The sequence below is a fragment of the Rhipicephalus microplus genome, chromosome 1 (genome assembly GCF_043290135.1).
Source record: "Rhipicephalus microplus isolate Deutch F79 chromosome 1, USDA_Rmic, whole genome shotgun sequence".
NCBI classification, from domain to species: Eukaryota; Metazoa; Arthropoda; class Arachnida; order Ixodida; family Ixodidae; genus Rhipicephalus; species Rhipicephalus microplus.
In genome coordinates this window covers 227,149,619-227,293,797 of record NC_134700.1, presented here as the reverse complement: position 1 = coordinate 227,293,797, position 144,179 = coordinate 227,149,619, and the positions used below count along the sequence as shown (strand labels likewise).

General features: G+C 50.4%; 3 protein-coding genes and 1 long non-coding RNA gene across 4 annotated transcripts; 1 reads left to right on the top strand and 3 right to left on the bottom strand.

The window, feature by feature from the left end:
- Positions 1–17,542: 17,542 nt before the first annotated feature.
- On the bottom strand, positions 17,543–19,852 carry LOC142767039 (uncharacterized). Its single transcript, XM_075868256.1, has one exon. It carries the CDS (start codon positions 19,850–19,852, stop codon positions 17,543–17,545), a length of 2,310 nt encoding a protein of 769 aa, XP_075724371.1.
- Positions 19,853–32,075: 12,223 nt separating this feature from the next.
- On the bottom strand, positions 32,076–41,422 carry LOC119166711 (polypeptide N-acetylgalactosaminyltransferase 5). Its single transcript, XM_037418038.2, has 3 exons — positions 40,327–41,422; positions 35,655–35,930; positions 32,076–33,131 (listed from the first exon to the last, which is right to left on the bottom strand). The coding sequence occupies exons 1-3, from the start codon at positions 41,272–41,274 to the stop codon at positions 32,811–32,813; spliced, it is 1,545 nt and encodes a 514-aa protein (XP_037273935.2). The 5' UTR covers positions 41,275–41,422; the 3' UTR covers positions 32,076–32,810.
- Positions 41,423–55,454: 14,032 nt separating this feature from the next.
- LOC142769312 (uncharacterized) lies at positions 55,455–57,391 on the top strand. Its single transcript, XR_012885766.1, has 2 exons — positions 55,455–55,727; positions 56,138–57,391. It is a non-coding gene; the product is annotated as an uncharacterized LOC142769312 (long non-coding RNA).
- Positions 57,392–62,328: 4,937 nt separating this feature from the next.
- LOC119159576 (bcl-2-like protein 2) lies at positions 62,329–131,495 on the bottom strand. The gene is made up of 2 exons (XM_037412379.2): positions 130,899–131,495; positions 62,329–62,914 (listed from the first exon to the last, which is right to left on the bottom strand). Exons 1-2 carry the CDS (start codon positions 131,328–131,330, stop codon positions 62,768–62,770), a joined length of 579 nt encoding a protein of 192 aa, XP_037268276.1. The 5' UTR covers positions 131,331–131,495; the 3' UTR covers positions 62,329–62,767.
- Positions 131,496–144,179: the final 12,684 nt, after the last annotated feature.

Below are 144,179 nucleotides of genomic sequence, written 5' to 3'. Positions count from 1 at the left end.
TTCTACGTAAAACGTAGAACCACCGTGAGAATTCTGGTGTTCATGCCTTCCTTCACTTGATTAAGGAGAACCAAGAAAATAACCGACTGAGAGAAACAGTGGTTACGGACCGCAAGTTTAGAGAGGCACTTATGCATCTTCACGCAATTCTCTCATTTTGCTTTCGTTTATTCATCATGTGTCTTTCCGCATCAGCTTCGGGGTGGGACAACAATATACAGCGGCAAACTGTGGCGTACTACAAGCTTGCGTAGTCATTACAGCACTTCCGTATACAATGCATATATTACGAGTCTTATCTAACATTCGTTCATTTATTTATTTTTTTCATTTGAATTTGGTTAACGAAAGCTGCCGCTTAGCTGTTGTTCAGTTTTCGTTACCGATTTGTGATAGCAATTTCGCGGATACTTTGTGGATGCTGTAGACCATACGTCAGCGCTATGGCACGCTCGAACGCTTCGCCTAACTGTAAATGGCGTCCTATATAGCCCATTATATAGGTCGCTGGTTTTTATATGGTACACAGCACGGTGCCTATTAATGTCTATACGCTGTGGCGTATAGATGCGATGGTTCACGTTCATAACGTGTGGTCCACGTTCAGATTGTCGTAATTCGGCATTGCGTCAATGTTTCTGACAGTGGCGATAGGAGGATCGCGTGACGTGATTTACTGATAAAACACTTAATGCTATACAAATTGCAAAGGTGCGTTTTTTTTTTCACCGCTTGACCAAAAGATAAGGAAATAGCAGTCTGTCGACTGATAATGATCACAGACTAGAATTTACTCAAGCCCGGTGATTTCACACATCATTTACCCATATGTATGCATGTCAAATAAGTGCAAGAACTGTAGTTCAGTATACTATAGAGCCACTCCATAGAGCACGTCGTTTGGGGATGTCGAGGAATAATGAGCAACACCGACGACGCATGCAGCCTCTAGCGATCGCCTCCGCACGTGCTGGTGCAGTGTGTCTCAGTTCCGCCCTTGGCGATTTATTTTCGGCTGTCCAGTGGGCTGAAGACGCCGCCAAAACTCAATAACTCCTGGCCGGAGTCCACCTGGCTGGCGTCCATGCTTTTGCCCGTCCCACAAAATTGCAGGCATTTTTATTAACTTTATTTTTTGTATGTCTGAGTGAGAGTCCATACCTAGTCAACAGAGTGATGTAAAAAAAATGCTGGTCCCCTTAAAAGCTTGCTTCGAAAGAACACCGAGAAATACCATGAACTCAAGATAAAACTTAAATTTCCCCGTAAAAGGTGGATAATTTTTTCGACGCACCCGCCCAACTGACTCCATGGCTTTATCGTCTGAAATGACTTGCATTAAAAAAAAATACGTGGTTCATGGTGCCTGCCTTCTTTTAGGGGTCCCTAAGAATTTGAGAACGCACGTGCTACATGCATGCTATGCACGACGATGCATCTGCGGAGCGCCTGGGGTTCGCCAAAACGTACCACCACCTGCTGGCTCGATTTTACTAGCCTACCATGTGACGCAATTAAGAAAAGTATGTGGCCAGCTGTGATGAATGCCAGCAATTTAAGCGACCAAGTACCACCCCGGTTGGTCTCCTCCACCCCGTGACGTCAGCCTCATCACCTTTCGAAATGGGTGGAGTGGATCTTCTCGGCCCGTTTACGCGCCCATCAAATAAAAATCCTTGTCTGCGTCTACCACATGACACACTATGTGGAAAACAAAGCGCTGCCAACGGCCACGACCATCGGTGTATCGAGCTTTCTCCACCCATTCGCAATACTTCGTCATGGACCGCCTCATATCATTCTTAGTAGTCGTAGTCGATCGCCAATTCGTAGCCGATGTAGTGGAAGCTGGAGCTCTTGTATCTCTGTGCTTGTCAATTTCGCCACGTGACTCCGTATCACTCGCAGACAAACGGTGCCGTCGAGCGCACCAGCAGAACATTCACCAAAATGCCTTCGATGTACGTCGACTCCAGACACAAGAACTGGGATGATATATTGCCCTTTATCACCACGCCTATAACACGGCAAAGCATGAAATTTCCGGCTACAGTACATTCTATCTTCCTTATATCAGACCACCCCGCTGCTTCCTTGACACCCTCTGCCTTTTCATGCTCATGCGGACTCTTCTATTGCCCAGACTCTCTGCCGCGCAGAGGAACCACGTCGCCTAACTCAGCTCCGTATACAATGGCATCCCAGGACCTCCCCAAGTTCGCGTATGATTCACGACACAAGGATGTGTCGTACGAAAAAAGGGAGACAAAGTATGGCTGTGGACACCCTTTCGCAAGCGCGTCCAGTACCAGAAGTTCCTGGCGCGTTGCACCGGCCCTTTCGTCATCGTCGATCGCCTAAGTGATGTGACGTATTCCATGGCTTGTCTCGTTTCTCGCAGCTGCTGTTCTAGGCAGACGCAGCTTGTTCACGTCGCCCGCCTAAAGCGCTCTCATCCTCGTGACTCTTAGTGCACGTGATGCTCGCCTAGAGGGCTTTTTCTGGCACAGGGCGAGTGTTACGCCGAAGCGGCAATGTGAGAACGAGGGAACAGGAGAACGGAGTGGTCCGTCTTGGAAGCAGCTCGGAGTCGGCGTGGCTACCCTTCGCCATTAATCCTTTCATAAACATGACCCATCGTAGCAATATTTAGGTTTCCTCTTGCCTGTGTTCTTTTTTTCTCTCGACTTCTTTTAGCGTTAGGTTTGGTTTCTTTCTCTGTACTCATGCGTCTCAGTCACTTACACGTCCCATATATCACGCGTATTGCAATGGGGTCGCTTCATTTGTCCAAGAATATGTGTAGTGGGGAAGAAGAACAGTCACAAGTTAAAGGCTAAATCTGTTTATTTCACATTGGTCGTGCCCTAAAATCATTGCTTTTCAATACAGCGCAGACTGAATTTAACTACGTGATGACCGTGGCCGAATCACTTCGCTGAATTGGGAATTTCGGGAAATCAAGAAAGAATTTTTTCGGTCCTTCGAAACCTAAAATTGTAGCGTATAGCAACACCTTAAAGTTACCGGCACATTTATATTGCCACATACACACGAGGGTTAATTGTATGCAGGCATTTTTTTTTCGGAGGCGGGGAAGGGGGGGGGGGGGCTTCCTTAATCTAAGGTTAGAGCCGGACAGGCAATAGTCATTTTGAGCTATGTATGCACAGCGAAAAAATTCAGGGAGAACGGGGGGGGGGGGGGCACGGGCCCGTAATGCCATTCACTGCCTACGCCAGTGTAAGTGCGCGAGGGTTATAGCCCTGACACGGACATTCCCATGTCCGGACCGTACAGGTGAGTATATGGCGGTCGCGCGAAGCTATGAGAAGCTAATCTACATGCAAAAATGGCAAGAACGTGTGCAGTGGTGTGAGAAGTGCGGCACGCAGGGCAAGAGAGATGCAAAGTAGAGTTGCTGTATATATATAAGTAAGTGCTACCTATAGGTTGCATGGTTGTGCGTATGTACGGTTAGCAATCACGGCTATGCGGTGAAGTCGCATTCTGTTTTCACAGGCGACATGCCTATCGTGTCACCAATCGACATGTTTGGCGTGCCGAATACCGGTGAGTAACATGGTGGTCGATGACTAATGCCGATCCAATTCGCAGCAACGGTGTGGTCGAGAAATACAAAAATTGGCCGAAGCCGTAAGCTTCACGCAAGGCATGCATGGTTGCTGGACGACAGACGTGTAAGTCTGCTGCCTAAAGGTAGCGTATACAGTAACGGTAATGCATAGGGATGATCAGTGCCATCTGTCGCACAAGCCACTAAATAAAAAAAGCACCTACTGGAAGGATGAGCCAACTCCTAGTGGCATTTTGTATGTTATGTCGGATGCCGAGTCTGTTGTTCCGTACACGTCGGGGTGGCTGTATGGTTTAACACATAGCATTGCGCATGCACGAAGGACAACCAGTGTCAAAATTAAAAAGAACTCACTGCACTACTTTTACTCATATATCGCCGGGAAAGTTTAGTTAAATCGGGTTTAGTGCCATGCTAGCTTCGTTAATTCGAGTTGATGTCAACATTGAGCCCATTGAAACTGTCTAGGGAACAGACATTTCTAGCGGGAGTTTCTTGAGATCGGGTTTCGTCAGATCTATAATTCTAGCTGTATTTATTAATAAGAGCAACAGAAAATTTGACTGGCTAGAGCTGTGTAACGTAGTTTTTAAATTACTGGTAACCACAATGTCATCGCAGACGAGCAAAAATGCTTCCACGTGATATAAAGTTCTGGGGTGAGGAAAAAGTAATGCTCGAAAAGCACGGGCATATCAGTGCTGTTTATTATATATATATATATATATATATATATATATATATATATATATATATATATATATATATATATATATATATATATATATATATATATATATATATATATATATATTCTTTCCTGCAAGGAATTTGAGCATGTCACATAGTTCACGTGTGGAGTCCACGACAGGTTTCTGTCTATTATGACTCCCAAGAACCTGTGGCTTCTGCTATGTATTCTTCATTAATCGATATGCTGTAAGCAGACATTGGTTTCCGCGTGAACGCTACCACTGCACATTTTCCGCAGGACACATCGAGGCCTTGTTTACGAAGAACCTGTGGCTTCTGCTATGTATTCTTCATTAATCGATATGCTGTAAGCAGGCATTGGTTTCCGCGTGAACGCTACCACTGCACATTTTCCGCAGGACACATCGAGGCCTTGTTTACGAAGATAGCATGACGTCGTTGTAGCAGCCTCCTGAAGGCGGGCGCGTAGCTGAGGCCTTGTCACACCTGATGTCCAAATGCAGATGTCATCAGCGTAGACAGAAAGTTCTACAGTACTAGGTAGCTGCTCGACTAGACCAATGAGAGTTAGGTTGAAAAGTGTAGGGCTTAGCACTCCTCCCTGAGGAACTCCTCGGTGGCTGTAATAATTTGGTGTTGGGCCAATCGCTGTCATCACGTAAAATGATCTCAGCTGTAAGTAGCTGTACATCCACATATATATCTTGCCACCAAGACCTACTGTTTCCAAAGCACTAAGGCGTTCATCTTTTATTGAGGCGACGGCCATGGTGGCACTTCCCTTCGCGAAACTTGCGCGAGCTCCGCGTAAAATTTCGCGTGCCCTTCTCCGATCGAGCCAGAATTCAAATCATGACAATTAACGTCGGCGATCGGTAATATGTGGGTGGATCCCGTAAGCCGTGCAATACCACATGAGGTGTAGCTAGCTTGAGAAGCGGGCACAAGGGGGGAGAGGTATTCCAGTCGACTGAGACGATACATAAATTTAATGCGTGTCTGTAACTCAGTCCATTACCGATTACGCAGCAAGCTTTTGTCTTCAAATGTTGTACAGATAGCGTAACACACAGCCGTTTTTTTTCTACCAGCCGTATATTCAATGAAAACAACTGATGAAGGGTTTTCGATTACATCGCACCATCTGCGCATGGACCTGATCAAGCGCATCTACGGCAACGGAAGAGATAAGATATGGTGAAGGTGTGGTGTGGCAGTTACACATCCTCGACAGATGTTACAGTGCTGTACTTGAAGAACTGCAAGCGTTCTCATTGATTGATTGATTTGATAGATATGTGGGGTTTAACGTCCCAAAACCACCATATGATTATGAGAGACGCCGTAGTGGAGGGCTCCGAAAATTTAGACCACCTGGGGTTCTTTAACGTGCACCCAAATCTGAGCACACGGGCCTACAACATTTCCGCCTCCATCAGAAATGCAGCCGCCGCAGACGGGATTCGAACCCGCGCCCTGCGGGTCAGCAGCCGAGTACCTTAGCCACTAGACCACCGCGGCGGGGCCTGCAAGCGTTCTCGACTGGACCGCATGTTACCCGCCTGGCATGCAACAAACTGTTTGTCGATCGTCCGCTTCGCGGACATGTCACTCCCGCGTGACATGCCTGTTCAAACATGAAAACACGCGAGGACGTTGGCATGACACGCTGTGAGCTGAGCTGTTTCCGACAAACAGTCCAGGGGGTAAAAAGATAACGCGTCGGGAATATAGTGATGACGCTGATACGGGCTCGGAGAATTCCAGCCATACTTGCGACTGCTGTTATAAACAAGCTCTATATACACGTGCGAACGAGGTCGCACGGGACGGCAAGCACAGGCACGTCTTGAGAAGTCATCATTTTTCTTCGCCTATAAATAAACCCTTATCCGAGGTTCTGAAAACGTTGTCATTAATTTGTAACGCGCGGTTGCGTATCAATTGTTGTTGATCCATTGCAGGCGGCGATGGCAGCGGCTTGAGTTATACGCTTGGATTCACGCGTTAATTTAGGTTGCGTCTGCTCGAAAGACACTTCACTTATAAAGAACAAACGCGGTTGATTGGAGCGTAGCATACTGGCAAGTGCGCAATAATCATTAGCCGCGTGCGCAGAAGAGTGAAACGACGGCAGTGGCTAGAACCGTTCGCTTGCATAATTGATTTATTATTCGTGATTCAATTCTTTAGCGGGCTGCTGCGATCGCGGTTCGCTCATCGTCACGCTTTCTGAGTTAGTTCACGTGATATCGCTTGCCGTAATTTGCGCCACCGACTATTAAGAGCTAAGAGAAGGGATGTATCCCCTCCTCCCCCCTAGAAATCATGTCGCTCTTTGTAATCGTTATTGCGAGGATGTTTATAACTAGGAGGTTCCGTGAACAGTAATGCTTCGTAGAGTTAAACCCTATATCGCAGGTATGTGCCACGTACAGCAGTCGGGTAACCCATTCCCCCAACCCAGCACTGTTTTCTGAAAATGAAGCTATCCGCCTAACGGGTCCACGAAGCGGCTGAATTTGAAAGGCTATATCCATATGTCTGTCGGTCTCAACGTGGGAGCGGCCCGCTCCGCAAGCTTATTCGAGCTAGGACACTATCGCGAGCTATTAGACGTTAATGATGTTCCTTCACCTATCCATCACCGCTGACAATAACGTATGTGTCAAATAAATTGGGTAAACCCCACTACTTTAACCACTACTCCACTGAAACTGTCAAGAAACGGAGTGCTGGACAAAAAGACACACGCTGCTTCAACATGGCTCCTCAAGATCCTGCTCGAAACGTTAAGCACGTCCGCAAGCCAGACGAGACGATCCATGTTGCGACAAAAGTACGCAGTGCATGCTGCTCAAGTTTGAAGTGTTTAAGGATCGTCTACCTTTAATTCAAGAGGGACTGTATCCCTTCCTGTAGCACTTTTCATGAAAATTCTGTGCATTTTGTAGCTCTCATAAAATAACCTCTCGGCTCTGTCCAGAGTGCTACTCAGCTTCACCGGTCATCCATATATATATATATATATATATATATATATATATATATATATATATATATATATATATATATATATATATATATATATATATATATATATATATATATATATATATATATATATATATATATATATATATATATATATATATATATATATATATATAGAGGAATGACTCTTGAATATTTCGAAATACTTCTTTTATTTATAGTATTCGCAGCGGAAGAACTATAGAAAAATATAACTTTTCATAACTTGAGTATACATAATTAGCCTTTTCATAACTTGAGTATGCTTAATTAGCACTCTTTCTATTGTGCGTTCCTATTATCTGTTCTTTCCCACTGCGATCCTTTTACAATTTCGCGTCAAACCCGTTCCTATAGCTTCCTCCATGGGTCCGAGGCTGCATCGCCGACAACAATCGACCACTGAGACATTCGTTGTACTTTCAACGATCAATCCCAAACAAACCACAGCGTGCCATTGTGCGCGTCCCGAAACAAACGTTTATACGCAGCTGAAATCATGCATTCTACGCGATCAATCCGCCGTGTATACGTTCGTTACACGGACGCGCAGAGACAGCTTGCGTATTATAGCACGCGCTGTGAAATGAGCGAGCGCTCTGTTCTTGAGCAGCGGGACCATAGTAATTTCCGTGTCGGCGGCATCAAAGGCGGACCGTCATGTCTACCGAGCACTGAGCCCTCATTCAAATGGGCGACCCTCGCCGTATACCGCCCATTGCGCCGCGCCACGTGTATATGCACGTATAATCTAGCGGACACGTGAAATAAAGGCCCCGTAATGGTCGACGTCTGATCCGTCTCTACCTCTTTGCGTATCCGCTACAACCGCGCGCGCTTTTCGGTGCTCTCGCAGTGCGGAAGGCTTGCTCTCTTGCATGGGCATCGAATGCACCGGGTAACCTTACATGAACGGATATTTTTCTGCGGGCCCCTTTAGTTGTAATTTCGGTCAGAAGGTGCATAACTTGTTCGCCACATTTGAGTTATTTGTAACGCGTACATCTGCGTTGAACTTTCAGCACGTTTTGGCGAGATGGCTGAGCTTGATGAGCCCATATATGTGCGTAATGAATTCGCAGACCAAACGCACGCGGCGAACACGCGCGATATATGCGTTGCGTGTCGTTCTACTGCGAAGTTGACGTCTTCCCAGCGTATATATATATACGATTATAGCGAGGACGAATTTCGCTCTGTCGAATATACATTTTGCTGTAGTCCTGAAGTTCTTGTGCGAGTAATTCAAGGGAGTAGAAGTCCTAATAGAGTGTTCCGATATAGCGAAATCATTTGTATTTTGCGCTGTAATTGAAATCGATATATAAAACACGGAAGAACGAGCCCTTAGGTATACACTTCTTTCCCTTATATATATATATATATATATATATATATATATATATATATATATATATATATATATATATATATATATATATATCGTCATGAACAGCCTCCTTGCGTCCCTTTCTTTTTTTATCTTTTAATTTCGTCCTCCCTTGCCTAGGATGGCAAAGCAGATAGGATAACAAAGCACGCCTGGCTGATCGTCTTTTCTTTCAGCTGCTCTCTATTTCCTTTTCCCTCTCCTCTTCTCTCTTTCGGAGAAGTAATCATGCACATCGTGACTCAAGGCAAATTCAAGTTAGGCCTTATGGGCTCGTGCCTTCAAGTCTCACTTTGACTTGCACTGCATGCTATGCATGGCTTGAAATAATTAGCCCTCTGGAGTACAAACAAACACGATCGCAGCTACATCTTAATAGCTGCCATATATCGCTTATCGCGGTAGCCTTGCTCAGCTGATAGAAATATTCGTCAGGGTGTCTAATCCCCGATAACGGGCTGATAAACTGCCACAACTGCCGTAGCCACGCAGGCGCACCGTGTACCGCCGAGGGAAATTAAGCCTCGCGATATCAGCTGTGGCTAGAATTCGTATACTGCTCTCCGCTTCAACGTCGCGTAGATTACGCGGGCCGAAAGGGTCATAAAACAAGAGCAGGTTCTTCAATCGCGCGCGCACCCGCTAGGCGGCGGTGGCGCTTGCGCAGAGCTTGGTGGCGCTAGCCACCACCCGATCTAAAGGGTACAGCCATATCCATCCATCCATCCAGCGTGGGAAACGCAACGAGAGGGCCATATATCTGGGTATACCATTCACGGGGTACGCCGCAGCAACAGCGCTAGCTGGAACGGAGATACGCAGACCGCGGGTCCTGTCGTGCAAGGCTCTTGTCGGCCAGAGACACCGCGACCCGCACGGAAGAGGAAACGAACGAGCTCTTCTCGCGACAAAACAAAGATCGAGAGGGCGCTGATAAAGACGCCAAACACGCGCGATACTGCACGCACGTCGACTGCGCTCTCCCTCTCTCTCTCGAACGCGTATCTGGCTGGCCCCGAAAAGCAACGCACGAGTGTTACCGCGGCAAGATGCAACAACGTGTGCGGTTGCCGCTTCGTGCCCACGCAGAGCCGATCAATTATTACGCGCCGACTCGGCGCCGCGATGTCGACGCACGGACGCCCACGAAGACGCTGCATGCCGCTTGCTTCTTCGCCTACAACGAACGGCGTAGGGATGTATAGTGCGCCACAGAGGCGCGAACCCGCGCTGTGCATCATTACATTTTTGCAGTGTAGCAAAGAGCCCAAGCTTCGATCAGTCGAAAGTTGGTTTTCGGTAGAAGAGATATATGCACATAAGAAAGTTCGCCGGTCGATAGTTGTCATACATCTCTAACATAAATTTGGGATCATTCATTACATGTTCATTATTCATTTTTTACTCGAGAATTCTGCATTATACGATGGATAGGATGCATGCATTAATAAGATGCATGAGCACCAGTACCAGAAGGCTTTCGAGTGAACGGCCCTGCGAATTCGACTCCCCCTTACGACAGCCAGAATTAATAGTGTTTTCTATCCCCGCTTATGACTGGACGTGCTTTTCGAAGAAAAAGGAATATATCTATTTAAATGTATAGAGTGTTGTAGAACAGTCTGAATTAAAGGGACACTGACTGGAAATATTAAGCTGGTGTCTATTGGAAAACCATTCCATAAAACTCGCAATGTTTGTTTCGCCTGAAGGTGACGCTTATAGTTTCAAAGAAAATCAAGTTTTACTGGTCCGCGTACCGTTAGCGCAATTCAAATAGCCCGCCTCCTAGACCGGTCTTTCTGACGTAGTGCGTGCCATGTCTGCCCGTTCCTGTCCGACAGCTGGCGCAACGGTGCCACGGAAACGGAACGTAGTCCAGCAAAAACTTAACCTATGAACCGACCGCTTGTTCTCAAGGGTAACGTCAACAGTCAAGTACTTTTCTTCCCGAATCAAACTGAAAAGTACGAGCTTCATTTCATTCCGCCTTGTAATGCACTCAGATGTTTTGCTAGTTTTTTTATATCATTTAAAGTTCGGGTACTGGTGATTAAACGCACTTGAGGCGTTCTGCGCCATCGGGTTCGCGTTCCACAACGCCCCACTGATGGCACGAAGCGTGGTCTGCATCTATATGTATACGTTAATTTCTTGATTACTACAAGGCTGCTGCGCAATACATTGACGGTCAAGACGTTCCCTACCATTGACCTTTTACTCTGACATAAAATGTTACTTGCCTTAAAGGAAAACATGCAATCAACCAGTCAAAACTTATCGCTTATCTTGAAGTGCCTCTTTAGCGCGCCATTACGCTATATAGCTTGCATACTTCGACGTTGAAAAAAAAAACATAAATGGTCGGCTCGGTGAAGCGCTGCACTTCTTGACGTGTTCGCTGCTGGATGCCGTGACAAACACGGAAATGTAAGCGAGGGAGACGTCGCTGCATTGCCGAAACGTACTTGTATTCGTGTTCGCGACGCAGGAAGGGACATGGGGCCCCGACCGAGCAAGACGTCGCCGCATGCAAATACGATTGGTGACGGCTGTTTCATCGGCGTCGCCAGCCGTCGAGCGTCAAACCAAAACCGACAGCGACTCTGAACTTAACGTGCTACGTAAAAAAAATGGGGGTGGGGGGGGGTGAGAATATCGAGCGACGACTGGAAGCGTGGGCAGCGTGTCTACAGGAAGGCGTCCTTAAAGATGGCGCATCTTAATCATTAGGAAACAAAACGAAAGAGTGAAAGAGAAAGAAAAACGTGATGTGAGAGGCCGATAATGAGGTTGCCAAGTTGTTTAATATTTAAGTGCGATGCATTACGTTGTTCTGTTTGGCGTAAAAGGGAATTTTAGGGAACACCCATTAGAAGTACACACTTAGTTTACTCGCGACTGATAAGCCACCGAGTTTTTAAAAACAGTTCCCGCATTCCTCAAAAGGAGACGTTTGCTTATTGGAGGGGAAAAAAGAGGAAAACGTCAAACTTTCTACTGGTAACACGGCAGCATGTGCGCGCCAGGGGATTCTCTGTTTCAGCTCTGAAAAAAAGTCTACGAAAGCAGATTTGTTCGCATTAACTTTTTAAAAAGTAGGACGCTACTAGTGTATGATACTCTGCCTCCGTGGATCAGTGGCTCCCGTGTTCAATCAGGGCCGCGGCTGTCGCATTTTGGTAGAGGCCAAATGGTAGAGGCCCATGTACTGTGTGATGTCAGTGCACGCTAAAGAACACCACATGGCCAAATTTTCCGGAGACCTTCACTACGGCGTCTCTCATAGTCATTAGTTGTTTTGGGACGTAAAACCCCACATATTGGTATTGCGGCATCACCAATCCTCGTTGCCATTCATAGCTGACGTGTTGCTACACGCTCTCATATCTAACATAGCGTCCATCCTATAGATAGGAGTAAATTAAATGCCGTTTAATTCATTTCGTGTACTCTGAGGAGTTATATGTATGATATCATGAAGCGTTCTCAAATTGTGAATGTTAGATTGCCAGTATCCCTCAGAATGATGTTATATAACGCTGCATCTTACTGGTACTTACCCACGGAGCAGAAACCTAGAGGCTTACAAAGAGAGTTTACCTTAAGTTGAAGATGACGGAGCGAGCTATGGAAAGAAAAATGATCGGTGTAACCCTAAGTAACAAAAGAGAATATAGCAGAGTGTATCAGGGAATAAATGGGTGTTAAGGACGTCATAGTCGAAATCAACAAAAAGAAATGGTCATTGGCAGAGCACGTAGCGCGAAGGCAAAACAACTGCTGGTCATTAAGGATCACAAGCTGGATTTCAAGAGGAGGCAAGCGGGTGAAGGGGAGACATGCAGAAAGTTAGGTGGGCAGATGAGATCAGGAAATTGGCGGGTATAAATAGGCAAGCAAGCATAGGACCGAGTTGATTGGCTGACGTGGGAGAGGCCTTTGTCCTGCAGTGGCCGTAGTCACAGGCCGATGATGATGGTAATGATGATGATGATGGTCAATTGACAAGTTGCGTTGAGGGATGCCGAGTGTATAGCACAACTCCCCGTTCGCTCGTGTGCTTGTATTAACGCTCCATTTTACGGGGCGTACTAGATGCATAATTTAGAGGGTTTCAATGGACGCAACAGACATAAACAGAAATTAATTCCACCCTCAGTGGATGCCAGTGCGCACGCCTGTATTTGTTGACCGACAAAAGAACATTGCAGCGTCATTTCACTTCAGCAATGTTTTCTTCAGTTTTTTTTTGTTTCTCAAGTACAATGCCCGAGTTGTTGGAGGCTTCAAGATCTGCGTAATGTAACAATATAATCTAGAATATTGTACTGTTGAGCGAGTTGGTATTCCAATATTGAGAAACTGCGCGAACAACATGGACGAATAGAGACAAGAACAAGCACAAGTGCATACTAAGTGAAACTTTGATTGAAAACATAAGAATATGAAGGAAGAAAAAAACAGAAAACTCACATGCTAATATAATCTTTACAGCATGACTAAGAGCTTCTAAGTTGGGTCTCTTTGTTAGTTCTTGTAAAATATTTTTCTGACAGTTCTTTTTTAATATTTATCGCAAGCGTTTCTTCACAAGAAATCAGTGCTTAATTTAAAATTCTGCTGATGTGGCTATTGAGAGAAAAAAAATGTTTCTCATCTTTTTTTTACCGTTGTATGCTCCCTCAAATCTCTGACTTTATTTTCCAGACATTTAAGCATGCGAAAAAAAAATAATTATACATCAACATGCGATATAATTTCAATCTCCTGGACACGTATACAGTTTGTTAACTACGTACTGCGTAGAAGCATCGAATTTATATGACGAATGCTGCGAGCATGATCAAGCTTAAATTCTCGCGTGTGATTAAGTATGTACCCACAAAGCGCATCTAAACCTCGGCGAGAAATTCACATCGATACCAATCAGAGGAAATGGCTCCTTCCGCTCAGCGCTAAATTCGATAAGAGTACTCAAACCAACCCGGCAGCTTCTGCATACAGCAGGGCGCGCTCTCCCCGCCTATTTCATAATGCTCTGCAGCGCTACATTCAATATCGGACTGCGCGTTTGATCACTTCATCTCGTTTACACTTGATCCGTGTTCATCAGTGAATCCTACGACACATCGCCCTAAAGAGCAATTGGCTGAAATTTCACGCCACGCATCTCTTTTCGAAATGGCCTGTCTCTCTCTCTTGCCCCCCCCCCCTTCCCCTCGCAACACGAGCATCCCCACACAAGCAGTATTCACTCAAAATCGACTCTCCGACATCAAAGTTGATTTTCGCACGTCAGCATCGCGTGACTTCTCAGTGAGCAAAAGAAAAAAAAAGGAAGAGTTGTCGAAAATTAAGAGAGAAAAAGAATAAGTCAGGCGACTTTCCTGTCCCCTCTCCAATTTATGTGTGTGTGCATGCATGCATGCATTCGAGCCAGCATGCAAGCCGAAAAGAGCACGACGTTAGGCGGCGCCAGCTCCGAATCGGAGGCGGCAATGCGATTCTGACGTGCCGCGGCTGTCGCCTGAATGAACAGGGAAGGGGCTCCTCCCCCGCCTCCCCATCGGCCGTTCTCTGCAAGCAGCGTAGGCAGAGTCGACGTCCTCGGTATTACAGCCAGAGCCGCCGAGCCACGCGACCGAGTGTTCAGCCGCGTGCAATAGCCGCATGCGCGCACACCTCGACGAACCGGGCGGTGGAAGCCGTCAACTTCGCGAATCGATCAAAAAGGCGCGGACACCCCCGCGCATGCACGAAAGCGCGGGAAAAAGAGAAGTGTCAATCTGCGCTAAAAAGGGAAGCGCGGCCGCGGGATTTCAGGAAACGGGCGCAGCTGACACAGCGCGCGCTTTTGCCGAGGAAAAGAAAGTTGTCAGCTTTGTTCACCGTCCGTTTCACTATTACGCTTTCTTTGCTCTCGTATTTACTTTTTTTTTCTGTCTGTCTAGAACGCGAGACTTCAGCTGCCTGACAGGGCACGCGTGCATAAAGGCGGCAAAAGCGGGAAAGGCGGCCGACCGGGAGGGCCAAATTTGGAAAATAGGAGGCGGAGATTCTCAATCGTTTCATTCCTTTCTTTCTTTCTCTTTACTGCATGTCTTCCTCGGAGCAGCAGTTCGTGCCGTCCGCCTGGGTACGGCCTGTAGAAAAGCGCTGACACATCAACTCGCTGCCGCTGACTCCACACAACCATGCTCGACACGAGGCGCTCCTTGCTGCTGAGCAAACGAATTTTTTTTTATTCCCCTTCTTTTCCGACGAGATCTAGCTTTCATTTCCAGTTATCGTATACTGTCAAAAATGTGTGACGTCGTAGCCACAAGAAGGCGCTCGCATTGGCTATGCACGTATTGAAATGTTTCAGAGAGAAGGCAAGGTGAAGTACTTGGTCGCCAGTCTTCCCCCTCGCTAACTTTCTGTTCTCGCTGTTCTCGTGTTTAACACTTCATCGTATCAAAAGCTTAAACTGTATTAGGGAGTAACATACCTTCAATGCTGATGCACGCAGCAGCTGGACTAATGGTAAAGATAGCATATATGCACGGTGAACAATGACAGCGAATGTACGCATAACACTCTTTGAAGCCCGTTCCTCACGTTACCGCACCACGCCAGCGGATGTCAGATGCTATAATGCCGAAAAACAATGGCACGCTTCTGTTCCAATTAACTGTAGAATTTTTCGATTCCGAAAATGCACTATTGTGAAAGTCGCGTAATATTTACGTGTAGGAAGATAGTTGAAAAGCCATATACCGTATGATAATTTTCTCCTGCACTTATCGGTAACCTACACCGTCAATCTGCGAGTTTGAAACGCCTAAATAAATAAATAAATAAATAAGAAAAAGAAAGGAAAATAAATAAATAAAGAGAAAAAGAAAGAAAGATGTGTTAAAAACTACAAGATTGTTCTTTCGTCTTAATGCTTCAAGTACTTGACGCTGTGGACGTATTTGGCACATTTCACATCTCTGTGCTTTATGTGTTGCGAGCGAATAAAAATTACGAAGTGGAATGATTAGCATACCTCGTGCGTAGAGCTGATAATCGCTGTTTTATTATTAGGTATATGAAATCAATGCCAAATGAAGTAAAACGCTCTCAGTTAACGCTGGCAGCACGATTAGTCTGAACTTTCAAATTCGCAGTTCGTGAGTCGCCGTTAGGGGACGCAAAGCAGATCAACAGGTCGCTTCACCCTGCTGTGGACATGCAATAAGTTAGTGGCGAGATTAAGTGTGTCGTTATATGGGGAACGGTAGTAAACGGAGTTATTCCACCACGAAAGAACGCAACGCAAACGCTGTCGTTTGTACTGTCTACTGGTCCTGTTGTGTTTGCACGCCCTGCCTTGCTTCGTAATAACCTTCCCCAACTACGGCTGACCTCTCTGTCAATCGGAGTTCCTTCGTCTACACAGATAATCTCCGGTTTCGGGCGGAAACCATAGTTGCGAAAGCGACTCGCGCGTTTCATTATTCCGAAAGTGGCACGAAAAGGCTGACCTCCGAGCAGTATGTTCAAGTACTCAAGACCGATACTCGTTATAAAGGAGAGCCGGATTGGCTAATGAGGACATGCAACCAGCAGCCCAGGAGCACCTGGCCAGACAGCTGACGACGCTGCAGCTGCCCATGGCAACAGTGGCCACGCGACCGACGGTGCTGCGCTGTGCGGCGAGAACATCAATTCCGGGAAATCGACTGCTCAACGAACGGTGAAAGGAAGATGTGTTACGCGTGAAGGGAGAGGGTGACGTGAACTGCGCATGTATGTCCGGATATTCGGAGTCAGCGATGTTATATCCTTGAAATGATGTTACATTAGCTAATCCTGTCTGCTTGTATGTCATTTGCTTTTCATAAAAATTTGACCTACCCCGATGTCTAATAGTTATGGGGCTCTAATGCTGAACGGATCGATCAGGGGATCGATTCCCCGTATAGGCCGCATATCGATGGCGGCGACATGCTCCGTGTACTTATACGTTTAAGTGCTAACTTGCGAAGCCCGCTACTCCGGAGTCCTCATAATCATATCGGGAATTTGGGACGTAAAACCTGAACGATGTTTATTAAAAAATATGTTATGTTGAATTCCAATGGTGGAGTCGGTGCAGCCGACCGACTTCGCGAGCGGGCACTCGACTCTGGCGCAGAGCAAATCCTCCAAATCCGCCATCGGAACACAACCCGCCCTGCTGGAGCAACGCGGAAGCTGCCGCGTTACCCAGGATACCTTGCGCGTGGTCTTTTTCGCTGTCTGTTTCCCACGTGGTTTACCAGCATCGCCGCATTGTTTGTTTGCTTGTTCAGCGCTATTCACCTGTGTGGAATGGATATCACGCCAAGCGTGCAACAGCTATTGTCCACGATGTCTGCTGTCGCTATCGAGTAGCAGAAGCATTGCCGCACGCTTTGCCGAGGTAGCCGAGCCGTCCATGCCGTCCGCCATTATCAACACAACTCGCGCCGCGCCAGCCGCGCCCCCAAGCAGGCAAACGTGTTAAAGGAAATGCGTCACACTGAGTTCCGGTCCACTCCACCAATTTCGGTGGAGCAGTTTTTCCTGCTCCACGGAGGGACTCCCGCTCTGGTGGTAGTGGTTCATGTGGAAAAGGAAGAAGGCACCTAATTTCTGTCTGCCTACAGGCGACACGGCGCAGTGCCTTTGGGTGGGGTGGAGGGGGATGAAAGAGGATAGGAGAAATAGTGGTGGAGTGTAGAGAGGGATGTCCGGGCCGCTTCAGCGCGAGCAGCAGGCCGTCAGCAAGGGCAAGGGCAGCATGGCTCCTGGGATCAGTGGTAGGCGGCAATTCCTGACTCTTCCACGAACTCCGCCAGGCTGCGGAGTGCTGCGGGATGTGGATGAGTCGGGAACAGCAGGTTTTCCAGGGTGGAGACGGGCAGACCCTGTCTCCTGTAGGCCGCGTAGGTCCTCAAGCGTTCCTGTGCTAAGCCAGGGCAGGCACAGAGGAGGTGTTCGATGGTCTCTGGGTCTCCGCAACGACTGCAGGCCGGGGAGGGGCAGAGTCCCTTGGCGTGGCGGCGGGCCGCCGTCCACACGCAGCCAGTCCGCAGTCGCAACAGGGAGGCCCGTTCTCTCCTGGTGAGGCCCGTCTGTGGGAGAGGCTTTGGTCCTCGCCCGCTGGCCACCCTCGGGTCAGGGTGAACTGTGATGAGGAGCCTCTTGAGACGGGCCTGTGAATAGTCCCTGGCCGCCACGGCACAGGAGTAGGGAGTACTAGGCTGGTGGGCAGCCTTGGCGAGGGTGTCCGCCTTCTCGTTTCCGGCGATGCCCACGTGGGAGGGTAGCCAGTGGAAGGAGACGGACACCCCGGCGTCGGTGAGGGCGCGAACCTTGGCTCTCAGGAGGCAGGCCGTCAGTCCGGCACGGCGGGAGTTGGCCAGGGTCTGCAGGGCCGCCTTGCTGTCGCATAGAACCACGGCCGGCTCAAGGGGGATGTCCTCAGCCAGCAGGTCTACCGCGAGATGCAGTCCAGCCAGTTCCGCAGCCGTGGAGCTCGCCGGGAAGGGAAGCCTGCACTGCCGGCTGTTGGTTCTGGACGGGATTACGCATGCGGCCGCTGCGGTCCCGTCTGGCATCACAGATCCGTCCGTGAACACCTGCAGCCGTCCCTCCAGTTGTTCCTGGAGCTTGCAGAAGGCCGCCTGTTGCAGTGCGGCCGCAGGCGTTCGTCGCTTGGTTGCCCCTTCCAAGCAGAGGTGGACCTCTGGTGGCTGGTGGTGAGGCGGTGGAGAGGCAACCGGAACTGGCGGATCCGGGACCATTTGGTGGTACAGCAGGCAGAGGCCTCCCATCCGTGATCCGGGCTGGCTGCGGAGACGCTCCAGGAGGGCCCTGCCGTCGGTGGCGCGGTGAAGGCGGTCAATGTGGCCCAGCGCTCGTTGCAGCATACGTAACGACAGGGGCCACTCTCCTGCCTCTGCGAGAGTTGCTGCCACCGGCGAGCTTTTGGGAAGCCCCAGGATGGCCCTCAGTGCACCTCTGTGGAGTCCCTCCAGCAGGCGTCTCCTGGCCGGTGTCAGGCTCACCAGCGGGAAGGCGTACAGGAGGACCGAGGACGCCGCAGCCTGGTTGAGCCGGAGGGCCCACTTGGTGGAGCAGCCGCGGCCACGCAGCTGCAGCCTGCTGATGGCGCCCTGGACGCGCCGCACCTTGGTGGCAGCAGCCTTGGCAGCCGGGATCCAGGTGAGTCGGTGGTCGATGGTGAGCCCCAGGTACTTCACCACCAACCTCCAAGGCAGGCTGCGATTGCCAATCCTCAGCCGTCTTACGTGGGTGCGTGCTGCCGCCAGCGGGTGAATCAGCAGGGCCTCGGTCTTTGTGGCAGAGACCTTAAGCCCGATGCCTCCGAGGTAGGTTATCACTGCATCGAGGACCGCCTGCAGTGATCTCCTGATGGCCGGGATGGACCGCCTTGGTCCCCGGACCCAGAGTGCCACGTCATCTGCGTAGACAGAGCAGCGGGCCGGGAACCTGGTGTCGGTTGGGAGGGATGCCGGAAGTCCTGCTAATGCCATGTTGAAGAGGAAGGGGCTCAGTACTGAACCCTGTGGGACACCAGCAGTGATGACCCTGGGTTGGCTGGTAGCCCCTCCAACATGGACGCGGAAGGTCCTCCCGGACAGGAAGGCGGTCACGAAGCCTCGGAGGCTACCGCTGATGCCGAGGCGGTCCAGGGCCACCTCGACCGCCACGTGTGGGAGTCCATCGAAGGCGCTCTCCACGTCTAGCAGCAGCAGCATGGCCACGTCCCCGCTGCTCCTGGCGTCCTCGAGGGTAGCGACGACGTCCGAGATGGAATCTGCCGTGCACCGGTGTCGCCTGAAGCCCGTCTGCTGCTCCGGGAAGAAGCCCAGGTGGTCGGCAATCCACTCCAGTCTCTCCAGAGCCACCCTCTCCATCACCTTGCAGGGCGCGGAGGTGAGAGAGACTGGCCGGTATGAGGAGAGAGCCGTGGCCCTCCTCCGGGGCTTGAGGATTGGCGCCACCACCGCAGTTCGCCAGGACTCTGGTAGGACTCCGGTGCACCAGACGTCGTTGTAGTACGCCAGGAGTCGTTGAATCCCCTCCGGCTCTCTCATTGGAACTTTTGACTCTCGCTCTCACTCTGTCATTGGAACACACTTGCTCTGAAAGGAGCAGAAAAACTTGCTCTGACTCCGCCATTGGAATTCAACATTAGAATACCTCCTGCATGTGTTCTGTCTCCAGAGTGAGCACTGTCAAGCTTGCCAAACAACCAAAAACATTTTGTTCCGTGAACAAACAGTGATATAACTGAAATGAGTAAACGAGCTTACTTGTACGATTTTTTTTTTCGACAACCTGCTCCGTTACGCGACTATGCGCTATTTATTGTTCGCATCGGCTCCCAGTAGCACCGGAGGAAGATGGTACGCTCTTCGAAATTTTTTTTTTCGACAACCTGCTCCGTTACGCGACTATGCGCTATTTATTGTTCGCATCGGCTCCCAGTAGCACCGGAGGAAGATGGTACGCTCTTCGAAAAAGCTGTTGCGTATAGTGAACTACGTATACTCATATAAGTGTTGTATTTCGGACGTGTGCTTGCATTAATCTGGAGCATTGCTAAACAATCATTGACAACTCATGCATAAAAGTGTATATAAGATCAAAACAGATTTACGACTGTGCGATACATCCCACGGCATTGCGAACATTCAACTCATTCTCTGCCTGCATATGGCATAACCCGAACACATTGTACGTGGCGTGCAGCCAAGTGAAGTTTTTTTTTCTTTCATACTGTGTGGAGTTCCCTCATCAAAAGGTATAAAAATAAACTAAAACGACTTCAGAGAATGTTAGCTCGCTTTATCTGCTCCAAATATCGATGAAAGGATTCGGCAGCTCAAATGCTAAAAAGTATGCAAACTAGAATCAGCCGAATTGAATATGCAGAAACAGCGATTGAAACTGCTTTTCCCAATACTACATACATACGTGAAAATAAACTGGGACGATTGTCGGACACGCCTTCGTCAATGTTTTCTAACACGCAATACAATCGTACAACCAGTACTACAAGCTCGAACATACTTATTCCACTTTTCCTACTTTTCCGTATAAGTGCTTTTAAAATGTGAAATGAATTACCGAATGATGTAAATGCAAACAAAGATACTTTGAGTGATTTTGAGGTTCGTCTTCCTCCGCATTTCGATCGAACGGCGTAGCTGATCAGCGTTCCTTACGAATACTCCATAAGTAATAATTATTATGTTAAAAAAGCTATGAGTTGAAAAGGTATGTAACTGTGTTTCTTCTACAAGTGTGTTATATGTTACAAATGTTATTCAACAAATGCTCTTCAGTTGTTTTATTCCTGGGCTATTAGTGATCTTCCCTGAATTACCGTCATGAAAGTGTTAACGTTAAGATTAATTTAGCAAATAACTATATAAAATATTAAGTGCATGAATAACTGTGAATAAATAAATACTTTAGTTATGTTATTCAATGATCTAAGTCGCTGATGCAGAAACGTAGTATTGTTGGCAAATGTGAACGGACAATCGAACACAACAGCTCTAATGATTGTATGCGAGTTTTTGCGCGTGTTCTCTTCAAGCTTGACTCTTAAATGTAAAGGTACAGTCCCTAAAGACCAAGTCCGTAAAATGTCGACTCGACAGACAACACTCTGAATTGGGCCAGTGTATGCGTACAAAGCGACACATACCGTTGTTTCTCACATATATGCCTCGCCTCTTTGCGAACTGTTCGCAACTTGTGACGTCTTTTTTTTTTTTTTGCAGGTGCTTTATAGATGCATTTCTCGCATGACTCCGGTTTTTTACTGACTGACATAAATTTTTGGACGGTTGCCGTGATATATATCCTTCCGCTTTCATTGTTCAGCGTGGCAGTCTTTCAAGGCTTCTATGATAAGGCCGCATATATGATTTGCTTGTTTCCATACACCGCAGCGCTTAGAGCAACCGGGATGAGGCCTAGCTCCTTTTTTGTTAGCTTTTTTTCTTTTTTTCGAGCCAAGCGGTTTCAGCTGCAGCTGAGACCGCTTGGCTTGAAAACGTTGTTGTGCAGCTGCGTACACCGTGCGACTGGCGCCGGTGCGCCCCGCCGGGCTATAGGGTGCCTCACGCAATACTGGTGGCCGTGCAAGCTACTCGCCCGTGTTCTTCTTTTTTTTTTTTTACATACACGAAGTAGATAGACATATCTCCTCGTAGTCCTTGCGAGCGTCACGTTGTGATCTTATCATTTGTAACCATGGCATCGGTAATGACTTCAGCATTTGTTACTAAATGCATTTATTAGAGGTGCCCTGCCTTCTTCTATACCTTGTCGCCGTATTTCTGAGGAATTAAGGCAGAAGCTACCACTATGGGGCCTCATTCATCCAGGTTCGTGGCGTTGCTGTCTGATGTCGGATAAGTGTAATATGGCCTAGAAATTGGCATCACGCGATTCGTGTAAGCAATAACTTTTACACGGGGCTGTATAAGACTGTATCTTGCCAAATTACAGTAATTTAGCTCACATTGCCAGTATAATCGCTTGTTGTGTCGCGACGCCTCTGCTTAACAGCTGCCCAGTGTATCAGCGCTCCTCTACCTGAAATAAAGATGCTGCAGCTGATATTACAGACGCTATCTGAATAAGTGAATTATACTAGTAAGGAGCTCCTTAGCCCAAGGCGTGATTGTAATTCGCGCACTGACTATAAAGCTAAGCTGCTTTCGGTTACGGTGTCCCGTAGCAGTGCCGCGAAGGGCTTTGCGGAGTTCAACTGTGGGCGAAAATGTTTCAAATACGCAGATAAGTATAACGTAAAAATATAACACGTTATGCCAAATCGGAACCTCTCTGCACTGAAAAATCACTTGACCCAACTATCTAAATCTGACCCAATCGTTTCCGGCGTGTTTTGGGATGGCGCTGCGTTTATGTAGCCGACAGTTTCGATAGTACTGCCCGGTTTTAGGTCAACAAGATTACTCCCGAGCGGGAATCAGCTGTTCGTGTTTTCTGCACGCGAGCCCTCGAGCCTCGCGTCTTTCCGCACTCGTGTGGCGTTTGGCGGCGGCACCTTTGGCGTCGATTATCGAGCGGAAGAGGGAGGAGATGGAGGAAGAAGAGAGGGGGGAGGGGCGTATGTCTCTGCTGCGATGATAACGGGACCACGATGGATGCCTTTTGTGCGTGCCGCTTGACGCCCCAGGCGCGGGCAGTCCCGAATCTTCTTCCTCCTCGTTCTCGACAGATAAACAGGCAACACGCGCGGCCCCAGAGCACGCGCCGCCGTGTCAAGCATCCCCGCTCTTTCTCGGTTCGCATCAGCGGACGGGCGCCGTCGAGTCGCGGTCGGCCTCTACACTGCTACCACGTCAGAGCGTCCAATTAGCAACACGCGCAGCATGCGGCAACTGTTTCTGCTGCTTCGTGTATGTCGTATAGCATGCACGCTTGCGCGTCGCTTGGCGATGTGCTGCGCGACAGGGGAGGCTGACATTGGCAGGGTGGTGATGGAAGGGGCAGGAGTGGGGTGCCATCAAAACCTCACGCATTACTCCATCGTCGGCGACTGTGGCATATGCTTGGGTCTGGAGGTTATTGTCCGACGATGTTTCGGTGGTAGAATAGTCCCCGGAGAGCACCGCCGCGTTCACATAGGTTGACGTGAACACGTGTGTGCGAGTGTTCGAGTTCTGTTACACTGGTCGCAGTAAGGCTAATGCGTGCTTAGCGGAAATGCGGCTATTCGAGAATATTTCGGCCTCGTATGAAATATGAGAAACAATAAAAAATATCCGCAAATCCCACGTACCTTGGGAATCGACGTTATGCGGATTCATGCGAAAGGGAAGGTGATCGTGTTGTATTTTTTTAATGAGCAACACCTTATATGAGATTACGCTAAATACATGTGCAAACGTTTATATAACCAGTTTGCAGTTGCGCAACGATGCCAACAGGAACTTAAGTATTAGTAATACCTGAAGCGATAAGCTGATGTGAAGTGCTGGTGCTTGCGAGGATGGTATAGCTCTGGACACTGCTACATAAAGCAACTTCAGCGCATGACACTTAACTACAGTTGACGTCAACCCGACCGTCGTGACAGCTGTATCACAAGGTACATATGTAATGTTTATAAAATAGGATAATCAGCACTGCAATCACAACTGACGTTTCACGAACATTAGGGTCTATTTGACAAAGTAGTTCCGAGACCTGGCGTGGCTCTGTGGTAGAATGCTTAATTGCCACGCTGAATGCTTGGGTTCGATTCCTTACCCATGTGTGTTCTCGTCGTTTCTGGGTCAATCCCAAGTACCAAGTGTCAATAACCTGTGGCACATACCCGCATACTAGGAGCACATAACCATCCCTGGGTATGTGCCACTGTTTCATTATTCATGTCTTGACCAGCGCGCCATATTCGTTAACCCATCTTACCTTCCCATAGTAATTTTGGCAGATGCCGCCCGGGTGCAAGGACTTCGAGCGGTCACCTGAGGCACCACCATCATCATCGACGGAGAGTGGGAAGGGACATGGGTTAATTTCCTCTTCCCCCACCTCGCCCGGGAAAACTGCCGGACTTTAAATAAAGTCTATTCATTCATTCACGCCAAGGAGGCGATCACGAGAGCACCCAAATGTAAGCGAATAGATAGATAGATAAATAGATAGATAGATAGATAGATAGATAGATAGATAGATAGATAGATAGATAGATAGATAGATAGATAGATAGATAGATAGATAGACGCCAGAAGTACTTGCAGTATGCAAAGAAAGCCTTCGCATTTAAAAGATATTCGAGTTCGGTATTGAAATGAAGGAATATGAACGTATTGTGAAAATTGTATGGGCATTGGCATAAACGTTACTTTTCGCTATGTTATTGTGAGGTCACCAACAGTATTTCACGTCTTTTCATATCAGTCGACATGGCGGAGCAAAGGCATTCTACTGTACGGAGTCCGAAGTCACAAGTTAGAAACCCGGCACACTCGGTCACCTTTTGACCTTGGTGGCAATGCAAGAATATGTGTTCGCGTTCACTGCTTCCAATAGTTCCTGCGTTGCTCAAGGGTGCCAGAACGTATTTATACAATCAATCAATCGGTCAACCGAACAATCAAAAGCTTAATTAACAACCCGTCTTCATCCTAATCGGAAGCGACAGGTATAAGCTGGAGCATAAGCGTGTGTACGAGTGTGGCAGCCCCCACTTCCCTTATCATTTGAGGGTTGAGCGAAGTCGACCACACATCTTTACTATGTAGGACCTGTTACGTCATCACTTTAAGTACAAGGGTACGGCCTTGTGCGTTTTCGTTTTTAACGGTTATGGCATCTGAGGAGCGTTGAATTACAAGAGGTGTTTACTTTCCATTTTCTCCATCGGAAAGCCAAGGACCTGAGGCAGGCCGTCTCGGGAACCACGTAATCGCTTCATTTCCATTTTTGCATCTACTGCGAAGCTTTATTTCCTTCGAAGTTGGTCGACAGGTGTGGGGGGAGGGGAACTGCGGTGACCCCCCCCTCCCTATGGTGAACGCGTGCCATGGCAGCCTGTCAGCGTATAGCTTTCTCCAGAGGAAGAACTGAGGTTTCGGTGCACGCTGCGCACTATACAAACGTCATGCAAAATATTTAGACATAACAGTATCAGTGAGACGGTCTTTTTTGTATAGAATTTACTTCCCTCGTTATGAAATAGAATCAGCGCGATATTCTGCACGGGGACACCCATAAGAAACAACACTGACAAGCACCGATTTTCAAATGGGTATCGCGCTGTTCCTGTTTCATACTGCGAAACCAACAGACCCAAAGTTTTACTAAGTTACTTCCCTTCTCTGACCTTGCAAGAAGGCACAGCGACCGACCACGCGCCACGTCATGCCGATCACTCGTTCTCGCTCGGGCGAAGACTTCCTTGACGACAACGCGCTGACGCATCGGTACGTAATCTATGAGTCTACTTGCAGTTCCTTCAGACGACAGATAGAGGCATGCGCCTCCTTAGCGCGCTGTTATTCGAGTTGACCCTAAGGCTTGCTGTGTCCGTCTAAATTTTTTGCTTCTTCGGCACTCTCATGCACGACGCAGTAAGACAGAAACGCACGCAAGGACACATGAGTACATACAAACAGTGACACCCCTAAACTCGGCGCAGTTATATCGCCCATCGTAGTGCACTGCACATATCATTTAACCCTCCGCGCACATTGCTAACCGAACAATTTCTAAACACACTCGGAAGTTGCATGCGCACTGTTCACATGTGGAAGGAATGCGAATTATTTGATGTGTCTCTTCCACAAACAGCTGTAAATGTCATTAGAACCCATAAAGACGAATTGCCGCCGAAATTATGTGTAGCCCACGCAGTACAAACAAGGGTACGCATAAAAAAATTGTGGGACCGTTAAGCTTCGCCTTTAAGAGTTGAACGCGACATCGATATTCTGTTCCTTATGCGTACTTCGAACACTTATATAGTGTATAAAATCTATTCCAACTTGCTATGCACCCAGTATACGTGGCCTTAAGGGTGCATTAGTGTGTGCCTTTTGCAATGGGTGACTGGTTTTAAACTACCAAGTCATAGTGATAATCCCATGTTCTGACACCCGATGACAATGTAAACTTTTACCACGCATTATTGCGGAATCATTTAATGTTGTGTCGTGAAGCAAGCGTGCAGGACGCGTGCGTTTGCAAAGCATGTGAGTTACTTTCGCTGAATTCCCAAGCAGAGCCAGTCAGTTAAGAACTTTATTTAAAAGTCCTGAGAAGTTTACGCCACTAGGGTGTCCACGAGGGACATCCTAGTAGCTGTGCGATGCCCGAATCGGGGAGGAAACGGGGTGGCGTTCCACCAGTTCTTGTTTCCTCTGAACTGCCTTTAGTTGGTGTTGGAGCTCCTGAGTGCCTCTTCCCAGTTGGACTCACTGGTGAGAGTTCCCTGAGGTAACGCGGGACATTGCCAGAGCACGTGTTTGAGTTAACAGTACACATCTGTGCAGTCTGGGCATTGTCCGAGTTGTAACGGCTGAGTCTGCCCGTGATCGGTGTACAACCTCGTTTGTAGCATTCGAAAAAGTTATTTTCAATGCATTCACAAGCAGAAGCGTGGCCGTGTTGTAGAACACTCGCTTGCCACGCAAACGTGTCGAGTTCGATCCCCGCTCGGACCCAGAATTTTCGATTATTTATTTTATTAGAATATTTCCAGGTTTTTCGGTCACGCAAAGATGATTTTTCGCTAACAGGCAACGACTCCGACGCCGTAATTCCTGCGAAATGAGCTCTCTAAAGTTATCACGTTAATAAGCACTCTTAGAAAGGAACTGGCCTATATGCTCACACCGAAGGCGGAGCGACCCCAGCGGAAAGCGGAGAAGCCCTCCTCGCATGGCGGCTGAAGCGGGCGGAAAGTAAGGTGTTGTTATGCCTGCGAGTCCACAGCGAACGTCCGTGCCTCTGAAAAAGGCAATCTGTGTCAAGGCCAGCCCGCCTGACGCGAACAACTCAACGGCGTAAACACGCGCGGCGCCTTTCTGGCGCGTACGTGCAGTGAGTCAGCGCAGCCAGTGAGCCCGCCGAGTAAACAACCGGCGTCTTCCTGTCTGGGGGGGGGGGGGGTGATGCAATGCGCGGCGACGTCACTCGTCCTTGGGTGCAGCCACCTGCAGCGCAGCCTCTCCAGATTCGATGAGAAAGAATGACGCGGCCCAGCGGCGACCCCCATTGGAGGAGTCTGACCTTACGACCAGCGGCGCTTCTGGTTGGACATTTGGGTTGGACCCGGGGCATATAAAAGAAGCCCTGCGGCGCGTCGAGAGAGACCCCTTTGACAGCAGACCCGTTTGAGAGCAGACCTATGTGTTAGAGAGGAGAGCTCGGCTCTTCGAGTCTCTGTCGGCCCCAGTGCCGTATTTGTAACGCCTCTGTATATATGATGTACATAAACTTTGTTTAACTCACCGTCGTCTCGTCCGCTCGTCTATCAGCTCTGCGCAGAAGCAGTCGCGAGCTGAGAAACCTACGCTGCCAAACCGCTGGTGACCTTCCCTGCGGAGTTCGAAGCAGTGGCGCCTTCGGGACCGTGTTGGCGTTGCCGTCTTTCGCAACACTGGTTGCAGCGGTGAGATTTCGAAGCGCCCTTCGTAACGTCGTCGGAGGTGCGCTTCGCAACAGTGGTGGCAGCGGTGGGATTTCGAAGCGCCCTTCGTAACGTCGTCGGAGGCGCGCGTCGCAACAGTGGTGGCAGCGGTGGGATTCGAGCCCACGCCTCCCGCACCGAAGCGGCTGTGTCTGCCGCGCTAAACGATCGTTCTCCTTATCTTTTCTCCAACAACTCAGAGCAGCTTCTCAAAGAGCAGGGTAAATCGTTCTTCCCCAACTTAGCGTACATGGCCCTCACGCGATCGCAAGCGCGGAAGCTTTCGCAGAAGCTTGATCTTGTTCAATGCGGTGAACTCTCAAGTGACCTTGTCGGCGGGTCGACGGAACCTCAGAGAGGAAATTTTCCGCGTGAGTCATGTGAACAGTCCCGCGAGCGGTCCGTCGCCGAAGCGACCGGCGCGGTATGCGTAGGGGGAGACGACATGGCGCCATTGAGTCAGAGCGAGAGGGTTGCAACGCTCTCTCCCGTAGCGGAAAGTTGGAGCGAGCATTGGAGGGATGATCGAGAGACGCCCATTCAAGAGCAGCGCGAGGACCTCTCGATTAAAGCGCCAGTGGAAAGCCACATGAAAGCTTCACAAATGTTGTCGAAGGAGTACTACGACAAATAGGCGAAGAAGCGTGCTTTTGAAGTAGGAAGTCAGGTAATGCTGCTGCAGCCGTCCAAAAAGAACAAGCTTGAGGTTGATTGGGAAGGGCCTGCCAATATAATATCCAAGCTTCCCGATACGAATTATGAAGTGAAATTAGGAAGGCGGCAGAACAAAATTTACAACTTGATGACACCCCACGTTCAACATCAAGCGGTCGTAAATCAGCTGTTGAATGCTTCAGAGGAAGAGGAAGCAGAAATTTTTAGTTCTTGTGAGGTAATCGAAGGGGGATCGAAAGTAAACTGGGAGCAGATAAACCTAGAGCCTAGGTTAAGTGAAGTCCGGAAGGAGGACCTGAGAAAGATTGTTTCCGAGTTTGGAGACGTGTTTTCGGACCGTCCCGGAAGCACGACGGTGATCGAACGCGATATCGAGCTAACTTGTGAGAAGTCAGTCCGTAGCAAGCCGTATCGCTGTTCCCCTGTGCAACGTCGCAAGTGTGAACCGCTCTTGGTACCGCATAGGTATCGTCGCCTAAAAGTGGCCGGTTACTGAGATGGAGCATGATACTCCAATTGCACAACTTTGACGTTCGCTAAAAAAAAGGAAAGCATTACGCTAATGCAGGTGCACTGAGCAGTGCGTTCTAGCTAGTACCCTCTCAACCTTTCGGTTTCTCGCTGGCGATTCGGGGCGAAATTTTGACCTCATCACGACTTTTGCTGAGCGCTCTCGTTGAGAGTGATTTCAACGAGCCAACTTTATGTTGTATTCTAATTCGTTACGTTGTTGTACGTGGGGAAAAATTGAGTTGTCATTTTAAGAGTCTTGTGTCCCACATGTGCCTCTTGATGTAGAGGGAACGAAATTCCGATAGACACGTAGATAGGTATATGTTGTACTATACTTTGTCTGGTGTTCTGTCGGGTGACCGAGGGCACTTGCTTGTGTCGTATGTTGTCTGTTGTCGATCCGTTCTTGACAAGTTGCAGAACCATCGACAAGTGCTGAAACCAAGGATCGTCAGAGACGAGCGAAGCTGGCCGGCAAGTTGTGGTGACAAGCCAGTGGAGCTGGGATCCGTCGTCAAGAATGGGATGTGTTCCCGGAAGAGAGTCTGGAGCTGTATTCTTCCCATGGCCCTGGAGGCGAACCTGGAGGGACCTGGCGAACGAGCGCGCCTGACATACGAGCACCGTGGAAGCAGCTCGTCTTTTCGGCGCATTGTCTGGCGGCGGGGGTGCTGTTATGCCTGCGAGTCCACAGCGAACGTCCGTGCCTCTGAAAAAGGCAATCAGTGTCAAGGCCAGCCCGCCTGACGCGAACAACTCAACGGCGTAAACACGCGCGGCGCCTTTCTGGCGCGCACGTGCAGTGATTCAGCGCAGCCAGCGAGCCCGTCGAGTAAACAACCGGCGTCTTCCTGTCTGGGGGGGGGGAGGTGACGCAATGCGCGGCGACGTCACTCGTCCTTGGGTGCAGCCACCTGCAGCGCAGCCTCTCCAGATTCGATGAGAAAGAATGACGCGGCCCAGCGGCGACCCCCATTGGAGGAGTCTGACCTGACGACCAGCGGCGCTTCTGGTTGGACATTTGGGTTGGACCCGGGGCATATAAAAGAAGCCCTGCGGCGCGTCGAGAGAGACCCCTTTGACAGCAGACCCGTTTGAGAGCAGACCTATGTGTTAGAGAGGAGAGCTCGGCTCTTCGAGTCTCTGTCGGCCCCAGTGCCGTATTTGTAACGCCTCTGTATATATGATGTACATAAACTTTGTTTAACTCACCGTCGTCTCGTCCGCTCGTCTATCAGCTCTGCGCAGAAGCAGTCGCGAGCTGAGAAACCTACGCTACCAAACGGCTGGTGACCTTCCCTGCGGAGTTCGAAGCAGTGGCGCCTTCGGGACCGTGTTGGCGTTGCCGTCTTTCGCAACAGTGGTGGCAGCGGTGGGATTTCGAGGCGCCCTTCGTAACGTCGTCGGAGGTGCGCTTCGCAACAGTGTCGAGCTGGATCACTCGAGGACCGATTTTTTTTTCGCCTGCCGGGGGTCTACATTTTGCTGTAGTCAATCAGAATGTCATGTTATGGTGGCGCTGGCGTAATGTTAAGCCGGAAACGACCCGAAACCTTCTCGAGTGGATCGGGTATACTATCGGCGTAAATGGAACCTGAACAGCGACGAGCTTTATAGCACACCGTACATATTCCGGGCGGCGACTGGCGAGAGAGGACAAGGAGTGTCACGTGATGGTCTTACGTCGGCAAAAGCGCGACATTTTCCCACCCTTTCGATCGCGCGGGCAGCCGGGTGAGCCACGCGGTCTGACCAGCTACGCGCTGTTATGCCTGCGAGTCCACATCGAACGTCCATGCCTCTGAAAAAGGCGATCTGTGTCAATGCCAGCACGCGAGCCCGCCTGACGCGAACAACTCAACGGCATCATCACGGGGCGGTGCCTTTCTGTCGCGCGACGCACAGCGAGCCACCTCAGCCCACGAGCCCGTTGCAGCAATAGGCGCCTTCCTGTCTGGTGAGTCTTATGCAATGCCTGGCGATGTCACTCGTCCTTGGGTGCAGCCGCGTGCAGCGGCTCCGTATTTGATGAGAATGACGCGGCCCAGCGGCGACCCCATTGGGGGATTCTGACCTCACGACCAGCGGCGCTTCTGGTTGGACATTTGGTTACTCAAAGAATCCTCCCGGTGCATATAAAAAAAAAAGCCCTGCGGCGCGTCGCGAGCACCAGATGTATGTGTCAGAGGAGAGAGCTCGGCTCTTCGAGTCTCTAAACTGTCGGCCCCAGTGCCGAATTCGTAACGCCTCCGTATCTATGCTGTACATAAACCTTGTTTGACTCACCGTCGTCTCGTGCGCTCGTCTATCAGCTCTGCGCAGAAGCAGTAGCGAGCTGAGAAACCTACGCTACCAAACGGCTGGTGACCGTGTCGGCGGAGATCGGAGCAGTGGCGCCTTCGGGACCGTGTTGGCGTCGCCGTCATTCGTGACTGTGGTGGCAGCGGCGAGGTTCGTGGCGCCCTTCGTAATGTCGTCGGAGGCGCGCTTCGTAACAGCGCACACGCCGCCTCACCGCTTTAAAATTCCTCTTCGCCACCTTGGACACCTGCGGTGTGAACGAGCCCTTTAAAGGGGCCCTTGAACACTTTTTTGAGTAACCATGGAAATAATTCACGGAAAAAGCGTATTACCTCACAAATTCAGCGCCGCAAACTTGTACGAGTGGTGTTACAAAGATTTGTCACACGATGAAATCGCATTTTCTCTTCTCTTGTCCCGACGAAAGCGCTGAAGCTGAGCAGGGTGGGATAGGAGGGGCAAACAAAAAAAAACGCCACTGGTGCCTCGTGACCTTGAGCCCTTTTTTCATTTTCTTTTTTCTTCGATTACGCGGCTTTCTCAGTGCAATCGCGCGCGCATGTGTGGAAAAGTGACGGCCTCTCGCGGCGACCTTTGTATTACCGAGTGCACCATGTTCAAATCAGCCAATGGCTGATAGATGGGCTTACTACGAGCGATTTTTGGGCTTATTCCGTGATTTGTCGAGAGAAGAGAAAGCTATTTTTAGCTGACTCTGATGGTTTATTGTGAATTCCAGTTCGCGAGCTGCGCTATAATATTGGGATCGCGTGTTGTCAGGAGCCTCTACTACCAGTCGGCAGCGTCTTCTGACCGTGCTCAGCAAGTGTTGCAGGGCCCCTTTAACTGATACTTTCCCGCGTAGAGCTTGTTATCACGCGCTTCAGCCCTCTCAGATTCATAATAATGGACAATTATTTATAGTAAAGCATAATAAATCGATTTAACCACAAATGTAACTCTCCCAAGTTTGTAATTCTAAAACAACGTAAGCCTGCAGACGCGGTCACAAAAGAAGAGCCGGCGTTCGTGCTTATTTGCTTTTGTGTACGTGCTTTTTCGCCAACTTTCATTATTAATTTGTACATGCCAACTAGCTCGAAATTCTGCCGTTCATCGAGCCTCAAAACACTGTCATACGAAGTGGTTCTGTCGTTCGTTACACCTCTGAACATTATATTGCCAGTCTCTCTCTCTTTTTTAATTTAGCCATATATAAACAATCGGCCACATTCATGGCGTCACTGAAATTGCATGCCACACACGAAGCACGGAGGCCTGGTGTCTTCTAGGTGGCATTTTCGGAGGCGATGTATACAGTCTGAGCGCACCACCCGGTGCTATATAGAGTCCTCTAGAAGCGCCGCCGTTTGCGGACGTGCTCAGGTTTCGTGCTCGACGGTCTGTTCCTCCACGCCGTCATCAGCCAGCGGCGAGTGGACGATCTCGGGCACCGGCGGCACTTCACCGGGATAGATGTGCTCGAGGTACCAGCGGAAGTTGTGGCAGTTGAGGTCCTCGCGCAGCTGCTTGCGCTCCGTCAGGTCTCCCGCGTCCAGCTCGTTGAAGATGGGCTTTCTTTCGTAGAATATGAAGCGGTACTCGTCCATCCATACCTCGGCCGCACGCTTGGTGTTGCGCGCGTGGCTGTCCCGCTCGTTGGGGATGGTGTAGGGACGCAGGGACCGGAACACGTGACCCACCTTTAGGGAAAGATAGAAGGAAGAATGTCGATAAGGTTTCTACCGTTCACGCGTAAAAGCACAGCATTTAGACAGTTGCAGCTTTGTATATAGTGATTCGTGTTAATACTCTTCGTCACTTCAAGATTCTACCGTCCCGTGAACTTCTACACCGTCTGGATTTCCTGAAATTTTCGAAAGGTTCTTTTTTCGAACGGAGTAGGTTCATTATCCCACTAAGAACTCTTTATAGAGCAGACTAGAGAGTAGACCACCGCGACTGCTTCCATACGTCGCCGTGCTATGCTCGTATGCGTTCGCTTCAGCTACGGGAGGTACCGAGTTCGACCCCAGTGCCGGCCGGCCACCCACCGGTTTATAAACTTCGGGGCGTTGCCGCGACGCCCCGTGGTAAGGCTTACTCTGCCTGGAGGACTCCCAACCTGTTGCGCAGGACCCGGTGCTTCCAAGCGTCGGTTATGACATGCACAAGATGTGACAAAAGCGCTTTGGTCCAGTTTACGGACTATTCTGTGCCTTCCCTGAAGAGCAGGACTTTGTTTATTTGATATACAAGACATTCCTCAGCCCTACAGTGGTTGTCTTGGGTCCTCGCTGAAGGATTCGCGCGGTTTGGCAATGCATAGCAAGATTGACTTCGCTCCCCTGGTTTTATATGCTAGTGCAGCTAAATTAATAAGTCCGAGAGCTCCTTGACGCATCCCTCTCGCCACAACCTTTTCTCTTCTTGTCCAAAATAATTGTTTCATGTATCATATTTCATTGACAATATTTCATATTTGATACTTATATTCACTATTTAGGTTGATATTTAACTGGATATATCCTTTCAGAACAACGCTTATTTATCCCTGGATTCCTTACAGTTTTAAGATCAGTTTACCAGCAACTTGTTCGGAACTACGCGCTAAGTGAACGGAATGAATATGTCTCAAGCGTTGGTCTAATGCTTAGAAACGTGGGCTTGAAGCGATTCACAATGACATTTCATAATGGCTGGAAACGATTCCACAAAGACAAAAAAAAGGACTCGTATTCAAGAGCGCTGCAGCAACCCTGGTAAAGACTTGCACGTGGCCTCGTTATCCCGTTGATTTTTCGTTTTACACCACTGTTAGTCACTAGTTCACGAGGTGCAATTATTAGACGTTAACCTCGTTGAACAAGGCAGAACTTTCGCGTGTTTATCTCTTTGAGACGCTCGATCCCGTTCAAGCAATCTTTTTTATATTAAGGGTGCATGACGCCTCTTGGGCTCTTCGTCAGACACAGCTAGGCATCAGCGTGCACTGCTACTGCACCAGAGAGTGTTCGGATGCTGTATGCAAAAAAAAAAGAGATCTCTCACAGGTGTTGTCGAGACTCCACGGCGTCAGTCAGCGTGAAATTGCAGACGTCGTTCTGCCTTGAAAACTAACTCGGGCAACAGCTGTTGCCTATGGCGTGCAAACACTGTCTTTCACCATGGATGAGCGATATTCTGAGCGCGGTTGTGACTGATGATGAATTTGCATGCGCCATATCTTTTGAAACGGTACACAGACAACTTCTACGAGCTAATCTATAGTGTCGCGACCTTCGGTCACCGCGTTTTCATCCGGGATTTCGACAAAGCGAAGAGCGAGTCCAACTATTGTGAAACAGATAAAAAAGCTTTGAACCAAGTCATATGCGTAAACAAGTTTCCTGAGCACCTATGCGGATGAAAGCTTACTTTACGAGACGCGAATTTGTGGTGCCAAATTTAATCCGTGTATGTAGCCAAAAATTTATTTCGGAAGTGCAGCCCGACCCTCTTTGTATATGTTCGTACGTGTTTGTGTGCTACACAACCGTACGAACACACAACCATACAGTTTGGGCTACGCAATAACATCATGAGCACACCATGAACAGCTCTCGTGAAGACTGAGCCAACACGAGATATATAACATGGAAGCTCACGGAAGATCCACATATCTGTGGGCTGACAGCACTCGAACCGACAGTGTTCATCGACTTCTATAGAGACAACTATCCGCGTGTTTGACAGATAGACTTTATACAAGCGACACGTACGCGACTTCAATACGAGGCGTACCAGCGCTCTAACATGGTATGGCTAGATAATATCGATGGCTCACATTTAATGTCACGAGAAACTTGCTTCAATGTCGCCGCAGGGTAACTGGAACCTGCTGCTGGGTGTGAACTTAGAGCTGTAGTGTAACCGCGGCTGACCGAAACAAACGCAACGTTCCGACATTTCTGGCCTGCCTAACATGGCGGCTGAGATGACGTCAATACCATAGTCATCTGTAAGCCTCGCAGACATATATGTCCCGGAAGCTATATTCGAGCCTGTGAGCCTGTGCAGGTTACAGATAGTGCGGATCGATGAATACGTGCACCTGTGACCGGTCACTGCAGACACCCATCACTGCAGACACACATTTTAGCCATTACTATTAGGCTATATGCCAAGCTCGTTGCTATATGCTGTCAGGCTTTAGGTTAGGCTATATATATATGCTATGCACTCGCCTGCGAGCAAGGCACGACCACGAGCTGTCCGCCGCACATCCAGATACGAAAGGAGAGCTCGAGGTTCTCGCCTCCCCAGCCGTTCATGCCGGGGTCGTAGCCACCCATCTGGAAGAAGTAGCGCCTGTCCACGGCGAACAGGCCACCCGCGATGGTTGGGCTGCGCAGCGGCCGTACAGGGTCCGCCGGATTGCGCCATCCGGGCGGTGGCATGATCCACGTGAAGTCGCCGTCCCACTGGAAGCTGCCCAGCTGTATGAAGAAGTCGCCGCCACCCTGCGTCGCACCGTTGCATGCAGTACAAAGCAAAACATATATCACATGCACCTCCAGTCGTTTACGTATAGTCCTTGTGGTCGCATGCCTTTCGAATCGATGTTAGTTTCCAATTTGCCAGTGGAGGAAGGTGAAGAAAAATAACGAAAAAATTCTGGACACCCTTCGATAGCGAGATGGGGGGAAAAAAGGGAAAAGGGAGTTCCCGCGTGCAACCGCACGGTTTCTTGCATTGGACAAGTGCTGCTTACTCGTGTACTCATTTAATTAAGCCTATAAGGTTTACTGCAGATCTCGTGAATTTTTATTTACTTAAAATATTGCTATTACTTATCCATAGCATGTGAACGAAAATTAACCAGCTAAAGTTACAGTATACTGACGACCGTTAAAATTTACAAATAGACATTTTAGGAGGTTTTATCGTAATTTACGTTCATAATGCACTTTCGATGTACTCACAACGCGGTACAATCGCTCAGCGACTGATACTACCTGATCGCATAGTTAGAAAATAGTAACCGTCTGTTCTCAATGCATGAAATTCATTAAAAAAGCACTGAAAATCATTCTTAAAACATCGTTCAAGTTGACATTTTCTGGTTTTGTAAGAAAGGTGCTTGGCAGGGGCGTCACCAGTAACTTTTTCCCCACAGAGAGATAGATAGAGAGAGAGAGAGAGAGAGGGGTTATATGCTTGCGTGTCTATATAACGTGTGAAATTGAAACGAAATTCGGGGCAAAGGTATCAACGCCCCCCTCCCCCCCCAACCCCACCTTCGGTCTTAGGGCCTTTTTGTCATCGTTCCAAACAATTAGTATCCCCGCTGACAACGTCTTTGCCGCGGTTGATTTATCGTGTTGAAGTCATACGTTGCCAAAGCTACGAGTGGCAGGCCAGTCGACGATTTGATACCGGGAATTTGCGTGCCTCGATCGAGCAAAAACGACTTTTAGAGAAAGTTCACTATTCGTGGCGTCACCAGCGCCGCCTCAGCCCAGCGGCGAGACGCCCGAGTCGTGCCGTGGGAAAGGCTACGCGAAACGCGCAGGAGGCCAAGGCAGCGACGTGCGTTCCCGTCCTCTGAGGAAGGGGGCGACCTCCCACGTACAACGCGCCTTTAATGCATTCGGATTCAAGGGTGCTGGCACGCAAAGGGAAGAAGGAAGAGATGAGAATAAAGAAAAGAATGCTAGCGGCTCTTGACGACAGCCGATTGTTACGACTCTCGCTAAGGTCTCAGCGGTCGCCGTCGTCGGTGCGGGGAGGAAAAACAGCAAACATGGAAATCCTTTTCGGGACGCTGAATCATGCCGTGTCGTGCGCGGATTTCCTCCCTCCCATTTTTTTACGACACCTGGGCCGTGTTCTCGGTAACTTTGGAAGGCCGAGACAGCGGCAGGACGAACGAAACAAAGGGACTCGAAGACGAAGAAAAGGAGAAGCGATAAGCCAGCAACAAACGCGAAGTGGCACAGGGGACAGTGCCAAGGCCACGGATTGTGTAACTCTTGCTCTTCGGCGAAAGGTGTGGAAGGATGCAGGCGCAGAAACTCCGGAAATCGGCTTCAGCGGTTACTTTGTATACCCTACGTACTATATAAACACGTGCTACGGACTCGCGCAGGGACACCTGCGCGAGCGAGAAAGCTCCTTGCGGACAGCGCGAAGGTCGCCCGGTGCCCCGTCGAGACCACCACGTGCGTTCGAATGATTTCTTTTTCTTTTCTTTTTCTTTCTTTGCACTGGCCGTACACGTAATCAGGGAGGAGTAGCTTTTGCGACTGGCTCCCAGCACTCGAGGAAAGACGAAGCGATCGCGGAGAGAGGGCCAAGTTTGTCGATCAAGGCTCTTTCATTGATGAAGTGACGGCGCCTTGGCGGCTGCCCAGTTTACACAAGCCCTCCGACGCCGAGGACCGGCCGGTCCGGCGGCATATCGCGATTGCGCCCATTGCCGCGCGCTATTGCTTTTAACACGTCACGTCGCGAGGTATTCATTGTGGCGTTTCTCGATTTCTGCGCGCAAAATGGGCGCGCGTTCATATACGAACGCTTGCGACGGCCAGGCGGTTGCTAAGGCCGTCCCGGAGAGAGGTCTTTGGTGGGCCGTCCAGCAGGCGCCATCCCGTTTTCCTTGCCGCCTCTCGTAGAGGACCTTCCGTGTGAGCGCTGACGCATTCCTACGCGCGTGACTCAGCGCGTAAGTGGACTTTAACGAAACACGCGTACGGTAGCGTGCCAGCCCGACAGAGTGCAGTGCTTTCGCGCACGCGTTTCTTACGCAGGGATGACGTAACGTGTCAAAAGCGCCGGCGTATGCGGGCCTGCGTTAACCCGACGGATATGCGTGCTGGTGGTTTGGACGCTTTCGTGGATTGCTATATGAATTGCCGCGCTTCGCTCGAAAATTCTTGGCACGTGGCGCTTCTTGGGAAATACGGCTTAAACGTTTCCGAAGCGAATATCTTGATGCAGATGAAGATACAAAAAAAAAAACACTAGAATCCATTGGCTGTGAGGATAAATGAGGAAAAGTGCACGCATGCGGGTCGGTTTTTTGTGCGAGTTATTGCGTGGAGTACAAAGCGGGAGAACGCAATAATGTATGGCAAGACATTGGTACTTTGTCATTCGAAAGTATTAAGCAATGGCACGAACATGCAGGTGCAAGTTGAAACAAAGAACAGGACATTGCTATATGGTCGAACCCGATAACATTCAGAACACTTTAGTAGCATAAAAAGGACGCATGAGGTATAAAAGCTGTCAGCACAGTTATTAGTTATCATTCACTCTTCGCTCGCAGTGCAGTAACTAGACTTGTCAAACGTAGCTGTCGCACAAAATGCTAAGTGTTTAACTGTTAGAGATAATATGACTTACACTGACGCGGAGGCCTCAATCACGGAGAGAGGTGCGCTTTCCCACCATATTTGGTTCACAATATCTTCATTAACAAGATTTTCATAACGCTGGTGCACGTTCTGATATGCTGGTGCATTCTTAAACTTGATAATTCAAGTTTAATAAGACAGATGAGCATGTCATCAGGCTAGGCTAATAATGTATTCTTTGAAACGGCGAAATGTGTTTTAGCCAGAGTTGCGGGAATAGGCCGAGTGTTATAAGGGACAATGAAAGTCAATGTTATTATTTTGAAAGCTTTTCACAATAGCACCAGTGCCGGTATATAAGTGCCACGTCACAGGTTGGAATGTATTTGCCCTACTTGGATTATTGTGGCTCAAATACCGCGCTCTTCCCAAGTTCCCTCCCAAACGGTGCAATCTCACGAATTCGAAAATCGACTATAAGCCCGAACAGCTCCTATCAAATTCAGTGACGTCACGGTGCGATGAAGTAACATTAAAGCGGCGTCGCCCTCCGTCTTTCACTTTTAATTTCTTAAACCCTTATTTTCGAACATGCAACAGTGGCTTCTTTGTTTAATTGTAGGATGGCGGAACTTGTTTAACCATTTTACAAGTATACTTGTTCCCGGGCGAGCTGCAGAGCAACTCTGCTAAACATGGTATTTCTGCGCAATGCTTGAAGCGCTCGAAAAAAGGGGGGGTGGGGGGGGATGTGAGACAGGATATTATTCAGGACCACCGTGTGTTCAGAACTTACAGTCAATAAGTTGCTGTGAGCCAGTCGCAAAGACTACTCCTACACTCATTGTCTGTTTCTTCTCTATAAAAGTAGGTCTAACAAAGAAAACGACCTTTTTTCTTCAAAGGAAGGACAGAAATTTTAGAGGACAGCTTACGTGGTGACATCGTTGACGTCACTGTTTCACGCCACTCCGCATGCCTGTCTGTAACTTTACTTCTTTTTCAGCATTTGCCGTCAATAAACAGTTGGTAACAGCTCCTATGTGATTATGTCTCTTTTCTCTGGACTCTCAAGCATTGCGTGAGAAATAACATTTCAAGAACAGTAATTTGCCCACACAGCTTGAAATATTTTAAGTTAATTTCATTTTAAATAATGGCGTAGAACTTGATAAATATCAGAAAGACTGACTGGTAGTGCTTGCTTCTAGAACCGGTTAATTTTCAACAGCGCGTGCATGGGCCAGAGCACAGAGGCGGGCATAGAACCGGTCATTTAGCTTCCTTAAATGCGTCTTTCCGCAACAAAAATTATGAGTCACCGAACAAGTAATGTCGCATAGATACAATCGTTGTTGCAGCAATGAAGGCAGGTCCCCTTCTATAAACCTTGGATCCAGCAATTTTTCTTTTCAACGGCATCTCATCATGTTCTGATTCAGCCCCCATGTTTGTTTTGTTTCTCTCGCTTTATTATATATATTTTGTTTGTGTCCCTAAACATTCGTCTTGTTGCAATTTCAGGAACTAGTTATATTTACACAGCCAGCTCACGTACCTGGTGCATGAACGTCTGCTCGTTGATGATGGTGATGACCGGGCTCGCTATGGTGGTCGGGTCATCGCTGACAACCGTGACCAGGGGTTCGAGCCAACCGTCGTGCACTTCGCAGTGGGAATCGAGGAAGACGACCACTTCACCGAGGGCCGCCTTGGCGCCAGCGAGTCGAGCCCTGATCAGGCCCTCGCGCTGCGACAGCCTCAGCAGGCGGATGAAGCCCGGCCGGAAGTGGCGCTTGAGGAATCGATACAGGGGCGACTTGACCTCCGGCAGGTCACTGAAGTCGTCCACGAGCACTATCTCGCGAAGGAGGCGTCGCGGGCTCCGGTTCACGATGCTATACACGGTGCGCAGCAGCGCCGACAGGATCTCGTTGTAGAAGGTGATGACGACGCTTACCGAAGGCAAGTCCTTCGGGTACGTCGTCACCAGGCATGGGCGCGGCCGGTTGTCGAACAACGTCCTGTTCAGCGGTATCCTGTCGCTCACGTACGCGTTGAAGCCAGCCTTGCTGAACTCCTTGTCAGCCTTCACTTTCTCGGCTCCTGAGAGGTACACGCCGCTGCCGTCCCGTCCCCAGTCTTGGCGAATACGAGCCATGAACTCGCGCTCTTCCTCGTCGTCACCCGACGGGTCTTCCGGGCCGTCCATGACCGCGTCGGGCGTCGAGAGAGCGTCGTAGAAGGAGACCGCGGTTCCCTCGGTGCTCGGCATCCACTTCCAGGCGTTGTTGGCCGACTTCTGGGTGGAACGGCGTGGGCGCTTAGGGCCGCCCTTTCTGGCAGCACCAGAAGCAGAGGCCGCCGACTTGGAGTAATGGTACCACGCGTCCTTCCAAATGATGAACAGTGTGAAGGCGATCATGAAGGCGATGCAGAACTTCAGTACGAAGCGGGACCGACGCCGACGCCACGTGATCCACGGTAACAGCGGTAACTGCGGCATGTTTGGCTCGTTGCAGCAGCGGTCGCAGTACAGGCCAGCTTCCAGTGGTATGTGCTGTTCTTCTTTTGCAAGGCTTGGAGGAATGTGCGGAACTAAGCGGGCACGTGCATTTTCGAGCACGAAAGGACGAAGACGAAGAAGGGATGCCAAAGCAATGCCCCAGAGTGGGTACGAGCCATGGATTAGAGGATACAAACAAACAAACAAACAAACAATTAAACAAACAAACAAACAAACAAGCATTTAGAATACGCAACAATAAAAAGCTTTTGTTACGTAACTCCACTAGAAAGAATAGTCAACACTGTAACTGTGGGTGATCAAACGAAAAGGGAGCCACATGCAAGCAAATGCAGGAGGTTCGTTGCTGATACCCCGTGGTGGGTTGAGCCATCGCTATAGGGTCCAACCAATCAACCAGCTTGCCGACATGGCTTGCACAGGCAATATTTGTGTGCATTACATTAAGCACCACACTTTCCTAGGCTATCGCTAATCTTTCTGTTAAACCTCCATCATTCCAAATCTGAACAGTAAATTTTGAAACCACTCGATTCTTGGCCAATCCGCCACAGTGGATATGCGCCCCTAACAATAGGAGAACAACACCACCAAAAACAACTCGCATGCATGGTTTGCACATGGTGCTCATGGTGCTCGACATCCAGGTGGCGTTATCGAATTCCGGCTGCATTTCGATGGAGGCGCAATGCTGGAGGTCTGTATATTTGGATTTAGGTACACGTGTGTTAAAGAATTCCAGCAGCCTGGTAGAAATTTTCGAAGCCCTTCATTACGGCGTCCTTCATAATCATATCATGGGTTTCGGACGTAAACCCTCAGCAGCAATATTATTATTGACACGGTTAGCTGGATAGTTGAATCATTAAACATACCGCCCCGCCGCTGTGATCTATAGTGGCTAAGAGTTGCTGACCCGCAGGTGGCGGGATCGAATCGCAGCTGAGGCGGCTGCATTTTCGATGAGGCGAAAAGGCTGTAAGCCCGTGCGCTCACATTTGGGTGCACGTTAAAGAACCCCAGGTGGTCGAAATTTCCGATATGCAGGGACTTTCGACCCAGAAAGTTTCCTAACAATAAGCAAGAAGGAACTCTGGCGCTTCAATGGGGTCTGCATGCTGGGCGTTGCAGCTCCCATAGACACTAGCGCCAGATCACTCATAAGGAGATTGGAGGGGCGGGGGGGGGTAAGGAAGTAACTCGTTGAAGCAGAATAGCAAGTTGGACAAGTGGGTGGATGTTCATGGTGAAATCTTTGACGGCGCCACGGGTTAGATGCGGACATAAAGCTCTGTGTCCTTCCTTCTGTCGGAGTCTATAACCCGTATTGCTGTCAAATATGTACAAGAAAGTACTTGACGGGTCTCCTTCGGCGCGTAAGTCAGCTATTAGCTGTCTTTGTAAGTAATGTGCGATTTCACATATACAATTGTAGCTCATTTACAACGTTTATTGCTGTTTAGTTTTTTTCTTAATCAATCTCAATTTCATTGCAAAACGTAAGCAATTATCACAAGCTAGCCTACATTGACTAGCGGTCGGTCCAGCTCCGGAAAGTCTATTTAACGCAGTCAAGGTTTATTAATTCAGAACATTGCAACTGATCACGTGTTTTCTTTTTTATGGAGTACCTCGCTTAACGTTCAATGTGCCAGTGCGAAATTCCATGTGTTTTCTCACAGAATATGTGCTTGTTTTCTGAATAGCAGTATAAAAAAACTTCATTTCAGTTTTTCGCGTGTAGTCCCGAGGGGTGGAGCCCTCAGTCCGGGGCCCCGTATGTTTCTGCTCTAGGCCTAACCTAGTCAATCAGTCTTCGCTGATCGTCCAGGGTGGTGCTGGAAAGACCGGCATATCACTATGAAAGAAAGGGATTGGGTGTACTGTATTCTAGGTAGACCGGGTGGTTCGGGGCGTTCCCATGGGGATGGTGCATTCGGGGCATTTCCTTGTACAATGGTACAAGCTGGGATGCCCTCCACAGAAGCGTATCGGTCAGGATACTGTGCAGGGTAAAAAGTGTGGTGAAATGCAAGGTTGGGGAACGCATTAGTTTGGAGCTTGTGCCGAGCATTATATTTTCCCTATTCCTACTGTATTTCCCGTAAAATCTTATACCGAAACGTAGAGGATTATTGTATATAATGGTATACAACGTTACAGTATAGGATATATGAAATTGACGAGTTATAGAATACGTGTGTCGCTCGGTCTATTCCCACCTTAGACAGACATTTCTTTATAATTCGAAGAAATGTTGTTGTAAGCATCAGTTGAGTGATCGAAGCTAGCGAACAAACAATAATGTTGCAATAATTATTGAAAATTCGAACAAAGTGATGGAATATGGGCTTCAAGGGTGCCGTCAGAAGTCAGAAGCCCGGAGCCACGGCACATACGGCAGTCACTGCAGAGTTGCGCTAGCTTAAGATTTCCTTTTTTTGTAATGCAGTACTGAAGTCTGTGATGAAACGCTTGTTTCAATTGCTTTTTATATCGCCATTAAGACACTGCTCAGTGCTACTCTATGATGGGACAAGCGCTTTATATCACCATTACGGCACTGCTCAGTGCTACTTTGTGATGAGACAAGCGCTCTCAGCACAGCAACAACGCTTGGGCTTATATGGGAGCACAACGGGAAGAGAGAGTTATGAGGAGGAGGAGGGTAGCGAGCCATTCATGAATCGCCGAGACGTTTGGGCCAGCTGCAGCCGTGGAGGAGAAAAGTCAAAGAAAGGAAACTGGCGAGGCAACGCCCGAAAAATAAAAAAAGCAGCGAGGCGGACGGCAACGGTCCCAAAAATAGAGCGCCCGCACTCCGCGACCCCTAACAGAGCGAGAACCATGCCAGCCAGTTGACGCTTCTTTCCTAGGCTACGCGAGAGATAAAGCGTCAACTCGGCGTCGCCATTCACAGATACGACGCGATGGACTTGGAGTATAGTATATGCGCTCGTGTTCTGGAACCGAAATAAAGCCCTGCTTTAATAAAGTTCGTCTTCGCGCTCCGTAAGTGGTCAGCGCATCAATGCGCCCACGTACCGTGTGGCTCTGAAGAACCATCATAAACGAGGCATAATAAGGGTGAGAAAGGAATCGTTGCGTTATGCCGGCCCAGTATTAAATATACGTGGCGTTCAAGTGATTTGCTCAAGTGAAGTTGCATGCCACCGTACAAGTCGTACTCTCGTGTAGAAAAAGAGAAAGAGAAACGGAAAGAGTGGTAATGAGTTAAGGACAGCGAGTTTGGGACTTGTCCACTTTGCTGCCGTCAGTATATGGATGGGGGAAAAGATGAGGTGATAGAGAAAGAAGACGATAATAGCTTAATTAAGTTTAGCACATAGGCTGAACGTGGCACTCAAATTTTGCTTAGGGGAAGTTCCGGGCCCGTATTCACAAAAACACCTTACGCTAGAAATGTTCATGGGATAAAATTTCAGCAAATCCTTCCATTGAACATATCATTAGTGAAGGAGGCCGGCCAATCGATAACAGCACTTAGGAAACAAAAGCTTTGTGAAGTCGGTCCCTAAAGAACGCGTGTGTCTTTCTGGGCTGCTCAGGGTCGAAGCTATATGCGTTGTGCTCTTTACGCTGCAAAAGGCCGATCGTTTTGTTAGCTTTTGGCACATCGACAGTATGAGGTCGTCAGTCCAAGCGGGAACAGTTGCATGCGACTCTTTTAAACCTCGACGATCTACAGTGTGTCCGTCTCCTGCCACTTGGACGCACGTTCCGTGCCCTGCGGCAGGACCGCAGGGTGCGAGACGTGCATACAAGTGACAGGCATGCAACTGTTCCCGCTTCGAAGGACGATCTCATACTTCCCAGTGTGCCACGGGCTAACTAAACGATCGCTTGTAGTTTACAATAACAGGCCAACACTCTAAGTACGACTATTCGGTCAGTAAAGCAGCCTCATACATTTTCGACATCTTACATGATTCTCGTGAGAAAAAAAACAGTAAAACGAAACATGAAAGGGCTTGTAACGTCCGTGCAGTTGGCAGTGGCTGTGTATTCTTACAAGGACTGCTACATATAGTCAAAAGTGACGTCCCATCTCTTCCATACAAGGAAAAATTGAAGTCTATCCGCATGCTTATTGGGGAATAGTCTTCGTCCGCACGAAGCTCACTTCCCCAGCTTCCCGAGCACACAGCTTATGTAAGTTGTCAAGCGTGGCGGAATTACAAGGGAAGCGCGACGTGATCAATCAAGTCGAGGGTATACGCCGCACGAGAAAGGCTGACTGTGTGACGATCACGCTTGGATGATGAACCGTCTGTGGTCCGGCTTTCGGCAAGTCCTTTTTGGCGGAAGATTAATAGACGTCATTAAGACGAGAGCAAACACAAGCAAAAAAGGGGAGACGGAACTCTACCCTTGCTCCACCCTTGCTTCCCAGAAAACCGCACTTCGCACGCCGTTGGTATACACAGAAACCCTTTCCCCGGGGAGGGTTCACACAATGGACCGACTGCTATAGGACCTTGGAACACCGAGTGGCCGCCGGACCGGCAGACGGTGATGGCGGAAACGTCGGTGGCGGTACTGGCTCTCTGGGTTCGCATCCGGTACTCTCTGGGTCTTTTCGGGAGGGAAGGGGGTTTGTCCAGCAGTGCTTCGGCAAAAGCAGTCGCGCGTGGCTTCGCTGATCAAACCGTTCGTTACTCGACTCTTGGGTAGGCATCTCTCCATTCATATTCAACCTCTTGTCGCAATGCTGGCAGTTTGGACGCCGCTGCTTCGTAGAGCTTGCTCCCAGAGTGTCCAGTTCCTCTCGGCGCGTACGCGGGGAGAGAAGAAGCACTTTCCCCTTTTTCCCACATCGTCCCCACAGCGCAAACGTTTTTTCCCCACATGCCACTTGCCCTCACTCTCTGCACTGCGGTTTCCGAGGATCGGCGTGGTGAAAAACAAGGAGCACTCGGCTCGGCAGCACCATTCATGCAACGTTCGCAGCGTCTGTACGCGCGACAGCTGCCAAGTGGAGGGCCGCTGAAGAATGAGAAATCACTTTGTCCGTGGCGCACGCAAATGACAGAAGAATGGGCTGCAGTCCGAACTCTCTCCCTCTGCCCCCTTTTTCATTCTTCCGACCCCTCGTTGACAAATGAATTCCCGCCCGGTCCAAATGGCCAGCGCGAAAGCCAGAAAGGCGCCCGAGGGCCCCTAGAGCTCGGTCCAATCCACGGAGTGGTCAAGCAGACCCAGCCAGCGTACTCTGTCGGTCCGCCGCTGTCGTGCCACCAATCGGCCAGTGGGGGACGCAGCGGCCGCTCATCAAGACTAAAGAGCGGGCGGATCGCGCATCCCCTCCCCCCCTTGTCTTATTCTTGCAGGTCCTTGCGTCAGGCAGGTGAGCTTGGCGACCCATTGTGTCAGGCGTTTGCGCGACCTGTTCGCTGTAGGAAGGGGTTGGCTGCAGGCCGAAAGAGAGGAGGGTTGTAGGCAGGCCGCGTTGCGTGAACACAATGGCCGTCCCGACGGAAAGAGAAAGGCCGCCGTGGCACGATCACGGTACCGGCATGCACGTCCGGACTTGCCTGGCCTACCACTACGACCTGACTTCTGAAATGACGGGGCTACGCGCGCGGTCATATCTCACGGCTTTCATATTTCAATGGTAGATCGTCAGGGTTGAGTGAACTGTCGTGTGCGTCATCGGAATGTTCCTTTGCGCTCGGAAACAAGAGGCTCTCCTTCTACGCTCGACCGGCGCCAGAGAATACGCGAGTGAAACAAAGACGCGGTGACAAAGGAACAGTTCCATATACTGCGTGGTCTCTGCAACTGTCCGCCAACCGTATGGAAACAACTATTCCTATGACTGAACTGTCACGTTTCAGTGATGCATGGTTGAACATGAAATTAATTATGGAGTTTGAAGCCATCAACGGGTAAAGTGCGCGCAGCACTCTTACTATACTTGTATGGTCCAAATGGTGACCTGCTGTGTAGAAATGCAAAATTTCCGGTAATTTTGAGCAATCGAAAAAAGCTGTTTTTAACGTTTTTTTGTGAAATTTACTAAAAATGGAATATAACTAAGTACTTTAGCATAGGGTAATAGTTTATTGCTATATGGTAGTAGGTTATTGTCAACAGCTAAAAGCAATAACTTTCATTGTGTAAATAATACAATGAAATGCATTCTTTCGTTTCACAAACAAATACGGCGTTTATTAACAAATCAAATGCAGGCCAGAAGCATCACCGTTGATTGATATGTGGGCTTTAACGTCCCAAAACCACCATATGATCATGAGAGACGCCGTAGTGGAGGGTTCTGGAAATTTCTACCAGCTGGGGTTCTTTAACGTGCATCCAAATCTGAGCACACGGGCCTGTAACGTTTCCGCCTCCATCGGAAATGCAGCCGCCGCAGCCGGGATTCGAACCCGCGACCTGCGGGTCAGCAGCCGAGTACCTTAGCCCACCGAGGCGGGGCTGAAGCACCACCGTGAACTTATTTAGCTGTTTGTGAATGGGTGCAGCATCCTAGAATTGTTACGGCAGTTAGAATAACGAACCCAGAAATGTCTATTTCGTCGTGGCTTCGACTATGGAAACATTGATCAAGATAATAAAAAGATGAAGTTCAATCTCTTATTCAGAGTTAGTACTATTGGCTTCCTCTGTAGCACCCGGCTGCGGCGGCTGCATTTCTGATGGAGGCGGAAATGTTTTAGGCCAGTGTGCTCACATTTGGGTGCACGTTAAGGAACCCCAGGTGGTCAAAATTTCCGGAGCCCTCCACTATATGGCGTCTTTCATAATCATATGGTGGTTTTGAGGCGTTAAACCCCACATATCAATTAATAAATCATTCCTCTGTAGCATTCTTCGTAATGTTAAGATGTCGCATTCGGAAAAGCGTCAGTGCTTACAGACAGCGAGTCCCTGCTTTTCTGCCAACGGTCTCCCCGACCGTGAAGTGCATCCACACGTCGGAAATTGGCCCAACCATTGCAGAATCTGCTTGCACGCGGCTTCATAAGCAGACTTCCACCACAGGTCGCGGAAGTGTACGAGGGAAAGCCAAAACTGAACAATAACGGGTGTCAAAACATCCACCGCCAACATGACCACACTATAGACGACACCCGAACGACGAAGCCACATTATGGACTCAAGCTAAGCTGACGCTCGAGCCGACTTTATGTGATGTCATTGACGAGTGGTCAGCCGTCGTTTTGTGGTTTGGCATGACGTGCGACGTTTATGTTTCACCTTCAACGCTGGGTGTTGTCTAAGCTTTCTTTTTTTTTAAGTTTTACGCCACGAAAAATTTGGCCACTTTTTGAAAGAAAAACAGAAAAAAAATCACAGCATATCGACGGAGTGAATAATTATCAGTGGAGCGAAGCGTCCATCCGTCAGATGGCATCCGTGATTTTGTCCGTCCGTGCAGCCGCCTGTTTGTCGGTCTGTCTGTCTGTGTGTTCGCACGTGCGCGCCACCTTGGGGCTGCTTTCGCGGATTTTTGACATGCGTAGGCATGGTATGGGGAAAAATGTTACAATTTAGATATACAACGACCACTAAATGACCTTATCAATTTCATTACCTTCAAGATTTTGCGGAACCACTTCGCTAAATAGAGTTCTAACTTTATACTTTAACAATGAGCATGGGGCACGTTAATTAAAGAACCCCAGGTGGTCGAAATTTCCGGAGCCCTCCACTATGGAGTCTCTCATAATCACATGGTGGTTTTGGGACGTTAAAACCCACATGTCAATCAAATCAAAACAATGAGCATAAGTTCTGAACAACTCGAGAAAATATGGGAAAGCAGGTCCAGCCAACGAGAGTGACGTGGACACGCAAACGTGACGCATCGCAGTGTCACTGCACTGTATAGATGTTGCTCCTGTGACGGACGTCAGACCTGACTGACTCATCCTTATTCGAGATTTATGCGGTCAAGAGCACAAGGGGGGAGTGTCCCCCAGCACCTTGTTCGTATAATCAGCCGAGCCGGATGTGTTTGGCCAGGCTGTTCTGCGCGGAACCCAAATGGAAATTTAACGAGAACGACGATCGAGGCTCTGTGTAATCAGCTTCCGAGTCACGCATGGGTCACTACGAAGTTTTTGTTGTCTTTATTGTTATTGCCGGGTGCGGTCCAACACGCGCAGTCGTTCTTCCCTACCGACAATGCCCGAGTATACATGGACTCGCAGAAAAGTTCACTAGCCTCTTTCCTTTTGGGTGTCGTTTGTCATATCCACGGACAAAGAGATACAAATAAAATATCATACAACAACTTTTCGTACGGGGCAGTATACTCACCTGGACATAAATATCGTCCGCCTGTCCAGTTCTTCTTTGCTGCTGACACAAACATCAAGTGTGTATATGAACGTTAGCAAGGTATCGTTCGTTTCAGACGGAAGCTCTTACCCATATCTTAGTTGCATGCAGCGAATTCTGGCTTACTAATTTCCGCTCTTGTTTTCTTTTTGCATGTGTTTTCTTTCTCTTTTCTCACGTGACGATGCCAGCTGCCAGTCATGGGGCAAAATGCCCGATACTCAGAATGCCACCTTCGAAATTAAAGTTTCGAAATCGCTAAAGCTCGATTAAATGGCCGTTCGATTATTTCTCTTTCTTGTAAGTACAGTCGAACTATCTACACGAACTAGCCGAATGATTGTTCCAGTCGTGGCCTTTCGGCTTCACATCGACTTGCGGTGAAACGACAGCTGTTCTTTAATGAAAAAAAAAAAATATATGTATTGCAGACGGCGACTGCTGTGAGCTCCTCTCTGTATATTTCGAAACCGTTTCAGAGGTTGGCGTAATCGAAATTAGCTGCAACTAGAACTTTTCATACATGGCTGATGTCCAATCCCATTAGGTTGCTCTTGTTGTCACCGCATGCACAGTGATTCTAATAATGACAGCCGAAACTGTCTTCTAAAGATAATCTTTCAGCGGGAGCTTGCAACGGGCGAACGGTTGTGCGCATGTGCAGCAGCGCTTCACGGCCTTAAGTCTGCGTGCTTTACAAAAGCCCCAAAACTGTGAACAGCTTTACCGTTCACAGAATATGCATATATAGTATGCACGCATGTTGATTGATCGATATGTGGGGTTTAACGTCCCAAAACCACTCTATGATTATGAGAGACGCCGTAGTGGAGGGCTCCGGAAATTTCGACCACCTGGCGTTCTTTAACGTGCACCCAAATCTGAGTACACGGACCTACAACATTTCCGCATCCATCGGAAATGCAGCCGCCGTGGCCAGGATTCAATCCCGCGACCTGCGGGTCAGCAGCCGAGTACCTTAGCCACTAGACCACCGCGGCGGGGCCACACGCATATACGGTTCACAGTATATTCATATAGTATAAACGCTTAGTCAGCATATATGCCACACATTCATACAGCTGGTATAGATGGGGAAGACAGCAACCGTTAGAATATACCGAGTCCACTTGATAGTGACAAATTACTTGGGCTTGTTAAACACTGGTAACTCTCGGAAGTCGCACGACCAAGTTGGTCGCGAATGTAATCGCAGAAGCCTAATTCCAAGAGGTGCGCGATTTCTCCTGATTAATTACGGCCCCAAGTACGGCGATTTTTGATAAACTGCAAAGCCCAGCAAAGGCGTGAAATTCGACTGACCACGGTACCAAATAATAATAATAGTAATAATAATAATAATAATAATAATAATAATAATAATAATAATAATAATAATAATAATAATCCCTGGTATTGTTTTGCACGCTGCCTGGCATTGAAATTTGTAGCTATCGTTCTGTAATGGATATACAAAAAACAAAATGTTCATACGCAGTTTTATACTGTCTATGTTGAGAAGCTGCTTTGAAATTCCATGTTTTCTCAAATTTCGTGTTTTGCGAAACTGTTGATCCCAATTATATTTCGCAACTTATGTCGTCCTGCTTTCTACCTGAAGGCCTGCATCATCATCATCAGCAGAAGCATCCTGATTACGTCCTCTGCAGGACAAAGGCCTCTCCCATGTCCCGCCAGTCAACCCGGTATTGCGCTTTCTGCTGCCACGTTACGCCTGCGAACTTTTTAATCTCATCGGCCCACCTAGCTTTCTGTCTCTCCCTTCGTGCCAGCGGTTATCTTGCGTATACGTGCTTCTTGCCCGGTCCATGTCCAATTCCTCTTCTTGATTTCGACTATAATGTCCTTAACACGCGCTTGTTCCCTGACCTACTCTGCTGTCTCCTTGTCTCTTACGGTTGCACCTATCATTTTCCTCTGCATCACTCGCTGCGTCGTCCTCAATTTAAGCTGAACCCTTTTTTTGCAAGCCTCCAGGTTTCTGCTCCGCAGGTAAAGATGCAGCAGTCATGTATACCTTTCTCCCGCATGCAATGCCTGCATATTAGTCACTAAAACCAGCAAATCGCTTTGTACGCGGCGTTTGAACTTGTCAAAGGTTCGTACTTTAAAGTGCGTTCACTCGTTTTCTTGTTTTCCAAAGTCTGAAAGCGACGCGCAGAAAAGAGCAAGGGGATGATTTATAGTGCACGGTGAACAAACAGTAAAAGGAGCGATGACTAAGAAGCGAGAGAAAAACAAGAGCATGCCAGTATACTCGCAGGGCTTCTCGGCGCACGCAGACAACAAAAGAACGATGGTGAACATCTATTACGGATTTGTCATATTGATAAACTTCTTCCCACAGTTTTTTCTAGCTAACCTACAAAGAAGACTATCAATGTGAACACTCACAACACTAGTATAACTTGAATTTGGACGAGTCTGCAACTAAGCCAGGCTAACTTGCCTTTGTGTCTGTTCTCAGTCACCCGTTTTACACGCAGAATGCACCCTATGTTTGACTTGTAGTAAAGTTTGACTTGTAGTAAGTTTGACTTGTTGTAAGTTTGACGCTCAGGAAGGGTTGGCCAAACATGTTGGTGTGCGACGTAGCAACCTGAAACCAGCAGGCATGTCATGTATGGTCGCAGTGCCAAGCTCACATGATAATCGATAGCGAAATATAAATAAATGTCCTTGTATCCAACTTTTTAAACGAGGAGACACGTACGCCAGTGCAGTCCCCTTGTCGAAAAGTCGAGACGCTTCTCAATGCCTCGTTACCAATCAGCTCCAAAGTCATCTTTCTTATTTGCACTACACGCTCCATGTTCTGTCTTCCTTGCAGCCAATGACTCGTGTAAGCTTACCAATAAGAGCGTGGGTAGCAAACAGCTCACTGCTTCAATCTACCGCATTTTGCGCATCTAACTCAAGCATTGCGTTGTTATAAGACTGTATATGTAAAACAGCTACCCATTTTCCCGCTGAAGAAATCTCCTGCATAGCACTCTATGCTCAATGCAACAGCCAATGACGACCGCGTATTTGTGCTTTTGGAGTCGTCTTTTATAAGCGTGCTATTTTTAACGCGTGCATTTTGTCATGACAAAAACGCTTATAAGCCAGTGCACACTGATGATATATACTTCCGAAAGTTTATTGTAGTTATGTTCGCGGTAATAATTTTTACAAATTCGTTGTTTGCGGATGAAATGAATGTTTCAGTAGCACATTTTTTACCTGCTGCTGAAGTTACGTCGCGGACTTCGCTTGTCCGCGATGCCATATTGACGGCACTTGTTATAATGTCCAAACTTTCGCTGTTTGTGAAGTCAGTGTGCAGTCTATTTTTGCCAGTAAAAAATGTATGAAGGCTCAAACAGACGCACTGTCGAAAATCAGACATTACGACGAACTTGCAAGGAAACTTCGACACGGCGTCATGAACCACCAGTCTTTCGTTATCATTGTGCCTTCTTTTGCCTAAACCGATAGTCGCATGCACAGACAAGATAACCTATGAGAGCGCTCCTTAAAACGCGCGGTAATAATTGAAAATTATCGGGCACGTATTTCATCGGATGAAAGTAAGGCGTGATAGAAGCGAAGCCGGACGCCAATGCTTTTGCAAGGCTTGGAAGCAGCTACGATTGAATAAATGGACACAATGCGACAACGCGAAAAGGGAAAATTTGCCCCCTAGACTCGCTCGTTTTGTCGAGTTGCATTCCTGCGACATGACAGATTACATAATGCGGAACCGGAAACAGTCGTGGTTGATTCTTCCGCATTAGCAACCCGAAAGTAAAACGTCTTCTTCACGATGGCTGTAACTATCCCGTGAGAGCTGACCCAAGGAAAGCGGTGTGACAGTAAGAAGAGCGTGTGTTATTGTACGCCAGACTTGCGCTAAGGTCGCCTACTTGCAGCATGTTATTAAAACGCCACTGCCATACTAGATAAAAAAAAGTGCCGCCATATCCACGAAGTGAATGATGATGAGTGGGCGAAGCTCCGGAGGTAAACCTGGTAAACCATGAATCTTCCGTACCTTTTGCCCACTCGATTTTATTACAATGCTCCCCCTAGCGTACGTCGCCGCACTAAATCGAACGATTGCCTTTCACCAATGATGACACGTGCCGTATGTGACATTATTCCTATTTTATAACATCTCGCATCTTTCATCATCAACTACAAGTACCGCCGTCTAGTTTATAACATCTTGCATCTCTTCATCATCAGCTACAAGTCCCGCCATCTAGTGAACACTGAAAGAACTAAACGAGAGGTGGCTACATGCAGGAGACGGTGCCGCCATCTAGTGAACACTGCAAGAACTGAACGAGAGGAGGCGACATACAGGAGACGGTACCGCCATCTAGTGGACACTGCAAGAACTAAACGAGAGGTGGCTACATACAGGGGACGCACAGCCCACGCCTTAAGGAGCTTCGCCCCTAAAACGCAACACGCGCTGCCCTCTTGGCCGGCCACGATTTCGCGCGTGGCGAGCGTAAGCGGGGAACGCGCACTTACATCCAGGTGAAGCAATCGCGTTGCTCTATGCATTGCAGAACTAGCTTTGGAATGGGTAGATGCTATTACCCACGCCGACGCTTTGGGTAAGGTCTCGCCACCTGGCAGTGTGCTATAGGCACCGGGCAATGCAGTTTACGTGATCTGATGGTAGCGCCAGAACACACAGCCTAGCGGGTATACGCGCAGCAAAACCGAGTCTTCCTATGCGTAGTTCAGCGAGTAGACGCAGCAAAACCGAACTTGCAGGTGCATATCATTTTCTTTTTTAGTTGCGAGTAAGCGGTCACGGCTGATAATGTAAGCGCCCAGGAAGCGTTCTTTGCAAACATGCCATCTAGGGACCTTAGTCCAAAGTAAGGTCCCTAGATGAAACAAGTTTCCAAGGTAGCGACACCCTCCCTTTTCCTCCTCGCTTATTTGCCTGAAGCGCCCCCTAGAAGGTTTAAAACTCATCCAAAAGCGAATGTTTGGGTTCTGTTGCTACGGTGAATAGATGTAAATGAAACAAAATGGAACGAAATAAGACGTAGAATAAACAGTTACCTTTATGAACATAAACGGCACAACACAAGAGCAAGCGGGATGTGCGTTACTCAACCGGCAACGTTGGGCAGTTCTATACTTTACACCACTAGCCATGGCGTCTCGCGTAGTACATTTTAGTTCCACGGCCTCGGTATTTCGTCCAGTTCTAACTAGTCCACTTCTCCGATTGTGTTTTGTTCGTGCTGTGACACAGTGAACGTGCTTCTTGCTGGATCCTGTAAGTGGCCACAGGGCGTGACGTTGTGACGATTGATTACAACCGGCTTGTGCACACGCAAGGAAAAAAACTACGACCACACTGGTACGAACACTCGTCCAGCAGCACTGTGATGACGTTTTTTTTTTTTTAAATGTGTCCATTTGGACAATCGTGATGCCAAGTGATTCTGATGCGGTGCTGGGAACTTCCTGAAAAGTGGGAGTTCTACTGGTGAGGTGTCTCGAAGCAGCGCGTTTCGGCTCAAGCGGGAACTGGTCAAGAGTGTGAAATGTTTCTGAAGGTGCGTTGATTACAACCTACAGCTGTTCTGTATACGTGCATACCCACATGTATTTGTACCAACTGGCATGCACTAGACACGCATTAGACGCGCGTCTGGCGTTTCAATAAAAACCGACAAGTGAACTCGCTTCGCAGATCCGCGCGTCACCCCCGGAAAATCTTTTCAGGCCTGCGCCCAGCAATCTGACGCCATTTCCGGCCGGCCGACTCTCGGGGAGCAGCGGCAGCGAGCGCAGCGCGGGCGGCGGTGGTGACGGTTCGGCGGCGTGGTGTTGACGGTGTTTCACGTTTGTTGCTTTCCGTTGTTGTTTTGTGGCAATTTCGTTTCCGTGCGTGATGCTGGAGTGATGCGACAATGCCGAATAAGTGTTGTGTACCCGGATGCACCGGCAACTACAAAACAGGAAAGAAGATACAAGTGTTTTCCTTCCCTAAAGACGCCGACGCTCTCAAACAATGGCTACGCGCCATTCCTAGGAAGGACTTCGTGCCGACTTCGTGCACTAAGGTAAGAATTTGAGATGCTCCTGTTCTTAGCTTGTCGTTGCTTGTTCGGGTAGAAATCACCTATGATGGGAAATACTTGAGCGTGTGGCCGCCGGGCCTCGCGAAGCGCTGACGCCAGCAGCGTTCGCAGCAAGGATGGTCAGCTGCGCTTTGTTCACTAACAGTGCCGTGGTGTCGTCCATTCTTGCAAGCTCTCGGTGGAAGCGCTTCGTGGAGTGCGGTGACATCACGCTCCCGTGTTTCCTTTCATGTTGCTTGTACCGCTTAGCGCAGCCCTTTTATTTAGATGCTTGCGAAACGTAGGTAGACTTTGTTTTAGCTACACGGACTGTAAACACGGTCATGCAAACGGGAGCGCATTTTTTTCTTTTGAGAAGTGGCGTCTCAGACGTTCTTGAAACGTTTGTGCAGGTGTGCGCGGATCATTTCGACGCTTCATGCATTGAGAAGACGACATCGTAGACGGATCCAAGGACAGGGAGAGTTATTGAAGTTGCACTCCCAGTACCACGGTTGCGTCCTGGATCTGTCTCAACGGTATTTCCCGGCTGTCCGTCCTACCTATCAGTACGAGACCAGAGCACGAGAGAAACCCCTGACGCGAAGAGGAGCCGACAAGAAGCCTCCCAACTCGCCCGTGCTGTAGAAGAGTCGCTGGCGTCATATGAAGCGGAGCAAGAACGAGACCGGTTTTCGTCCCTCGAAGAACTAAGGGCTCGCCTGCAAGGGGTGTCAGTGTCTCCGAAGTGGACTGTGATTCATAAAGAAGAGTGCTCCATGTTTTTGAACATTATCGACTATCGTGAATCTTGTTTGAATGCGTCATTGACCGTGTTTGCAAACCTTGAAGTCTTTGCCTGCTATCAAGGTTCACCAATCAAGAACCTTGGTAGCGCTGTTGTACCAGACTCAGTTCAAAAAGTAAGTTCCTTGTTGGAAATTTTGAACAACCTGTCGATGCTGTCTGAGGAGCGCTGCACTTATTGCCACCTGGCTCAAGCAATACATTCCCTTGTTTGAGCCTTGTTTCCAGTTTTGTATCTCTTTACAAGTTGTTAGCTTTTAAAGGTGCTGTACTTTTTTCTTTTTTTTAACTCGAACTGCCTCGGTGCCCACTGTAGCAGTTGTACAGTCCGTTTTGGTACCTAAGCTGTGTACACTTTCCTTGTGCACTCTGTGTACAGACATGTTGTGCACTGTGATTTGTTTTTTCTTAGATTTTTGTTTGATTTTTTCCCTAGAACATGCACCTACCTGTGGCAGTACAATTACTTTTCTTTCTGTCATTTATCATGCTGTGGACCACAATTTAGTCACCAGTGTTCTTATGTATTGTATTTTTTGGCAAGTGTTTGAACCTGATACCTTGTGTTGCTACTGCTACTATGATAAACGAATGGTATGTTTTCCTCTAACCTACAATTTAAATGAAAGTGTGCTTTTTCTGTTCCAAAGCTCGGGGATGTTTTTGCTGTTACAATCTGTTTTGTTTTCTGAGTTTTATGTGGCAAGATATTGTGTTTTGTACTTTTGGCATATTTTCAGCATTAAGGGCAACATCTTGTGTTGCCTGTCGTCTGCCTGGACCGAGAACAATGTGCACTGTGATATTTGTACAGACGGCGTCTGGCTGTGATAAATAAATACGCATTATTCCATTCACGATATTCATTATTTCTTGATACCTTGATAAGTTCCCCCGCAACGGTGGCTCAGTGGCTAAGGCGTAGCGCTGCTTAGCACTAGGGCGCAGTTTCGACACCCGGCTGCGGCGGCCGCATTTCTGATGGAGGCGAAAAGCAAAAACGCCCGTGTGTACGAGATTTCGGCACACAATAAAGATTCCCAGGTAGTAAAACTTGATCCTGAGCCCTCCCCTACGGCGCGCTTCATCGCCTGCGTTGCGTCGGCGCGTTAAACCATACAATCAATGGATACCTTGATAAATCGTGCGGACATGGTGTCAAGGAACCTCGCCCGAGTCGGTAGGCGTGAAGGGCGCTCGCGGCAAGCGCTCGCGGCTGGCGCAGCCACCCAGCGAAGGGCGGCCGGCCGGCCGGCGCAATGTGACGTCGTCGACGTCACGTCACGTGACGCGCAGGCCTGAAAAGCTTCCGGGGGTGACGATCCGCGTCGACATACGTTGACGGAGTTGCACGAAAGCATTCGCGTGAAATGGTTCATAGTTGCACTTAATGGTGCGCTTCATCTCGGAAAGCACGAGGTAAGTTGAAGAGAGCGAAACCATTTTCTGTTTACGGCAACGCAGCATTGCTGAAAAACGCAGATGTTGCATTGAACGAGCATGGCGAAACAATCTTGGTCGACTTAGCGCACACCGAAACGCTCCTCCTCTTCAGTTTATGTTCTGGCTACGATTTTGTCTTTGGTCACGGCGAGAATCCGGCTGGAGCCATATGCGCATGCGTACTCGTTTTGAACCTTTTGCATAATAATAAATAACACCACCAGCCATTTGCAAGATCACGTGCAAGTAATGCACCAATTACAGACGCGGATGGCAGAGAAAAAGAGGAGTAATCGAGAGAGTGAGGAGGACGGCTCAAGAACAATGGGTGACGCTACCTTGTTTCATCTAGGGACCTTAGTCCAAAGAGCTTCGTTGCGCCCTCTGGTTCACTGTCGGGTGCCTATAGGCACTGACAAAAGTGCACTTCTGCAAGGACCAGGGCGCAAGCCAGTGGGGTCTCTGACTATAGACTTAGACGTAATAATGTAATAAGGATTTTGATGTAATACATGTAACAAAGTTTTTGATCATCATCATCCGATTGGAAACGCACCGATTAAGACAGACGCGTACAAACGAAGCGGTAAAGGAACTAAAAACACGTTCGTGTAAAACACATTGATGAAGCGGGCTTTGACGCATCAGATTACGTGTGGTTGCCGGTGCTCACATGAGTATGAAAAAGGCTCTTTATATCGTCCGAGAACAGAGAACATGCACTTACCTCATCCATCGTGCTGCCCGATAACGTGCTTCAGCGTTCCTCCTCTTTGGCGTAAGCTGGACTGAGCCCGGTCGAGCGCAGAGCTTCAGAGACAGTCCACTATTCGTCCCGGCAGAAGAGAATGTATACATTATGCGCTCCCACGTGTCGAAAACCTCGATGTGTTGAGGCACGACAATGGATTAATTTTCGCCAGAAAATTTCGGTAAGGCTCACACTCCCTATAAAGCCGGATAATACTTTCGTAAGAGTCCCTGTGACCATAGATTAAAGGGTCTTTACGTGAGCACGAGGTAGTTCCGCTCATTTCGTGTAACTGCGGATGAGTCACAGCAAAACCAAGGTCGCCTCAAGTCATGACGCAATAGTGAAATTAAACGTGACATCACGGTTTTGTGTGTCACGTCTTACGCTTGGCTACAGCTTTCCATTTCGGATAGGTGGCAGGTGAAGGGTGTGTGTGTTCGTGCGACTATTCCCATGCATACGAGCGATAAGTTTTTAGGCATTAGGCTGCTCGAAGCAGACTTTACGAGAGAACAACGAAAGCAAGCAACGCATTTGCATGCACCGTTTAGTCGCAAGATTGATGCAGCTTGCTTCGCCAAATCGAATGCAACACTAATGTGCTGTAGCAGCCGATGCAACTTCACCACCTAATCAAGGCAGTGAAGTAGCTGCGGAAAAAAAAGTAGTCTCACGCAATGATGTACAGCATAACGTGCTTTTTATTTAGTACTTCAATAATTTTATCCTCTTCAGGTCCAAAAAAAAAAAGTTAAAGCACAAGATATGTACAGTACGACACGGAATAAACGAACATTCAGAACTGTTGCTGTTTGAACACAGGAACATAGATGCATCACCACGGTGAACACAAAAGAATTAAAGAACTCAGGTAACATCAATTAAACACGAAAATAAAAACAGAACGAGCGGATACTCGTTAAACTCTGCATTAAAAAAAAAGTTGGCCGCCGAATACGAAAAAAAAAGCGTGTTCGAAAACGAAAAGCGATGCTTGCCCGCGCAACACAGGTAATCGTTCAGTTGCGGGTTTATAAGGCAAAACGCCTTTACCATCGGATAAGAGGGAGGACTTCTGCGGCTATCTCCGCGATTAGAACAGAAAAAAAGCGCGGTTCCCCAGAATCGCCCCACGGCTGACAACGGCAGACTTGACCACTGGACACAGAAATGTGTGAACAGAAAAAAAAAATGCGAGCGATGCTATTACACCCATCGTTTTGTCCAATACAGCATCACCTCTCGCCATAAAGAAAGAAAAAAAACACTCGTGATAAGGTACTCTTAAGTTGACAATAGGGGATGACACACGCAAGACCGGCGCGAATTAAATAAATACGGCGGCGTACAAACGCGGCACAGCGTGCAACCACCACGACAAATGTGATAAACCTAAGGAAAAAAAGAAAAAGAGGGGAGGGTGGGAGCACCCGACCCGAGGGATGCCCACCCGACGGCAATGGACGTGTCCACGAAAACGAAACTGTCCATAAGAACGAAAGAAAAGCTGCCCGAGGAAAAACTACACCCGAACCAGGCTTGCGCGCGCGCGTCTTTCATTAAATACTGCTACATCGCGCAAGTTGTGTCGAGAAAACTTTCACACAGCGTATACGTTGTATAGAGTGAAAAAAAAAAAGCTAGACGGGTTCACTTATCACACGGTCACACGGCAATAGTGCTGCGTATCGGGTGCGAGCACGAGGGAAGACTTAAAAAACGAACACTTGACGAATACACTGCCGGGGGGAACCTGTACCTCGGATCGGGGGTCCTACAAAGAATACAGTGCGATATAACGCTCTCCATTTGCACTGCTCGCAAAGGGGTACCTACGATCAAAATCGTAGACAGTGTTCAAAACAAACGAACAAAAGGATCACGACATGTTCTTGCATCACCACTCAAGAAGGGGTCGAGAGTACGCGAAAGAAAAGAAACCATCTGAAGGACATGCGTCACCAAACGTAAACCAGCTACAAGAGAACTCGCGGCGCTACAGACGGAGCGTGAAAATGACCACTGTTAAGGCTCGTTTACTAAAAAACGCCAGACCAGACACTCGTATGAGTGGTGCATGAATACAGGGCTGTTCCAACGATATTAGACAGCAAACGTAATAGTTACAGCCACCGCAGCAGCATCGCACTGAAGAAAACGCTGCGGTAAAATGACCTCGCGATCAGACGAAAATGTCGCTCACATTACGAAGTAAAGCTCGCAGCATTAAAAAAAAAAACGGGGCTCATTAGGTTTTTCCCCTAAGCATCTTTTAGTAAAGCAGTGTTTTACAACCCCCTTGTCATACAGAAAGTTACGCTGCACACTCGCTTCGTGTCAGAAGTTGCAAAAGTCGCAAAACTAGTTGCAAGAAAAGGTTCGTGGAAGCTGCTTCAGAAACGCGAATGATTAGTGTTAATTGCAGGCTCATCGTCTCGTACGGAAAAGACAGTGAAAAACTGTTTTCCCGCGCGGATATTCAACGCACTTACAAGCAATGCCAAGTGGTAGCGAATGGCAACAATAAACCGCGTCCCTAACATTGTCCTGCTTTTTGCACGATTTCGAGCTCAGACTCCAAATGTCACACTTTTTCAGCTGATCGAGTACGTGAACTGCGGGACGCATTTTGCACACGGACCGTCCAGTACGTACATGGAGAAACCATGCATCATTGGGCAGCAACGCCTTGACTGGACAAAAACACTTTTCGACTGTCCTGAAGCACACGCTCCCTGGGGCTGTATATCTGTGGCAGTGCTAAAATCGAAACGTTCGGGTCCGTAATGTGGCATTGGGAATGTGCTTTGAAAGTGGACACTGCGAAGATGTGAGCGTTACATGCTAGCCTCCTCGCTGCATCGTTGTGTTCCGCTTTCAAAGAGTGCAATATAAAGAATTTGCTGGTACCAAAAGAAAAGCGCCCAAAAAAGATGCCGTAACTGTGTGTCTTCGACAAAGGCTGTGTTCACCGTTTTTTCTTTTTCTTTTGTAAGGGCAGCTTAGGACTAGCTGGCGTTGCTGGCAGTCTGGTCTCCAGAGGTGAAGAAAAAAAGAGCATTGAAACAAAAGCAAAAAGAAAAAGCAAGTACAGCACAAGAAAACCATAAACAGTCAATTACGGGTCAGACAGGAGGGATAATTCACTCGCGCCACTGGAAAATACACATTCGCACAAGAAGTTCGCAGAATCTAGGTAAAACTAACGAGAAGAAAGGAAAGTCTACAGCACTGCTATTTTTCGAAAAGTGGCGCACGGCGCGACCAGGACGCTCATTTCGGGAGGCGATTGCGCCCGGCCATGTGGGAAGTCCGCAGTGTAAAAGTAGCAAAAGGTACACACACACGTTTTCTTCCGGCTGAACGACAGACACACGCACACACATCAGCGATGCAGTGTATTAGATAGGCGCACGCTTCGCACACTGGCGCCGCACCAATCTCGCACACGTTTCGTTCTGGAAGTCCTTTTTTTGTTTGTTTGTTTGCGGGGGTTCGTATATAAGAGACGAAGCAGCAGCAGCGTCGTTTGAACTGTCATACCCGCAAGGAGGTAAAGACTCGCTTTGTCCATGCCACCGTTTCCACGAGAGCACCACACGGAAACGCACTGCCTGCCGGGCCCGCCTCGAAGAAGGTCGCAGGACAAACGCGGGCGAAGGGGACCGCGAAAGTGTGCACCGCCGAAGAAGACTCGTCACTCGACCGCACCGACGCCGTCGCACCTACTGTCCCACCGGCACAGTCTCCAGATGCACCCCCAGAGTTGGGGCACCGAAGGTGAGCAGTAGATGCACGGGACCAGTCGAAGAGAGTGTCCGCGAGTCGGCTATAAAAGAGGCGTGCCGAAAGGTTTCCTTTCCTGCTCGACGACCACGGCCGGAGACGCAGCAGAAGAGTCGACAGGACGGGTTGGCGGTGTTTCTCGTGCAGGTACACGTGAAGCAGATGTGTATTTTGTGGAGCTCTCCGTGCAGGCCGGCCACGACGGGATAAGACGATGGCCGGCTTGCCGAGCGCTGGCAAATGGTCCCGCCCTTTACGACTTGGACGTGAGGAAGGCGCCGAGCGTGAGGGCACCGAGCGCCGTGACGGCCACCCCGCACACCACGTTCTTGAAGATTGGCCAGGGAGACTCGGCAGCGCCGGTGTCGTCGCGCTCCTCGCTGAACACGACCAGACCGTCCTGCGGGAAAAGAACGCCACGTGTCAGGCACCGCGAGCACAGTCGCAACAGAAGACGTACGGACACTTCACTGGAATGCAAATGCTACGACACCGCCACTACTATACTACAGCTACTCAAAACCATTCATTGGCTGTGGCGAGAAGCAATCAGTATTAACAATCCGCGGCCTCAGCTTTTGATGATTGTGGAGTTCGGATCTCACCGACAAAAATGATACTTTTTTAAACAACTAATCCTCCCCCCCCCCCCCCCCACCCCCTATGCTTTGCTTTGCTGATGTAACTCGTTGCCAGGAACTTAAAGGTTGTCAGAGCGAATAGGTCACAAGAGATTTGAAGTCAAGCCCGCCTAAACAACAATCAACAGCGCAAGTATTCATAAATGGCTGCTACTTTTCGTGAATCCAGGAAGTTCTCTCGAAACACGTTTATGACGTGACCGATGAAGACTGGCTGAGGATCGCGAAACACGACCCGGCACTGCCTTACTTACACGCGACTCGCGCAAAGACGAGCTACGAAACAAAAAAAAAGAGACGAGACTGCAGAGGCGTTGGCGCTTAGGCAGCTAACGCGTCCGCAAAAAGCCCCGATGTGTTGGTGTCATCGATTTTGCGATACGCCGCGGCCCGTTTTATCGATTCGTCGGCGCCCTTGCAGCAGCAGCGAGAGACCGCTGTAGAGCCGCGCGAGGGGCCACTCACCCGATGGCCTCGGGTCACGCACAGAGAAAACAGGGGCCACTGACGCTGCGCGGTACAACGTCGTGATGATGATGGTAGGTACACGAGAGAGAGACTGCGGCCAACAGGCTGCGCCATGATATCGAAACTGGAGGCCCGAGCATCGAGAGAGGAACCCGAAGAAGCGGACATTGCAGCGGGCCGAGATCGTGGCCCCGCGTCACTTTATTGCACACGAGGCTGCTCATGACAAATGTACATATATGAAGGGCAAACTACCCGCAAATACGCTTCAGGTAGAGTATGCACATGCAAGCTGAAGAAAGATTGAAAACAGGCTAAACCAAGGACACACGCAGTTACTGGTCTTTGTGCGCGGCGTTCTCTCCCCTGTCCTTTTTTTTCCTTTGCTAGCTTAATTTCAATCAGTATGTGCCACCTCCACTGGAATGCAAGCTTGCGTGGCATACGTTGCGAGCAAAGCAAGAGAAAAAAAATGGTGAGGTGTGTGAATGATGTCATGTATCGATCGTACCTTAGAAGGATGCCGCGTTGGATAAAAACATTGATGAGTCGCGATATAGCTTCACTCAAACGCAAGGAGGTTCCATCTCTAGGCTACATCTCGCACGCCGAACCGTTCATCTGCCGAGGCTTCTGCCACTCCGAAAAGATGCACAGTCCTTCATATGCCAACGCCCTTCAGTGGATCGGACCCTTCAAAGCCGTTGATATACCAGACTTATCGAAGATCACGAGCCATACACTCTCCGTCAGAGCGTCCTTCCTAAATGAGCTGCGGGAGAATGCGCAGAGAGAGAAAGAGACAGAGGGAGATCGAAAAAAAAAAGCCCAGCTCAAACAAGGCTCACCAGGAACGCCATCAAACGTCAGGAAGAATAGGGGGTGTGAAGCAGGAAGAAACGAGTTCCCTTCCTTCCCCACGGAAGTTTATGCAAATGCTTCCAACTCGCACGCGCTTCCCTAAACGGGCGTGACGTCTCCCCCGCCCCGACAGCATATTAGCGGGCGCGCGCTTCGAGGACATCACACGAGGCGCGGCGGCGCCTGCCAAGACCGGTGACAGGGCGAAAGGCGTCAACGCGCGCTTTTTCTTTATTTCGCGCGGGGAGTGCCCGTTCGCACGCACTTGACGTACGTCACGGCTATGATCAGTCGAGGGTAAAAGCCTATACACGACAGGGAGGGGCCCCATCCAATGATGAGAGGCAAATAGGGCCCGAGGAGCGTCGTAGTTTGCTTATCCCTGCGGTCAGGCGGACGCAACGGATTGTCCACGCATAGTGCTCATATTGCGCAACACGAACGGGCTGAGGTGCAGCTGTGGAAAAAAAGCCGGGAGCGCGCCGCCGCGCTCCTGAAGAACCCTTTCTTTAGTGGGAGAGGCGCGCGTGACGTGACGTGAATGCTTCGCTGAGCCGTGTTCAAAGGCCTGTATGTGTACGTAGGCGACCAGCGCGGCGACAGCCTCGCAAGGTGCGATCCTCGAAGGTCCCACGAACCTCGTACACACGTGCGCGCGTAACCGTGACGATCTGCGCTGTTTTGGACGGCGACGCTTTGGACGTTCGTGACAACGGTCGTGCTTTGTGTACAGCTTCTTCTAGAGGCGCGAGTGAGATTTGGTGGAAGTAAGTTGCTATGCTCCTTCAATGTGAAATATATATATATATATATATATATATATATATATATATATATATATATATATATATATATATATATATATATATATATATATATATATATATATATATATATAAAGCAAATCCTCCTAGTTGCATGGAGCACGGTCCGTTCTTTAACGACAATCCCAAAGATCCGCGAGGCAGAGACAGCGCTACTTTGCAACATCCAAACACAAGGCTGTGCGCGCAACGAAAATTCCGATAGCAGGGCTCGTAGACCGTGCAGAGGAAACGGAAAGAGAGCTGGGTGAAAGCGAATGTCTGTATATGCTGAGGTGCCGAGAGGTGGGCGTACGTGGCGTTGCCAGCTTATTAATTTTTATCTCCTTGCACGTTTTTTTTTATTTCTTACTTGTTGGGTAGCGATTGTTTTCATACGCTTCGCCTCGTTTCACACGGGGTAGTGTGTCAACGTCACGAGCCACGCAGGCCTGTCAGAGCCGACAGCAAACGACACGCAAAAGTAGGAGAGATGTGGCCAGGACTATCATGGCCACATCTCTCCTACTTTTCCACATTTTCACATCTCTCCTACCTATAGGACGCTTCCTCCACGACGCAGCGTCTCGATGCGTCGTGGAGGAAGCGTCCTATAGGTGGCGGGCGCTGCATGTATGTTTTGCAAATGGCGTACGTTGAAGAAACAGCTTATCGAGCACAGTTTTCCAAGATCCCCGCGCTATCAATTAGCGCAAAAGCGCGCATTCACGCCGTCGCTCAGTCGTAGCAGGTGAAAGAACACGAAAACAGTAAATCTGAGAATTCAGCGCAATGTTTTACAGAACCAGCACTCCGAAGGGTGCGATCGCTGTCTGGCACCGCGACCACCGATCTTGCCATCCAAATCAACAAACTCGCAGCTCATCGCGGCAGTCAACAGTGTGGACTGAAAGGCCATATTGTTTGTTGCTGCTTATGCTTCGAAGAGTGGTGACAGGGCCTTCGCAACGGAGAGGCAGACCGGAGAGAAAGGGTAAAAGTAACGGGGGCGGAGACGCATCGGGACCAAGCGAGCCAATGGGAAAAAAGAAAAGCGACGCGACGGCCAAAACCGACACACACGCACGCCGGGCGCGCGTAAAAGGTTGCAGGCGCATCAAGAGCGGGCGAGCCGCCACGGCGCCTGACAGCGACAACGTGTCCGCCACACGCTCCGCACCGCCGTGAGAACGACCTTGGCGAAATTAACCGCGCAACACAATCGGACTGCAGCCGCCACGAAGGAGGGGGCGGAATGACGCCGGGCGTGGGATCGCCAGACAGCCGGGGAAAAGAAAGAGCTCCTCCCTCGGCACGCAGGTCTTCGCAGTGGAAGGACCGGCGGCACTCCTGGTCTCGGAAACTCGGGGAGTACGCCCCCTTGCCTCTTACTCTCTCTCTCTCTACTCCGCGTCTTCCGACGGTATTCGAATGTCGAGACAGGCTGAGCACCTTGCTGTGTAGGATCTCTTGCTGGCCAAAATGGAAACCCCTAAGCGGCGCCGCCAACCGGCAGAACATTACTGCACTCCGCGACGTTCACCGGAGTACGCGATCACGAAAACAAACGAAACACGTTCTTTTGTTTGCAATTTCGAATGGCACTGACGCGCGAACACATCATACAGATGGAGCCTGACGGAGAGATCCGCCACACCCAGTTGAATCGCTGCACAACCAGGACAAGAAAGCTGCACGGAGCGGATGGACCCGATGGGAGCGGTGCGAAGAAGAGAAAAAAGGGTCGAAAAAAAAGAAAGTGCCGTACGCCTCCTCCCGCGCCCAGAACAAAGTGTCCCTGTCCCTTTCACTCCCGGATGTTGCGTATAGCAAGCAGTGCGGGGCACCGCGAGCATCCGCGAAATGCGGGCGTCGCCCAGAAACAAAAGGCTTTTGTTCGCCACCACGCGTCATCAGAGCCGCTCCGGCTTCGAGCGAGAGACAAAAGTATTTTTCCTCGTGCGTGCGCAACGCGCCAAGGTGTACCGGTCCGGGGATGCGGCGGCGCCGTCTCTCCTCCAGTCCTGCCTCGGCGTCACGTGAAGCTCGGTGAAAGGCTAGCAAGCGAGGTCTCGGGTGAACTTAAAAGGACACCTCGCGTTTCTCTCTTGCCAGTAAAACGTGTCGGTCCGTTGCCTCGTCGACCAACGTCGTGAGGCGAGAAAACTGCTAGCAACTGCAGCAGTGCACGCCGTTGGAAGCGGCAGAGCGCGAGCCAGCCGGAGCAGAAATAAGGACCCCCGGCGCAGCGGGTCTCCCCGTGCGAACGTAAATCACAGCCTCGATCAGTGAGCGCCAGACACGCCGAGGAGATAGCCGGAAGGAAGCCTCGCGGCTGAAACCAAAAGACGTTTTGTCTTTCGGGAACCGGCGAGCCGTCGCCACACACGCACGCACACAGTTTCCCATTAAGGGAAAAAGACCGACCAGCAGCCAACCCTCCGGTCCTCGCACAGCGAACCGAGCAACGTTCGTGCCCGCCGAAGCGATCCATCTCTCGAGTATTGGCGAACGCCGTCGAAAAGGCGCCGCCTTTTGGCCGTGGGAAGCCCGGCTTGACGGACTGCCGAGATTGGACACTCATTTTTCACTGCCTCGCGCTTGCCCAGGAATGCGGCGGTGGATGCCGACCGTACGCCCTCTCCTCTCTACACGCCGAGAGCACGTTCTTTTCGCCTTCCCACTATTGGCCAGCCGGCCAGCTTTTTCTTATACAGGCCGCTGGCGATTTCCCGTTTGACGTCCCGAGTCCTTCCACCACAGGGCGTCATAAAAGGGCGACGCGAGAGATCCGCTAAAGGCAGTCATCGTTGCCGACGCCAAATTGCGCCTCTGGAAAAAAATTGCCCGCAGCTTCCCTCGGGGGAACACTGAGGAGGATGCGGAGCATATAATTGGTTAACGGGGTGTTAAAGTGCGACTTACTTGGGTCGATGGCTAAATTGGTTAACGTGGTTGTGAAATGGGGTGTTAAATTGCGACTTACTTGGGTCGATGGCTAAATTGGTTAACGTGGTTGTAGGAGGGGGTGTTAAATGCGTGAACACGTACACACGTATGCGAAAGGACGGCGCTGGTCGAAGGGACGTCGATCATTGTGTTTGTGGATTCGTTGGAATTCATTTCACCGCGACCTTGGACGTCGACGCGCCGTACAAACCAACCGACGAGCGGCAACTGAGCGAGCGAGCGCCGACCATACAGCGCGACGGCGCATGCACTGTCAGCTGTTGAATGTTCTCGAAGCGCGACGGCGCATGCGCGTCCACTGGAGAATCAGGAGAATTGTAGAATGTTCTCGAAGGGGAGAAGCGCGAGCGGCACAGATGGTGGGCGACGGTGCATGCGCGCGTCAGCTGTCGAATGTTCGAGAAGGGGGAGAAGCGCAACGGCGCATGCGCGCGCGTCAGCTGCCGATGTTCTCGAAGCGTGACGGCGCATGCGCGCTACATTATACACAGCTAGCGATTATTCGTGAAGAGGAGAAGCGCACGCGGTGTGTAGAGGAGGAAGAGTGCACAGATGGTGGAGGAGTGAAGCGCGCGCGGTGTGTAGAGGAGGAAGGGATGCACAGATGGTGGAAGAAGGAGGAGGAAGCTTGCGGACGGCGCCGCACTACAAGCCTCGAGTATTAAATGCTCCGCATCTAAAATAACTTCCACAACAGCCACCCTGTGACCACCGGAAAGTCTTCAGGCGCACGGCAGCTGACGCGGCTTTACAGCAACGTCGAAGTGTCCGTTTCCCACGAACAACTCGGGCGGGTCGGGGAGCGGTCATGTTCGAAGACAAGGCACAAGATGCCTGTTCAGGTTCCACATCTGTGTTTTTCCACGCCGAACTTCCAAGTCGTCAAGTAAAAAAGTGATATGTAGGTTGGGAGAACCAGAATTCTGTTTACACTTGAGCTGCTAATTATGCGCTTTCAAACACCTGATAAATGTGCGAGGCATCCACACCATAAAACCTGGCGACTACATTCTTATGCCTGCATTGTAATCTTTCATTGGTTCTTTTTTTTTAAATGCACATAGAGAAATAATTTTATTTGGTTGTCCTTAGCCGCACGTCTTCTGTGCTACCCTGTGTACTATAGGGGGTCAGGGCTACTCAAGCTCTTTTCTCAGCTTTTACCTGCCCTCCTCGTAACACGTTTTCGTTGCGGAATAAAATTTCAATTTCGAATAACGAGGCCGAACCTATGGAAGAAAGCAGCTCTTCTTGGTGCAGCACCAGACTCGTTCTCGTGGCATTCGTGACCGCACTAGAGAAAGCTGCGCACGAGAACATCGTAGGCGGGGGGACAGCGAAGTCGCAAAAACAAACCGCCCGTTCGCGTGCCCCAAAACAAAACAGTCACAAAGTGAAGGACAGAGGAGTATGCGCCGGCGCAGCGCAGAAGAAACAAAAACGCTGCTTGGTGGAAAGAAAGAACGAGATAAATGAAGTTTCGCAGATGGGATCGCCCAAGGCCGCCCAGATTTCACGCTCCGTAGGTCACGCCGTCAGCAGGCGCGCGTGATGCACAAGATGTGGGAAGCGAGGGGGGCGCACTGCTTGCTTTCGTGAATTTGCAACACCCACCGCCCGCAACCACAAAAGAAGAATAGTGAGCAAGGCTGCTCTGGGAATGCAGACGAGCACGCCACGACAACCCTTCGGCTCCACGGTTCACGGAGGAGCTTTGTCGACATTCACTGACAGCGGCGGGCGGCGGCATGGTCGCAGATTGGTGGCCCGCGTTCGTTATTAATTATTGATTGCTCGAGGCGGTGAACCGGCATTGAACAGGGTCAACGCACGCTCGCGGAGAAACGCGATACGCTGAAACGCGGATATCGGCGCACGCCTTCAGTCACCGACCAACTGTCGGGAAGTTCTTCATAGTAGTCGTTAAGGTATTATTTACCTCCCAAAACCACGACATGTTTAGTTTTTTTACGGGAGAGGACTAAATGTCCACGAGTGACGTCAAAGCCGTCACGTGTCGCCGCAACGGCACACCAACACGAAAACACGACTGCCATGCTGCCCCTCGAGGCGATGACGCAGCCCTTTCCCAGGAGCGCTCGAATGACGTCGCCAAGGTCGCATCGTCACGCCCCCCCCCCCCCCCCCATCCCGTCTATGGAGAAGCACAAAGAACAGAATGCACCATCACCCTTCGACCTCCTCTCCAACCATCCACCCTCCAAGCAGACGCACTCAGCGTGCCATGCCGCCCACATCCACCCCCGCTTCTTTATACTTGCCAATAAACCGACATTGCCTACAATGGTGATTCACAGCTCGAAGTCTTTCTTTAACAGGGCCCCTTCCGCGATTGCGACCAATGACGACTGCAAGGCTAAAGGAGTGTTCTAGTTCGAGTTCTTGCCCGTCAACACGACGCGACTATAAGGGTTTCGAGTAACAGCCTGCGCTAAGGTTTAGCCGTGGTGTAGCCATGGTGTAGTATCCCGGTGTAGCCGTGGTGTAGTATGCCGACATACTTCAGTTTTTTTTTTTTTTATGGAGGAAACAATCGCCGTATAAGACAAGAACTTCGCTGGGCTATACCCAAGTTCGCGCATACGAGGCCGCCGCCCTTGTAGGAGACTGCAGATGACTTCGCGAACAGAGAAAGAGAAGAAAAAAAAAAGCCGGCCGGCCGCCGGCGCCACACACGTCGAGGCGCGGCGCTCACTTTGTGGCTTTGAGATTCACGCGAGGCGGATATATACATATACAGGGAGAGAAGAGACGACGACGGGCGGGTCTGCGGCTAAGCCTCGGCGCCCTCTGCATACACAGCGAGATCCAGGAAGTGACCAGCCTATATAGGCGGCGCTCTCTTTTCCCTACAGCACATACAGAGACTGGCGAAAAGAAAATGCCGCAAGCTGGAAGAGAGGTTCGAGAGTTCGCGCTACGACACCGCGTGCCCTGGCATATGGGGCCATGGAGAGAGAGGCGCGAACGCACAGTTCAGAGCGTCGCGTTCACAGGCGTAGGGGAAACGACGTTGCCGCCACTTCTGCGAGCTCAGAGTGATAGATACTTCGGGAGTTCCGCCATGCAACAGAGTTGCGCAAGGTAGCGGCTATCTGACAGCTCGATGTTGGCTGCGCAAGTAACTCCCGGCCGGCAGCCGGACTGTACTACTGTAATGCTGCACTATTCATGCGCCTGTGACAAGTCAGCAAGCGACAGCTGAACGAGACGCTTGACGGCCGCCGTACAGACGAAATGCAGCCACAGTCACGCATTTTCGGCCCACACGCAGCGAAACGTCAAATCAGCCGGATCCGCGGTCACACGGGCAGGTACCCCAAGCGGCGACCCTATAGCTGGCGCACGCAAGGCAGGACCGCCAGGGACGTTTCGTTTCACCGTCAAACGCATGCCACCGATACACATTAGTTGAGTGCGCAGATGTCCGAACAAAACAAGAATGGCCAACTCCAAAGACAAATCCCGTTTCAAGTCGCAGGCCGGCTCGGCTGCCGTCCCCCTCTGTCGGCCCACGCGCGAACTAATGCAGAGAGGGCGAGGAGGGCGGCCAAGACACTCAGAATGCCGCGGTCTCCTACTGGAATTGACAGGAACAACGGCCCGTTTCATTCCTGCTGCTTCTTCTGCTGCAGCGGAGCGCATCCTGTTCGGGGCTGCGGACGGGGAGGGTGGAGAAGAGGCACGACCGTGAAAACGGCCGCGCCAACACAAGAGGCCGCTGCAAAGGGAGCCGGCTGCAGGCATGCGGGGCGTGGTGCGCGTGGGCTACCGCGGCCCGCGGGTCATTAGGAAGACCGGGAGGCTCGCACGGCCGCTACAGTAGCGAGTCGCACACACGGTGGCTGCACCTTCGGAGACCAGGAGATGACCCTGGCCACGATTAGTTTACGGCGCCGTTCGGCGTATTTCCATACGCGAGCCGCAAAAACTTCGGTCAGCATAGGATCCAAAGGGACCACAGTGCCACGAGACGTCAGCGAATTACTTGGAAAATGATGCAAAGTCAAAGCAGAAATGACTACAAAACCTAGGCTCATAGTTACGGAGATAATCAGGAGGTAATATAATCAATGTTGAGGGTTTTACTTCTTTGAACAATGACATCAATGTCGCTGTAAAGGACTCCGGAAATTGCGACCACTTGGGGTACCTTAACGTGCACCCAATTTTAAGCACACGGTCCTCCACCTTACAGTCACGAAAGTCTGAAAACGCACGCGTCAGTAGAAAGCCGATTTGCGTAACTTTTCGTAACACGTGGCGGCCTCTCCGCGAGCTGGGAGGATCGAGGCAGCCGTGGAACGGCATTCCAAGGGTGGCCCACCTAAGCCAGAGGCCCCCAAAGCAAGCAGTCACGTTCCTCCCAGACCAAGGGCACCGCGGGCCCCCAGACAGCAGCGCCTTCGACGACGCCTCGCGTGCAAGATTCACATGCCCTCGCATTTCATCGTCGTCCTCAACCGTCACAAAGGCAGCAACGGTAATCGATTCCACAATCTCTTAAAGGCGGCCGAGGATTGCCAGCGCAGCCGGTTCTCTCGGGGGGCCTACCACGGGTTGGAGCAAGTCTAGAGGGTGTTGGTTGAAGCCATATAAATAAATAAATATATATATATATATATATATATATATATATATATATAGAGAGAGAGAGAGAGAGAGACCTTTTCTTAACGAGAACAACAACGTCTTCGGCCGTGATCACTGCCACGGGGCGGAGCGTTCTGAACAAGCGTCGTTAAAAAGACACGCCGTGATGGATTCGACGAGAGGCCGCTCAGCGGAGCGAGAAATGAAATTGGCTTCTGTGCTGTTGCTGTACCGCGCGCGTCGGCTGAAAACAATCGAAGAACTTCGCGAAGAACGCTATGCCATTGAATGTTAAAATGCTGCGCCCCCGTGCATCTAGCGACTTCGTAGTTAAAAAGGGACGCAAATAAACAAGGCGAGCAAGCGGCCTTAGCACAAGATGTAATCACATATATGGCAAGGCTGTACATCGGTGTTGCTTGGGAAGAACCTGACTCCAGCCTGAAGTGCTTATGACCAGGGTGGGCAAACCAACTGCACTGCGAGGAAATAAGTAAACGCTACACGGTTTTTAACCCAAGCGGGCGAGCGACCGGTCGGATGGAATGCGGAAAGAACCTGGATGCACGCACGTGTTGACTCGGGCGGAATTCCAGCTGCGAGTGGCGACAGACTGGAAGTGCCTGTAAGTCAAGCGCAATTACATACGAAGGGCTACTGGCCAAAACTGAACAAGTTCCCACTCCCCTTCTTGACAGACACGCCGGCATAAAAACAGACAAGCTTCCGAAAGTATCCTCTACGAGTACCGCGACAACACAACGCTTAAGTCACGACCCCAGAGGCGGGAGGCACTCCGCCGCGAATAGTCCAACCGTAGGGCCGCGGCAGGCAGGTAGAACTGGCATTCTTCGCGTTCGGGATGCACGGCCCCCGAGCGGCGGCGGCGTTCGACGGCACGTCAAAAGCGATGCGGCGCCGCCGCCCATGAACCGCATTCCAAGACCGCCGCCGGTGGTGGTGTCGCGTCTCGCCGCCGCGGAGAGGGAGGGAGGCCGAGAGAGTGACGCACCGTGCGTGTCGTACACAAACAAATGCAAACACAAGGTGGGGGACTGAGAATGAGGGGAAGAAGACGGGGCAATGAAGCCACAAGCAGCAGCAGCGGGGCGAATCTAAGGCTGAGCCGAGGTCGCCTCTCCCCCACAGACGACGTCGGCTGAGACGGCACAGGGAGCGAGGAGGGCCCTAGCAACGGCGCGGTGGTCGCGAAGACATCGGAGGAGGCCATGGGAAAAAACTGCCGCCGCAGCCAGTGTCGAGTCACCGGGACATGGGAACCCCGAGAGGAGAGCACGCGCGAACGCCGGGAAACAAAATGCATCACACGCACCGGGGAACAACCAACAGCCACCGCGCAGAAAGCCGAGAGAAAACTTGCGGATGAGTGCTGCGTATCAGCCACGAAGAAAGGGACGGCAACGACCAGTTCACTGGGGACGGGTTTGTCGAAGCTTCGCGTGGCCGTCGATGTGCGTGCCAGTGCGCTTGATAAGGCTTCTTCCTGCCGTACAGCGCCGTGTTCAAGTGGACACGGCATTTATTTCCCGCCAGTGCATTGCGCGAGCGAGGCGCAATACGAGCGCATCGAGTGCCACTGTTGCTCAAGCCGGCTAAACGCCCGCACACGAATGGAAAGTACAACGAGATACTGCGAGGAATGAAGAAGCGAAACGAGATAACGCGAGATTCGCGCCGCGCTCGGTTATCGACTTTGAACTACGGAGACCGAATTAGGCTCAACGAATGCAGGAGACTGTACTTTGCAGCAGCCACTACAAGCGACGCAAGGGGGATTAGAGTTCAACGAAATACTCTACGCGAACAAGTTTGGAGGGGGCGACCAATTGCGCCATGAACGGGGTTCGGATTACCTGAAGCCAGCCGCCTACATCGACGTGCGTAGTGTTGGAGAACGCTAGACTGGAAATAACACGCAAAGCCAACATCGGAAAGGCGAACGTTAGTTAGACCGGTAGCGCCGACGAAGGCGGTTCCGGAAGCGCGGCGGGGAAGCAAAACGGCCGAAGAAGACGCTCGAGCCCGGGGCGACGCAACGAGGGACGCGGCGACACGAAGGCGCCCGTTTAATAAGTGCCTCGACGCGCCAGCGGCCTGGTGACAGCGGACAAAGTGGCCGTAAACGCGCCGACGACGCTCGGGGCGCACAAGAGGGGAGGCGGCGTGAATCAGTCGGCGGCTTCGATCGGCCGCCAGTGGAGAAACAAGCCGACACCTCCTCGAGGCGTTTTCCCACCACTGCGTGAGAAGCCACGGAGGGTCGACGCCCAGCAGGAAAGCCCACAACAATAGAGGTTTAAAAAACAAAGGCTAACGAAGTGATCCCGTTTGATCGGCATGGAAAGGGTGCTCGTTAAAGAGATCATACGGCGGTATGCGGATTCCGCGCCGCCAGAGACATAATCGCGAACTCTTGAGATGTGAAGGAGTATAGGCATGCAGCATCTCAAGGTATAGTCGCTCATGAAGCAGTAGTTGGTTTCATGGGCAAAAACGGCGTCTGATCTATCAGTGCATTCCAAGATATGAACATTTTTCCGTTATTTTCTTCCAAGGTACGAATCTTTCACAAAAGAAAAAAAAAAGATATCCCACAACTTGGTCGCGCACTAATGCTTATATATGGCCCGTAGTCATACGGCTTGCACTTACGTGAGAGCGTCCGGCCGGAAATAAAAAAATAAATAAAAGACACAGGACGCGGCGGCAGTGGCGGCGTCAGCCGGAGCTCCGGCAGTCGCGCATCCATCAAGCTGGAAGTGGTGAGGTTACCGCTTCGAGTGCGTCAGAAGCGAAGCAAACGCGGAAGCCAACGTAAAATTCGCACAGGATATCGCGGGGGCGCCTACGAAACGAAATAGAGAGAAACACCGAAACCAGATAAGCCGAGCTACGCCGAATACCAGCTGGCGGAACTCCTCGCGCACTTCCCGTGTCGCATAAAACGCGCCAAGCAGCCGAATGCTTCCAATGAACTGCATACGCAAGACGCGCGGGAGAGGTCGTCTTCTTTCACGGTCATGTCACCGGCTGCAAACGGACCAAGTCCCGCTGAATCACGCGCCTCCAGGAACGAAGCGAGGAGAAATCTCCCCTCCCGCAGATTAACGTTATGTCGTATAATAAGCTCCCATTACCCGCCCTCTATCGCCATCTCTCAGGCGTCGCCATGTGTGTGTGTGTACACAAGGAACAAAAAACAGGCCCGTCTTTCCCGCCGAGGAGCTCGAACAAGAGGTCTTTGAGAGGACGGCGCAAACCGGCTAGAGGTCGAGTCAATAAAGTTTCGTCACGAATAAAATAGGGCGAGGGAGGACGGTCCGCTCGCGCGCAAACAACATATAGCCCGAATCAACACGGCCGCCGAAAGCTGCGGGACGGCATAAAAAAAGGAACACTGGGAACGGAGAGCTCAAAGAGAAAGACGAAACACTGTATAGTGGGAAGAAGAAGACCTAAGACGCCCGAGCCGCGCATAAGAAGCAACCGAAGGCGACGTTCCCACGCCTCTGCCGCGAAGTGCCGATGGCCCCTTTCCCCCTTTTGCCCACGCTTTATTCCTTTCGCCTCCTCCTCGCATCGCCACTCGGCGCTGGATCGCTCTTCCGCCTCCTCTGCGGAACCAAAGACAGATGCGTCAACGCAGCGCTACTCTTCTTCGACGTCGAGCGCAATTCCCCGCACATCATCGGCGCCTAGGACGACGACTCAGTGTTTTTCTTCTTTTTTTTTTTTCCCCGAGCAGTGGATAAGCGTCCTGCTGTTTTCCAAGCTCGACAAGGCGCACCGACGTCACTCACCGCGCTCGAAACGAGCGGAGCCGAATTTGACGTTGCTTAGCAACAGCAGAGCAGCGGGGGCAGATGCTGTGTAAGTGTTGTTGCGTTGCAGGTAACTAAACTAACCGTGCACGCGATTCTGCAAGAAAAAGCGGCGCGAGCGCACCGCCGGATGAAGACGTACGAGACACCTGGCAAATACCGGAACGAAGCGTAAATTAAATGCACACGCTGTGGCGCGACTGATCGAATAGAAACAAGCGCGTCTTCCCATGCAGGGTATATAGTGCGCTGTAGGCGGTAGTGATTTGTTCTTACATCATGGAGCTTCGCGCTACCGTGAAATACTATGAAATACTATGGCGCCAGTTACAGACGCGTACGTTTCCTACCCCATCTTTTCGCCATCTTATATACCCCTCCCCTTTGTGCACTTTCTGTCAACAAAGAGCTAACCTAGACCATATCATGTGGGGGTGTACTCGAAACCCACCACCCAATTCTCTACACACTAATAGTAGGGAGCAGTGGGAGGCTGCTATGTGCAGCTCGGCGCCCGAGGTCCAGGACCAGATCTTGGATTGGGCCAAGAGGGTAGCGGAGACCTACGCTGGGTAGGCTCCTCTGACACTCCACCACCGCACCTTTCCCTCTTGGGATAAAGTTTTTCTCCTCCTCCTCCCGTGCAGGCGCTTGCGACTAGAACGCGAACTGAACAATGGCAGAGACTCAATAGAGCGTATACGTACTTCCTAGACTTCTCGCGCTTCCGTCGAACACCGCGTAATCAGCCATTCTAAATTGCGATTCGTTGATGGGCCACCCCTTTACTAATTTCCATCAGCCAATACCTACTTGAACGGCGGCGCGAGGTATCTATAGATAATATGCAATGGTGAAGGAGGAAATAAGTTAGGGGAGGCGGGGGGGGAGTGCTTGCTCAGCGTTTTAAGAACGCCCGTATATAGTCGCAGCTCCATGCGACCCTTCCGGCAATCCGACCTTACACTCACACAAAGGCTGACCGAGGTACAAAATGAAACACGTGCCAGAAACAGAAGAAACGTCGACTAGCTTTCATATCAACGCGTCGGGGCGCAGCAACAGCGCTGCGGAACTGTAATCTCCGGGCGGCTACCTCGCAAGCATATATGTAGTGTCGCAGACAACGACGCGCGTGAGCATTGCTCACCGCCAAACGAGGCTGAGAGAAAAAAACGAGACAAGACGGCAGCGAAGGAAATACGTGGAGAGGGCAGAGTTCGCGCACCCTAGGCGGCGCTGTTTCAGCAGAAGCGAGGGGGGCCATCGGCAGCAACCACGGTGCAGGCGTACTTGACGTAATCCGGAGAGAAGACGCCGTCGCGGGCGGTCCGCCGGATAGCGTAGACTCCTGTATATAACGAAGACCCTCCCCCGCACACTAACTTCACACCGAGGCATACAGACAGCTCCTTCGCCCATCCCAGTGACGGCGGCGCCAAGGATTATAACACGAACCCACGTGACTCGCGCGGTGCATAACTCGGCAGGGTGGATCGCGTACTTACATAAGCTGCCGCTCGCGAACGCAGCCAGCAAGTTGAGCAAGGGGCTTGTGCTTCAAGAGGTACGCGCGCGAGAAAGTCATAGCCTGCGCAGACGTGCTTTGCAACGAGAAACCGCAAATGCGACTCTTGCGGCATGTCGTCACTATAGGGAATCCGTTAATCAAATGGCACCAGAAGCATCCGGCAGAATAAAGTCTCAAGATGTCACGATTGCAAACGGAGTATAGTTGAGAACGCGTCGCAGCACTGTAGGTCAAACACATTGCGTTGTATACATTCAAAGCAACTGAGATTTCGGCCCTTCGTTGGAAGATAAGAGAAGGCCAGTCTCGGTTAAGTTGAGCGCTGCTCGAACGAATACAGGAGAAGACCGCCGGCGCTCGTCCCGTGTCGATGTCTTGTATTCGGTCCAAGCCGCGCTGCATTCATCAGAGTACGACGAACCATCTCGCCGAAGCGAAAGTAAAGCTGTAGAACACAAAATCCACTGCAGGCTATAATAGTGCATTGCTGGGAAGCCAAGCGCTTCCGACCAGCTTCCCGCGGGCGAAGACAGCTCAGCTGCACTCGTCTCTGGCTCAACTCTCTGGCCGAGTTGAAGACATCCCGCTCTAGATTGCCGTAGGCGCAAGCTAAAAGAAAGAGTGGCTGCGAATCTCCACCCCCGTAATGACCGGCTCGACGAACGCTGAAAAAAAAGAGCCCAGTACGGCACGCGTCGTGATCGGTCCATCGGCCGAGCTCGAGAGACTGGAAAATTCGGTGGAAGGATCGCCAAGGAGAATCGCTCGATGCGTGCGAGACTTGCAACGTTTCTCACCCGACAAACAGTGCCCGCCCCTTTCAAAAGGAACGGAGCGCGAGTTTGTCTTAATCGCCTAACAAGACCTTTCGTGTAACTGCACCATCGCATCGTCTATTAGTGATGTTCGTTAATTAAGTGGCAAACGTGCACTGTTATGCAGAAGGGGTTCAGTTCAAACAATGCGTGGAGTCTACTTTGTCCTATAGGAACAAGATTTACCCTGCTGACGCCGCTTCGACAGTAAACAAAACAGTTGGGGGCGGCACTGAGATAAGAGCCGTTTTTACACTGTACAGTGATATAAATCAATGATATTTCCGCGCAGCAGTGCTACTCTAGACCTTTAAAGTTAGGCTCTGATTCGTCGGCAACGACATAACCAAAGAAAATTGTAGAATGTTTTTTCCAGTGAGCGCGCATTAACTGATACCTCTGATACCTCAGCGGCGGCGTAAAAGAAGGCCGAAGTGCTTCTTGCGCTGGCAACGAAAGTAAGGCCGAGAAAGGGCGAACCGTCGGGTCGCCGCCATTAGGAGCCCCCCCCGGTAATGAACTCCCGATATCAGGAGCGCTCATCAATGAAGGACGTCGCGGTGCAGGATGCATCCGAGGCCGGCCGGTTTTGTCGGCTCGCCTGTGCAGCGAATGACCAACGAGAAAAAGGCGTGCGCAGACTGCATCGGCGCCGTGATTCATGCAAGCCTCGTGCTGCAGGACGGGCGCCGCTCCGCTTGGCAGCAGCGGCGAACTCCGGCGTTGTGCGATCGGCTCGCACGAGTGCACTGCCTGATGCGCGCGTGCTGCTCCGAAGGTCGAAAAACAACTGCACACGCAAGCCACTGCAGCGGCTGGCAACGTCGCCGCAACAGCAACTTCGAATTGCGCTCTGAAGCCGAGAATACAGCGCCGCCGTGGAAGAGCGCAGCCGCTTGTAGTAAACTTTCGCGTCGGTGTAAATTCTGGTTATTCTTCGCCAAAAGAATGGAGGATGGTGCGTTTCATATTTAACTTCACGTTAAACACTTTTCAGTAGCGACACGGTGACCGCGGAAAAAATCGAATATTCGTGGTAGAAGTTCGATTTTAGATATGCTTTATTAATTTGTGTGTAGTATTATTTTTTGTTTGATTGATTACCTCTTTCTTTAGATGTATAGCATATGCGTTTTTGGTTAGTATAGTTTGTTGAAATTTTTCGTTCTGATGCAAGCCATATGATTTGCTGGTTTAAACTGTCCTGTGTTTAATTTGATTTTGCCGTTCTTGTTGCCACAGTTGCCATGGGGATATGGGGCTTTATCAAGCTGTTTTATATAGCTTTTTTTCCTCTGTCCCAGCCACTTACTGTACAACCGTACGTGGTAAATAAACTAAACTCAAATTCAAGTTGGTGCTTAAACGAGCTTGAAAGTGAAACAAGTGTTCAGGTATACACTGCCGAGCTGTCTCCAAGAACAGATTCACTTGACACTAAATGTATGCGGGTACGAGCGTGACATGTGGCTACTTCGCACATAGAAAGCCGGATCATGATTCGCACAGATACCCAAGAAAATGAAGTGAAACGAAAAGCCGAAATCGCGGATGCAACGTTGTGGCATACGCGTAGTACCTGAGGACACTGCACCAAATCCAACGTATAACTACGCGCCTCGTAACGTTTTCGGAGGAAGATACAGAACGAGTACCTATATACGTTTTTCCTATAGGAACCATCTAGAATCGGCGGTTGTGCATTCAAGCGGTGCAAATGAACACCCATGTCCTCGCTCGAATGCCGACCGGGAAATAGTGCTTCCCTCTACCGGATGGCCATTACACCGTTCAGGGGAACGTGACAGGAGCTGTATACATATATACGCGCCAGAAATGTTACGAATGCGTCCGGGTAGGGGGGAAATGAGCCCAGCACTATTAGCCAATACGTGCGAAGGACTCCACCCAGGCGAAGTGACGCCCCGCGATGGCCTTCAAGACACGCTTCAAGCCGTGCGCGTCGAAGAACTCGTGATACGCGCCGCTTCACCGATCTCCGCTACACCTTGACGCAAAATCAGTTCGTTTAACCAATGGGGAATCGTCACCTTAAAGCACAACACGAGACGAGCGGCGAGGATGGCCAATTTCGCGGCCAATAAAGCTCGGTTTTCCGCCAGACGGTTCTAAGGGCTGCACTTCATCGCTTTTAATCCGCAAACGTCAGTGGCTTCCCAGTCTTCTGCGCATGCGCTGCAGCCTCACGAAGAAAAAAAGATAAAAAAACTAGAATTATACGTCTGACTTTCCCTGCTCCGGTTGGGAAGGGCTCTGCGCCTTCAGAAGGCGCCACTCGCAACGCTACATTTTAATAATTAATTGCTTTGAATGTTATATCCAGGGCAACTCCACATTGCATATCGACCACGAACGTCGAAGATGCATGAAGTGCGGTAACAATGGCGCACTCGCGAAACAGACATTACAGAAGGATTCGAAGATGCGCTCCAATACTGCCGTGTACTCCGCCCGTATACAATCACCAATATATATATATATATATATATATATATATATATATATATATATATATAATGTGACGCATTAACAAGATTATTCTAGGTTCCAGAAGCCGACGAAGAGGAAGTGCGCGTGCATTAGAATAAACGCATGGCACCTTTGTTAACTCGGTTTAGAATAACTCGGTTAGAATCAACAGCACAAGCAAGCGTTTCAACCACTCGCAGCGAACGAAGGGTAACCGCGGCGTGTGTCACTCAAACTGCCCACAGTTACGCAACGTCTTCCTGCAACCGACTCTCGCACCAGCGCGCACACTCGAAGGCGGAAGCCATGGCGGTCGGACGTTCACCTTCGGCTCGCGCACGTTTTCTGCGCGTGCATTTATTCCGTTCCGGCGGTCAATCGGGCCGGGCCCATCGACCGGGCTCGCATGGGAAAGCCGGCGTTTTGCAAGCGTGACCACCGCGGTCAAGCTTCGACTCGCGCCCACAGTCATCCTCGAGGCATCACATCTGCGTGCGGAGGCGAGCATTGCACGTGTCGAGAAATGCGAGTAAAAAAGCAAGAGAAGCGCGTACGGTCGCTGCACGGCACCCGTTCGGAATTGTACCACGCTTGTTCGCGCAATCGGCCGCGCGCTCTCGCCCAACCGGATCACCTCGAGACGGAATGCGCCAAAGCCGCTCTTGCGTGCCCTTCGTTGCCGGGCCGCGGCTACCCTTCCACGGTCCAAAGCACCGGCAAAGGTAGCCACAGTGAGGCAACGCCGCCGTGCCCGGGACACAAGGGGTAATGCAACTTGGCTGTCCCCACGTGTTGAATGAGAGGAGCAACGCATGCTAATCCTTCGGCGGTCAGTTCGCCATGTCCCCCTGTACGACGAAACCCATATCCGAAGGAAAACAACCGCTGCCCTGCAAAGTCCGCATGCCAAATTTGGGCTGAAGTACATGATGAGCGAGGAGGACACGTCGTCGACACTAAAGAGGCTGAGACCGAGATTCGTAAGCGAATGCAGTCAGGTGACGGAGCAAGGCAGACATTGCCCCGTGGGCCAAGTAAACAAAGTATAATGATAAGCGTTAGCGCTTTACACTTCGAAATATGTGAAATGCTGCACCGGTTCGGAGGGGGGGGGGGGAGCTTCCTTCACTGTAGGTGCCTTTGTGGGGATAACCTGAACGATGCAAATCTTTGTGCTTACGGAGCGTCCGGCGCTTGCAGCACAAACAGCTAAAACGAAACAATGGGGCGTAAAGCGGATGGCTGTCTTTCAAGCCGCGGTCGCTGGCACGGACGCGAACCGCGGCTCGGGAGGCAAGGTTCTCCGGATCAAAGGAAAGCCGAAGGACAGCCAATTTCCGTCAGCGGGTGGCGGCTCAGCCTATAGCGGAAGAGCAACGTCCAGATGTTTCCACGAGCGGAAAAAAAAAAAGCGACGACGTCAGCAGAGCACGCGCAGCAGGCAGCGGGAAGCCCACTGCGCCAACATATAGGCTCCCCGAGAACGGTTTCAGACGTGCGTGTTATATACATCGCAGAGGCCGAGCGGCAAAGCTTAGATGCCGAGTTGGGGAAAGCAACAGACGAGTAGAGGTGAAAGAAAAAAAAAAAAACGCGCTGGTTCCGCCATGGATACGCACCGCCGCTCTCTCCCGCACTGAAGCCAGGCGGCGATCGGTTCGGACGACCAAGATAGAAGATGCACCGTCTCATCTGCGCCTCCAATCTCGAGGCGGCAGAAGCAACTCCCCAGAGCAGGAACGCAAGCACGCCCGCAGCAGCTATGCGAGGAGGGGGAGTGGTGTTGTGGACGCCATCATTTTCGAGGCCGGCCCCGCTCCCAAGTGCCAACAGCAACAATGGCCGGAGTGGTCACGTGCCGCCTAGGCTACACGGCCCACATCCGGGTTGCCCCGGCACATCCACCTCGGCCGAGGCGCCGCTCTCGTTCTTGACCGTGTCGAGGCGATACATATATATATCTCGCCACGATCGCCGCCGCCACGAAGGGACTGAGCGACGTCACATACGGGCCGCCCACTTCAAAGACGCCCGACAGGGAAGTGCGCCACTAATCAGCTCACAAACAACTCGCGCCGCAAGGACAGCCTCGCGTTGCGTTACATAGTGTTTGCTGGAAAGTCGAGCCCGCTTCAGAACCGCGGTAGTGGTGTAAAGCGCCAGACATTGTGCCTCGGAGAAGGCTGGCCTTTAAAAGAGCCACTAAACAACCCCAAAATTGTTTATAAAGAGAAATATGTGCGCTTTTGCTTCGCCAGCATGCTTCCGTGAGAATTTCGCGAATACCTGCTATATTAAGCGAGTTACAGGGGTTACAACATAGGTTTAGGCTGGTTTCAAATTTTCGCGCGGCCTCGCCACCCTTCTCCCTCGCATGGAGGAGAAGGCGTAGCCCGTCGTCGCGCCTCCGCCCACTTCGGCAACGTGAGACGACGTCAGCCATTGACGTCATTGGCGAACTCTATCAGTCGCAACGCACTTCCGCTTGCTGCGATACCTGGGTTTATTAACAGTTACGCGATCCCTCCGCTGCCCAGTCGCTCCATTTGCATCCGACAACTGAGAAGCACTTTTCCCCGCGTTACTAATGTCGAGAGCTAAGCAAGTGCGTGCTTCTGAGTTTCTCAGCTACACTGAGCTGTGGTTGAGCGAAGAATGTACGCGCGACAACTGCGAGGCCTAAACTGCATCATCGCAGTAGCAAGAACCAAGGGGTAGTTTCGTAGCGGTGGGTGAGAACAGGAACTGACGTTGTCTTCACTACAGTTTGTTGGGACCTGCCGGTTTAGACCAATCGACGTGCTGCGTCAAGTTAGTCTTAAGATGTTCGTTATGGGGCGTGAATATTAATTGTTAGGATTTTGAATTCCGAAACAATGACGTTACGAGGGACGCCATAGATAAGGCCCATGAAAATTTCGTCTATCTGGAGTCCTGTGTTGCACGTCAGTGCACATCAATGCGCAAACGGGCCTCTACAGCATCTTAATTGCCTCTATCGAAATTTCGCCACCGCGATCGGGATTTGAACCCGCAACCGTCACGTCATCACTCGAGTACCATGAACTAGAGGGGCGGATGAAAATAGGGGCCAAAATTCGTTAAACGGAAAATGCTAATTTGATGATTAATATGTGGAATTTAACGCACAAGAACCACCATCGACCTTCGGGTTAGCAGCCGAGCACCGAATCCCAAGGTGGACCACAAAAAAAACAAAAAAAAACAATGTCGCTGTGTCAGTGCGAGCAGAGGGAGGCAAACATGCCTCGAAGCAAAAAACAACGCAGGAACGTACGTCTGTGGAAAGTTTTAAAAGCTCGGCAACGCGACGACTCGGCGTGGCGGCCCAGCTGAGCCGACACGAGAGAAGCCGAGGCAGAAACGAGTGCGAAGAAGCCACGTTCCCACGAAGCACACCGCCGAGATGGTGGGGCTGCTAGCGGAGAGAAGCGACGAATGTGGGAAGAAGGAACGAAGACGGTGATGAACGCCGCGGAGGGAGCGAACGAAGGAGCCCGAGAAAGAGCCACGTGACTGGGCCCTCTCGACCGTTCTCCACGCCCCTCACGTGACAGGCACCGAGGGAAAGGGAAAAAGTTCATTGAGGAGGCGAGAAAATTCCTGGAACGCGGCCTCTACAACTTATGTATACTCTCGCGGAGAAGAAGCCGCCCAGAGCGCACGCACACCGCGGAGAAGGCAGCAGAGAGAGGAGATCCCTCGAAGAGGAGGAGAAAGACGACCGAGAATCGGAGAACGAAAGAAGAAACAAGGATGTGAGAAAGAGGCACGAGAGAGAGCGCAGGCCGAGCGTGAAAAAAGAACTAAGCACCAAAAGAGAAATAAAGAATGAAGCTAGGCTGCGTCCGTCCCTCTCCACAACAGAGAAGGAGGGTGCCTTTTATGTTCGCCATCGTTTTTATGCATGCCGCACCGCTCTCCCCAGAGAAGCGGAGGAGGAAGGCGAAGCGCGTACGCTTTCCAGCGAGGGCCGTCGTTTACGTCCCGTAGAAGTCCGCCGCACGTGCGGTGACTTCGTGTGCACACGGAGCGGCGTTCGGAGCATCCGCACTTTTGCATGGAGAGGCTGAAGCTCATTCGCAGTGTCTGCCACGGACTTCGTGCAACGGCGGCGGTCATATCCACTTTTGAAGCAAAGTACGCAATGTCACTTGGCCACCGAATGCTACGCAAGGAAGTCATTACAATAGGAAAGTTAAATTCACCAGCACGGCTACGGCAGTGCAAAAGCCTCTCCCACATTTCGCCAATTCACCCGTCGTTTTTGCGAGCTGTGGCCACGCGATTCCCCGCAAACTTTTTTATCACTTCAACTCTGAAATCCACAATATTCTTCGTACGATTCAGCTGCAAAATCCTTCATGCACACTGGGCACTTTCGTGCGACAGGCGACTGAGAAAACTGAGGAATAATAGCCCCGCGATTGAAAAGCTCCCAACGACAGCTTCACGGGCGACTGAGCACCGGGCGAAGCGAGATGAGGCGTGCGCGCGATACCAACTGCGTCCGAGAACACTCGAAGTAGACAAAAGCTGTTCTCGAGACGCGGCTCCTCGCGAAATTTAATTAGGAGCCCAGTGAACGGCGCACAAGTGTACGCACACACACATCGCCGCCAAGCACGGTCGTCACAGAGGGCGCGCCCTTCCACCAAAGAGAGGGGCGCCAAGCCCCGCTGATGCCCGTGGCGCAGAAGCATCGATCGCGGGAACAATGGTCTGTACAGAGGCGTGTGCGATAGCCTCTCGCTCTCCGCGTTAGACGAGCTCTACACTTTCGCTGGCGCGACACCTACGAACTAATCCTTCCCCACCGCGGTGACGACTGCTAGAAAACGATCGAGCGAATGAGTGCGCTGAAAGAATAAAATGGTCTAGGGTTATGTACACTGTACGCTGCACCACGTGTGTCTTTGCAGTAGCGCCTCTTCAGAGGCTATATAGTAATCTCGGTTAAATAGGAATGTAGTTTACTCGTCAAGCATGTTGGTTTCGAAGCTTCAGATAGGAGAGTAGGGATAAATTAAGACAACAGCTTGTTAATTGAGAGCATCAGCGTAATTTTTTATGAATGAGCCTTCCAAGCAGAACAATGCACGCGCGCGCAGTCGAAAGCCAACACTGCATGCAGCGGGGACGGCCGGTCTGTGTAAGAAGCAGCAGGGCTCCCACCAAAACTTTTCGGCAGGCCCTGGCGGCGGCGAGCCAGCCATCACGCAGAAACGGCGAGAAAGACCCTCCCAGCGGCGAAGGTCGTGGGAGCGCACGCTTACCATTGAGTTCCTGTTCCTGGGGCACGATGGAATGCGGCCCTCCTCCTCCTCCGTCCCATACGTTTTTTGTTTGTCTTCCCCTCTTCGCCGTCACAGGGGTCGGGCAGCCCCCCGTGGGGGGCCCCCTTCCTGCGTGTAAACCCCCCCCCCCCTCTCACCTCCGATGCCGAAAGGATCCCCCCGCTCAGCCGTCAGTAAAAAGGCCGCCGCCGCCGGCTCTACGAGCTGCTGCCACACACTGATGCGGCGGCTCCTTCCACCGCTGTTGGTGCTGCTGGGGCACGTCTCTCGCCCGAGGAATTCGCAGGGCCGTCGAACTGTTGCCGCCGATGGTGCCAATAGCGGGCCGTCGCTGTTTCTATGCGCCAAGGGACGCCGTTAAGCTGCATTTATTTAACCTAGCTGCAGGTTCAATTTGGAGCCAGCCATTTCTGCGTACGCTTTCCAACAGAAGGAACGTGCAGATAAGAAATACGCCTGTCGTTTTCGTTGGCACTTGAGCAACATAAAGTGGGGAAACTACAGTGACCGCGAGGCCACTGCGACAACGATGGTACGAGAAGTTCAAGCGTGGCTCTTCAACAAAAAGAACGAGCTGTCGGCCACGCACGAAATCGAAGAAACCGCTTCTACAACAGGCGTCGTGACCTTCCACACGACTCCCAACCGAGAGACACTTAATCTCGATAGACGATGATGCCACGAGCGAGTGTAAATGACGCCGAGGACGCGAGGCGGCACTGGCTACGAAATAAGCGTAGGCCAGCGCCGCTGGAGATGCACCTGGCTTCACTGATCCGCGTGTACGGCTCTTCTCAGCGCGAAGGACACCAGGCCTGTGAAGGAGGGAGAGATACGAGGGGGGGGGGGGGTTAACATGTGAGAAGATGACGCGGACCTCCCTAGAAGAAGCGACTGAAGACGAGACGTGACCGAGTGGCCAAACAGCGGCCCGCCGCCGTGTTTACGAGCGTCTGGGCTCCGACCACTCCACTCCGGTTTCAACAGACCACATCCTCAGCTTCGAAGCGGCTGACGAAAGCGACTCTTGCCGCTCTGCTGCTAAGAGCTCCTCCAAGGTCAGTTTTTTTTTTCTTTGATGTGGTACATGGGAAAGATCTTCAACGGTATCGGTGGAAGCAGGTAGACAGTGCGAACGCACGTTGTAGCAGCGCCCACGAACTACGGAAAACTGCACTACTGTAAGCCTTGGACGCAGCACCAACACCTACCGGGCTATTAAATGATCCACAATATCATTCATTGCTATGATTTTTCGTCACAAAACGGCAGTGGGCGATATGGGGGGTGAAATGGTCGAGATAGATTAGATAAACCAGCTGGACCACGAGGCTGCTGCGAATGACGTAGGCGCGAGATCTTGAAACACCAGCTGAGCAAAGTCTGCGGTGACTTGGTGGTAGTGGTTAGAAGAGGAGAAAGGCACCTAATTTCTGCAGCCCGGTCGGGAGCACTTCGTTGCCAGTGCCGCCTTCCTCACACCGCAAGCCCATTTCCTTGAGTCCACCTGTGCCACAGCCAAAGCAAATCCGTTCAATGAAAGCGGAGGAATGTCTTGTACATGTTGAGGGGGCGATGCAAGCCTTTCGCTCACTTGTTCGGCACAGGTATTTGTGGGGGAGGAGCCGGGGCCAACAACAAGGGGTTCCCAACCCACTACAAGAAGCGGTGCTACGATCCCTAGAGCAGTGCTTCTCAACCGCTGAACAACGCCGCTGGCTGCTGCAGCAGCGCCGGCGGAGAATGCCTGCCACCGAGAGGGTGGGGGACGCGGAGGAAGGGCGGGAAGGTTTCCAAACGTCCTTCACGAATACCACTGCGCATCGAAGACGTCTTGAACCGCTCCACGTTGTTTTTTTTGTTTTTTTCCTCGTTTGCTTGCTCCCGGCCATTACAACGCCGATTCTCGGCGGCACACACTTTTTTCTCCGCGGAGAAGGCCACCAGAGGCAGCGGATGCCCTTCACTTGCCCCGTCAACTCTCCCCTGAAAGCGTGCGCTCATGCTCTCCCCCCCGCGGTACAAACTCTCCTGCTCCTCCCATAAGTGAAATCTCGCCTGGAATGCGTTCCGAGAACCACCACCCAGCTGGACTCGTTCTTCTCCGGTCATGCAGGCGCAATATAAACAACCAACACAGCCGCGCTCTCTCAAGACGAGTGGTGCAGACGAAGGGTAGAGAGAGTAGGGCAACCGTGCCCTCCTCGCCCGCATCAGTGGAAAAAGCACCCCGGCTTCGGTGATCGTTCTGCGAAAAAGCCGGTTCGACGGGAAAGCACTGCGAGTGGCGGAATGCAACAAAGGAGGCGCGAGAATGTTCCACTGTCACAGGGGCGCACTGCAACCAACGTCCGTTGCCAGCGAAATGTTTACACGAGGTGGAGCTCACGCACAACTTCCTTCTACCCGAGAAGGTGTTGCAGCCGTGAGTTAAAAAAAAATGTGACCTTGAGTGCGTTGTTTAAATCTCGGGGTGTTTGTGCAATTAAATAAAACTAGTCAGGTGGCCCAGTCATAAATGTAAACTGTGTGTCAAGGAAACAAACCAGCCGATGCGAAATATCAGCAGTGACAGAAAGGGAGGGGTTCTAGGAGAGATGGGATACGACGCTATTTTTTGCAACCTACGCGGGAACTCTATTAGATAGATATGTGGGGTTTAACGTCCCAAAACCACTATATGATTTATGAGAGACGCCGTAGTGTAGGGCTCCGGAAATTTCGACCAGCTGGGCTTCTTTAACGTGCACCTGAGCACACGGGCCTACAGCATTTTCGCACCCGTCGAAAATTCAGCCGCCGCAGTAGCAAGGATTCGATTCTGCGACCCTGCGTGTCAGCAGCCGAGTACCTCAGCCGCTAGACCATCGCGGCGGGGCGACGGGCGACTCAGCTCTTCAGCTCAATAAAAGTTCGGAGGTAAGAACACGTTTGGTGAGGCTACAGTGCTCCTGGAAGTTTCTAACAGGTAGTTGACAAGGACGAAAAAGAAGGGCAACGAAAAAAAATATATCCTGCGCCGACAGTGGTGTTTTCCCTTCCTTTCCAAGAATAGAGTGGTCCCGCGGAAGCGAAGGAGAAAGCAGCCGCCAACAAGCTGCATGCGACGGTGGTCGTAGCTATTACACCGCCAGCCTGCAATCCGAAACCGCAGGAGACGCGACGACGGGGTGGAAGGACGCCGTACCACTCCTTCCACCACGCTCTCCCCATCCGCGAGACCGACGGAGTTCCACAACTGACGGGCAACGGACAGCGTTTATCGCTTCTCGTGACATACGTCGCGGTGACGCGGCAATCTGCCTTTCTCTCTCGAGGATGCTGCTCTTCGGCATCCCGGAGAGAGGCCCACCAGTCTTTCGGTAGCCCATGCTCGAGAAAGAAGCAACAGATAGCGAGAGAAGTTCCCCAACATTGAGGTCCACGAGAAGAGAACGTACTGTACATTCCGCAAAGGCTGCAATGGTAGCACGTACTGCTGTCATGATGCAGCGAAGACCACCGACACAGCGGGGCGTCCGATCATATGGTGGGCCTGTCTGCACACCGTGCAAATACTGCTCGTGCACGTTGTTCGTGCTCGGGCTCCGTGAATTGAACCGTTAGTTGAGCTATCCGACGCACCAAATGCCAGCGTCCAATGAACACATAGTGTCGCCTGTAGTTACTTCGAAATACAAGTTCAACCGCAACAGATGAAGCCCGACCATACAAGACGTTTAAATAAACGGTGGGCAGGAGAAGTCACGTCGCTTACAAGTGACCGTGAATTCGCTCGCGAGGTCGAAGCCAGTTAACTGAATTGTCCCAGGCACCGAGAAAGATGCTGAAAGATCTTTAAAAAGAAAAAAAAAACACGAAGCATCCAGCGCGAGCATACCCAACAATATGAGCGAGGCGCGGCGGATCACGATGTCGAGGAGCCCGCCCAGTCACGGCTCGCGCCCCTAGCACGGCCGCTCCGTGAGGGCGCCGCGGCCGGCCGTGAAAAGCGCGCAAATTAATAGCACGCTGCCCAACGCGACGCGACTTGGCCCGACTCCGCCTCGGGACGGAAAAACGAGGGGCGGGCGTTTTTCTTGCCCTCCGAGAGTAGTCGTAGTAGTGAGGGGGAGACAGACAGACGCGAGCACGGCTACCGTCGGCCGCGCTTCTGTTGCCGATCGCGGAGTGGCTCGACTATTACACCGCGCCGAGCCAAGTGTCGTTAACCAGCTGGAACTAACCTTGACCGACGAGACGGCGGGGCCTTGAGCGGGTGCGGCTGCACTCGGCTGACCCCAGAGACTCGACGTTTCCGCGTCCCTTTCTCGGCGGCCTCACTTTCCCGGAGGATGTCTTCGTCTCGCTCACGAGGCTGTGCGCACCAATACGCGGCACCGAATCGCATACGAGTGTGCAGACACAACGATCTTGCGATTTTTTCAAGAGCGTGCGCGCAGAGAGCCCCGACCGCGTCTCGAAGGCAGTGACCAGCCGCAAAGCTTGTTCCTGCGTCGAGTGCTTTATGCGCCGGATATCGGCCATCAACCACAACGCAGGACTAGTAAGGTGTGAAACATAGCACACAATGCGAGCAACAAATGATGTTTATGCTAACTATATGAAACAGCTGAATAAGAAGCAAGGACAAAAACATCCGCTACGTCGCCAGCGGGCTGCATTTCGGAAACGTTCATGCTTGGAGCCAAGCTGAGCACGCATTCGATTAAAAGGACAAACAGTTCGTATGACGGCGAGACTGATGCACTCTGGTTAACGATGACAAGTAGACAGCGTTATAACCGAACACTCTTGAGAATGGCACAACTCCTGTGGCTCTTAAGAGACGCACATCCATTAAAAGTGCATTAGGATGTCTGTGGGACGAACGAACGTTAGGGAACGCTACACGAACAGACAATTTACGGCAAATCCAACAGTTCTCAACGGCAAATTTAGACGAAGTACCCGTGCATCGACTGTCAGTCGTGTCGATGGTTCAAGGACAGCGAGCTCGCGCAGAGTCCCCGCGGCCACTGACTGGCACTGCGACAGGGAGCGAGACGCCCTCGGCCTCCTCGCCGCCGCTATGCGAGCGGCCCATTCTTGGACGGTGAGTCAGCAGCCGAGTCGGGGAGACTGGCAAGATGACTGCCGTATCGCTCTCTCGCGTGGGAGGCGCCCGCCTTGCCAAATCTACGCGGCCGCGCTGCACCACCAAACGTTACTAGGATACCTTCGATCTAGTAACGTTGCCACGAGCTGTCTTCAAGACGGCAAGCGAGACGATTAAAAAAAAAGAAAGATGTATTTCCGGCACTTGTTCACAAATGACTACAGCGATTAACTGCAGTGCAGTTTCCCTGGGATACTCAATTATTCGAACCGTCTTGCTTCGATTGACGAGAAGGCTAGGATTTGAGTATCAGGAAAGGGACAATAACGACAAAACAACGCGGACACTGCATCACTGATGCGTGCATTACTAGTACCACACCAATATAATACCTGTGTCACACGGGCGCGCAAAAAGTCTTTTAAGTAAGCGGTCTTTTACGAAGTTGAAAGACTTTTAACAAAGAGGTGTTTGCGGCGCCGACACACGGCAGCAACGATCTCTTTTTAGTGTTTTCGTTCGAAGACGCTAGCGAAAGCGTGGCGCTACCAGTTAAAAGAGAAGCAATGAAAATTAAACGATGTATCACGGTGTACAAATTAAAGACTTGTTGCACTGCTCGTTTCTTTAAATAAATTTAAGAATAAGAGATGAAGAAACACCAATGTTAATGTTTTTTGCACTAGATAAGGGAGCGTTCCCATAACTAGCGACGTGCACAAGTCCGTCTGGCACCACTGTGCTTTTATTTACCGTATTTGTATTTCGCTGCTCTCGACACGTTATGGACGACCGTACGGGAGAAAAAGCGAGGATCGCAAGCCTCGCGGCCTGCCTTCTTGCTCTGGAAAGCGAGGCAGACGCTGCAAAAGCCGCCAAGGAGAGGATAAAGCAGCGCAAGACCGAGCGTCACCACGTGATGTTGCCGACGCGTTGTAGCTGCTTACGAGAGTAGAAAAGGAAATGACTATTAAAAGAGTTCATTACACCTTCTGCAGGATATGAAATTTGTTTTTACAAAGAGTTTTGGTGACAGAAAAATAAGCATTCACTCTTTTTTTCCCACCACTCGAAAATTGCTGGCCCCCACTGGTTTCGAGGCTACTCATTCGGAGCCGTAAAAGAGATCGACGAACGCCGTTTACGAAAAAGACCGCTTCTGAAAAGGAGTTCGCTCTGTGTCGTGTGTCTGCTGTCAGGAACTCCTTTTCGGAAAAAGACCGCTTACTTTTTTGAAAGACTTTTAAGTGCCCGTGTGACAGGGGTATAAGGCATACATGCATATAGATAGATGAAGATGCGAAACGGTATCCTGTGCCGACGAGGTTGCTGGGTCTTCAAGCCGAATGCAAACTCACGTTAACAAGTCGATCGGGCGTACTGATCCTCCGAGCTTAAAAGTCCCGTAAACATGCACACGAGGAGGCGGGGAGAGGCGTGTTGCGAACACTTGAAAACGTGTTCGCAACACGTGAAAAGGGCGGTGCCGAAGCACGAATTACACGTGCGGCGGCAAACTTGGGCCGCCACAAAAGAAAAAACCAGGGAAGAACGTTCAAATCAACCGAGCTGGTTCGCAGTTAGAAGGAAGCGCAGTCGAGAACAACCATTGGACGAAGCACAGTGCTCATGACGAGATGTCAGATATGTTGTCTTGCTTGCTCGTGAGCGTAAACATGGGTGGAATGTCCCCAGATCTCAAAGAGGAAAGAAAGGGGGGACACGTCAAATGCGCGCCGGGTCTGCGGAGGACAGAGTGAGCACAACAGCCGCGCACAAGCCACAACAAACCGCTGGTGGCGAACAGAGCCCGTCCCCCCGGGTCAAAGATGGAACTCGATTCCCGGAAAGATCCGACGAAGCGCAAGGCAGGGAAGGAAAAAAAACACGAAGTCGTAAAGAGCCGCGCGGTTAGGGGACCCTCGGGAAAACCTGCGGAAAAAGAAAACGAAAGGGGGAAACTGCAACCATCGCTCGTACACACCACCACGACGCAGAGGTACTGAAAAACAGGCACAGCGGCCGCGCATACCACACCGCCTCCTCACCCTTCTCTCCCGGCTGCATTTCAACAGCCGAGAAAGGAGGAACAGCAATGAAGGGGTCCTTGCTGGCGGCCTCCGCAACAGCCCCGCTTTCAGGCCGGCCAGGTTCTGCGGCTCGACGGCTCTTTGCAGCACGCGCGAGCAAAGCAAAACCCGCTTTCACGCTGCTACATCCGCGTTCCTCAAGAGACGTCGGCGGCCAGGCGGAGCAACAGGGGCGCGCGTTGCCGGCAGACTGACTGCACACACAGCGGCAGCAGAGGAAGAAGAAGACGGCCGCCGAAGCTAATCACAGAGCGCCGTGCGCGACGACGGGTAATGGTCAACGATCGCTCCGGGAGCGATCCAAAGAGGAGCCGACAAATTGGGCGGTCAAGGGGGCACGCAACCCTCCGCGGCTCCCGTGGGCCGCGCGGAAGGTCTCCTCCACGCGCGCTGGGAAGGTCGCGGGGGCGGTGCACGACGGGCATCGGCTCATAAATGCGGGTGCGCGAACCATGGCGCCCACATAGAAGTCTCCGTGGCTTGCGCGTCGGCGTGCGGGCGGCGTCGACACGATTGTCTGGCGGTAGACGAGCCATGCCCGCCTTCCGCTCAGAACAGTAGCAACGCGTGAAAATGCGTTTCGCCTCCCTCTGTTTAGTGATGAGTGCTGCGTTAGCTTCGAACGGAAATATGGTCTCGCACTTGAAGAAAATGTAGAAAATCAGACTGCGTGTGTCGACTGCGATACAGTGTTTTCCAATTTCCGAAGAACGCCGAGGGTGTGTGTGTGTGCGTGCTCTTTCTAAATGAAGCTTAGACAAAATGCACCATGCAGTCTGGCGACATTGTTCGCACTAGCGCTTACTTTTTCAACTTGGCCCTGTAACATTCCGTGGGCCGTCACACAACGCGCAGTATATTGAAGCAAGCCAAAGATGGCTTCGGACGGATTGACGTTACATGGATGGAGCACTATTAGAAAGCGGTACACCCCACAATCTAGACACGCCTTATTTAGTACTAACGGGGTGATGGTGACAAATACGGTGACAATGGTCATCTAGCTAAGAAAGTCGCTTGTGCCACCCACACATTTCCAACGAGAGGAAAACGGCAGCGCGCTAAAAACACAAAGTGTCCCAAAATTTCAGTCGCGCCTGCACACACAGCGGAAGTACATCATCGGGTTCGGGAGCAGGCGCACATGTTTCCACGCAATTTGTTCGCTTATCAAGGCGGCCAAGCCACTGCATCGGCGATGATAGAACGCAGGGGCAGGGGGAAACACAGAAGAGCCTCGCAGCGTTTTTCTTTTTTTTTTTTTTTCGTTAAGCGCGAAGCTTCTGTCCCGCGTTTTTCCACACCCAGGCGGGTACAAAGGAGCCGCCAAAGCGTAGAGATAGTAGAGAATGCGAATACAAAAAAAAAAAAAACACTCGATAACAAAAAAAGGCCGTACGCGAACTCGCCAAGTTAAAGCAGCTATGCTGACGACAAACTAGAGAGCACGAACGCCAAGCTCCGCGCAAGAAGTGCCCAGCACTTTTCGTCGGGGCCCCTTTACCATCACTCGCACTGCACGAAAAAAAAAAAAAGACCGACAAAAGTGCGGCGAAGCCCCACAGAAAGCAGGCGCGCGCATGCGCCGACGCAGAACCCGCTGTCCTTTTCGCGCGGCGAGCGCATCTGCTTTTTTGTGTATCTTTTTTCCTAGCATCTTCTTCCCGCACACGGGCAGTGGTGAGCACGCTCCCCATCCTCCCAGGGGTTTCGGTGAGCGGGGAGAGCTCCGCAATCGATAATGCAACGCGGGGAAGCCGCCCAGACACCTCCTCTCCGCTTCCCTTCCACACCAACTCCCAGGCCTGTTTCCGCTGAACCGCAAGTTCGCAATACGTAACTGTCACACAAGGAGGAGACACTATACACGAAATCGGTTTTTATTTTTTTGCGCCACGTTTTGTGCCACCAATTTCTTCGCCTCGCAGGCCTCGTGTGCCCTTTGCACGAGCTATTTTCTTTCGGCAAAATTCCTGGAATCACCAAGCACGACTGCCATTTAATTATCAGGCAGAGACAGCCAGTCCCGCGGAGCGCTACTGTAAGAAAAGGAGATCGTGTGATCGCGACAATCACCGATGAAGAGGGGACAAGATCGACTACCCTTTCCACGGGGATCGGAACGCTTCCGAGGGGAGTCGTGGGTTACAAGTTTTTTGACACAGTCGCAAGAGGCGTGTGAAAAAAGAAAAAAAAAAAAACGCTTCGCGACTCGAGTACCACGGACCAAACCGGGAGTCGGGAGAACGCGCGAGAGATCATGTATAAAACATGGCTGCTAAAATGAGGACGTTTCTTCCGGTCTTCACCCCACGATGCCTCTCCGTGCTTCATTATGAGTTGTAGATATGAACGTCCATCTTCAAAACGGGTGAATGACGTCACTCGGAGCCCACTTCAATTTCGTTACTGACTGTAGTCCTAAATCGACTGCAAGTCGCACAAAACACGACCCGCCAATTGAGACTAGTTTGGCGAAACTGCAGGCGTTGAACTTGGAACCAATTGAGCGTCAGGTATTTAGTTTTGACCCTATATGTACAGAGCACACGCAGCATATAAAAGAGCGAGTGCATACCTATAAGTGAAAGAGCCTCGATTCCAATTAAAATGAAATGTGCAACATAACGATAACTTCCCGAAGCACAATGGCCAGAGAAACGATATGCGAACGATGCACATGCCGTCTGAAGTTCGCTCAGCAAGCGATGCAGAAGGTTGTACGACGAACACCACCGGGAGGCAACCATGCACGCGTGCACATCGCACGCAGGCCCGCCATCTATAGCGAGCGTGTACAATATGCGGCTTCAGACCCGAGCCCCGACCGCGGGCGCCGAGCCGGGGGCAATTCCGGGAAAAAAGGCGGAGGAAGGAGGAGGAGGGCGCAAGGGAGCAGCGCTTTTAAAACCCGTAATCTGGGGCGGTGCAGGCCCCGACCAAACGCCGGAGGGGCCTCGGTTTCGCGCCAAGCCCACCGCCATCGCTCACAGTTCACTCTCGTGACGACCAGAAGAACCACGTGATGCGAGAGAGGACACGCGCCAACTTTCACATTCCCGGAGAGATTGCTCGCTCGGCCCGGGGTCGTCGAGTATGCGAGCTCTTTCTTTCTTTCTATTGGGCCGCGTGAATGAAAGAATGCGATCCGAGTCCGCAACGCACATCTCGCCACCCACGTCGCCAACGAAGAATGAAGGGAGAACGCTCAGGAGTTCAAATTAAAGTTCGAAGGGCCACCGGCGCAGATATAAAAGCGCAAATTTGCAAGTGCAGCTATAGTGCGAAAGGTGGGAGGACGAAAAATAAAAGAGTGCCAGAAAATTCGCCGCTTACGAGATTGATTGATTGATTGATTGATATGTAGGGTTTAGCGTCCCAAAACCACCATTTGATTATGAGAGACGCCGTAGAGGAGGGCTCCGGAAATTTCGACCACCTGGGGTTCTTTAACGTGCACCCAGCCGGTTACGAGAGCTTCGGAAACATGTAGGAGGCCGATTTGCATACTCTGTTAAACACCACGCCCTGAAAAGGAGCGAACCCGAGTCGCGGGCGTCATGTTCGATCATTGCTGGTGACACTGCGCACCAAGCCTTCCTTCTTGCTTGCACTATTAACCGAGCTCCATTGTTGCCCAGCCATATAATAAGGTTTATATATATACACATATATAGTTCATATACGAAAGACAACGCTGTGCGCAATTCAAGAACTCACGGCATGGCGAATTCAGAGAACAAATAGTGAGACAGCCAAGGTTTATTCCCCTGATCTCACCCTCCCCCTTGGTTGGAATGGATCCCCGTTCTGTAGACTGCGCTGCCAAGCTCTCAACACCGGCGCGCAACAATGGTAATTCAAAACTAGCCGCCCCGAAGCGCTAAGCGCCAAAACTATTCCGGACGATCACGGGTTCCGGGAAGCCCATTGCAATCACTCCGAGAGGCCTGCTGACACGTTATTCAAGAGGCCCGCTCCATATTGGGTTCGGACGGTGCGCTGCTCATTTCCGAGCTCTGTATACGACGGGCAAGCTATAGCGTACAGGCCAGTATTCCGCAGCTCTACACCAATACCGTTTCCCTACCCCTTTATTTCCCCTCCTGATGGGAAAGGCAACGGTCGCCATGGTTATGGAGGACAGAGTATACCAGCGCCGCGCGTAGGAAGGCTCGCCAGCAATTAGCCCACATGCCAGGCGAAGGTGACGCTAATGCCTCGCGCGAGCATCTCCCCCGCACAGCGCGTCGATCTGAAAGCGGAGGTGAGCGCTGCATATAGCGAGGGAAAAGAGGGGGTGGGCACATGTAGGAGAGCGAGGAGAGCCTCGATGGGATCCGAACTCATTTAGGCGAAAACGATCCTCGCTGCAAGCGAAGCGGAGGTAAACGCGCGAACCGGGTGCATTTTCCCCTGCATTACGCGAGCTCGTTATCGAATTTTCAGAAAGCTTGATCGCATCACGCGCTGTCTTATGGCAGATTATGCCGCCGTCGGGAAAAAGGCGCGGACACGGCCGTGGCACCGTGGAGTTCCCGGCGCGGGAACCTCGAACGAGTTCGTCAGACTGGGCGAACCAAGTTCATTTTTTGACGTGCAATTATCCTTTAGTTCCTCGGCGAAATACTCGATTGATTGATATGTGGGGTTTAACGTCCCAAAACCACTATATGATTATGAGAGACGCCGTAGTGGAGGGCTCCGGAAATTTAGACCACCTGGGGTTCTTTAACGTGCACCCAAATCTGAGTACACGGGCCTACAACATTTCCGCCTCCATCGGAAATGCAGCCGCCGCAGCCGGGATTCGAACCCGCGCCCTGCGGGGCGAAATACTCGAACGCGAATCGGAAATCGAGAGCCCTCTCGAGGGTACGTGGTTCAGGTAGAAGGAATCATGCTGCAGTTCGCAATCGGCAAAGCAAACGAAATCACGGCATCCTTCAATGCACTGTGCGCGTGGTTGCTCAGTGCACAGATGCATAGGCGAGCGCGATAGCTCAACAAGAGCGAAGTCTGCAGCGTTGAAAACGCGACGTGGCACGAATCGATTCCGAAAAGAATACCTCAAGCAATAACGTTATACAAGATAGCGAAAAATAACAGCGGAGGCACATAAAGTATAAGAGAAAATAAACACGGCATGATGGACTACCACTTTTAAATGGGCGAACGCGGTGCCGAAGCCGTGGTTCCCTGGGTTCTGGCACCGACGATACTTCCACCCTGGCGCGCGCTCCACGAACAGCACTTGAATATGATGGATGCGCAGGCGCCCGAGTCGAGATTGCAGGGCGCGCAGCAGCATGGAAACAAGGCGTAGGCGGCTTAAGAGCCGCCTGCAAGACTCGCTTCAAGTGAGTGCGGCGTTTTGTTTTTGTTTTAACGAATATGGGCTGTACGGCGTGGGGGCCCCGCCTCATTCTTGATACCATGCTTCGTTCCTCGCTTCATTGAAAAAAAAATGAAGGCGCGGCTGTCCAACCGATATTTCGAGAACCGCGCACGCGGTTTTCCCGCTTCCAGTACTTTAACGGGAGATTACATGCGCTACACGACGTACACATTAAGTATAGCGCCGCTAAATTGCTTCGGGAACTGCGAGGCACGCGATCTCCGAAGGAAAATTTAACAACGAGGAAGGAGACGTTACAAGAGCGGCAATATATATATATATATATATATATATATATATATATATATATATATATATATATATATATATATATATATATATATATATATATATATATATATATATATATATATAATACAAATGAAATAAACAAATTCCGTGCGCAGTACGGTAACAGAGCGAGTGATAGATGGACTCATAACGTCACGTTGATCGCTTAAAGGTTGAAGCCAGCACGTATACATGCGGCCGTAAAGGAAAGGAAAGTCTATATAGACTGAGCGTACTATACTCGTTCGGCGCCGATGGTTATGTAGGGAATGAATTTCACAACATTGTGTGTGTATGCGTGCTGCCCTCTGTTGCATGAACGAAAAGCGCAGGTGTCGGAACGCGGTATATGCTTCTGTGTATACGAGGTAAACTGAAAAAATAAGAATAAAGTGCACTAGAACAATGGCCAGCCGCTGACAACACAAGACAATCGACACTGATCAACGAGCGACGAAAAAAGCGTTCTTGCGCAAGCGCGTTCCCACGGTGCACCCGATCTCGGAAGAACTGTCATGACGCCGAAGCACTCGGCAGATCGGAGGGAATGCATGCGCGAGACAAAAGCTGCGATCGCGGCGCGTACATACTAAGCTTGCGGCGTAGAAAACAAGGAAAACGGGGGGCGAGCCTTCTCGACACGCATCGCGAAGTCTCGCCGCCTGCGTGGATCGAGAACAAGGAGGAACGCCTCGACAGAATGACGACGTGCCCGCCCGCCTGCTTCTGAGGAGCACCCCGAGCTTTTCCATTTCCGTTTCATCCCGCGGCTGGCGCCGTTTTTTCCTCGACAGTTTCTTCGGCGCGGATTCGAAAAGCCCGCATCGACGAAGAGGAAGCAAGCAGGAAAAAGCATGCGTACACACATGATGGATTCGGCCGCCGTGGCCGAAGGGACCCGCATCCACAAGCGCGACCTGTAGGGGCGGCTTCTTCGGAGGCAACATCCCCATACCAGAGACTGCCGCAAAACGGCGACTGTGTGCGTCGACGGGAAGCGCATGCGAGCGGCCATTCTTGAGGGATGCGCCTCTCGGATGAATTCGCCGCGTGATGGATGGCTCGGCAGCCGATTTGGGTGTTCGGGAACGCCAGGGTTAAAAAAAAAAAGAAAAAATTATCTCGGTGCCGGAGAGAAAGAAAAAAACACGAAGAAAAACAAAACAAATTCGTAGGAGGAATATCACTCGACTAAGCCTCAATGCGCACAGCATATATAAACACGAGAAAGTCGCTTCTGTTTTGTATCGATCCCTCGGCGTATCGCGCAGCAGAGAGGGCGTGATTGATTCTATAGGAAATAGTATACGATTCATTCTTTCCGGGTAAATGAATGTAGAAAGCTCACTTCCAGGCCTCCAACTAAACAGATAAAGTACACCAATGTGACAAATACCCTGTGTACAAGGAAACTTTTCATGAGAGAACGGCAGCGCACCGACACACAGAAGAGAAGAACCACAAATACGCTATATCGTGGCCCTTGTTTTCTGTGAGGGTGCGTTGCCGTTCAATCGTGAAGTCTAACCAAGTAATATAGCGGTAAATTTCAGTCTATAGTTATATTGTTCCACGGAAAACTTGTTATTCTGATCAACCCCAAAGAGACTCAACCGTAGGTTCTAGTTTGATGAACCGCAAGTGCGCGCTACATATATAGTGTAGCGCAGCACACGTTAGCGACCGCACTCAGACTCAAGGCCACACCCAAACTGAATGCGCAGTCACCTGCCAGGAAAATCCTTCATGCATGTCCTTACTTCTGGGGCATAACGTGCGAAAACCAAGGTATAATTACGAGACAAGCCGTATATGGGTCCTGAAATTCCCGCCTTCCTCTAAGGTGCAATGACAACGCACAGCAGATGGGCCTCTATAGCATTTCAACTCCGGTGAAATTCGACCGCCGCTGCCAGAATCGAACGCGCGAATTTCGGGCTAGCAGCATAGCACCGTGACCACTGCGGCGGACATCATATGTTATCTTGTGAGAACTGTCTGTGCGTCATCCGGCCCGAAATCCTATACGAAGGAGACGCCATTCGGACTGCTCAGCAGAGAGCATGGGCAGCTCGCATATAATGACCGCTGCCATCAGCCAGGTTGGTGCATGAGCGGGCGCGCAGCGCAGCTGACGCCGCGACGTATAGCAGCAGACCGTGGCATGCTCGGGAGAACGACATCGGAGCCGTGACTCACGCCGGGCACGTGCTTGCTGGAAATGATACGGGCGAAGGACGATCCGCGGAAAGGAGAAGAAACGACGACCACCACCACCACCGGAGCTATTACATATATACACGCCTACAACGTCCGCAGGTGTTTGCTTCGCCCCCGCCTGTATGTAGAGAAGTGTAGATACGCCTACATTTTGGCGGCGGCGCCACGGACGGGACAGGAACGCTGGCGCAACGCGCCGGAGGATATGGCCATCCATCTCCGCTGGCGCAAGGATAGGTATGCATGCACCTGTTTTTGTAGTGTGTAAACGTGTGACCGTGCCAAGCGCGCACACGGACACAAAAGGGGCGACCGCGCAAGTGTGCGCATTTACCTGCGCCACCTTCCAACCTCGACAGTCGCCTAGTCGATCTTCGCTTTGAGGGGTCCCATTACGGCATACGCCCCCGACCCACGAACGAGAAGACGCACGCACTTTTTTTTTCTCTCTCTCTCAAGGACCACCACTGCCCGGTGCCCGCGGCTCTGGCTGCTTGTTGCCGTCCAAGAGTTGCGCCACTTCGGACCGCGCGATGCACACACGTATACCACACGGTCCTCAGAGAGAAGATTGAATAATGTCCCGGGTACGAAAGGTCCTATGCCCCCCGAGGCTGATTCGGCGCACGCGAGCGAGGTATACGCGAGGAGCCTCACGAAAAACACCAATTTGCGGTCCTTCTCGAGCAGGGGGGGGGGGGGGGGGACAACTAAATGCAGATTATAGCAACGTATACCACGAGCAATACATGTGCATCATCATTGCCCACAACAGCGCATCCTAAACGCAACAAGACGCCCGCCTGATTATGGTGTGCAGATATGCAAGCATCTCAAGAACCTGCACGAATACAGGTATTGCACAGCTGCGCATGAGACCGGGAGTTTTCAAGACAACGAACGCATCGGCCGAGTGTACACGATTAAGTTCACCGCAAGTGTGTATACAGTAAAGGTCGCTGAAGTCATACACAGGCTGTCAGATAACCTCCGCCAAGCATTCTTCCCCGGACAACGGGCCCACTGCACATGCTTTCTATTTGTGGAGGGTGCGACAGAAACAGCATGCACGACAGAATACTGCTGACGAACAATATCGAACCACCAAGTTTTTCCTGCAGGGTAGATTGGCAGACGTCGTTATAGTAAAGGGATGGACACTCTGCTCGCGTACAAGCCAACCGGAAAGAGCCCTTTCGCGCACGCGCTGGACCCAGCGACAAATCCAGCTCTGGTAAACAACTTCCAGACCAAATGGCGAACTCCTACGCAGAGCTGTACACCTGCGGCGCCGCTTTGATAAACGAGGAAGACTCGTCCGCACCAACGCAGACTGGAACTCATTCTTTTCGCACGCTATAAAGCGCGAGCCGACATCATTGATATGCAAGGGGCGTCGGAGACGCAAGGCGCCACTGGCGCGTTACGGCAGGCTTTAGATACGAGCTGATGCTTTTAACAAAACTTCAAACCAAGCTGCTACATTGGTTGCGCTGAGGATGAGTAAAACAAAGTCATATGTTTCCTTTAGTGGATGCAGTTGAGCGACCGTGTGGGTACAACTCCGAAGCAGGAGAAGAAAAATAATATTTATTTATTTATTTTTATTTATGAATACTGCAACCATAACATGGGGTTTCGGCAGGGTGAATATACATTAGATAAATTTACAAATCGGCCAATAAATAAATATAAAAAAGAACAGTGGTTTGTAATAAACCGGAATAAGAACATATAGAGAAATGAGCGCTACATTCAAGATGATCACAAGTGGAGAATAGTTACAGTGATTGAAATAAACAACAGGAGGACATGTCATAGAATTTAGACACTCACTTCTTGAGCTGCGCAGCAAAAAGGTTCAAGGATGACTGGGAAACAACTTCGTTACTAAGGTTATTCCATTCGGTAATTGTCCTAGGGAAGAACGAATACTTGAATGTGTTATTACGGGTGGAAAATGGGGTTATTGTAAAGGCAAGCCTCTGTCTTGTATATACAGCAAATATACAGCTCGAAACAGTCTCTGCGAATGGCGAAATTTTCGACCCCTGTTGAGCTTTGTCCAAATGGCAAACAACCAATCCAACAGACACCGAACGCGCGCGCGCTTCTGCTGCGCACACACACAACGGCGAATTCGAATGAGGGCTAAGCTCTCGTCCGCAAACATGGTGGCCTATATGCTTGAAAACGCGGGACGCGCAGGCCGTCCCTGCGGCTACCTAATGGGTTGTCATTACGGGTCCCCCCCGAGCGACATAGCCTTGCCAACGCGACTATAGCGGCACCAGTCGGTACTGCTGCTGCTGCTGCCGCCACCGGAGGCGGGGTTTTTCGCGTTGGCCTTAATGCACGCGTATTCGCACGACAGCCGCCTAGCGGGGGAGGCGCGCGTTGTGCAAACACTTTGGACAAACTGCCTGCCACAGCAGCAAGAAGAGTGCCGCTGCAGTGGCGGCAGCAGCAGCAAGAAGGTGCTCGCTATAATACATCGCCGAGCCAGACCCCTTAATAAATGTGTGTGCGTCAAGGATTAGGGACGGGTAACAAATTAGCCAGCCGCGCGAGGTACAGTTATGATCACCGGTTGTTGGTGTGCTGGGAAAAAATGAGCGATGAACTGAGCACGCGCACATGCGCTGCTGTCACCGCACGGGCGAAGAGTGGCGCGAAGCAGTTCCAGCGTCAATAGACGGCGAGTAGCACTAATATATAACCGCTCTTTATGCGATGACCGTGACGTTTTAGATAACGGGACTTCTGAAACATGGCAACGAAGGCAACCCACGTTGGCACTCAGTGCACTTATGAGCCATTGCTGCAAATTTATAACGCACGACGCTTCCCCGCCCACTGTCAACAAACAACACCCTGCGGACAGCTTCAGTACAACGCACGGCAACACGAATTCCCCTCGCACCATCGCAGCAGCAGCGACGCACGCTTCTCGCCATAAGCATCGCGCAGCGGGCGCATCGGATGCTCCCCGACAATGGCGCAGCAGTCCAAGGCCTCGCGGCATGGCCGGACAATAGGAAGAGGAGGCCGACAACAAAAGGCGCGCACGGGAAGCGGCATTCCGCGCCGGTGGCTTCGCATGCCCCTCGCGCGAGCGACACGACGCGCATGTGAACGTACAAGCGCTACGCGAACGCACGCGAGTGCGCGAAAACGTGGCGGCGCGCGTCGACGACGACGACGATGAGACAAAAAAGACTTGCCCTCGGGGTGGTCTCCTCTGCCGCCAAGACGGGGGAGACGTCTCACGGGAACAACATGAATGGGCGCCGACGAGAGCTTGCAAGCGAAACGCGAAGCGGATCGGCCTCAGGGCTTGTTCCTGGGCTAGTTGGTGCCGGATAAAATTGATAATGTTAGCGCACAACACGACACGACGGGCGCAAAGAATGACACACCACAAGCGCTACCAGCAATATTAACGGAAAAACTTTCGAGCACACAAACACACAACGTACTTTCCGAACACGCAGCTCGAGGGATACATCCAGCTGGTTACATGGAACACTTGGCAAAGATTAGAAATCAATACTACGATTGAAAAAAAAAAAAGTATGCTCTGGGGCAAACAAGACAACAGACGTCTGACTGACGCAGTCACTGCCACATTTGTTGACAAAGAACGCTTCTAAAAGTTCACGTGTCTTTCTGTCTTTACTCCTGGAACCCAGGAAATTGACATCAGATCTTGGAGAACATGTGCAGGCTTTTTCAATGCGCAGAAAAATGCGCATTCATGTCCTCGTTCAAATTATTCGAGGGCTCAGCCGAGCGACTCGTCAACAAGCTCCCCCCCCCCCCCCCCCATTCGTTTCTAACGGAGACCACTGAGCTGTGCCAATACAAGTTGCGGGGGAGGGTACTCCGGATACGTGAAGGCTATTAAACGTGCTGGGACTGTGATAATAATGTTGCAGAGCTATGCGTCCTTTAACGTACTTTAGGAAAGCACGTCCTTTAATGAGCACCTAAGTCTAAGTATAGACATACCTCTAGCATATGCACTCCATCGAAATGGAGCCAGCAACGTGACTTCGTTTAATCCTAAATTTCCTAAAATAGCGCCAGAGTCATAACGGCGAGTGCCAGACTTTACGAACTGAGCGTAATTACTCTTGGAGAACTTGCCGTGAAGTAACTATACCGTGAAGTAGGTGCAGAGCTCAATGAGACAAATGCACCACCTACTCGTTCAACAGCAGACTCTGCTGAAAAAGTTGCACGAAAATCGCGCAGCGCATAACGCCTCACCAAACGAGGCTTTCAATCGAGTGAAACCACCAACTCTGCCGGCGGGCAATAAAAAAAAAAAGAAAAGAGTCACGTGGAGCTGCGGCCATCCTCCGGGTTTTTTCCCCGAAAAGCGTCAGAGTCGGGAGACGCAGGGACCGGGAGGAGGGGAGGGAAGCGCTCGCTCCGAAAACGAAGCCGGGGTGGGAAAGGGGTGTCGACGCCGGTCGATGCTCGCATCCCTGGCGGGCTCCCGACCTGGCAGTCGCCACACGAAGCGAGGTATTTTTGGGCAGCACCAAGGCGGGTGTGCTGCATGCAAGCTGCTTCGCGGTGCGTGTCACCCCGACCCGATGCCATCCTGGAAATGGCACCATCGCGCTAGCGAGGTGCGCACACACCGATTCAGAGCGTCAGAGTGTGACCGCCGTTTTCGGGCAGGAGGAGGTGCGCAAGCTACGCGCTCCCGACTTGCTTCGTCGTGCGTACGAATGCAGACACGGCGGTGGCGCCGTCGACAACGCACATTGCCTTTGCATATCTTTTTTCTATAGTGTATAGAAACTTCAAAAACCTCACTCAGCGTTGTCTGTACATAGCGCGTCTTCTGTAGATAGTGTGGCTACTTCTGTGAACAAGTATACAGACAACGGACATTTAGTCTACAGACTGTCAAGTCGACGGACTAAAACCACGGCACTGCTCGTAGGCTACAGTGTATAATTTTAGCCAGATATGTGTGTACAATTTGCACAGAAAGACGCCCAAGAGCCGTCTTTCGGCCTGCACATGCCGAGAGGGGCGGGGCGCACATGAGACCCGCACGTGAATAAGCAAGCACACGCAAAGCGTACGGACTGCACGAATGGAAACACTTCTTGCTACATTTCAACTTGTTAAGGCAGCGAACTTGGAACAAGTGCTATACACTCCGACACAAAACGCAGCTTGCGTGCCATGCCACGCGCAGGTCTGCTGCGTGTAGCAGCCGCGACACGCGATACGCCGATACGTTCTGCACGAGGAAGGTCGTGGGTTCTTCCGACGCCAGAGGAGGTGGGTGCAGCAGCAGTAAAGTGCGTGGAGACCAAAGTCCTTTTACGGTGGATAATGATAATCAAAGAAGTGGTGTTGGAAGGCGCACAGGTGAAAGGGAGGGGAAGAGGAGGAAATCGAAAACACCTGCCGTCGTCGTCGCCTCCGAGAAAAGCCGCCGACCAATCGCGCGGGCGGACGCCGAGTGTGGCAACGCCAAGCCAAACTGAGCGGGCGAGTAAAATCGTCGCGCACGCGGAACCGACGAAAGCAAGCCCGCCTTCTACGCATCGCCAGCCGTTCTCGCAAGAAAGAAACGACACCTGCGCGCGCTTGCATAATACGCGCGGGCCAAGGGGGGGGGGGGGGGGAAAGGCTTTTCACTTCAAGGCGACCTTTTGTCTCTTCGCGCCGCACTCAACCACGAGGAAAGGAACCGCACACACGCACGCATAGGCCTCCGTTCATAAACAGCGTGATTGGGACCGAGCGGAGAGACAAACTTGGAAAGGAGGAAGGAGAGGAGTCGCAGTTGTTCCAGCTCCCATCATCAGCAGCAGCAGCAGCGTTCCCTTCGTTAACCGCCGGAAGTGGACGTCCGTTGTCGACCCATAATCGCCGCAATCTGTTGCTTCTTTCTCTCTCTCTTGTGTCCTGCCCTGCGCTGTCACCGAGGCCACCGTGACTGGCCATTACGAGACGCTTTCGCAACTACAGCAGCGTCCGAGCACCGACGAGCAGACTCTACGACCTTTTTTTGTACGCCCTGTAGGTAGCCAACAACGACGCGAACGGTCACGTCTCGAAAACAAAAGAACGCGCTGGTCCAGTGAGTCCTTGGAGGCCACGCAGTTCAATTACTGAGTGAAACCCGTGTCGCAAGCTCCGGTGTGGACAAACGATCCACCGAGTCATGCGAACGCACTTCTAGTGCTAAGCGACGCACTGTATATATATATAGGCTTCTCATACGCGCGATTTCTGTTCACGCAGCGACAAACGCATAGTCATCGGAGCTCACAGTTCCTACACCCCTGTGTTGAATAAGAGCGCATTGCCAGCAATACCTACACGATATTGTGTTGAAACTAAACCGGCACGGCATCAAGCAGAACGGCGTCGATCTTCATAACAATAATCTTTGTCGGAAACCTAATCTGAAATATTCCTAACCGTGAGGGATGGATGTGGATCAAGCGAGTTGGGTGAGCGGCAAGCACAATTTCAGCTTTGTGCTCGTACGACCGATGGAACTCCACTCATCCGCGCCAGAAGCACACAAACGCTATCAGGGACGCAAGACAAGCTTCTGATCAGTAGCTACATGGGTGCGTCCTAAGAACTTTAGAGTATCGCTCGCAGAGATCTGCGGGGACCTCTCAACCGGCGTGTGTGCGACGCTGCGAGGCAAGCTGTATTGTGGCGCGCGTCGCGAGCTCAACTATAGGTACGTGCAAGACGCGTGACACGGTATAAACATCCCTTGCCATCATTCAAGCAACCCGCTGCTCCTCGATTACAATCGGGTACAGAAATGCCTCGGCAAATCGTAATCTGCGAGTCGGCTACAGATGGTTTGCACAGCAAAGTGCGCAGCAGCAAACAGCGGTTACAAGGGGCCCCAGAGAATGCGTACAGCGTAGCCGAAACTACGGACCGAGCCAACAAGCAGGACAGCCAGAACAGTGACAGCCAGAACAGTGTCGGCCATTTCAAGAGGCTTAATTACCTCCGCCAAACTATCGAGAACCATAACGACTTAGCCAAGCACGATCAATGAAAGTCCTTAAACCCAGCTTTCTCGGCCAATGCAGAAGCCAGTTGATGTTCCATAATGGCCGACACATATACCCGGCACTGCACGGAGTTAGCGATACCGAGTTCGGCAGAGTCCATGCTTGATGCCGACCTTTGTTGCCAAATACGGGCCCGGGCGAGCACGTCGCGTGCCGCCTTCATCAAGCCGAGAGATCTTGCACGTACACCCCGCGCGCGCCGAAACCCCTCGCTAGAAGCCACCCTCCCAGCGCACGCGCTATTTTTTCCCTCCCGACTTCGGCGCCGCTTCCGGCGCGGCTGTTGTCGGTTGCACCTGGCGCCCCGGAAGATGCAGACCCGTCGAGGGGAAAAAAAAGGGGGGCGTATATTTGGAAAGACGAAGACGACAGTATACTGCACCAAAGACGAACCAGAGCCACCGCCTATACTCCCTCCCTCGCCCGCAGCCATTTCCGAGAAGAGCTAGGAAAGACAAGATGTCGCTGTGTGGAAGCGCGACTCAGACAAACAAAGAAGCGACAGTTTTACGTGGGACGCGATTTTGAGAAAGCTGGCATTAAATACGGGAACTGATTCAAATGTCGTTACTTACGGTCAGGCAGTGAACATTGTGATGACGTCAAACGAAAGTGTTCAATTGTACACGAGAGCAAAAAAACAGCGAAGGCAAATTAGAATGACGAAGTAGCTTGTACTTGAGATCAGGGACGCAGCTTCTGCACGTGCTGGCACTCCAAAATGGCGGCTTTCATGACGTCAGAGCAACAGGAACACGTTACGATTAACCTGCTTCAATGTGATAACGTCGCGACGGTGAACGGGGCCCTGCGCGTGAGTGATAAAAAAAAAACTGCGCGTGAAGTTTTGATAACATTAACTTGACATTACAAACGTCGCTGGCACTACAACACAACGGTTACGGTGACGTAAGTGCAAGCCATCTATTGCAGACTAGATTGGCCGTGCCTTCAAACTTGTGAAGAGTTTCACAAAAGAATTAAAGTTAATGACTCGGCATACTCAAATGTACGATCCCGTCGTTGAAAGCTCACTTCCGTAACAGGATTTGAGGCTACGCTGCTCCACTGCCTATTTATCGCACTGCAAGTCTGCCAGCGCGTAAAAAAAAGCAACGAGCGTACTCAAATATGTGCAGGCTAATCAGGGCAACTTCACGCCGACAGGCACGCGCGCTCGCGTTCAGCCCGCGTAGCAACCCTATAGCAACAGCGGCCAAACCCGGAAAGAAAAGTTGCACCAGGGGCGCTTTCCTTTCGGCGAACGAACGAAGAGGAGTCCGAACTCGCCAAGACACAAGACGTCAACAAAGGCGCCGCATTGAGCAATTCGCCACTCGTAGTGGGAGGTCCGGCGCGCGACCCTACAGTGGGGAAAAGGGGGCGAGGGAGAAGTTGGATGCCACGCGCATTTTTTTTTTTTTTACGAGCGAACGCACACACACGGGTTAGCGCACAGAAAGAACAACGAAACAGGCTACGAGAAAAAAAAAAGAGCGCTCTTTCTTCTTCCGGAAGGCGATACAGAACGAGAGCCACGCACGAGACGTATAGTATAGTGGCCACGCAACGCCAAGACGAGGCCGCCGACTTTGAGCAAAGAGCAGCATTAATAAATTTCCAGCCTCCCTCCGCGAGCCGAGTCTCGTAGGCGCCGCAGTTCCGCAATGATGTTCCGCGACCCGCGTGACTCAGCTCCTTTCGACCCACGAGGGAGGAGAGAACACGCAAACAGACAAGCATCCCTCTCTTTCCTGAAAAGTAGCGCGTATTTCTGGAAGTGACGCAACGGAGGAGAGAGAGATGCGTAGGCGGCCCATGAGCGCGGCAGCATCTTTCTTCCACAACTTAGCTCCGTTCGTCATCCCGGAGCCCTTCGGGCCCCTAAGAAAGCACTACTTCATCGGCCGAGTTTGCGGAAAGCAAACGCCGCGCAACGTGTTTTGCCTCGGGAGTCAGTCTAGGAGATTTTTCTGTTTTCCTCGGAAGAAAGAGTGAAGTTTGCCCGAAAGAAGACGGCCGAGGAAAACAACAACAAAAGTGCGCCTAAGAAAACCCCGCCTTGCATTACAGGGGACAAGCTAAGCGAATACGGGTATAGTGCTGCAGGTGCGCGGTATACACCTGCGCCACCATTTTCGTAGTTTGTAGTGTTGGCCTGCGCAAACCTTGATCATATACATGGCGACTGTTGGGGAAGAAAAAAATACGCTTATTTCTATCTGCAGCCAATATGAGAGCAAGGCGCCGCGCCTATTGAACTAAAAAAAAAAATCACAGCATATCCACGGAGTGAATGATGAGTGGGGGAAGCGTCCGTCCGTCCGTCCACTCTTCTGTATGTATGTCTGTTCGTGCGTTCATACGTCGGTACGCCCGCGCGCCTATAAATCCATCCGTCCGCCCGTCTGCTAGTCTGTCTGTTCGTCCGTGCGTCCATCTAGTGAACACTCCAAGTACCGCCATCTCCCATTTCGCATCTCCTGTGGCACATGCCCACTCTTGACCCGATATGTGCCACCGGTGGCTACGTACTACTACATACGTACGTACATACAAGGGATGGACAGACCCACGCCTTAAGGAGCTTCGCCCCTAAAAAGAAAAAGAGGAGGTCTTAATTTTTCAATTTCAAGTTTTTTTTCTTCAACACCCCCTCCTCTAGATCTATTCTTTATTCCCTTCCCGTTCACGCAGAGCTGCACTCCAACCATGGATGCAGAAGATAACCCTACATTCACACTACTAACCACGGCCACTCGCCCACTACATCCGAGTACTGACTGGCCAAGCCAACCGATTATGCCGTATAGCGCACTTACGCAAGAAACAAGCGTTAAAAACGTACAAGTGACATGGTCACCACTGACTGGCACACGCAAAGGCGCCCATTCACCGGAGAAATTTCACCTCCAAGCATGCATATAGCGTGCAGTATGTTTACACTGCGATTCCGTTCTTCTGAATAGGCCACGTTGATACGCATCGCCATACGGGACGGCACCGGCGATTCACGAACGAAGGAACGACCGACGCACGAAACGAAGCGAGAGACACAGGAAAAAACAAACAAACAAACAAAGCTGCCGTGCACAGTCGCTCGCAAGTGGCACCCACGAGTGGGACGTCCCGTCGTTCGTTGCACGCACAACGACACGAAAAAAAAAAGGGGGGGGGGGGGGAGCGAGGTCTCACTATTACGTCCGCCCTCGACGAATACACACACACGCGGCGAGGCTACAACCACCACTGTTTCTACGGTGTCATCACGCTGCACATGCCTTATGCCTTATACACGAAACGCAAGAATGAACACGGGGGAGATGGGCGAGAGAGGGAAAAAGAAATAAAAACGGGCCGAGCGTTTGTTCGCATGGCGGAGAAAACGATCTCCGAGACGAGCCTCTGAACGAGAGCAGCGACGACGTCCGCTGACACGCACGCACGAACTTACGCCAAGATAAAGGGACGAGCCCAGCTGCGAGACAGAGAAGCAGGCTTTCACCGCGGTGATGGAGAGAAAGTGGACACACAGTAGAGAGAGAGGGGGGGCATCAACGGAGCAGAACGAAGACAATGCTGCAGGCAGCACTACAACGCTCCTCTCCCGAACTAAGCGCCGCGTTCAGCTTCCAGGCCCTCAGCGAACGAGCTATGGAAGTTCGGGGCACTAATTTCTAACGAGCGCGCACGGAGGAGAGCACAAAACAATGGGCTCCGCGGCGCCAGATGGGAGATCGCGCACGCAAGGAGGAGGAGGGTAGAAGCGCCGAGCGGAGTCATCATTCGTGGAGTATAGTAGGGCTCGCGAAGAATTGCTCGTCGAGGCCCGAGCTGCGCTTCTCGTGACGTGGAACGAGAATGGAGAGAAAGAGAGAGGAGGAAGCCGAGTGGGAGATTGAAGATTAGAGCAAACTGTAAGAAGTAAGAGGAAAGACACTAACAAAACAAGAAGCGACTTAGAAGCGCGTGGAAGACCAAATGACATCCCCAGCTGATACGGTTCAAGGAGAACGGGGCAGGGGGGGGGGGAGTGGGGCCCCGACGTACACGATTAAGATTAACCTCTTCTCCTCCTCCTCTTCCTCGCGCCTTCAGCGGCCATCTCCTCGGATCCATTCAGGAAAAGACAATAGGAATGCACCGTCGCTTATTAGGGCCATTAAAGCGGGTCGAGAGAAAAGTGGCAACGGCTGTGGCGAGGGGAGACTCGAGAAAGACAAAAGAACTACGCGCACTGAAGCGTGCGGCGTAAAAAAAAAATTCATAGATGCAAAACAAACGCAGTAATGACGACATACCAGAACGTACAATTCACGTTGCGCTGTACGCTCACACACACACCCTGCAGTGACCGTGCGAGGTAGCCTGTTTTGGCGGCGCACGCAGGGCAGTGCTATCGCGTCCTTTCAGAACACTCCCTTGAATGACCAGCACTGCACGGCGGTCGGCGGCGCAAAGGAGAGGCCAACGGCGCCATTCATGCAGCAGTGCCTTCCGTTGCACGCCAGAAGCGCTCGTTTTAACGCGAACTGGGTGAGCGCAGTTGCGCTGGATCACATCGTCCGTGCTTTGGAGCTTGTTAGGACCTGCTAGCGTTCGGGCTACGTCAAGCACGATGAAAGCCGCATCGCAAGCGCTACAGAATCCCCTCATTGCGGGAATTGCAGATATAAGGCACTCTCGGGTGACGCATTTTAATTTCTATGACCGCTCAGATGTATATCACGAATGAAGCGGCACCATTCGACAACCGTAAAGTTTACTATGACAGCAAAAACTATTCCGCGATGGTAGGACGTCATTTGAATATCGCAAGCAGACGAAACGACACCCATTGATTGAATCCTCGGCAGCGTGAGGTTTCTGCTTCACGCACAACGCCCCTTGTCTGGTAAAAGTTCAACGTTACGCCAAAGCGTAAGCCGAGCCAATACGGAGTTCCGAAGTTATTCGAGCGAGAATCCCCGAGCACAGGTATAACGAGTGCACTCCAACGTACTCCGCACTAACGAGACGGCCTGTATATATCTATAGAGACTCCTGGGACCTCGCGCTACGCAGGCAGCCCTATAAAGCGCGTAAGTTCCGGGAAAGCCACGCAGATATTCGCCTCAAAATCATAGAGGGAAGTGAGCACCATGTGGAAGGAGGAGAAGGAAGAGTTCTCGCGCCTGCCCAGCGGCGTCAAGCGAGCTCGAAGCCAGGGCGTGAATTATAAACGAAGAGAGCACGCGCGAGGAGGCGCAGCTAGCTCGCGGGAGAAACGAGATAACGGCCGCACAGGCGGCGACGACGGGTTTTCGGGCGCTCTTTTCTTATGCATTACCTGCATTCCGTAAGGAGAAGAAAACGCTAACAGCGCGAGAGACGAACGTGGGTGATGAGACTGCCGGGGCCCGAGCACATAGGCGGCGAGTCGGTTGGTGCGAGACGGGAGGAGGGCATTCGCCAGCCAGCCAGCAGGCAACTCTTGCACGGCTGCGGTTGGCCCCCGTAATTCGATTTGGGCTCCCAAGCCGCCGAAAGTGGCGACTTAGTTTTCGGCATCGCTTCGTCGACGGAGCATTTTCGGCGGGGACGGCTGATACGTGCGCTGCACGAACAAGCTGTGCCCCCGGGGCGCCGCGCATGCATAAGGTGCCGAAAGAGGGAAAGTAGTCGAGGTGCTCGGATTAGCACGAAGACGCGCGAAATGAATTGGAGCCGCAAAATGAATTGCGTCGTACGGAGGAGCTACTTAGGACCGCGCGAAGGGACTGAGCACGACAAGCTCTGGCCGCGTTTCTTCGCATCACTTGCGCTTTGGTAGGAAACTTGGCAGGGTGTAGATGAGACGGGAAAACTTGTCGGTGTGCGGCGGGGCGACAATGTTGAGCAGAAAGTGAGGAAGAGTTATCATTACCAATTTAAGCGAAAATTTTATAAATATCCCCATGATTCAACGCGCTTTTTGTAGAAGTGATAAATGAGACGGTATACCCACCTGATTGATTGATTGATATGTGGGGTTTAACGTCCCAAAACCACCATATGATTATGAGAGACGCCGTAGCGGAGGGCTCCGGAAATTTCGACCACCTGGGGTTCTTTAACGTGCGCCCAAATCTGAGCACACGGGCCTACAACATTTCCGCCTCCATCGGAAATGCAGCCGCCGCAGCCGGGAATCGAACCCGCGATCTGCGGGTGAGCAGCCGAGTACCTTAGCCACTATACCACCGCGGCGGGGCGGTATACCCACCTGGTGTGTGGGTCAGCCGCAGATATACGAACCGATAAAGACGAATACATTCCATGAAATAGCTCAATTGCGCATAATAACCAAGTACGCGGATTGCGATCAGCGCAACGGTAACCGTAGGACTCCGTTCATCTGAAAACCCGGATGCTATAGGACCTTGTGTTGAAAGCAAAGTACTGTGCATAGCTTGAATAAAATGTAATTATAGCCAACACGAACTGGCAAAAGTCCCGCCGCAAGCAAACCATATATGGTACTGCAGCGATGAACAAACGCACTGTGTGAAAATAACAGCGTGTTTACGACGTTATGTTGAAACCAAACAGGATCAAGAGTGTTCCCGCACAAGCCCGAGTCGCTTTCCAAGGTACTCCCATAAACAAATGGCTCTCTTTCACTTAGCCAATCAGAAAGACTCGCGGTGCGCGACACAAAGGACTCGAGCTTGCAGTCCCGTCTTGGAGCGTGATGCTAATTGCGTCCCTAACAACTAATAAGGCCAAGATTTACTGGCGCGCTGTGAATGCAGCCACTCACCCGCGGCGGCTGCGTGCAGCGTCCGTTGTCTTTCGCATCGACGTCACTCGACGGGCAGCCGCGGCAAGATCAAGGGAGCCGCACAAGACGAAGGAAGGTGCCACGCCCCCAGAATTCACAATAGCGCCGACGACCCAAGAGAAAAGCCCGTGGCGACGCACGATCGGCTCGCAAAGAGCTCTACAGTATATAGGGACACGGAAGACTGGCGCGCGACAACGGCTACGCCGCGGTTCACCGGCTGTACACTATTATACCAGTTACTGCACGGTACACGGAAATGAAAGGCAGGCGCGGTGTTTCGAGAACCACTTAAGCGCTAAGGGCGTGTTCAATATGGTCTGTACGGGTCAATAGAGGATATGCAGGCTGGGATTGTCTACACCGAGGTCACGTGAATACAGTGATCCCAAGCCTTATGTATGCAAGGTTCAGCATCATTTCAGGTTCAGGATTTCAGTTCAGTTCATACGTATGCACATACGCAAGTACATATACATATACAGAACACACTGCACGCGGATGGATACAGCATGCAAGTATAGTAGATGTGGTGATGGTGATGGTGGTTGTAGCACAGAATTAATGTCGATCGTGAATTGAGAGAGCCCTGCAGCTCGGCTCAAGGTATGGAGTGGATGCTTACGGGTCTGGTACAGCGTTCCCTTGTAATCTTAAGACGGAACTTTGGTAACGTGGCTGTAGGTTCTGTACAGCGACATCCGCCCGCGCCATGCTCGCAACAGGCAGTACACTGAAATTAAGTCCTTTCGTTAATGCGGTAGCATTAGGCAGGGCCAACTATACATATAAAAAAAACTACTGAAAAATGCGAAGCCTTCATGTGAAGTCTACTGCCCCTACTCACCTAGTACCAGCATTGGCTAATGTTGTATAGCTCTTTGCTACCAAGGCAAGATAAGGTGATCAGAGACCAAAGATAGACTATTAAAAAAACCGATTTTTGCCGACGTCTATATATCGCTGGCATGCTGCTCTGTATAGGGATGTGGACAAGAAGATTTTAAAATAGGAAAGAAAAAATATGAAAACTTGTAGTGATTGTAGAACCTGATTAAACTATTGAAGACTAAGGTAACGGCAACGCACCATTCTAACATTTGTGCCTAAATCACAGCTAATTCTCCTTGTCATTTCTCCCTTCCCTCCGATCTCAGATTATAAGAACACCGGGCACCGGCTCCCGCCTCGTAACAGATGCGTCTCCTATGCAATAACTAGGCAGCGGAAACGTATGGCCGAACAAACCGTCGAGGTTCAAATAAATAACCTCGCCCGCAATAACTAGCGCTGTGTGCGTGGAGCCAATGGACAGTTTTAAATAATCTGCGAGGCGGCTTTCCCGTGAGGCTTGTTTTCGAACCAAAAACTCTCGTTCACAGACTTGCTTTTCTCACTCATTGTGCTTTTACATTTCCGAATTCCAGCGAGGGCACGCGAGTACAACACAATGAGCGAGAAAAGCAGTCTGTGAACGAGTTCTTTGGTTGGAAAACAAACGTTGCAGGAAAGCCGCCTGGCCAGATTATTGAAAAATGTCCATTCGAAAGTGTATCCCTCAGTATTTCCTACATTCTAATACACTATACGCTCAGGCCCACTTATTTCCCGGCACACACTGAAACGACGCCAGCGCCTGCAGGAAACCAGTGCTCGCACACGTAAAACCAAAATGAGAAGAAAACGTTTCGGAGGAGCTGACGCAGCAGCAGCAGCAGCTGGACGATGCACTCGCAAAGAGCAACGCTTGCAAGGGTGGAAAGAAAAACAGGGGCGAGGAAAGGAAAAAAAATAATAATAAAAGATTGAGAGGAGAGAACGCGGAAGCGTGCGCACCGCAGGAGAAGCAGCTGGCGCTGCTGGCCCCGTCACGGACTGCTCGGCCATATTCTGGCAGGGCGTACAGTTGCACGAGCTAGCCGCTCACATGTACAGCCACACACAACGCAGAGTGGTGGTCTCGCGACGACGTGTTCGTCCAACTGGTTCCTTGCGTATACATTATTATCTTCCTTTTCTTTCGTTCTTTTCCTTATTCTAGCTGTTACTACAGTATGCTTAGTGTTCCTTGCAGCGCAGTAAACATGGTCAGACACACACACACACAAAAGCTCCATTTCATAGGCGGCAATGTACAGTTTAGATATACTGAACTCTAAGAAGTGTGTGCGCGTGTCATCTCTTCGGCGAGTCCTGGCCTGCCACGTATGATGACGTTTTAAGAGCCATCTTGGATTCCGCTACTCTAAAAAAGTGTATAATCTTCAAAAATGAGTTAACGCCTTTTTTTTTTTTAAGTGAGACGTATACAGGATTAGTGAGGACCAACAGAAAGCAGCCAAGGGACTTCCCTCGGAGGAAGGTTAAGCAAGCACACAGAGGAAATGAAATGGGAATCAACTGCATCCGGTCGGAGTGTGCGAAGCGTGATGTGATAAAATTGCATCCCAAAAACTATTCAGTCGGTCCTGCTGTAGCACAGGAAAACAACAGCACCTTCGGAGAACAGCGCATATCCCATAGACGCTGCCTCCCTGTTGCAAGCGTCACATGCGTGAATGCCAAAGCCTCGTCCCTGCAGCGCCTCGCCGAACTTTCGAAATGTGAACCCCGTAAACTCGCATCTGATATTTCCCTCGATAGACTATTCGAGAAGAATAAACGTGTACTTAGCCGAGGCCCTCGTTTCCGGAGCCCACAACGACGGCGGCGCAAGCGCGGAATGAAGAAAGATCGGAAAAAGCGATGGCCTCCGCACGTATCGCCGCGGCGCTGTTAAAATATATAAAAGAAAAAGACGGCTTTCCTGGGAGAGCTAAGCCCAGTTGTCGGTCAACATCAAGGCCTCGGATGATCGTATATATAAATACACACGCGCACACACTGTCTCTCAGCGTCTTTTCGCCGCTGGGATAAAACGTGACGCAGGGAGAACATTCTCGTCACGTAGCTGCCAGTATGGAGAAGTCGAGGTCGCACAAATAAAGCGATCCGCGAAAAAAAAACCGGCAATGACCGTTAATGGTTCCCGAGCACGGGGGTTCGGAGCCACAAAGGCACGAAACTGCAGGAACTTGCACGCGCAAAATACAAAAAAGAAAAAAAAGGTTTACCGCGGTACTTCCCATCACACCCCGCCAGAGACAAATGCATCGCGGTTATCTTCGTTAAGTCTGCCAGGCCGTTAATAGGAACGCACGCAAAATAAAAAAAGAACATACTTCTCAGTACAGCGCAGTCAATCTCGTGGGGGTCAGCCTATAATAGTGTTCACGTCTAACCGCTCACACTTTTTTTTTTCTTTGCAGCGGAAGGGGACGGGAGGGGCGTTGTTTTATGAAAGAAACACTGCAACAGAAACAAAGAACGCAAAAACGTACGAAAGACACTTACCCCGCAAAGGGGCCGCAGCGCCATATCCCACCAGCCTGCAGCACAAGCGCCCTCATTTTCCGGCGTAACCTGCCTCCCTTCCCCCCCCCCCCCCCCGCAGCCTCCTCACCCGCTGTTTCTATTTCCACGCCGGGCCCGTCACGCCCGTCGGAAGCAGCGCTCTTCCTGCTTCCGGTCCAGGCCAGAGACCAGCGCACGCGAGTATCGGCCCTGTATACGCAGTGACGAAGGTCGGTCTGTCCAGCGCGGCCGGAGCTTCACAACATACCGCATAATATAAGGCGCATATACGCAAAAGGCCGTCTACAGCATATCCGTAATCTTGCACTGGCCCTGGAACGATAATAACTAGAGACACTAAGCTGAGTCTACATGCGACGCGTAACTGTACCGCACTGCAGTAACCTCACTGTGTATACTTACAACTCTGGTTTCGATAATATCGCACCCAGATGCGGCGATAGCTGGAGATTTCAGTGAACAATTGCGAGCCGCCGAGCGCGCACATGTCAGTCACGAAATCCTGTCGCAAATATGCAACGGGAAATTCGCGGCGTATAACCGAAAATACACAGCATGGAAGAGTGTGGTAATTAGAAACGCAGCCCAACGTACACTTGTGGAAAGGATTACCGTTTCCCTTTTTCAAGTCCAACTATCTGCGGCGTACGCGGTTTAGTTTTTCGAATCCCATCTTGTGCACCAAATCAACAAGCTACGCGAATATCTGTGCTTTTGGCAGTTTTTTTTTTTTTCAAACTGTCGACAATACATTAACAAGGTGCGCAGCTCACGAAAACACTGCGTGGGCAACAAGAGAAACCGCACAACCGTTATAGCTCACAACGTATACATTTTTCGTTAATGACCAAAGCATTAGCGAGTCGCCAATATAAACTTGCTCTGTAAACTTTCGCAGCTTACAGCGCTAAATAAGAAAAAAATTCGGGAGCCCGCAAAGGAAAAATTACGACGTCTACGACCGGAAACAACATCCGGAGGATCGATCAAAGCACCAGTACAAGGCGCTATCCATGACAAAGAAGAAAAAAAAATCGCAGCATATCCACGGAGTGAATGATGATGAGTGGGGCGAAGCGTCCGTCCGTCCGTGAATATGCAGTTCTGGGTACGTCGGAGGGACGGACTGCCCGAGACAACAAGGAGCTTCGCCCCTAAAAAAACACCAGGTGACAACGTGGGAGCGAGTTGGGTAAACTGCTATTGAAACAAAGCGAAAAAAAAAAAGGCAAGCTACAGGCGCTCAGAAACAAGCAAAGTAAAAACCCGTAAGCGCTGATGCGGGGATCGGTGTCGACCACAAGCAGGGAAGCGGCGGAAGGAAGAGATCCGGGGCCCTTTACGATCGCTGCGGCGCGGACGGTCACGAGGTGCAAGTCCGAATCACGCCTGCCCGCTGGCGATGACCTGCTCCCATCCACGTTACGACCGGTCACCGGAAGAATTTCGTCCCGAGAGATATGGTCGGGAACCCCGGGGTGCCGGAGAACGTCCACCAACGCCATGTGGTGAGGCTGCTGCCCATGGCTGAACGAGAGGTCACGCGCCTTCGAAGGTGTCGCTTTGTAGACCAAACAACAGCTTCACTGCTATACTACAAGCTAACTTGAAACGACTACATTGGTCCCCAGGATATACATTAAAGAAAAGAAAGCGTGTGTAACTAGATAGTAGTACCTTGGGTTCACTCCAGCGCTTAAAAAAAGAGGAACTACTACGGGCTACGGGTTGGGCTTTTCGCGCTCATTAAAAAAAAAAATCGGTGCATCAACTTCAGTTTGCAACAATACCCCATTGTCTACACAGCTGATAGTAAATGCTTTGATAATAACTTTCTTTTCTTTTTAGCGCATATCAGGACGCACCAGCTTAGAAGACAAAAAAATGCAGCTAGCAGATGACAAGCAAGCGTATCTATGACGTGGTTCACGCGATGAAAAGTGCGTATCGCCGAGCACATGTGAAATGTTTCAGACGTCGGTTGTTAACGCGGCGCTGATAGTGCTGTCGGCCAGACGCTAGCGTGTTCACCCTAACAGCGTTCACCGCTGTAACATCTTCACTGAATGAATGAAACCATGTTTATTCCACTTTGTTCGCGCCGAAGGCGCTGCGGTGGACAGTCAGGGCACTATAGCAGGGGGGGGGGGGTAGAGCTGCCTCCGTTTTATTACCGGACGTCATGGAGGCAGCTAAGTGGGGGCCGCTTGAATGGCTTGAATCTTGTGGCTGTTGCGGAGCCGGTCGCCAACCGGTGGCGCGGCCGGGTCCTGGAGGAACATGATGAGTGCTCGCCAGAACTCGATGGCGCGATCAGGGAAATAAATGTGACGACCGCGTAGGCACACATTTCCACGCTTAAACAAACTCCAACGAAGAGCAGTTCTCAGCTCCGTAAATGTGTGAGCATCAGCTTTCAAGTTCCGCGAAACAAAGGCGGTTCGGAAAATGCACGTGATCACGACGGGTTGTCGAAACGCTATGCAGACGCGTGAGCCATGGAAAACGCAGCGCGTGCTTGCGATACAAAAGACGCGCCGCGGTACAAATCGCCTCCGCGATCCATCCATATTCGAGATGAGCGAACTAATGCCGCATGCTGAACGAGCCGCTCGTTTCACACGCCGCGTACACACCGCAGAGCGGAACGGGAAGGAGAGAGAGAGAGTCATAGGAACGGAGCATTTGCATCGCGAAGCCGCCGTATGCAAATGACGCTCCCACTTAGCCCCTGCTCATGATTAAACAAGCAATGCACCCCGCCGACGTGGCAGCGACTGCGCAGAGAAAGAGGACGAAAAGAAGAGTCATGGGCCGTTATATCCGCCACGAGCCGGGACAGAACGCGAGGGGAAAAGAAATAGCGTTGGTCCGCGCGCGGGGGCGAAATAGGGGGACGAAGTGACGGAGGAAACGTGCATCATTCTCTGCTTTCCATTTTTCGAATTGCGTTCGACGAGAAGACGAAGCGAGAGAGAGAGAGAGTGTGGAGCAAGAGCAGCGAGCCTCACTATCTCGCGCGCGGTATACGAAGACGACAGCCGCGGCCGCCACCACGAACGTCGAGAACGCAGCGAAAACGACGCGGCGATCATCCGGAATAAGGATGCGAGGCAGAGGAGGAGGATGCGCGGAAACACGACACCGCGGAGAGGATGCAAATTGCGGGAGGGCATCCCCCACACTGCGACACTGCCGCGGTTCGCGAAGGGGGAAACCCAGGAAGAAGAAGAAGACCGCGCACCGCAATGGCCGAGAGAACGCCGTGCCTCCGCAAACTGATGCCGGGAACGAAACTGTACCGAGCTCCGTCAGAGAAAAGATTGCAGGGGAAAAAAGGCATCCGCCGACCGCGAGCGAGCTCGGCGATTACGTCCCGGTGATTTACGGACCTCCCCCGCCGAGTTTATGGCTCGCACTGCGTGCGCCGTGCCCGGGCGTTATGCGGATCGTTCTGCCGCCCCCTCGTGTTTGTTGGCTGTGTCTCTTCCTCGCGCACCACTACAGCGCAAGACTTTCGACGCGTGTGTGTACGCGCGTGTAAGGGGGGGGGGGGGGGGACAGAGCAGTGCAGCAAACAAGACGAGCACTTGCGTCGGCGCTTGCTATGAGCTCTACAGGATCACATCTGCAACACGGCGAACGCCACGGGTATAGTGAACTAGAAGCCACGGGCACCGCACATGTTAACTCCCGTAGAGAAAAGAGCGAAGGCAGTTCCCACGGCGCGCAGTCCGGCGCTGCCTCGCAGCACTGCTATATGAATCGTTTTACATTCTTGTGACGCACCGTGTCAGTCACAAGAAAGGGAACAGGCAATATGTCGTTAGACCTAAGAAGAGCGCGTTTTTTTTTTTTTTTTACAAGCCTCTGGCAACTGAACACAATGTAAAAAGCTATCGTTGAGTCTTATACCGAAGACAGAGAACCCTGTACGTGGACCTCAGATGCCCTGGGAAGCTAACAATGCCTCAAACAATGGGCGAACCAGCGTGGGCGATAGATAGCACGGGCAAGTGACGTTCAAGGAAAGTGACGCTGCCCTGGTGCGACACAACGCGCGCGGCGTTCCTTTGTGCTACAAGCCGTTACGACGTCGTCGTGGGCGTCATCCTGGGAATCCGCGTTGTCCTGGGAACCGCGCGGCGACCAAATTCTCCAACTATTAAGGGCGTGAGCGTTCGCGGCGAACCGCAGCGCATCAACACAGGCGAGCCGCCGAGCGCTTCTGCTGCCGCCGCTGCTTGCTGGCGGCTCTGGCGTCTGCTTGCAGGGGCGCCCCGCGTGAACGATCGACATGCCAGCCGGTCTCCCCGCGCGAGTATACGAGGACGCGCATAGCAGAAGCAGCAGGGGGACGGGTTGCTGCAGGGCGCCTGCAGGGTCACGTGAGCTGGAATTCTTGGAAGGTGCTCGCAGGCGCCCATCTCCGGCTGTGCCTTAATAATGGATCATGCGTGTTGAGGTACACACGGTGGGAAAAGGGGGCTCATCGCTACCCCGACGCCAGGCTTTGCGAATAAATGGTGGGGGATGCGTGGCCGGTTGAGAGTGCGCATGCGCACCAGTAGCACTCCGAAAGCGCCGTCCGGATCGTTAGTGCACAACGGACCGGAATTGTTCGATAAAGCCACTCTCCGGTTCCGGTAAAGTAATTCCAGATAAAGCGCACGAAGAAACTAATGTCGTGGCTACCGTCGAGGAAACCTGGTCGGAACGTGGCGTAATAAGTGAAGATCACGATAGTTCATTGGCGAGTCGCCCCCGCACAGTTATGGGGGACATACCAGTGAAAAGTTAGAACGGGGCGGCTTTCGGGTAAACAGAAAAACCTGCGTGTACCATATCCTAAATATCCACACTGCGCTCTCAGTTACGGCGCGATCAAGAAGGGGCTCAATAACGGAGTCCGAGTGTGACAACACTGCAACAACCGAGTGACAGGTACGAGAAAATACGATCAGCGCTTTCAACATGGACGTACCAACTACTCTCATTAGTTCAATGTGTAACAAACTTGGCAAGTCGAGCTTCCCACGGTTCTAACGCATGCGCAAAGCCATCCGATACGCCAGCAGGGGTGGGGGGGGGGGTGATCCCTTAAGCCGTGACGGGGACAAACGAGGCGCGACGGGCGCCGAAACCAGAGCTCGCAGCACAGCGCACATGTCGCGCGAGCAATGGCTGCATACGTTCTACTCGTATGCGAGAAAGGTGCGTTGCACCGTCCCGGTTAGGGAGGAACAACAATACGGGCGAGAAAACCGCTCCAAACCACGCCCGCAAACAGAACGCGAGCAGACACGCGATCACGAGGAGAAACAGCTGGGCGAAAAAAAAAAAAAAAAAAAAAAACTCGCTCGCACAAGCTGCAAGCGGGAAACGACGTCAGCTGCGCACACATCCGAAGAATCGAGCAGTTGGCTGCCGCGTATATATAAAAGGTCGTGAGCCACTGCATATGGGAGAGTACAGTTTTCCGCCGAAGGAAACAACAGAATGTCGAGGGACTGTTGCCCTGGGTCGTCAACATCACCCAACACTGGAAGAGGAATACAACCTCGATATCAGCCACGAAGAGGAGATGTCGTGAAACATGCACGTGCCTTAATAAAGTGTCTGGGTGCGTAAGAAGAAATATGCATGCATACACACTTACGGCGAGTGCAACGCGAACAACGAGGGTGTTCTACAGAAGGACTACACTAACGGTCATGTAGTGTTCCACAGCTTCTTCAACTGACTGGAGTTGAAAACTTCGCGCTATGTAACGTTACCCCAGACTGCACTTTTCATGCACTGACGACGTCTACTGCACGTCGCAACATCGTAGCGGATTCCCGCAGACCGTTAAAAAAAATAGTAACGGGAAAGTTGCGCTTGCGGCCTTGCCGGTAGCGGAATGTAACTCGACAAGGAAAGCTAAACCCCGCCGGTTATGAGACCGCAGTTTTTTTTTTTTTTATTCTCGTTAGCGCTCGGCACAATGTGGCGCTGTACGCGCGGTCAAGAAGAAAACGGCAAAAAGGAACTCCCCCGGTCAAGAAGAAAACGCCAAAAAGGAATTCCCCGTACAGGCACGGCCGCGGCGATTTGAGCTGGCGGCAGGCCGCCAGCATTTTTACGCCAACCGGATGTTCAGACTCAAATCTCGTTGCAGCTCGCCAGCCGACTCTGCAGTGTAAATACGAGTCAGCAGGCCGCGTGCACTGTGCAAACCAAAAATGGGCACTGCACGAACACGCACAGTGAGAGAGACTTCCGTTGATGAATCACTCTCTACAGTGCACTCTTTGTATCCACTGCATCGCTGGCGGTCCCCGTTCGGAAATGTCTGGCTAGGCCGTCCATTCGAAGGAACTGGCTGAGGCTTTTGGTTTCGCAACACGCGTTGCTCCTTAAAACAGGTAAAAAAAAAGGGGGGGGGGGGCGCTGACATAACATGTACGGTGACTAGCAAACATGGAAGCATGTGGCTTCTCGAGCTCAAAAGATCGCCGACGACTTCCAAAAGCCTACTCAACATTCATACGCTGCACTTGGAAACAATATTAAGTAAGAAAAAAATACCATTTATTCCAGAAATTAGGGTAAACTAGAGTCGAGCATAATCTTCCAACTTGTTAGGCGACGTGCCACGTGTTGGAAGTTATGCTGAGCGGGACTGCACCTCTACACAGCCATGATTGCTAACGACTGAAAAAAAAAAAAGACAGAGAGAAAGAGAGAGGTCATGACGAAAATCAAGGAGGCTAAACATGAACCAGTAAGCAGTGCGAGCGCTTTGTGAAGCGCGAAAGATGGACGTTTATGTGCCTCGAAATCGTTGTACTTGTGTACGTTCAACGCGTTCATAAGGGAAGAAGCGTGGCGGACGTGCTCTCTAAACAGTTAGTTAAAAGCTGCCGCGACAACACCGCGAATATAGATAGCCCAAGTGCGAGGAACGCCTCGAAGAAAATGCTGTGCTGAGAAGGAGTTCACCTGCGCGTATACGACGACCATTAGACGTACGAAGTAGGAAAGAAGCCCGGCATCGCAGTGCCGATGATAGGGGGGGGGGGGGGGGGAGACGGGAGGATGCGGAACTCTCCAACGGCTCAATTACCGCACGCCTGTAAGACAGACAGATTGAGCTGCAACAGCTGCTTAGCGGCGCTCTGTCACGATATCGGAATCGGTAGAGCCCGAGGAGAACACGAAACCGAGGTTTCGACATCTCGCCTCGCTGCGACAAGTATAACCAAGTAACTATGACGACAGCGCACGGAGACTTCACTTTGATTCATTCATAAGCAACCTGACTGTTGATAAAGGTTGACCAAACTGATTTTCGAGAGCATAACACTGGTGGCGTCTAACTTATCTGCAGGATCGAACACGTCCGGCAGCAAACACACCACTACGGTATTTGAAAACTTTTTCTTTCTATCTTTTCTTCTTTCTCTCTCTTTCTTTCTTTCCAGGTTCCAATTTTCCGTTTGATCACCCATTGCGAAAGGCGGGGCAACAATGATCAGCATCACAATTATCATTCTCAGTCTTGATCTCGCCCCTAGCAACCAAGCCGGAACATATGCCTTCCACACGGAACGTAAGCACTTTGCTAGCAATCCCGACACCAACGCGGGTCAGGACAATTTCCTCGCCAAAAGTTTTGCAGACGTCGGCCAAAAGACCTCCCCCCCCCCCCCCCCCAGAGGATAATTGTCAGTCGCACTTCCGTAATAACGTCAAGACAAAAAAAAAATCTGCCGCTAAAGGCCTATTTATTACTCGCGCCAAATAAAGCGGCTACATCCGGACCTGCAACCGTCACAAAACAGATCCTGCGACTGGCTACAAATGCGCGACGGTGCAATTCACCTTGAAGGTAGCAGCCGGCCCATGCAGCTGAGAACGCCGGGGTAAATAAAACCTGCTCAGGAAACGAACCATTGGAAAGCAATATAGAGATACGAACTCTGCGCACGCAGAACTTCGGGATCGCCAAGTTCTTCGGGCAAAGCTCTCGGAATCGAAACAACCCAAGGTCTTCCGCGCCACCCGAACACTGCCCCGGGGCTCTTTCGCACGGCCTTCTTTCGACGGCTGTGCCTGATCGGGCACGGTGTTTTGCTACGATTACCGATCTTTTTTCATTGGCATAAGCAGGCAAAGCGCCAGCGGTTCCGGACCCGTCAGGTCAGCGGCTGCAGAAAAGCGTTTTGAGCGAGCTTCTGTAGTAACGCAGTGAGGATGAGAAGCGCGCGGATGGAGTGCTTCAACGAAGTACCTATGCAGCGTTATTTATAGGCACTATAGACGTCGTCACAGGGCGATGTTGCGGATGTCGTCAGATTAAGATAGTCGCGAAGGTCGAACTTGTGTAATCGTTACGGTGGCGCAACTGTACACAGGAAGTGGCGAGCGCCAACCAAAAGCGTTACATGCAGGGACAAGCATGCTTAATAGACTGACTCATGCGCAAACGCGTCTCGACGTGAACACCGAAAACGAAACTATCGGGCTGACTTCTAGCCGACGCAGTCTCTTATCTGGCTTTCTTATCTGATCAGGCGTTTGGAGAAAGACGCTACTTGGAAACAGTAACCACTGACACGAGGGTGAGCTGAAAGTGCCAATGAAGATACAGTAATCGCAATTACACAACAGGACACGGCGTGTCTGCATAAGCGAAGCTATAGTCGCAGGTGAAATCATTTACGCGTGCCATGACCTGCGGACAGGTTCGTTGTTCAGAGCCTGGTGCCCTAGTTATTGATGAAACTGCACAGCTCAGTACGATGTTGCAGCTTTCCGGAGCCCTCCACTACGGCGTCTCTCATAATGATATGGTGGTTTTGGGACGTTAAACCCCACATATCAATCAATCAACGATGTTGCAGTTGAGTTGTTGGCGAATAAGATGAAATATCTGCACAGTTTCGATACAACCTGGAGTCCGATGTGTACAATTAGTACATGTGGTTATAGATCCGGCTACACAACGATAACATATGCCTAAAGGTCGCTTGCTTAGCGCATTTCGAAGCTTATTGGTCAGCACTTTGTCGGTAGCGTACATGAATGCAACTTCGTTGACGGTGTACTACACTGCACAAACGCGAAGACGCAGCGGTGACCTGCAGGGCAGGAGATACCGAATAAAGCATTCTGGGAGCCCAACAGCGTTGCCGCAAAACAATGCGCTTCCCGACTCAATGCGTACAGGGCTGCCACCAAGCATCGTGGGATGGTGGGAAATTTGAAGACAAGATGAGTGGCCGAAGCGAACCATCGATTTTTCATACGAACAACAAAAAACTGTACGAGTGATCATCGCAACGCTCGTTAAAGATGAAGCTAAACCAACATTACTTCTGGGAAAGTGCCGAAAACTCGGTTTGTGCGATGACGTCGAAAGGGAAACCAACCCAGACGGGCAAGCGCCAGAGAGATCGATAACAACGTTTTATCACAGGAAAGCCACACAAAATTGGCCAGTACCACAAGGTTGACAAGGGAGCAACATATTGTCCACGATAAACGACGCGGAAAAAAAAAATACGTGTTGACGTCGCCCACTGTCGAGAGAGAGAAATCGTCGAGCTACAAGGACGTTTGAACAGCTGCGGTCGGAAACACACACCAATGACGCGGCACTCCTCGGAGGAGCTTTTCGCGGCCGTTTCTGAAGCATAACAAGTGCTGCCGTTTCAGAGAGGGCAGCTCTTCGACAAAGCGCCGCCTGGTTATCGAGCGCAGGCCGCAACGCTTAATCGAACGCGTCACTTAATTGGGTTAGCACGCCACCACGAGCAACTGTACGACGAGTACTGCATGCCCTTTCCGCGAGGCGCCTGCCACGACCATTTTCGGCCGGTCGGGTTGGCCTCGGTCTGGCGAAGCTCTGGAAAAAAACAGGCCGCTCGCTGCGCAGTAGGGCAAGAAAGACGGCGCTACGCACGTATTGCCCGATCCACCTCTTCGAGGCCGCGAGCATCGGTATAGGGCGCCAAGGCAGGAGAAAAAGCGCTAAACGGTGGCTTAAGCAACGTGACTACAGCAAGCACCCGCACATGTATCAAATGACTAAAAACGACAGATCGCTAGCCAGTGTTTTTTTTTTTTCAGCGCGAAACGGACGAGAACATCGTGACACAACAAGACAGACGAACGCTGACTTCCAACAGTATATATATATAATTAATAATATTGGATAACAATGGAATATATTGATAAAAACACATCAAGCAGGCAAGAACACTGTAGCTGTAGAGGTAAAGAGGACACCATCGCTTGGACGCTCAAAATGTACTGCTATAAGTCAGCGCTCGTGCCTGCCTTATTGTATCTCGGTCGTTTCGTCCTCGTCCATCGAGCCTCGAGAGAAAGTGGCTAAACATAACGAACCAAATCATTCGCAACAGTCCTGTTACGACAGGTCATGTGAACACACATTCCTGCTTCTCTAAATGCCAGGTCGTGAATAACCTCCCTGAGCAACGAGAGCGTCCCTGGGGGAGAAAACCGAAGCGCTTCCAGGGGCAGTACTCTTGCCAGTGAGAGGCCCGGCATCCGCTAGATAGACTCCTCAAGAAAAACGCCGCCGGAGGGGACGGAGGGAGGCACTGCCTGGGGACGCGATAAGGGCTCGGAACGAGCCGGAAGTGAGGCTCAGAGGCGACACTCCCATTGACTGCTTTGCTGGGCACGATGCGAGTCGGCCGAAGAATGCTACTCGCGTTGGGGTGCGGGCTCTCGCCGAGCTGCTAATCGCTAGGCTGCCACTAAGCGCGGGTGTTGCTACAGCACACTCTGTCTCAATGTTATACAGCACTGTAACACTAGTAATCAACCGCAGTTCAGCTTACAGCAGCCGCTAAACCAGGCTTGGACTGGGGACCAGACGGCCGACAACTATAATAAGGGCAGCTGCTGTAGTGGAAATTTACCGCCTCCGCCAAAGTTCTTTGTAGTTAGCACAACGACGGGCACGTCATAACTGAAAACTGGGTTACATTCAGGCTTTGTGGGAAAAACCTTTATGAACAATGGCCGTTCTCGCTACACGCTCTGCAAAGGTTTACATTCTACGAGAACTGCCGCAAAATAATGGGGCAAAAAGCGCCCGAGTTTGGGAAGCGACCAAATTTATAAGGCGATATGTAATACTTCTGCTTCTGACATGAGCAGCGCACAAAGAAGAATCGCGTACACGAGGCAGAAACCAGCTTTCAAGCTAGTTAGAGAAAACGGTCAACTTTTTGAAACATTAGCGCGAACAAAAATGATTGACCTAGTTCATTTAAGGCATGGCTCGTTCATGGGGCTCAACGCGGCAAGATATGAAGTTCGCTTCCACTAACGATAATAATCTGTGCGGTGAAAAATCTGGCCGTACTGCAAGTAGCCATCTTGTGGCCCACTTATGTTTGAAGCCAACGATTTTCATTACCTTAACGAAGACACACTCGCACTAATGCTCATGCAGTAATAGTGGGACTGTGGTATTGTCCGAATCACACTAGATATTGGCAACAGAGTAGTATGAATAACGGAGGCTCACAAACTGCCGGCGGCGTCAGAGCGAGGATTGGAAAACACCGGCTCGCGTCTGTCTCGCAAAATGGGGCCGTCAGGTCTCCACTTACCCATCCTTGGTGGTCCTTTATCCAGGGAAGAAGCCTCGTACAGACGTACGAGGACAACCAGGATGCGATGCTGTCCACCAGTTCGGACCAGTTCTTCTCGACGCAGAGCGCCGACAGCTCCACACTGAACGCGAAGGCACCCACGATGCGTGCCCACGTAATCCCTTCGCTGAAGAGCTCGTTCAGCACGTCTGTGTACGCCGTCTGGGCCACGGAGGGAGTCATGTCGAGTCGGCCACACATCTGAGTGAACTCCTCGCGGTATTTGGTGACAAACTCATCCCCCAGCGTCCGCAGTACGAGAGACACTTTGGAAGGTCGCGGCAATGGCGGGCACGTATTCCACTGAACGCCGCGCCGGTTTAGCTGGTAACGCATGAAGTCGTTCACCAATTCGTTCACTTGAGTCTTCTCGGCCTCGTTGACGGCCATGGTGGCGACGCCGGCGGACACAGCAACGAGACAAACAACTGCACTGGGTCCTCAACCGCTCACCGGCTACACGATTCGTTGACTGCCGGCTCCCTCGACGCCGGCTTGAAAGCAGCTTACGCACACTGCTCCCCCTACGCGAACCGTCTGAGGCACGCTGCCGAGTTGGACGCAGTTCGCCGTCTGACGGTCGCCCGGCGAAACACGGTCGCAGTGGAGAGGGGGCGTATAGCAACGATCGCAGCGGCCGCGCAGTGATGGCGACGCCAGCGGCGCTCTGCTTTCTAGGCCGCCTCCGTCAAACGCTGAATATATTTTTTTTTTCTACCGCAGTAAAGAAGGCTACGTAGACAACATTTCTGGCTGATATAAAAGAAACAGAATTACTTCATTCAAAGCGGCAATCACCGAGTAAGGGAAGCCGTAAAGATATCAGTATTCTGTTATCTATGTTGTCGCATAGATTGTTCAGTGGCGATCAAAATTAAGCATGAAACACGATCAGTGATGCAGTTGCTATTTTTCGTGACTTGAACTATTTTCTCGCAGTCTTGGTTTCTTATAAGTAAATTTTGGTTCGTGACTTAGGCAACGCATCATTTATGTTTTATAAAAGAGGTGCTGCTCCACAGCTAGGGTGTTCTGCTGATAAGTTGGGGACGAGGGTTCGAATCCCGGCCCCGGCGACCGCATTTTGCGAACTAAATGCAAGAACAACCGCGTGATTACATTTGGGCGCACTTTAAGAAACACTTGATTGATGAAATTAACCCGTATATCATCACGGCGTGTACATATAATAGGCAGTTTTTGGAAGGGCTATGCAAAGATTTACGTTAGCGCTGGCTACTCCACTTATATGTCATACGCTATCCTCTTGAGTACGCACGTTAAGAAAAATCACGTACGTAGCCAACGAGCACTCACAGCTCAACTACAAAAAAAAAAAAAACGTCCGCAAGTGATTTCAGCTCGTGTGGAGGTGCTCCACTTGTTGAACGATAAATATCGGCTGAACCGTTGTGGTGAAGAACGCATATATCGTTGGTTTGAACTGAAACCATAGAATACGATCTACACTGCAACCGTAAGTGAGCGAAATTAGCGCGAGATCTCATTTGGAGAATTAAAATAAGGATTCGTGGCCAATGTTATTTGGATTATTATTTATTTATTTATTGGTTTGTTTGTTTGTTTATTTAATTGCTTGTTTGTTGCTCTGTCCTTGTTTATTCATGTGCTCAAAAGTATGCCATGGAGCTCACTTAGGCTGAAAGTTAGAATAAAACAGTAATGGTAAAATACATGCCATGCTTAACCGACGACGATGACGACAACAACAGCAATAATAATAATAATAATAATAATAATAATAACAATAATAATAATAATAATAATAATAATAATAATAATACTAATAATAATAATAATAATAATAATAATGCTATATCTGGGCTTCAACGTCGCAGGGGGGCTCCGGAAATTCAGATGACCCGCTATTCTCTGACATCACGAGCTCTAGCATTTCACCTCTTTCTAGATGCAAACAGGATATCTAAACAATGTAAATTTTGTATGCGCACTGTTCTCTATCTTTTATCTTCCTTTCTTTTTTTTGTCGACATTGTTAGCACTTCATGGTTCACCTGTCTCAGGCTCGTTTCATATGTCGAGCAAATTTTCGGGAACACTGAACTTTTTGGACATTTCTGTTATCTTATTTTTACCTATTTATCACTATTTCTTTGTGTCTGTGTGCGCATGAATGATTGAATGACTGATTGATTAATCGATCGATTAATTGCGATGTAAGGGGCTCCGAATTTGAGCCCTACTGATGACACGCGCACTACTATTATATTGAACCTACATCATAATATCAAACATGTATTCAAGCAGATTTTGAAAAAAAAAAGCAAAAGCAAAATTCCAAGAATTTTTTTTTCACGAAGCCCGCACGTGCGATTTCTTTTTCACCTTTTTTGTCAATATCGCACGCATAAGAGAAGACGAAACACGATCACATTTCTTCGTCTTCCGCCATTGTTAACGACTACGACTGCTACAGATTACACTATACTACTACTTCGATCTGCTTCTCAAGCGATAGTTTTCCTAACGCAAACAAAATCCATCGTAGTTAATCAATAGACCATGGCGACTCAAACGCCACGAGCACATTTCCGTCTGAGGAAAAAAGAAAAAAAGACTCTTGACATCTCTATTCCTCGCTGTGGTTTTCGGTTTTCATTCCTTCGACATCATTTGCCGAGTTAGCGCGTATTGTCTGTGAGGGTAGCTCGTAAACAATGAAAGGCTTCTCGAAGAAATTTGTACGCGCGCGCGAATAGAAATGGCTGCTGGCAGGGGAGAGAAGGAAAACCGGCTGCTGCCGCGCAATGCGTGTCTTGGCGACTCGAAACTTTTCCGCTCCACCTTCTTCTTTTTCCTATACCTGTACAGTTTTCTTTTACCACTACGCACCTCCGCATTCCTCCTAGTACGGCGTCATTTGTGAAGAGTTCGGGGCGGGGCGTTTCTTGAAAAAAAGACGCACATTTTGGACAGGAAACAGAAAGTACCTGGCACCGACAGCTGAAGAAACAGAGAAGTAACAATAGAAAAAAGTAGAGAATAATTGAAAGATGCAAAAGGGTAGACGCAGATGAAACCAGGAGCGTCAGAAAGGAAGCTAATCGTGTTATTTAAAAAGCTTACATCCGGCTAACGAGGACTCGGGAGAAAGCAGCGATATTAACCTTTTCCGACAGAGTAAATGCCAGTTACATAGTCGCTTGCTCTGCTGCTGTATGTGCTACGTTGTAACTTTTTTTTATTTACTTGCTGTTGTTTGTTCTTCTCAGAGCGACACGACGAACACATAGCTAAACTGTGGGCAACATCACTTTATCGGCTACACTCGGTATATGTATGTATGTATGTATGTATGTATGTATGTATGTATGTATGTATGCACGTATGTACGTATGTATGTATGTACGTACGTACGTACGTATGTATGTATGTATGTATGTATGTATGTATGTATGTATGTATGTATGTATGTATGTATGTATGTATGTATGTTGCAGCTTACGAGGCGAGTAATGTCACCCCACCCACTAGATACTGGCGGTTATATAGGCAACGTCCTCGTCTTCATTGCGGTGTTCTGCAGCATGCTCTAGTGCAGCCGGATCGATTGATTGATATGTGGGGTTTAATGTCCCAAAAGCACCGTATGATTAGGAGAGACGCGGTAGTGGAGGGGTCCGGAAATTTCGACCACCTGGGGTTCTTTAACGTGCCCCCAAATCTGATAACACGTGCCTACAACATTTTCGCCTCCATCAGAAATGCAGCCACCGCAGTCGGGATTTGATCCCGTGACCTGTGGGCCAGCAGCCGAGTACCTTAGCCACTAAACCACCGCGGTGGGCCCTAGCGCAGCCGGAGGTCGTGGGTTTGGTTCCCTCGTAAAACTGCCACATCCTCGATTTCTCGCGGTTTGCGAATGAAGACGGACAGTGCAAAAGCCATGAACTAAAACTGAGATTGGTCTTCGCACGTATAGAAAAGCATCCCAGCTGCCAGTGTTATTTCGGAACTCTGGACCACGACGGTAACTTCCGCGCCGCCCTTACACTTGTGGCACGAAAAGAAGAGACTATAAACACATCTAAAAAAAGAGCGTGAATTATACAATTAAACTCTTTTAATTCCTCCCTCTTCGCCCCCCTTTTTTTAATGCGAAATATGTTTTCAAGCAGCGGCGCTAATCCGTGAGTCGGCGCCGAGTTTCGAACCACCGGAGCATGCCACATCGGGTCCGCGTCACGCGTTCCTTCAAGGGCGACTGTCATTGGCGCGCGAAACGACGGAGCAATTATCCGCCAGCTTTTCTTTTTAAAGATGACGGGCGACAGTTCTCTAAGCCGCGCTGTGGTCTTTAAAGGATACCCAAGACACCGCCGCAAAGCCGTCGAGTCTGCATTATGCAGTCGCGGCTGTTCACTCAATGGTGGGAGAGGGATTTTGAGAAAAGAAAGACGCAGGAAAGGAAAGGCGTAGTAAAAGAAGGACGGACATTGATTAAGAGTGGCCCTGATCGGTCGAGATTGCGTGAGCAGCACGGGCCGTGCTCTGCGCGTATAAAAGCCTCGGCCCCGGTGCGCTATTTGTAAAGCGGGATTCCGGCCGCTCGCGTCACGAGTAATTAGACGGCCCATTCGTCTGGCCGTTGTTCGTATAGACAGGGGCCGCGCGTGCTGCTACGCGAAGGCTTAGCAACGACGCACGCAACGCTCATCACGTGGAACGGTGCTATCAAAAGAACGTTGAATCTAACGTTCGTAGAAAATGAAATGAATGGTAAAGAAAATTTAAAGGTGAGAACGAGTACTATTTGCTTCTTTTACAGTGCTTTATTTCTTTCTATAGGACATCGGGTGATGCCCTTACTACTTCTTTATGTGGGTTTGCACCTAATCATAATTGTTCCTCTCAGAAAAATGGTGTTGTGTTTCCAAACACAGGCCTCAATTTTTCTTCTAGCACAATAATAAATCAAGCACCAAACTCAAGAAGAAGCAAGATATGTGCAACATTTGCTTGATTTTGGAAACCCACTGAAGCAGCTTTATCGTATAAGTACTCATAGTCGTGCGCACGAGAGGGGGGGGGGGGGGTAGTCACCTAAAAGGGGAGGGGGTCCTTCGAAGCCCCCTGAAGGGGATTTCTGTGCACAGCTGTGTGTGTGCTGTTATTGTTATGCCACGGTCGCAGTTGTTCCTCTTTCGTAGCTAAAGGAAAAGCTATTGGCTGTTTTTTTGTTTCGACAAGTATTTCCCCCCTTGCTTGTGCATAAAAACCTATTTTTCTCTATTTCTTCCACTGCTGTTTCGTGACTGCGAAGTCATCATCAGCAATGAACCAATGTTGGAGCAATCAGTAATGAACAGCAGGGTTCCGAAACGAACAAATAACGAACAAAAAAAAAGGAAGGAGTGAACTTTCCTGCACGGGGGGTCCCACCGGTCTTGAAAAACAGGTCAAAACAAAGCAGAGCTTAGAAAAAAGAGAGAAAAAAAAGCTTTCCGACGGAAGTAAACAAATCGCCTCAGGCTGTGTATAAGGGGGGAAACCTTCTTTGTAAGGTGAGCAAAGTGTTCAGTAATTGGGAGAAACGTGCGTCGACGAAAAACCACCCTCCAACGTCAAGCAGTAAACAAGCTCATAAATAACGGTGAATATAAATAAGAAGAAGAATGGGGGAGGATTCCGCCTTGACGCGTGAACCCGTCCGACGCGCGTCTTGCAAAAAAAAAAAAAGAAAAAAACTCCGGAAGCTTCGCTCAGCGCAATATCGTCGTGGAATGCAGTGTATACGCTCGTACGCGCAGGCAGAGGCGAGACAAAAGCGGCGCTAATTTAATACGGCCCCTCATCAATAAAGAGCGCGCTCCGGGAGGATGGAAGAAAAGGAACGAGACAGCGCGATTCTCTCGGGGCGACTGTATTCGAGGGAGAAAAAATAAACAGCAGCAAAGAGTTGATGACGGGTTCCTCGTATGTACACCACGTGAGGATTAGATCGAAACAAAAAAGAATGAAATACGAATTACATAAACTCGAAGGATTGTACGAAGGTGACAGCTTTAATTCGTGCACCAGGAATATCTCCCCCCAAAAAACGGGACGACTATATATGAAGGACCCCCCCCCCCCCCCGACGTATACTGCCCGTGTATGTTACGTAAAGGAGAAACGAATAAAACGGTCGCTGAGGTAAACAAGTGTAATTGCTTTCGCGCCACGCGTCTGCGTGTGTGTACATGTATCTGGAAATGAGCGAATCTCGGCTTTTTGTGCCGCCGTGCATCCTTATGTGTTCGGAGTCTACATTAGGAGAACTGTTGTATTCCCCGCGGAGGAATGCGTGTTCTTCCGAAGTTTGCGAGGTTGGATACAACTACACGGTGTTTTGTTGTTTTCGTTGTCGCTGTTCGTCCCTTGATGTCATTGCAGTTCTGCGCTTGTGCGAGTGGGTTTCCTGACTGAAGATTTATACAGATTTTTCTCGTTCACATTTATGTCAAATTCAATTATTATTATTATTATTATTATTATTATTATTATTATTATTATTATTATTATTATTATTATTATTATTATTATTATTATTATTATTATTATTATTATTGTTATTATTATTATTATTATTATTATTATTATTATTATTTCACTGTTGAGAAGACGTGTAGTATAGACAACAGACAGGCGACAAAACGTTGTGCCTCACGTGTATGGTGAGAGAGAAATAAAATTTAATGACTGATCTTCATTAAAATAAATTTTAAAAAGCAAAAAATGAGACAGCAACTCTATTTGTCATATTCAACGCGCATGTACATAAAACGTACATTAAGATGAAAACGTATGCCTATCTTCTGATGCCGTAAGAGATGCTTTTTAAATTATTTAATTACCTTCAAGCTTTAAGGTTGGATCTCACCAAATAATCTGGTCAATGAACACGCGTCCGATATATGTGGACGATTCTAAACAGCCCATATGCACACCTAGCCACGAGAATGTTTTCAGAAACCTCCCTTGTGCGAAGCATATGTTGTATATGCATATTTTTATAGCGTGTGCGTAATAAAAACATTTTATAGCGTGTACTATACATATATAGGAATTGCACCGCAAAACTAACCGTAACGTTTCCCTGGTTCCAGAATATCTATGCATCCTTCGACGCCTCGAAGTATATGCGGGCGAGTTCGCATGAGACGCCTCGTGTATCCGTCTCTTGTCGTACACAGATTCACCATAATTTGTGCTATTTATATGCTCTCCGGGCTTGAGCGGCGGAAAAAATAGCGGAAACCTGAGAGACAGGATGCGTCCGTGGCCACGATCAAGATTTTCCTTCGTTCCACGAGACACGCAAACGCAGACCGGAAACGTTTCGTACGCAATACGACACGTCTGCCAAATATGCGCAGAAAATGGCAACTTTTCTTTTTCCTTATAAGCGCATGCACGTAGTACATTTAGAAGCATGTGACGAAGAAAACGTATCCATAGTTTTACACAGTCGGAAAATTCGTACAATGACAGCTTGGCAGCCTATAATAAGCAAGGGTAGGACTGCAGTGAACAATATTAGGCAAAATATTGATGACTGACAGTTAATTAACAAGCCATCACAAGTCATGATCCTTACGCAGCGAAAGGGCGGTCGTGTCACATTGCTCCAATATTGGTCGACCTGAAAACCTCCGTGTGAAAGAGCGTATTGTGCCTACTCAGAAGTTATTTTGATTCTTTTTTGGTGGTTTTTGGGCACAAATAGCACTTCACCTTCTCAGCCAAGTATACATACATACATACATACATACATACATACATACATACATACATACATACATACATACATACATACATACATACATACATACATACATACATACATACATACATACATACATACATGCGTACATACATATATGCATGCATACATACATACATATATGCATGCATACGTACATACATACATACATATATGCATACATACATACATGCGTACATACATACATACATACATACATACATACATACATACATACATACATACATACATACATACATACATACATACATACATACATACATACATACATACATACATACATGCTCAGATTTGGGTGCACGTTAAAGAACCCCAGGTGGTCAAAATTTCCGGAGCCCTCCACTACGGCGTCTCTCATAATCATATCGTGGTTTTGGGACGTTAAGCCCCACAAATCAATCAATCAACACATACATACATACATACATACATACATACATACATACATACATACATACATACATACATACATACATACATACATACATACATACATACATACATATTTTGCTTCTCGCGTAGCGATATGCACAGCGGTGCAGCGGCCGTGACAGGTGTGGGTATAAGTGCAATTACGGCAGCCGCAAAGGAGTGTTGACACAGCTCTTCTCTCGCAGCGGAAACGCGGCCCCCGCATTTTGTTTTTTCCTCTCTCCAAGTTTTTTTAACGAAAGGCGAGAGTCGAGTGGCGTAATATGGGCGACGCTTATCTCGCGCCCATCTACGCTCTCACGAGAAACCGCGAGTTGCCTCAGCGACCGGTGCGCACTGAAAGTCACACAGAATGAACGCGCGAAAGATGGAGAAAAAATAAAGATAACTGCGCGGACAGACAGCACCCGGGCAACAGCGCGCCTTCTCAATGACGTACGCCTGTTATCGCATCTATTCGAGGGAAGCCCGATGCATATGTTTACACTACGTACGCGACATATAGGCAGCTATTGGGCGTCGTCTCGTGCGTGGATAGCGAGCGAAATGCAAACGGTGTAAGCGCAGCAGCCGAAATACACCCGCGGATTGCTCTGATGCAGCTACCGTTCGCATGCGCGATATGCTCGAGTGCACCGCACAACAGAATATCACCTACTCTCTTTCTTTTATTTGTATGCTGTAAACAACAGCAACAAAAACAACAAAAAAACTGGAATATGATATATAGCTGTCGAAATATAGGGTTCGGCAGAAAACGCAGAAGAGGAAATCATAGGTTCAACATTTTATGAAGTGTACACACGTCGCTAAAGTAACAAACCTTAAGGAATGTTTGACTGCATAAGACATTGCCGGCGGGATCGCTCGTGGCATTTGTAAACAGCTCACAATACAAAGTGCGCAGTGGCTGGCTGAAGGTCACCTTCTGGGATTCGGGAAAGAATTATCTACGCTCGCACGTGACAGCATAATACGTACACAATATGAGTATTTAACTAATAAATTGCTGCTGAAACAAATCTTGTCAAAAGCCCCGCCGCGGTGGTCTAGTGGCTAAGGTACTCGGCTGCTGACCCGCAGGTCGCGGGTTTGAATGCCGGCTGCGCGGCGGGTGCATTTCCGATGGAGGCGGAAATCTTGTAGGCCCGTGTGCTCAGATTTGGGTGCACGTTAAAGAACCCAAGGTGGTCAAAATTTCCGGAGCCCTCCACTACGGCGTCTCTCATAATCATATGGCGGTTTTGGGACGTCAAACCCCACATATCAATCCAATCAAAATCTTGTTAAACGACGATAGTCTTCTGCCGACCAAGCCGCCTTCTAGTTTTGCCTTGCCTCAGACAGCACCTCCTCTATGTTGGATCGGCCGCATTTGGCTGGCATTGATAAAATATAGAGTTACTGTATATGCTCAGCCCTAGCATATACAGTATCTCTAATAAAATAGAGATATCGACGCCATCTGACAATGGTGTCGGGAAACATGAGCTTGTGTAGAACTCAAGGCCACTGCAAGGTGGCAGCACCATACCGTAGGTAGAGCGCGTTTTCGTGCATATAACGTCGCATTTTGAGCGCCGCATAAGAAGCACCTGCTTTTTTCGTGCACCGTCACATTTTCAGCGCCACGTAAAAACACTGGGGTCCTCAGTGTCTATGTATTGTATAGTAAAGGAAGACATAATTTAATACTCATATATTAAATTATAACTATATTTAGTTGCCTTAGATACGCATAATATTTGCTTTTTGATCGGGAATGTTCACAAGTATAAACGCAGCCATTTTGGCTGCATGGCTGAATCGTGTGGTACACAGACAGACAGACAGACAGACAGACAGACAGACAGACAGACAGGCCAAAGTTTCTGCGTCCTTGAACACGCATGTGGTCCGGGCACTAAACCCCGGAATCAAGCAGAGTGCAGTCGTCCTTCCAACTGCGTTATGACGTGGTGCTAGGTCGGTTTGTTTGCAAGTAATCAGGCTATAAACATGCTGGAAGAAATCTACAAAAGATCAACTGCCACCACAGTGCTTCTAAAGAAAGCGACTGAATACCAATAAAGAAGGGTTTCGTTAGACAAGGGGATATGATCTCCCAAATGTAATTTTTTTTTCGAACAAACTGCGCAGTTATCTCGAAAAGGGCTCCTTGCTCCTTCAAAAGACGAAACTCGTGCAAAAAATTGCACACGGCAGGGCAAGGAGGGTCCCTTTTCTCCTTGTAGAGTAAAGCCCCCCCCCCCCCCCCCTTGTTTTTTCAGAGTAACTGCAGGAATGTTTGGGCCATGCACAAACGACGCATCAGTGCCTACAAAAGACTGCTTCCTTTCAAAAGGTGCCGCATCATGATGTAGTGTAGTGGTTAGCGTACGCGCATGCTGCATGACTGAGTGGTCGCGCATTAATCCCGTGTGCTTTCCGTAATTCATTTCTGAATGTGATGCATTGTGCATAATCAAATGTCTGCACATACATCGAAAGCCTTCGCAGTTACTCCCAAAATGGTGCGGTGGGTGTGGCAGGTTAGTTACTCCTCTAAAGGAGCGAACTCGATACCTCTCTTCCTCCTAATTTTTACCGGAGGTTTTCAGAGGCCCAGAACAGGAAGGGTTAGGGATAAGAGTTAATGGACAGTACCTAAGTAACTTGCGCTTCACCAATGACATTGCATTGCTGAGTAACTCTGGCGACGAATCGCAATTCATGATTACTAAATTAGACAAGGAGAGTAGAAAGCTAGGTATTAAAATTAATCTGCAGGAAACGAAAGTAATGTACAACAACCTGCACTCTAAGCCGAAAAAGACTAAAGTGGGGTATGCCATTGGTCCTTTAGGGGTCTAAATGCGCTGCCACAGATTTTGAACCAATTTTGGACTAACTGCGGGAGTAACTGCAAGTGCTTACCTCAAGCACTTACTCCACTTGGTTTAAATGTTGGCCCCAGTAGAATGCTCCAGCGGGACTAACAGTTGAACCGTCTGGACCAATGGCAAATAAAATGGCGACATTGCGTTTGTGCAGTATATTTTATGTTTATTCCAATTTAATCAGCACTGAAGATCATAGTATGTTATTCACGCAACACACACACACACACATACATACGCACTATTATTTCAAAGTAAAACACCGCAAACACTGACTACCTGCGCTGTACTACAGAGAACAGACTCTCGGGTATATATAGCACAGTATTTTGACCTCCCATCTAGTGCCAGTGGGCGACTTTTACTCGGCTTAAGAAAACAATAAATGTTGACACCGTAACGCGAAAATATACATGGGCTTATTCGTAGCACCGATGCGCATCGATCTTATAATATGGATCCATCTAATCTTCAACATTCCTCCAGCCCGAGAATACGAATTATCAGCTGGTATTCGATCATGTCGGCCGAACCAGCGTTCGCAGTGCACACTAAACGAAAATGACCTAAAATAACCTCAAAAACTGGGTAAACCATTTGTCCTCTAGCGCACTACCTTTCCTGGGTTTTTTTTTACCACCTACTACCGAGGTAAAAATTTACTCTCGTGCTAACTGAGTTTTTGAACGTAGGGAGAGTAGTAAATATTTACCCCAGTGAGGTTCTCAGCGAGTATAGAGGGAGTAAATTTTTACTACCTTCACAAGGTTTTTGAGGTTATTACTGGGAGTTATTTCTGGTGGTAAAAAAATAAAAATTGACGGGTGCATTCGCCCAGAGACGACAAATTTATTGAATAGCAGAACTGATTGAATTTATTGAACGGCAGAATTGGTGACACATAGATTCACATACAGACAAACACGCACACACAACAAATGCAGAATAATACACCACTAGAACAGACTGCACGCGTTGCTCAACTACACTTTGACAGTCCGGTATATATATAGGCACGACTTTTTGACCGACCCTGTAGGACCAGTAGGAAAGCTCTTTTTTTTTCATCGATAAACAAGAACAGTTGAAGGTGCAAGCGTAAACTTGAGGTGGGCTGCAGGACACTAAATGTCACACCAACCTTTTATTGTAAATCTACCCAATCTCACCTTTTTGAGTATCCAATAATTACTTGGCACACCGGGCTCATGGCCCCACGCGTGTTAGCACTGCTGATGCACAAGTCCACAAAATATACCTAAGTACGCACAAACCATGGTAGCTCAATGATTTTCATTGAGCGACGGTGCACAAACACAGTAGCAGCCCGTATTCATCACAACAGGCGTAGAGGAGTGGTGCACGCCTGCACACAAGCTTCTTACCGACGGCGCACTAGGCCTTTTTGAGGAGCACGGCTATCCGAAGAAACACAGCTGGCGATCACAGAACACATATCCTGTGCGAATTTCGTCGTCGTTTCAGACACAAATGAACACGTGGCCACTATCTTACGGGGACGGGGCGGTGTAAATACCACCGTCCGGGTTTTCTTCGTGCTCACCGGTAGCCGCTTGTTGGTCCCGTCTGCCTCGTATAGGCTTTGCGCTACATGTTTGAGAGCAGTTGGTGCATGAGGTGGGCAATTCGGGCAGCACTTTACTCATGCAGACATCGCCTACTGTGGAACAAAACATATGCGATGCTTCTTTCACCTGCCCCGGCGACACACTCCCACTGGTCACTGGCGGCCGCGGCTCGGTGCAGACGACAGAGTGAAGCATTTTGGTTATTGCTTCTCCAGTAGGCAAGCATGGACGATGACACCAGATTGATTTTGTTACCACTGGCCGATATTCGCGATTCGGCTCGGAAGCGAGATATCCGCGACGTGCAGGTTCGGAGGCGTTCGGAAGCGCACGGTCGTTTGACGATGTAGGAAACACGTGAGATCCATCAGCCCAACCAGACACACAGATACCCAGCTTCTTGCACCGTCTGTCTCCAAGGCCAACGCCGAGCAAAAGCTAACAATTTGCGAAAATATGCAGGACAAGTTTCCTGAGCAGGTTTTCTTTCTTTTTTTTTTCTTCTTTTGAGACCCCCCCCCCCCCCGTCTTT

What these genes read in the sequence shown, in the direction of transcription:
- LOC119159576 (XM_037412379.2), bottom strand. Translation starts at nt 131,330, where the DNA reads ATGGCCGTCAACGAGGCCGAGAAGACTCAAGTGAACGAATTGGTGAAC. An exon ending in TAAAGGACCACCAAGGATGG is followed by an intron (nt 62,915 to 130,898) that starts GTAAGTGGAGAC and finishes CTTTTCCCGCAG; the next exon opens with GACGGTCTGGTCGTGTTCAG.
- LOC142767039 (XM_075868256.1), bottom strand. Translation starts at nt 19,852, where the DNA reads ATGAGAGAGCCGGAGGGGATTCAACGACTCCTGGCGTACTACAACGAC.
- LOC119166711 (XM_037418038.2), bottom strand. Translation starts at nt 41,274, where the DNA reads ATGCCGCAGTTACCGCTGTTACCGTGGATCACGTGGCGTCGGCGTCGG. An exon ending in AGCAGACGTTCATGCACCAG is followed by an intron (nt 35,931 to 40,326) that starts GTACGTGAGCTG and finishes GGTGCGACGCAG; the next exon opens with GGTGGCGGCGACTTCTTCAT. An exon ending in TGGTCGTGCCTTGCTCGCAG is followed by an intron (nt 33,132 to 35,654) that starts GCGAGTGCATAG and finishes CTTTCCCTAAAG; the next exon opens with GTGGGTCACGTGTTCCGGTC.